At 43.1% G+C, this 144,179-nt stretch overlaps 3 protein-coding genes and 1 pseudogene across 4 annotated transcripts in view; all 4 read left to right on the plus strand.

The window, feature by feature from the left end:
- Positions 1 to 620: 620 nt before the first annotated feature.
- On the plus strand, positions 621 to 3,237 carry LOC142209079 (uncharacterized). Its single transcript, XM_075278022.1, has 2 exons — positions 621 to 681; positions 2,128 to 3,237. Exons 1-2 carry the CDS (start codon positions 621 to 623, stop codon positions 3,156 to 3,158), a joined length of 1,092 nt encoding a protein of 363 aa, XP_075134123.1. The 3' UTR covers positions 3,159 to 3,237.
- A 4,440-nt stretch (positions 3,238 to 7,677) lies between these two features.
- Positions 7,678 to 77,345, plus strand: LOC142209080 (uncharacterized; annotated as a pseudogene).
- Positions 77,346 to 84,612: 7,267 nt separating this feature from the next.
- LOC142210366 (uncharacterized) lies at positions 84,613 to 89,213 on the plus strand. Its single transcript, XM_075279470.1, has 2 exons — positions 84,613 to 84,685; positions 87,689 to 89,213. The coding sequence occupies exons 1-2, from the start codon at positions 84,628 to 84,630 to the stop codon at positions 88,735 to 88,737; spliced, it is 1,107 nt and encodes a 368-aa protein (XP_075135571.1). The 5' UTR covers positions 84,613 to 84,627; the 3' UTR covers positions 88,738 to 89,213.
- Positions 89,214 to 123,386: 34,173 nt separating this feature from the next.
- Positions 123,387 to 144,179, plus strand: part of LOC142210357 (uncharacterized) — a 341,635-nt gene continuing 320,842 nt past the window's right edge. Inside the window, exons 1-7 of one of the 2 annotated variants that reach the window (XM_075279458.1) lie at positions 123,387 to 123,422; positions 127,039 to 127,179; positions 127,309 to 127,476; positions 127,558 to 127,681; positions 127,765 to 127,856; positions 128,193 to 128,295; positions 130,540 to 132,554. In XM_075279458.1, the coding sequence (XP_075135559.1) occupies positions 127,102 to 127,179; positions 127,309 to 127,476; positions 127,558 to 127,681; positions 127,765 to 127,856; positions 128,193 to 128,295; positions 130,540 to 131,543 (1,569 nt within the window). In that variant the 5' untranslated portion in view covers positions 123,387 to 123,422; positions 127,039 to 127,101 and the 3' untranslated portion in view covers positions 131,544 to 132,554. Of the gene's footprint in view, positions 123,423 to 127,038; positions 127,180 to 127,308; positions 127,477 to 127,557; positions 127,682 to 127,764; positions 127,857 to 128,192; positions 128,296 to 130,539; positions 132,555 to 144,179 lie in introns of those variants that run through there. The other variant, XM_075279457.1, reaches the window with a different exon arrangement.

Consider the following 144,179-nt stretch of genomic DNA (forward strand, 5'->3'; position numbering starts at 1 on the left):
ATCAAATTCAGTGCCAAATTTCTACGTGTGAACTTACCTTAAGGGTTCTGGTTCATATTCACATCTGAGTTTTTCAGCATCTACTGTCACTATGACATTTTCAGAGTTTCATCTTAGCTTGTTGGGTTTTGGTAATATTTTACTTTGCTGGGAAAGCCAGGAAATTGCCTGGGCATTTCATCTTTTCTTATGTGGCTAAGAATACCCTCCTGGAATTGCAATAGTGGTCTGCGATGCTTATTGGAACTCAAGCTTGTATATGCTGGACTGTCTACACAAGGAACAGAAAGTGGTCAATGATTACTGCAAGCAGCAGACCAAAGGGACAGCATTATTATTTTGAGATCAGGTAGCGGAAATTTATCAGAGAAGTGTGCCGCCTCCTGAGGCTCTTTGAGGAGGCCACCATATTTCACAGTAGGGAAAACTGGACATGGTGATTTCAACTGTTTATATTTATGTTAGAGGGAGGTGGAAGAACAACAGCTTCCAAATTTTTATTATTACTCTGGAGCTGTTGGAAACCAGCATAGATGGTATGATGTGCAGGAAGAAATGTAGGAAAATGTAGAAAAATGAGGAACTAGGTCTGGTTCCTGGATTCGAGAAGGAGTTGGAGGATGAAGTGGAGCTTTATTGTGGTGATGACCATGGCTGTGATGCTGACCAAGACCAACCATGGCAATTCTAAAAAAACTACATCCTTGGACATGAGGGACACATAACAAGAAGCAAGTTGTATTTCTTATCATTAGAACCAAGCCAATGAATGACTATTTGATAGCCATAGAGGGCAGCATAACAGAGGCACTGTCTCCCTGTTTACATCTTGGGAGACAGATTTGCATATTCTTCCCATGTTCCCTTGCAGTGGAGCAACTATGGCTGTATAAGTCTCCACACACCTGAGAAGGTGGTCTCTCCCCAAGGATGGACGTTATCCCCATAATCTGGTCTCTCAGCCTCTCACTTCTACCAAATCTGTTCTCTCTAGGCTGTGCTGATGAAGTCCAACCAGACAGAAATGGTGCCGTCCATAGCTGAGAAATTGATTTATTTATAACCCCACATTATGCAGTAAAGACTTCTGGGAAAGTCGGGCATGATGTTCAGGGTGCTTACCATAGAGGGCAGCATAACAGAGGCACTGTCTCCCTGTTTACATCCTGGGAGACAGATTTGCATATTCCTCCCATGTTCCCTTGCAGTGGAGCAACTATGGCTGTATAAGTCTCCACACACCTGAAAAGGTGGTCTCTCCCTAAGGATGGACGTTATCCCCATATTTGATAGCCAGGCTTTTAGACCCTCACTATACAAGCAAATTTGGTTTATTACAAATATATGCTCAGTAGCTAGCTCACCACAGCATTCACTGTATAGATGCCTGCTGGACAAATGTCTCCACGTTTAATCCATTTCAGTTCTTCCACAGATTCCTTTCAAAGGAATAACAATGGACCATACTAGTATTATATTAGAGGCAGACTACTGCATTGATAGCATAAAGAAGTGTAAGCAAAATTGTAAAATCATGTATATTACAAAATTGTATGGTATCCTGTCCTCTACACAAATAAATTGGTATAAAAACCAGAATGCCTAAGTAACAAAGTAAAGTGAATGAATAAATGAGAAATCTAAATCCTATCACTGTTTGATGTGAGCGCCCTTTGGAAGAGGAGTTCTGGAAGTGATGACATGGGCCCATAGAGCCCTGATCTCAACATGATCCAGTCTGTCTGGGATGACATGAAGAGATAGAAGGATTGGAGCAGGCCTACATCCACAGACAATCTGTTCTTAGTTCTCCGAGATGTCTGGAACAACCTATCTGTTAAGTTCCCTCAAAAACTGTCAAACTGAGAAGAAATGATGTAAAGCAAAGGGCAAAGATCATGCAAAATATTGATGGGATTTATCTTCTCTTTTCTTCATTGATTTTGCATTTTGTTAGTTGGCAAAAAAATAATCTAATAACATTTCTATTTTATAAAGCTTTTATACAGTAATGCAGAGGCCTGAAATTTGTATGGACTGTTGTATTATAGAAATATTATAAACTATCAATATAATGTTAGGGGTTATATTTAACAAAAATAATAAAATTAGTTTTATTTTTGGCAGATGACAGTACCAGGAGCTCAAAGGAACATCTCCTATCTATGGACTATAAAAAAGATAGTGGTATCACACAAGATACATATGAAGAACATGTCATTATCCCAGATAGACCTTCAGCCCTTCACAGCAACGATCCATCACCTGTTCCTTCTATACAAGTCCTATCTTCTGATACATCACAGACTGAGAAGCAAAATAGAAGGGACAAAAGGAGTGTTGTACATCAAAGAACTCACACAGAGGAGAAGCCATATTCATGCCCAGAATGTGGGAAATGTTTTACCCAGAAATCAGTTCTTGTTACACATCAAAGAATTCACACAGGGAAGAAGGCTTTTTCATGTTCAGAATGTGGGAAATGTTTCTACCAGAAATCAGATCTTGCTAGGCATCAGAGAATTCACAAAGGGGAGAAACCATTTTCATGTTCAGAATGTGAGAAATGTTTTGCACAAATATCAAATCTTATTATCCATCAAAGAACTCACACAGGGGAAAAGCCATATTTTTGTTCAGAATGTGGGAAATATTTTAGTGCTAAATCAAGTCTTCTTACACATCAGAGAATTCATAAAGGGGAGAAGCCATATTCGTGTTCAGAATGTGGGAAAAGTTTTGCTCAAAAAGCAAATCTTGTTAGCCATCAGAGAATTCACACAGGAGAGAAGCCAAATGTATGTGCAGAATGTGGGAAATATTTTAGTGTTAAATCAAGTCTTGTTACACATCAGAGAATTCATAAAGGGGAGAAGCCATATTCATGTTCAGAATGTGACAAATGTTTTGCACAAAAAGCAAATCTTATTAGTCATCAAAGAACTCACACAGGTGAGAAGCCATATCTGTGTTCAGAATGTGGGAAATGTTTTACACAAAGAGCAACTCTTATTAGCCATCAAAGAATTCACACAGGCGAGAAACCAAATTCATGTTCAGAGTGTGGCAAATGTTTTAGTGTTAAATCAAATCTGGTTACACATCAAAGAATTCACACAGGGGAGAAGACAAATATATGTTTAGAATGTGAGAAGTGACTTATTAACACTACTGTTATTTATGATCTATTGCTCTCATCTGTCATAACACAATGCCAGGTTTACCCCAATTGCACATACAGGATTTTTCCTTCCTTTACAAAAGTAAATATGAAAGATGAAAACATCTGCCATGTTTTTTGTGTTATAGTCAATGGAACGCAATGGAATACTACTGTTAATGTCCTATAATGGATAACAACAACCGACCCCAATAACGGTAGTGTGAACATACCCTTTCACTTCAGAGAATTCAGACTGTGAGAAGTCAGTTTTATCCCCCTCTGTTGTCCTCTCCTGTGTAGCCTATCCATTCCCCTATTTTCTATTCCTGTCCCCATACCATGAGTTATGTAATTCTCTGTTGTTGCATTTTTCACCACCCTTATTGTAAACCATCAATAAAATTTGTAATAAACCATACAAAGAATAGAACATCGCACCTACTGTAAACATAGAAGAGGCTTGGTTACGTTTTGGGACAGCTTTGCTGCATCTAGTATAGGGAGTCTTGAATCTGTACAGGGTACAAGGAAATCTCACGACTATCAAGGCATTCTGGAGCGAAATGTGCTACCCAGTTTCAGAAAACTTGGTCTCGGTTTCAAGTCATGGGCACACAGCTAAAAACATCCAAGAAAGGCAAAGAGCAAAACAATGGTCTGTACTAGAGATGAGTGAATAGTATTCGATCGAGTAGGTTTTCGATCGAATATTACGGTATTCGAAGTACTGGTACTCGGTCGAATACCACGCGGTAAATGCAGTAAAAGTTCGATTCCCCTCCCACCTTCCCTGGCGTTTTTTTTTTACACCAATAAGTATGCAGGGGAGGTGGAACAGGAACTAGGACAAGGTATGCATTAAAAAAACGTATACAGTAGAGATGAGTGAGTAGTGAAATATTCGAAAATTTGAAATTCGATTTGAGTAGGCCTCAATATTCGACTATTCGATCGAATACTACTCGCTCATCTCTAGTCTATACTGAAGCGACCTTCGATGAGCCTTGATCTAAACCTAGAATTAAGGGTCTTTGATCTATCCTACTGAACATATGTGGAATGAGATGAAATGGAGAAGGTGCTCTTCAAATCTGAGACAGTTGGAGCAGTCTGTTCACGAGGAATGGCCAAAATACTGTGGATGGGGCAGAAGTCTCACTGAGAGTTACAGAAATCATGGGATTGCCTCAAAAAGTTGTACAACTAACTATTAAGTTAAGGGACCAATATAATAAATTTACATTTGTTAATCCTTTTGTCAATTTCAAGTTATTTCAGTGACCATTGTAGAAGTTTTATATTTTTAATGGAAGGTACCAATAATTTTGGCCACAGCTGTAATTTCATTCTTCCAAGAAATATAAAGGCAGATGCCTCACTGTTGTCCTCTGTATCCTATTTTAGTTGCAATAATCTGGTGTAACGTTGACATAAGAAAACATTTTATAATGCAAGAAGTGATTTTTCATGTTATTCTTGTTTTCTTTTAGGTAACTGTACTTTTTTTTACATCGATTTATAGATTTTATCTGGAAATATTTTCCACTTTCTCATGGTATTATTGAAAAATGTTGGCATAAAAAAAGAATGTGAAATAAAAAAAATAATATCTGACATATGGAGATAATAAATAATAGGTATTACCACATAAAAAACAGAAAAATGTAAAACCTTTAATAACTAAGCTTACACAATATAATAGAAGGCCTCGGACACCTCTAGTGAAGTCAAGGCCCAGTCACTTCAACTTATCTGATCATCTCCACCATCCAAACATTATCAGAGAGATAGTTGGATCTAGAGGATTTGAATCGGGATAGGACAAAGGCAGTGGCGTAACTAGGAACGGCGGGGCCCTGTGGCAAACTCTTGACATGGCCTCCCCCAACTGACGCCAAAGACCCCGACCGACCAAACCCCCTCCCCCCCGCATTCCTGCATGCACTATTATGTCCCATAGTGGCCCCTGCATATACTTTTATTGCCCCATAGTGACTCTTCCACACTGTATTATTTCCCCTATTGGCCCCTACACACACAGTATTATGCCCCATAGTGGCCCCTGCACACAGTATTATGCCCCATAGTGGCCCCTGCACACAGTATTATGCCCCATTGTAGACACCCATGTACAATTATTATACTCTGAGGTCTTTTTCCAGACCCCAGAGTATATTAATCAGAGATCCAGAGAAGGATATAAACATAAAAAACACTGTTACTTAACTCTCCCTGGCTCCGATGCGGTCCTTGCTGATGTTGGCCATCTTCAATAACATACAAGATGTCACGTGACCTGGGCCTGCGTCCTTATGCACCACTCAAGTAGGCCTGAAGCCTGCCTGGAGCCAGGAGAAGTAAGTAACACAGTTTTTTATGCTCTCTTACCTCCACTGGGCCTCCGATCATTATACTCGGAGTTCTGAAAAGACTCCAAGTATAATAATAGTGTTTGTGGGGACTGTGGCTTTACTTACCGATTCCCCGCTCCTGGTCACAGTGGCCTCTGCAGAAGAAGAGGCGCAGGCGGCCGTGGGCAGGAACCAGGATCGGTATGTAAATAGGGCCTGTTAACGGCCTATTTTTTTTTAAAAACGCAGCGAATAGCAGCTGTCGCCGGGCCCCCTAATGTCCAGGGCCCTGTGGCAGCCGCTATCGCTGCTACCCCAGTAGTTACGCCCCTGGACAAAGCAAAGAAAAGTGTATCAGTCATAATAATATAAGGCAGAACAATACATTCACACATCTTCTCTCGGGGTCTTAGTTTTTTTGGGTTTCCAATAAAGAGAGCTAAGTGTTAGAAAGGAAACCCCTGCAATACAGCTTATGAAGATGACTTTTGGGAGTACTGCTCCCATGGTTTGAGTTAAATTCCAGTAATGGAGAGGATGAGGTGTGTTTCTTGTAAACAAAAAATTTTGGCACAGTGAGTACCCAGAACTCAAGTATTGCAAGACACAGTTTTGAATTATGATGGGCATGTCATGAAGAACGTGCCTTCATTATAGATCTATGTGGCAGCCACTAGTAGACTGCCAGACACTGCAGTTCTAACAGGTCACAATTGTAGACTAGGTTGTAATTTGGATTAATAGCGCACATCTGAGCCAGAGGAAGGGATCCGCCAACAAAGAAATATGTCTGCAGAACTGCCCGGGGTGAACATAAGGTTACGGAAGAAGGGACTAAGGGGCCATTCTCTCACTTAACCACACTGAATCCCAGGTCTTAAGAAAATGTAAGGAGAGATTAGCTTCCATGGGGTCGCAGGTTGTTCTAGGGCAAATTGTGCTAGCGGCTCGGGCTATGATCGCTCGTCAGTGGAAGTCCGCTCTTTGTCTGACTATAGCTGAGTTAATCCATCATGTTGATTTAGCGTGTACTCTGGAACGTATGTTGGCCAACAAAAACCATACTTACTCCAAATTTCGCACCCAGTGGTCCCTCTGGATCTCGTATATGGAAGCTAGTAAGGCCTCTTCTTCCTTGCGATCTCAGGTTGACCCCGCGGGGACCCCTTAAACTTGTTAACTGCTTGATGATTCCAGGTGGCTTCATTTTCTTTATTTGCTGTACTCCATGTATTTTTGGTATTGTACCCAGGTATACTGTTCTTGAATATGTTTGTTTTTCCTGTTTCTCTCTGTTGTCAGGTTTTACTTTCCTTTTCTCTCTTTCGTTTCTCCCTCTCTCCCGTCTCCCTCCCCTTTGGTGTTTCCCTCTTATTCCTTTCCCCGAGCTTCTGTCTTCCTTTGTTATCTCTGTTTTACCACGGTTCCTGTTATCTAAGCTTCCTGTGTGTAACCGACTTTCTGGTCTTTCTATATTTGATTATTTGTGTGGTGCCTTTACACCCAGTTTGCGTATTGTTGCACTGACCTTGTATGCAATACTTTACTGTTCGGAACTTTGTGGATTTTTCTCTTGTTTGTTACTGTTTTATGTATTGAAAATTTCCCTTTTTGCTTTTTCCCCTCAATAAAAATCAAATTAAAAAAAAAAAAAAAGAAAATGTAAGGAGAGGAACCAGTGTTTGGTGGCTTCTGGGCCAGCCATGTTTGTTACCGTCGGCTACAGTTGTAGCAGAGTTAACCCGAACTTCAACAATTGGTTAAACTTCTGCAGCGAAATATCTTATCAGAGGACAACTCAAACCAATGAGAAATCCGTCACATGACCATGGATCGATCCACTGGAAGTAAGCAGAATGAATGTGCAAGAAAGCTTCTCCAGGATGTAAAAACAAGTAGGAATACCCCATTAACACACACAGCTCTACTACACGCACGTCACACACACATGATTCTGCTTCATCCACGTCATACACACACATCACTGCTACATCCACACAGTAACTACATCCTGATCCTGACACGTACACTTCAGCTCATCCAGCACATGTATACACTGAACACGTAACCCGGTAACACCTGATCAAGTGATCGCTTGACTCCTCCCACATGTGACTGATCACATGACTATGACATCATCACAGGTCCTGTAACCCCAGAGAGAGTATATATACAGTATACAACTGTACAGGTTGAGGTATGTATATGTGTATAGTCACCGTCATTGTCACCAGGGCACGCGTATCATTAACCCCTTCCTTAATCTTTTATTACTGAGCCAATTTTGGATTTTCTTACATTGCCGCATTCCAAAAGCCAGTACTTTTTTTTTTTTACTTGTGTGGCCGTATAAGGGATATTTGGTGCGGTGCAAATTCAGGTTATTACTACGGTAGTATTTCTGTATATCTGTAAGCTTTAGCAATTACAGTACATAATACCACATTTAAGGTAAAAATCTTTTATTGAAATATCAAATTTTTTTCAAACTTTTTTGCTATTTACTTTTTCTTTTCCTTTACCACTTGCCTAAAAAGGGGCGGGGCTAGTACGCCTGCCAAATGTATTACCATTTACGCAAGAAATCTGACATAAATGATGCGAGAAATGTATTCCTGCTATGAGCTGGCCTAGATTTCTTTCTTCTTGCATGGTCGGTGGAGGGTGCACCTAATGTATGAGGAGGTGCACCCTCAGCCAGTTCAGGGGTTATGAAAACTCACGTTAATAATGTCAGTCGTCATAAATCTTTCCCAATGGAAAATCTGTACCAGGCTGTAGTGTTGTAGTGAGGATGCAGATCTTCTGGAATAAGTCCACTATGAAATGGTTACTCTTGTAGATCAGAACACTTTATTCCATGCTTCCATCATGGCTCCCTGTCTAACAACTCCTCCCCCTAAGCTCAGCTCCTCCTCCATTACTACCTCACTGTTGCTAGGCAGACAAAGCAGAATAAGTAAGCAGAACAGAACATACAGAACATACTTATAACAACATCACATCTCTCCCCTTCTTATAAAAAAAAAATAAAATAAAATGCAAACATTATGAATGGACAATAAATAAAAGGTCCGAACTGAAAAGAAAGTATTACTGCAGAACATAGTCCCTGAGGTGCGTTGGTGGCCTTCGACGTATCCTTGTCGGGTAGCGTTGAGACATCTCGTTATCAGAAACAGTCTGTGAATTTTCGGTATCTCTTGTTGGTGTTGCTGAACCAGTTGTACCTGGTGAAATGTCCTCATCATCTGTCTCCTCTGCACCGGCTCCTGGGTTGTAGTCACGAAGCTTTTTAAAATGGGAGACATTTCGTGTCACTTGATGACCCTGGCGTTGAGCAGTATCCATGGTACCTTTGACGTGTGTGACTTGAAAGGGTTCTGGATGATAAGGGGATGATAACTTGTCACTGGGTCTCAGCCTTTTAACAAGGACCCAGTCTCCCACATCCAGCTGTTTGAAGTGACAACTTCTCTTATCTGCATATCTTTTCATCCTGCCTATGGCAAGGGAATCATTGAGGACCAATGGAGTCTGGACGTGAACTACTGGGATGTTTGGAAGCTTAATGCGCAAAGGCCTGCCGAAAAGCGCAGTCGCTGGCAGAGTTCCTGTAGTAGAGTGTGGGGTGGCTCCGTACTGTCTAAGGAACTGTACTGTTCCATGGTAGCAATCCGAAGAGTTTTATTGATTGATTGCATGAAGCGCTCCACTTCACCATTGGCTTGAGGCCAGTAAGGAGTTATTTTCCTGTGGTTAAAACCAAGATAAGTTGCAAAAGACTGAAAATCTGCACTATTGAAAGGTGGCCCATTGTCAGTCTTTTGCAACTTATCTTGGTTTTAACCACAGGAAAATAACTCCTTACTGGCCTCAAGCCAATGGTGAAGTGGAGCGCTTCATGCAATCAATCAATAAAACTCTTCGGATTGCTACCATGGAGCAGAACAGAACATACAGAACTTACTTATAACAACATCACACAGGCCCCGAAATATAACATATCGGTTATAGTAGTGATCTTCTTTTATTGGGAAGAGACACTTTATGGGTCCCCCCAAATGTTTCTAGGCCTTGGTACAAGTGCACCAGCTCAGGTTACTCTGAGAGCCTTTTTAGAGGGCAACAGGGAAGCACTTTTAAGCACTCTTGTGGCCCAAAGTGTAGGCTGACCACACCTATAATCATTTACATATCTACCGAAACTGCAGGAAGAGTTTTACAGCAGTCTGACATTTGTGTTTTGTTTTTTGTCAGTGAGTGTATACATGTTTCTACAATACAGGATCCATGGACATATAAGATAATTATCCTGAGTGATCCAAGGATGGAGAGAAAAAGGGACAAGATGGCAGAAAGTATAATAAATCTGACCCTAGAGATCCTGTACCAGCTTACTGGAGAGGTGAGAGATTCTGATGATGTCACATTACATCATTCTTATCTATAGTAATAACAGATGATATGACTGGAGAGGTGAGGGACTCTGGGAATGGATGGAGTGATATTTATTAATGTGTCTCTCCATAAACAGGATTACACAGTAGTGAAGAAGACCTCTAGTGGGCGCTGTCAGGCTTCTGTATCTGAAGGATGGGGGAGAACCCCGAGCCCAATCCTGGGGCCTCCACCTCACTCCCTGATACATGAGGATATCAATAGACAGAAGATTCTAGATCTCACCAACAAGATGATTGAGCTGCTGACTGGAGAGGTGACACTGCTGGGAATGCTGGGACATTATACAGGAGCACTATGAAGGGATCTGGTGATGACTGTATCATTGTGTTGTCAGGTTCCTATAAGGTGTCAGGATGTCACTGTCTATTTCTCCATGGAGGAGTGGGAGTATTTAGAAGGACACAAAGATGTGTACAAGGAGGTGATGATGGAGGATCAGCAGCCCCTCACATCAGCAGGTAATAGACATGACTAAATACACACGGCCTCTCATTATCTGTATGGAAAGAATGAATTCAGTCCCTGTATGTGTTTCCTCCAGTTCCATCCAGTAAGAGAACATCACCGGAGAGATGTCCCAGTCCTCTTCTACCACCGGACTGTAAGGAAGAAAATGTCCTCCAGGATGATCAGGTAGATGGAGATAAAGTGACATGAAATCTTCTGCCCTGTAGAAGGGCTGTGAAGGTCTCGTGGTCAGTCTGGTTTTATCCCACAGTATTAGATGTTTTCTACTTGTGTAATGAGAAAGGTGGAGATGGCAGGATAAAGCTGACCATAGACATGATATGTTGCCTGGATCTTCTCACAGTTCTCTGTCTATAGAGGCTGCTGGTTGGGATAACAAATCAATATGGTGGATTTATCCAGGAGACCTGCAGCTATTTGGTCAGATAACTCCTGCTGTCACTTTTGGTGGTCATGATAATGAATGATCTTTTCTTCTCCTATAAAACATCCCATGTGACTTCTCCATCCGTCTGGTGACTTTTACAGTATTTGTTTCACAGCTTTTGTATCCGGGTGAAGGTCTGAACATTATTGTTGTTCCTGAGACATATGTGAGGGGTGATGAGGAGTGTAAGGAGGAGATTCCTACAGGTGAGTTGTAACTGTAAGGGGGGAGGAGGAAGGGAAAGACACGGCAGCCGACTGGCTACCGGGGCTCTTGCAGGAACTTTTAGGATACAGCGGTTCCACGGACAGGCACAACCACACCAGACACGAAGTAAGAAATATAAATTTTACTCTATACCCTTTTGGGGTGAACTCCAGGCTAACAGGCCTGATGAAATCAATAATTACAAGACACTCAGCCGAGGGCTGAGACCCCTGAGTGACACTGCACCGTGACCTAATATGTCAGAACTAGTGAACTATGCCTTTAACTAGCGGCTACATATATATAGCAGCTGCAATTTACCTATTAATACCAAGCTAACAAAACAATGTAAGTATGCAGAGGAAGATCACCTGCGGTGTCACACTGGGGTTAACAATATCACAGTTTACTATTTAACTTACCCACTCCCCAATATCCACATTTCAACACACTACCCCAACCCTGCAGGGAAGACTTCAGCAACCGGTTTTGTTTTATCAGAAGTTGGTGCTTAGCTGCACAAGTCTTAGTGAAACAAATAACTCCTCTTATGACATACTTCTGGTACTATAATCCAGGATATAGTGTCTCTTTTGAATAGCAGGACAACACGTGCTGTATCTCCGTTTGGATAGAACTCGCTTTAAAGCAAAATGGCCGGAACCAGTCTATGCTAGGTTTTTGGCGCCAAAAAAAAAAAAACTATTTACTGCGTGTATACACTATTCACCCTTATGAAAGGTGAATCGGAGCTCCGCTTACCCGGGTTAGCAAGGGGGCGAACAGTCAGATGGACTTTCCGAAGGAAACAGGAATTTCTTTGCCTCCAGGCAACTGGAACACGGTGTCACAAGGGCTGGTCCTTCTTGTCATCCGCTCCGCGGCGTCTGCACAGCAATCGTCTCCAACTCTCCTGACATGGGAACCAGCAACAGGTTCGGGCTTCTCCAGAGCTGGCCCTGGCCTGAAACAAGCGTTGCAGGGCAGCGGATGGCAATGGATTGTCCCTCAGATCTCTCACTGCTCACAGCCAGCTTCTTCTCCCCCACTACAGCAGTCCACTTCCTGAACTCGTCACTTCCTGGTTTTTCCTTTACCTAACACAGCGGCATCTTGTGGTCAAAAAGAATTACTACAATAGAATTTTTCATTACAGAAACATCTCCTTTTACCACTGCTATTATCACATCACACACTTGTCAGTGAGAAGTGTTCTGAGACTGTATAGCATTAGTCACCCCGTGACACACCACCCCACTAGAGGTCGGCGTCCTCGACAGACCTCCCCAGACAAACTCATCCTGGGCGTATCGCTGTGGGGGAACCCCAGCATTAGACCTTGGCGTTCTGCGTAAAGTCGGGGCATCAGTCACTTCATTCCCACAGGTCGGCTCAGGTTCCTGTACAGGAGCAGCCATTAGTGTCGTCCCCTCCCGTGGAGGTAAGATCACCACGGCTGGAACCGTTTCAGACATGGGAACTGGTACATCCCACCACTCATCGGGATCAATCTGTGCAGCAGGTGTGAAGGTTGGGGCTGTCGGATTCAACCGATGCACCTCAGTCTCCGTTGTGGGAGTCTCTGAATTACAAGGTCTGAGCATATTACGGTGAAGAGTCCGGGTAACTCCTTCACCCCTTTCAGGCTCTAACTCATACACCGGTCCGTCAGGGATGACCCTTCGTTTTACTCGATATGGCATTGCCTCCCACCGATCATCCAACTTTCCCGAGGGTCTCTTGGCCCTTACTAACACCCTGTCCCCAGGTTGGAAGGGTTCATGTTGAACCGGGGTCTTGTTTGGGTGACTGGACAGTCGGGTTTTGTCAATCACCAATCGGTGTATGGTCTGCAGTTTTCGACGGTGTAGTTCTACCCAGTCATCGGGCGAGCGAGCGCCCTCTCTCTCAGGATTTGTCAAGTTCAATTCTTCAATCTCCCGTCCGGGATGCCCAAACAGCATCAGGTATGGCGTGTAGCCGGTGGTACTATGGACCCGATTATTATAGGCCCAGAGCAACTCAGCTAAGCTCTCTGGCCACCGAGCTTTTTGATCTTTCTCCAACGTTCGCAACATCTGAAGGAGGGTGCGATTGAATCGCTCACAGGCCCCATTCCCCTCTGGGTGATAAGGAGTCGTCCGGGATCTGTGGATACCATACACCCGATACAACTCCGACATGAGCCGCCCCTGAAAACATGCCCCCTGATCTGAGTGAATACGAGTGGGGCACCCATACACTTGGATGAAGTGCTTACACACAGCCCTGGCGGCAGATTCGGCAGTCTGATCTTTCGTAGCTACTGCTACTGCAAACTTGGTAAAGTGATCGGTCATTACCAAACAGTACTGATGTCCGCTGTTGGAGTGTCCTATCAGGACATAATCAATCATCAGCACCTCCAACGGCGCAGTGGTCCTAATCGTCTGAGTGGGGGCCCTTTGTTCTGGGGGTTTAGCGAGCTCACAGGCCCTGCAGGCTTGGCACACGTCCTGCACTGTCTGCTCAAGACCAGGACAATAGACAAATCGCTGGAGCCACTTGAACGTTTTATCAGGACCAAAGTGGGCCCCTCTCACATGAGCCTCACGGGCAACTTCCCTGGCACTGGTACTTGGTATTACTAGTTGCCATCTCACCTCCAACTCAGTCTCTAAATATACTTTACGGTACAGTAACCCATTCTCACACTTCAGTCTATCCCACTGTTGCATTACTCTTGCCCCCATAGGTGGCAAGCGTTTGCGCTCCATCGGGGTAGGCCACTCCTTTGCCATCACCCACTGCTTGATCTTTCTTAGGGTCACGTCATCATTCTGAGCATATACCCAATCTCCATGGGTTTTCCCAAGCAACACTGGTCGGTCTGTCACCACCCCACTTGTCCGTGCCAGTATCACAAACAAGGGTATTCTACCCAAGTGGGGAACCTCTGAGTCTTCCAACTCTCCATCCTTATCTCGTCCGGAGTCATCCGGCGTCACTCGAGACAGGGCATCCGCATTTGCATTTTCTCTACCGGATCGGTACTTGATCTTGTACTTGTACCTGGACAACCTGGCCATCCATCGCTGCTCCAAAGCACCCAACTTTGCATTGTCTAGGTGCGCCAAGGGATTGTTGTCGGTCATAACAGTCACTTCCGCTCCTGTCAAGTATTCTGAGAATTTCTCCGTCATGGCCCACACTAGGGCCAGTAGTTCCAGCTTGAATGAACTATAGTTGTCAAAGTTCCTCTCTGTCTCCCTCAGGGACCGGCTTCCATAGGCTATGACCCTCTCACGGCCATCTTGTTCTTGGGCGAGCACCGCACCTAGGCCATGGAGACTCCCATCTGTGTATAACATGAAGGGCTTGTCAAACTGCGCATAGGCGAGTATTGGTGCACTCGTCAGGGCTTCCTTCAACTCCTCGAACGCCTGTTGTTGTTTCTCTCCCCATGGAATGGGCTGGTTCTTTGGCCCCCGGGAGGTCCCCCTCAGCAATTCGTTCAGCGGTCCTGCCTTCTTTGAAAAATTTCTTATGAAGCGCCGGTAATATCCAGCTAGGCCCAAGAATGCGCGAAGTTCCCTGAGGGTTCTTGGGACAGGCCAGCGTTGTACCGCTTCCACCTTGCTGCTTGCCGGTTGCACCCCCTCAGCAGAGACAATATGCCCCAGGTACTCAATCTGTGTCTGGAACAGCCGGCACTTCTTGGGCTTGACCTTGAGCCCATGCTCCATCAGGCGCTTCAGGACTTGTCTCAGCCTCTGAAGATGTTGTTCGAAGGACGATCCGAAGACCACAATATCGTCCAGATAGATGAGCACTGACTCAAAGTTTAGGTCACCAAGACAATACTCCATGAGTCTTTGGAACGTGCCGGGGGCATTGGACAATCCAAAGGGCATCCTTCTGAACTCATACAAGCCCATCGGCAAGATGAACGCTGTTTTCTGTCTGTCTTCTGCTGCCATTGGCACTTGCCAGTATCCGCTCGCCAGGTCTAGGGATGAGAAGTATTTCGCCTTTCCCAATGCGGATAAGGATTCCTCGATCCGCGGCAAGGGATAAGAGTCTCTCACTGTCTTTGCGTTCAGCTTCCGGTAGTCGACACAGAAGCGTAAGGTGCCGTCTTTTTTTCGGACCAGCACCACCGGGGCAGCCCACGGACTCTGACTTGGTTGTACCACGCCATTATCCAACATTTGATGTAACATCTCCTTCACTTCTTGGTACATGTTTGGTGGGATCTGTCGATACCTTTCACGGATTGGGGCCGTGTTCCCGGTCGGTATTCGGTGCTCGATAGCAGACGTACAGCCAAAGTCTTCGTCATGCCTAGAAAATGCAGCTTGGAACTCCCATAGGGTCTCTTCCACTAGCCGTACTTGGTCTGGACTCAAAGAGGGACGGTTTATTCCCATCATTTCCAGGATCTTCCTCCCATTCCACTCGGGCGTGGGTTTTTCAGGTTGATCCATCTGTACCGCCAAGGTCCAAACGTCCCCTCTCTCTTCCCTAAGAGTAAAGGGTCTTCTCCGGGCTGTCTCACCCTGGTGTAGGAAGACTCTGGCGACCTTGACTCTCCTTGGTAGGGTCACTTCATGATCCTGTAGATTCACGCACCGCACCGGCACTCGCCCGTTTCGGACTGTGGCCACCACTCGCCCAAACATCACACCAGTTATCTCTTCACACCGCTCTACCGGTTCCAGCTCGACATCCAATCCGTCCACATTCAGATTGGTCCCCACAGGCAACATCAATGTCCGTTCCTGCCGGGGAGGTATTTTTACGGGCGCACCATTCGGGGTATACACCGCCCCCAGCCGGTGGTTTTCAGGGAGTCCCTTCTGGATTCGGCAAGTCTGGACAATTTGCCGGAAAACTTGCTGTGTTGGCCTATGTGCCGTAGTCCGCTTCCAGTACTCCGGTCCTTTCTTGGTGAAAAGCACGTGGTTCAGGTCTCGCAACACATTCATGCCTAGAATCACCGGGACCTCCGGCAAGTAGGTAGACTTGACAAGGATAACTCCCTTGACTCCTAATTCTTGGCCACAGGCCCGAAGCCGCATCCAGACTACCCCATGTACAGGGATAGTTCCATTATCTGCCGCTCTCAGTCGGATAACCATTCCGGTGTTTGGTCGCATAAGGTGGCCATGATGCCGTTCAAAATAGTCTAAGGGCATTGTTGTCACTTCAGAACCCGTATCCACTAGGCAGGGGACCTTCTTTCCCTCAAAACTCACTTCCAGCACGGGGCTTTTTGCGATCAAATCATGTGGGCTTTTTGGAGCACTTGGGCCCCCTGATACCCCCGCGGTGCGCCCTCTTATCGCGGAGGTCTCCCGTTTAACGGCGGTGAGTTGCTGGGCCTGGCCCTTCTCGGTCCTGGGCAGTTCCTTGAGATATGCCCGAACTCTTGACATTGCCAACATTGAACATTGCTATAGTCCCACTCCCGAGGTGGTGGCCTTTGTCGCAGTTGGGGGTCAGGAGGAGAGCGATACCACGGCCGTGATGGAGATGGCCTTCCCTGTGGTTCCTCTGTTTGCCACATGGGGGGTCTTGCTGAGCATTGACATGGGGGCCCGTCTGAGGGAGTTGGTAACGGGTTCCCAGCAGCAGGAGTCTGTACCCTACTCTGCACCTGGCTCAATTGTTGGGTTAGCGCATCTATAGTACGCTGCATTTCTCTCATCTGGGCCTCTGTCTCACCCCCTACAGCATTGGTCATCACCCTTCCAGCTCTCTGCATGGCGACCTGACCCACCTCTGGCTCCTCCATTTGAGTCCTGGCGATGGTCTCCTCCAGAATCTGGACAAAGGTCAGGGTCTTGTCCGCCAGCACGCGGTTCTGTAGTTCCCGCCTCACCGTACTCAAACATAATCCCCGAATAAAATAGTCCCTCAACAGCTCGTCATCTTCCTCAGGGGCACGCTGGGCGTGGGATTCGGCCCTCCGGACATCAGCTAACAACCCCTGTAGTTCATTAGCATACTCAGGGACGGTCTCCCCCTCCCTCTGTCTCCGATTAACAAACCGGGCAAGTAAATCAACTGACGGGGCACGGTTCCCGTAAACCTTCTCCAACCTGTTTACTATGTCTGTCACCGTACTCCTCTGGGACTCTGGCAGTAATGTGATTGTCCGTCGGGCATTCCCTTCCAGAGCATTTATCGCTACCTCCGGTTGGAGTTCGGGGGCTAGATTACACAGTTTAATCGCACTCCTCAGTCGTTCAGTCCAATCGGTCAGCAACATGTTATGTCCGTCAAATTTAGTCAGTTGGTTTAAGATGGCACCTGCTGGTAAACACCTGACTGGGGCTGTCGGTGCAAGGGTAGGTGCAACAGGCGGGAGGACAGCACCTACAGCCACCCCGCCATTAGGCACACGGTCCGCGTCCACCAAGGGCGCGTCCCCAGATGCGTTGTCCATGTCCATGGTGGCACCGTATCCTGCCGACTACGCCAAAAATGTAAGGGGGGAGGAGGAAGGGAAAGACACGGCAGCCGACTGGCTACCGGGGCTCTTGCAGGAACTTTTAGGATACAGCGGTTCCACGGACAGGCACAACCACACCAGACACGAAGTAAGAAATATAAATTTTACTCTATACCCTTTTGGGGTGAACTCCAGGCTAACAGGCCTGATGAAATCAATAATTACAAGACACTCAGCCGAGGGCTGAGACCCCTGAGTGACACTGCACCGTGACCTAATATGTCAGAACTAGTGAACTATGCCTTTAACTAGCGGCTACATATATATAGCAGCTGCAATTTACCTATTAATACCAAGCTAACAAAACAATGTAAGTATGCAGAGGAAGATCACCTGCGGTGTCACACTGGGGTTAACAATATCACAGTTTACTATTTAACTTACCCACTCCCCAATATCCACATTTCAACACACTACCCCAACCCTGCAGGGAAGACTTCAGCAACCGGTTTTGTTTTATCAGAAGTTGGTGCTTAGCTGCACAAGTCTTAGTGAAACAAATAACTCCTCTTATGACATACTTCTGGTACTATAATCCAGGATATAGTGTCTCTTTTGAATAGCAGGACAACACGTGCTGTATCTCCGTTTGGATAGAACTCGCTTTAAAGCAAAATGGCCGGAACCAGTCTATGCTAGGTTTTTGGCGCCAAAAAAAAAAAAACTATTTACTGCGTGTATACACTATTCACCCTTATGAAAGGTGAATCGGAGCTCCGCTTACCCGGGTTAGCAAGGGGGCGAACAGTCAGATGGACTTTCCGAAGGAAACAGGAATTTCTTTGCCTCCAGGCAACTGGAACACGGTGTCACAAGGGCTGGTCCTTCTTGTCATCCGCTCCGCGGCGTCTGCACAGCAATCGTCTCCAACTCTCCTGACATGGGAACCAGCAACAGGTTCGGGCTTCTCCAGAGCTGGCCCTGGCCTGAAACAAGCGTTGCAGGGCAGCGGATGGCAATGGATTGTCCCTCAGATCTCTCACTGCTCACAGCCAGCTTCTTCTCCCCCACTACAGCAGTCCACTTCCTCAACTCGTCACTTCCTGGTTTTTCCTTTACCTAACACAGCGGCATCTTGTGGTCAAAAAGAATTACTACAATAGAATTTTTCATTACAGAAACATCTCCTTTTACCACTGCTATTATCACATCACACACTTGTCAGTGAGAAGTGTTCTGAGACTGTATAGCATTAGTCACCCCGTGACATAACCACTAAATAGGGGCCTGTTCACATTATGTTTGGCTATCCTCTTTTAATATTTTTTTTATTCATTGATTGATTTTTTCATTCATTGATGCATTAACAGATGTATCAATTTTCTGTGTGGCTTCAGTCACATGTTTTAGTAATGAAGACATAAGACATACTGATAGAAAATTTAGATTGTGAGCACTACGTAGGACAATGACCAACAATGTCTGTAAAGCGCTGCAGAATATGCAAGAGAACAGCCTGGAGGCCAAATATCATGATCTAGTGGTCCTCACTCTGAAGTCTACTGCTAGATTATTAACTGTTTTGTCACCACTTTCTTACTTGAATTTTGCTACAAGCCTTACAATTTGTATGAAAATATATATAGAAATGTTATAAAATATTGGTTATTCTTGGCAGATGACTGTACCAGGACCTCAAAGGAACATCTCATAGCTTCAGATTATAAAGCAGATGACGGTGGTATCACACAAGATACATATGAAGAACATGCCATTATCCCAGATATACCCTCAGCCCTTCACAGCCAAGATCTATCATCTGATCCTTCTATACAGGTCCTATTTTCTGATCCATCACTGACTATGAAGCAAATTGAAAAACATCAACGAATTTATACAGAGGAGAATCCATATTCATATTCAGAATTTAGGGGAAGTTATACTTATAAATCAGAACTTCTTAAACTTTCAAAATTTCACAAAGGAAAAAAGTCATTTTCATGTCCCGAATGTACGAAATGTTTTACTCAACAGTCTAATCTTTTTGACCATCAAAAAACTCACATAGGGGCAAAACCATACTCATGTTCCAAATGTGGGAAATTGTTTAAAGGTCAGTCAAATCTTGTTAAACATGAGAGAATTCACACAGGAGAAAAGCCATATTCATGCTCAGAATGTGGAAAATCTTTTAACCAGAAATCACATCTTGTTTTACATCAGAGACGACACACAGGGGAGAAGCCATTTTCATGTTTACAATGCGGGAGATGTTTTAACCAGAAATCAGATCTTCTTAAACATGACAGAACTCACACAGGAGAGAAGCCATATTCATGTTCAGAATGTGGGAAATGTTTTACAGGTCAATCAAACCTTGTTAAACATCAGAGAACTCACACAGGAGAGAAGCCATACTCATGTTCAGAATGTGGGAAATGTTTTACAGATCGATCAAATCTTGTAAAACATCAGAGAAGTCACACAGGGGAGAAGCCATTTTCATGTTCAGAATGTGGGAAATGTTTTACATCTCAATCAGGTCTTGTTAAACATCACAGAATTCACACAAGGGAGAAGCTATTATCATGTTGAGATTGTGGAAAATCTTTTAACGTAAAATCAGATCTCAATACATCAGACAAGTCACACTGATAGATGTATGTCCAAAATTTGGGAAAGGTTCTACAGACATATGAAGCTGAATTATGATATTGCCAGGAAATGACCTATTCTTTACATCACATTTTTATACATTTTTTTTACCATTTGTTTGGTGGTGTTTTTTAATTTTACATGTTGTTGGCTATATTTAAAAAACAAAAAAAACTAAACTAAATTTTGCAATTCCACTAAGCCTAAAATAGTTTGTGAGTAGTCTTTTGATATCACTTCTGCTGCATCATCTGTGGTCCATCTGCACCAGGACAACCTGATTGTTGGCCAGTGTGGAATGCAATGCTGTATTCTGTCGAATTATCATGGAATAACAAGGCCCTGTGGGCAGCTTTTGGGGAAGGTCTGGCAGGTTGAATTAAAGATGAACTGGCACACAGCTATCTTACAGTTAGTTTGGCTGAGTTGACTTCCTCAACTACATATATCGACTTAAAATTTAAAGAATCAACTTGTTTAAGAAAGACTCAGTTGACTCCTTCCTTCCAATGGTTTTGCTTCCTTGTACTTCTGCCTGACATGTGACTGAAACAAATAGAGTTATGAGAGGGGGACCAACAGCAGAAGTGCAGTAATACTTTACTGTGAGGCAAGGCACACATCACTAGAAATTGCCTCTTCCATTTGAAACCCCAACACCTAGGGTTAGCAGAACAACTAAGAAGAAGACTTCTCTGCAAAATTGACAAATCAGCCCTTGGTTTCCCTTCACTGCATTACTATATCTAGAAAAATCCTTGAATTTGGTCTGTGTCAATGGAGTATCTCTTCCAAAACTTATCCAGTTCTCAACTGGGCCCATGGTTCTTCAGATGGGAACGTTGCCTATAGGGAAGTTCATTTTCTTTGACTTTGCCAAGTTTGCCATGCAGTGCTGCATTCTGTCGAGTTATCATGGAATAACAAGGTTCTGGTGGCAGCTTTCTGGGAAGGCCTGGTATGTTGGATTAAAGAAGAACTCAATTAACTTCTTCCTTCCAATGGCTTTTGCTTCCTTGTACTTCTGCCTCCCAAGCGACTGGAACAAGTAAAGTTATAAGAGGGGCACCAACAGCAGAAGTGCAGTAATAATTTGAGACTTTTTTAAGGCACACATCACTAGAAATTGCTTCTTCAGTTGGGAAACTCCAACACCTAGGGTTAGCAGAAAAACTAAGAAGAATCTCTGCAAAATTGACAAATCAGCCCTTGGTTTCCCTTCACTGCATTACTATATCTAGTAATCCCATAAGATGCATAATGTTTATATCTAGGAAAATCCTTGATTGTGGCCTGCATCAACAGAGTATCTCATGGATCCCATGGACCCATGGATCTCCAAGTGGGAACGTTGCCTATAGAGAAGATAATTTTCTTTAGCTTTGCCAAGTCCACCAGCCCATTGCTTCTGATATTACTCTGGTTACATCTGCATACTGCAGTCATTATCTGGGTCAACAGAAAAATCTCCCAGGGAAGGCTCAATGGTTCAGATGTAGTATTCGTGAAGAAGACTGCAGTTGTGCTTCATACATTCACCATTTAGCACTTGAAGAGGATTCCTGTCATTTCCACAGGTGGAAAATAGATTTTGCCTACAAAAATGCTAACACCAACCCCCTAATTATTACCATGATACTCACCACCACCAGGGGTATTAGGAAGATCTGGGCATTGACCAACACTCATCCATCTGAAGTGATGGTAGACCATTTGGCAGTCTCAGGATGGTATTATCAGGTCTTCCCACCTTGATAATGCTAGCTTTCTACTGCTTGATAATTGGCTGACTATGCAATATTTGGCATATCCCCACATCATTTTTTTCAATTATTTATTTATTTTGAAAAAAAATAACCAAAGGCCACATCAATACCAGCCATCAATTCAGGTACATCACAAACATCCAGTATTGACCGTTGGCCATGTCCCTTGTGCACATGGATTTCTCCAGAATCACTGACATTTTTTATGACATTCTGTACTGCAGACGGTGGGATATTCAAAGTCTTTACAATATTACCCCGAAAAACATTTTTTGGATGTTTTTCCACAGTTTTGGAAAATTAAACCTCCAGCTGTTGTTCATTAATAACACTTACTTTTCTAGCCTTTTATTAACACAGCCTGGAAAACCCCTTTAACTGTAAATTGAGAAAAAGTTGTTTGGTCTACTAAAAATTTACGAGTAAAGATTCTGTCCTACAAATTGGGTCCTCGGTTTATTGGTCCTCATGAGATTCTTGAAGTAATGAATCCTGTCTCTTTTTGTTTGTGTCTTCCTCCTTTCCCTAAGATGCATGTTTTTCATAAGTCTCTTTTAACCGGTTAAGGACCAGGCCCAGAAGTACATTAAGGACCGGGCCTCTTTTTTCAAAACTGACATGTGTCACTTTAAATGGCAATAACTTTGAGACGCTTTAACTTACACAAGTGATTTTGAAATTGTTTTTTCGTAACACATTATACTTCACGTTAGTGGTAAACACTAATCAATATTTTTGTATTTATTTATAAAAAAAACTAGCAAATTTGATGGAAATTTGGAAAAAATTGCAATTTTCAAAATGTGAAATTCTCAGCTTTTCAGGCAGATAGTCATACCATCCAAATACATGAATAAATATTATCTCCCATATCTCTGCTTTATATCGGCATCATCTTTTGATCGTCTTTTAATTCATTTTGGACGTTACAAGGCTTACAAGTGTAACAGCGATTTTCCAGATTTACAAGAAAATTCCTCAAACTAATTTTTTAGGGAACACTTCAGTTCTGAAAGGAATTATAAAGGCCTATATAATAGAAACCCCCATAAATCACCCCATTTTCAAAACTACACCCCTCAAATTATTCAAAACAGCATTTGGGATGTTTGTTAACCCTTTAAGCATTTCATAAGAATAAAAATAATATGGAGGTCAAATTTAGACATTTCATTTTTTTTCACTAATACATTCATTTAGACCTAAAATTAACACATTCACAAAGGGTTAAAGGAGAAAATGCATCTCACATTTTGTTATACAATTTCTCCCGTGCACAGAAATACCCCACATGTGGGTGTAAACTGATTTTTGGGCACACGGCAGTGCATGAAAGGGAAGGAGTGACACTGGGTGTTTGAACAGCATATTTTGCTGGAATAATTTTCAGGCACCATGTCACATTTGCAGAGCCCTTAGCGTACCAAAACAATGGAAACCCCCCAAAAGTGACCCCATTTTAGAATCTACACCCCTCACAGAATTCATCAAGGGGTATAGTCAGCATTTTGACCCTACAGTTGTTCCACAGATTTTACTAACATTGGAATGTGTAAAAGAAAAATTACTAAAATGTCACTTTATCCCCAAAGTTTTCATTTTCACAAGGGGTTAAAGGAGTAAAAGCCCCCCAAAGTTTGTTAAACAATTTATCCTGAACACGGCAATACCCCATATGTGGCCATATTCTGCTGTATGGGAACATGGCGGGGCTCAGAATGGAAGGAGCGCTATTTGGCTTTTGGATGGCAGATTTTGCTGGAATAATTTTAGGTGCCATGTCTGATTTGCAGAGCCCCTAGAGAACCAATACAGTGGAAACCCCCTAAAAGTGACCCCATTTTGGAAACTACACCCCCCACAAAACATATCAAAGGGTAGAGTGAGCATTTTGACCCTACAGCTGTTTCACAGATTTTATTAACATTGGGACATGAAAATGAAAATTTACTTTTTTTCCAACAAACTGTCAATTTAGCCCCAAATTTTTCATTTTCACAAGAGGATAAAGGAAAAAAAGCTCCCTAAAGTTCGTTACACAATTTCTCCTGAACACAGAAATGCCCCATATGTGGTCATAATCTACTGTATGGGAACATGGTGGGGCTCAGAATGGAAAGAGCGCTATTTGGCTTTTGAAGGGCAGATTTTGCTGGAATATTTTTCAGGTGCCATGTCGAATTTGCAGAGCCCCTAGTGTACCAATAAAGTGGAAACCCCCTAAAAGTGACCCCATTTTGGAAACTACACCCCTCATAGAATTTATCTAGGGGTTTGGTGAGCATTTTGGCCTCACAGCTGATTCACAGATTTTATTAACAATGGGACGTAAAAATGAAAAATTACTTTTTTTTTCCAATTAATCGTCCATTTAGCGCCATATTTTTAATTTTGCAAGTAGCTGAAGAATTAAAAGCCCCCCAGAGTTTGTTACACAATTTCTTCTTAACACGGCAATACCCCATATGTGGCCATAATCTGCTGTATGGGTACATGGTGGGGCTCAGAATGGAAAGAGCGCTATTTGGCTTTTAGAAAGCAGAAGTGGCTGGAATAGTTCTCAGGTGTCATGTCGCATTAGCTGAGCCCCTAAAGTATCAATACAATGGAAACCCCCCATTGTGACCCCATTTTAGAAACTACACAGGTGACAGTAAACTGGAATTCACCAAGAAGTGACCCCATTTTGTAGGGACAATTTTAGGGCCTCTGCAAATGTGACGTGGTGTCCAAAAACAAAGAATCTAAATCTGCACTCCAAAAGCACATATCGCTCCTTCACATCTTCGCCCTGCTGGTACCCAAATAGCGGTGTATGCCCACATGTATGACACTAGTGTACCCCGGATAACGGACTTAATGCCATATGTGGGTATAAATGGCTGTTTGGGCACAGCCGGGCACAGAAGGGAAGGAGCGCTATTTTGGTTTTTGGAGCACAGTTTGGTTTTAGGACACCATGCCACTTTTGCAAAGCCCCTGAATTGCCAATAAAGTGGAATCCGCAGACATGTCACCCCATTTTGGACACTAGCCCACTGATGGGATTTATGAAGTGTTGTAACGAGCGTTTTTAACCCTTGAGTGTTGCATTTATTTAGTTTCCAGAAATGAAATCACAGCTGATAATGAGAAGTTAAAAATGAAAAATTTCCAGAGATTCGCCATTTTAGTGCCCGATATGTTGTGCCCAACTTATGTCAGCAGAGACACTCCAAAAACTGGTAAGCGGGTATCCCGGGCACAACAGCTTTTAGAGCGTTCATCTCTGATACAAGGCGGGCACAACATATTACGCACTGAAATGATGTATTCCTGGAAAAATTGTCATTTTCACCTCTCACAATCAGCTTCGTATTCATTTATGGATAATAAGTTATAGCAACACTTGGGGGTTAAAAATGCTCTCTGTACCCCTGGAGAAATCCTTCAGGGGTGTAGTTTCCAAAATAAGGTCACATATCAGGGGATTCCACTTTACTGGCGTTTCAGATCTACAAAAGTGTCATGGCATCCAAAAACCAAACCGTCTGTGCTCCAAAAACCCAATAACCCTTCTTCCCTTTTGCGTCCAGCTGTGCCCTAATATCAGTTTATACCCACATATGACATTACGTCCGTTATCCTGGGTACACCAGTGTCATACATGTGTCATACATGTGTCATAAACTGCAGTTTGGGCGCACAGCAGGGCGCAGAAGCGATGGAGCGCGATGCGGCTTTTGGAGTACAGATTTTGATGTTTGGTATCTGGACGCCATGTCATGTTTGTAGAGCCTGTAAGGTACCAGAAAAGTGGATTCCCCAAAGGAGTGACCCCATTTTGAAAACTGCACCCCTCAAAGAATTTATCAGGGGGTGTAGTGAGTATTAGTATCCCAGACGTGACTGCACAGCGGATGGCGAAGAGGGAATGTATAAGCTGTGCGGAGAACATTGCAGACACCAAATTCCCTACTATGTCCCAGTAGCTCCTATGATTGGGGGAGTCACTCTGGGGGTCACTTTGGGGGTCACTTCTGGTGTTTTTTCGCTCATAAGCTGTAAATCTGGGGTGTCCCCTGATATTCGCTCGCACAGCTTATATATTCCCTATCTGCCGCAGCCAGTTGTGTTCTAATAATTTGGCGATTTTTGGGGGGTTTTGCCTTGACATTGCTAGATGCTATATTTTCTTTATTTTTCTGGTGACGTGGCCATATAAGGGCTTGTTGTTTGCAGGATGAGATGCATTTTGTAATGACACCATCTTTGGGTGCCTACAACTTACTGATTACATTTTATTAACTCTTTCTTGCTGGATTAAAAAAAAAAAAAATCAATCCTGCATTGAGTTTTACATTTTAAATTTTTCGCCATGCAGCGTACAGCATAAGTAACATGTGTCCTTTATTCTGCGGGTCGGTACGGTTACGGCGATACCTCATTTATGTTATTTTTTTATGCGATACTAAGTCTGCAGAACAAAAACACATATGGGGACATAAATCAATGTTTTTTGCATCGCCATCTTCTGAGACGTAACATTTTTATTTTTCGGTTGACAGTGTTGGTTGAGGGCTTATTTTTTGCGGGAAAATGTGCGCTTTTTATTGGCACTGTTGTGGGGTGAATATGACTTTTTGATCACTTTTTATAGCATATTTTGTAGGATGAGATGGCAAAAAATCATTATTTCCGGCGAGTTTTTTCCGTTTTTTTTTTCCGACGTTCACCGTGTACATTAAATATTATTTCAGTTTTATTGTACAGGTTGTTACGGACGCGGCGATACCAAATATGCATTGCTTTTTTTAATTTTTAGTGCTTTTTTTTATATAATTCATTTTGTATAGAAAAAAAGGGATTTTTGGACTTTAGAACTTTATTACTTTTTTCATACACTTTATTATTTTTTTTTTAACTTTTTTTTTACTTTTTCATGTGTCCCTTTAGGACACTTGAATCAGTTGATGCTTTGATGAAAGCATCAACTGATTCTACACAGTAGCAGACAGGACACGAGCAGGACATGAACCTGCTCGTGTCCTGTAAGCTGCAGAGGAAGTGAGCTGCATCGCTCACTTCCTCCACCGCCTGGCAGGATCACCAGGTATGTGGGGGCTCCGGTAGTCTGGGGTCACTGGCCAGACCCCAGACTACCTGTTACTGACATCGGCACCCCTCGATCTCGCCGCGGGGGGTGCCGATCACTTTAAATTATCGGCGGATCCCTTTCGATCGCGCCGTGATGTTTCACGGCGCGATCGAAAGGGTTAACACGTCCAGTCGGACTGAGTTCCGACTGGACGTTATGGAGGAAGGGGTTAGGTGTTAGTAACACCTAACCCCTGTCCCCCCCGCACCCCTCCCCCCGCCAGAAAGGTACCTAAAGGCCGGACGTATTTTGACAATAGTCCGGTCTTTAGGTACCAGCACATGAGGCCGTAAATTTACGTACGGCGGTCCTCATGTGGTTAAAGTATTTGCCGCGGTTACTCCGCTCTGTAAACCAAGAAGGGACCTGAATAATGAATTTGGGTCCAGTTCTTTCAGATCATGCAGATTTTTTAGTTAGAAATTTTCACAAAAACTTTTTCTTGAAATCTGGTCTGGGGGTCAAGGGTCCAGTGGCATATCATAAAATGGGAGGCACTGTCAGGAATTCCAACAAACTAGTCGCCACTAGGGTTGAGCAATTGGGATCGGAAAAGATTGGATCCCGATCGACGATCGAGCAAATGTCACGATCAGGATCGGTTGGCAAATGATCGGAAATCGGATTTTGAAATCTCAAGATTGGCTCAACCCTAAAAGTGACTTTTCCCATAGAGAAGCATTGACTAGGGTTGCGCGATCAGGATTGGAAAAGATCGGATCCCAATCGGTAATGGAGCAAATTTCACAATCGCGATTGGCTGGGAAATGATCGGAAATCGGATTTTAAAATCAATCCTGCAATCTCAAGATTGGTTCAACCCTAGTCGCCACCTTAAGGTTTCCATGACCATCTAACAAATTCTTTGGCTCTGCAAAGCCGGTCAGAACTTTAAGAACCAGAGATTTGCCTCATCATTCATTCATCACTCATCAATTGCTGAAGTTCAGTCTTGTGCCTGTGATTGTCGTATGCAGTTGGGCTCTTTACTATCCTACAGAAGATTAATTTACTACTGATCTCCTAGATCTGAATTCTGGCCTCTGGTTTGGATTTGGTAGTAACTTCTTGAATTCGACATCTACTTGGACTCCTTAGGGTAAGTTCACACAGAGTTTTTTTGCTCAGGATTTTGAGGCCGTAATCGCCTCAAAATCCTGACCAAAAAGACAGCTCCCATTGAAATCAATGGGAGCCACTCAGGAGCTTTATCTGGGAGCCAGAAGAAACAGCTCCCGGAAAAAGGAAGCGAGATGCAAATACTTCAGGCTGAGTTGCCTCGCGATTTGGCCTGAAGACACAACTTCCTCCGGACTAGGCCCATTCATTGGGCCTAATCCGGAGCAGAGTGTGAGGCTGGATGCCGGTGCAGTGCATCGGATTTCAGTCGTGGCGACCCGTCTTTTGGACCGGAATCTGAGGCGGGCCTTCGCTTCAGGTTCTGGTCCAAAAAACTCCATCTGAACTTACCCTTACACTCCTGGTACAACCTCGGCTTGTTCATTACTCCCTTAATCCTCCGAAAGGTAACTGATTTTGTTCTTTATAAGTGCACCTGTTGTCTTATGCTTTTCTTGGCTTTGTGACCTGGGTCACGAGCAGACAAGTCCATCCTGCCTTGCTGGTCACTGATCCCTCCCCTCTAACATGGATGTGCCACGCCAAGAAGAGAATCGCCTGCAAAACTTTAAGTTAACTGTGGAACACAGGGCAGGCAAGCTGCAGGGAAATGCCAATGCTCTATCCAGGACCCATTGTATGTGGGTCAAATGTGCCCGCCCCTTCAGGACTGAACAAAGGGGAAGGGGGGTATGTGAGAAGGTGAAAGGTACAGTGCTGGAGTCCAGATATATCAGCCCCAGGCTTTTGATCTATGTGTGGTCCAGAGCGAATCGAGTCGACCTCAGCCCAGGTCTAGATCCTGAGCTCATTATTGGGCCAGAAAAGGCTGCAGTTCTTGCATTGTAGGGCAGTTCCATGAGGTGAAAGGACGTGGATGGTTCTGTCCTGTAACCCTGATCCCGGTGAGACAATATGGCTCCTGTTTTGTTTGTGTGGCTGAAAGTAAGCCACACATATAGTTGGGTTAAACTACTGTTAGTCACTCAGACGAGCAGGTTTTTAAAAAAAAAAATAAAAAATTTTGCCTGAAGATAGAGCTGTATTTTCTGTGATCAATTTGTGCCTGAAGTCCAGGTTTACAGTATTTATTTTCCAGTTTTTTTTTCTAAATAAACCAGTTTGCAGCACATTTTGTGTTCCTGTCTTGACTGTTTGGGTCCACGACACTACTTCTATGAGCTAACTTCCCTACAGTGTTCATAGTGGCACAACCCCTTTAGTACCAGATAACATATAGCTTACATTATACCAGTTACTAAAATGTAAATTACATACTGAGCTCTGCTGCGTAAACAGTTATATTATATGAATATTACATACACATATCCCTGTGCCATACATGCACAGTCCTGCTCTGTACACATCATACACACACAGGTCTGCTCCATACACGTCATACACACACAACTCTGCTCCATCGACGTCATACACACACAGCTCTGCTACATACACATCATACACACACAGCTCTGCTCCATACACATCATACACACAGCTCTACTACATACACATCATACACACACAGCTCTACTCCATACACATCATACACACACAGCTCTGCTCTGTACACGTCATACACACAGCTCTGCTCCATACACATCATACACACACAGCTCTGCTCCATACATGTCATACACATACAGCTCTGCTCCATACACATTATACACACACAGCTCTGCTACATATACATCATACACACACAGGTCTGCTCCATACACATCATACACACACAGCTCTGCTCTGTACTCGTCATACACACAGCTCTGCTCTGTACACATCATACACACACAGCTTTGCTCCATACATTTGATATACACACAGCTCTGCTCCATACACATCATACACACACAGCTCTGCTACATCCAGCAGAGTCCTGTATACACTGAGCACATAACCAGGTAACACCTCACCATGTGATCACTTGACTCCTCCCACACATAGTACTGATCACATGACTGTGACATCATCACAGGTCCTGTAGCTCCAGAGGAAGCAGGTATATAGTTTATATATAATGTACAGGTGGAGGTATATGGGTGTGTGTGTATATATACATATATTTGTATATAGTGTACATATGGGGTAAGTGTGTATATATACATAGCTCTCAACTGTCCCGCATTCAAGGTCATGTCCCGAGTTCCCGGTCGGTGGGAGGTTTGTCTTGGAATCATCTCTTCTGCGTCTGAAGAGGACACCGATGAGATGAATACAGTGGTGAAGCAGGAGCGGACAGCCCCTCCCTCACCACTGAGACCCCCAAGTGCTCCGGACTATACTGTGTGGGGAGCACAAAGAGAAATAACTGGGAATGGGCGGTGTCAATTTAGAAATGGGAGGAGCTAAATAAAAGTTTGGAAGTATGTACAGCTATACATACTGTATATAGTGCACAGGTGGAGGTATGTGTGTATATCTATATGCACACACCTATTCCTCCACCTGTATATATTTAGTGTACATATATAGTTTATAGTATACAGGTGGCGGTGTGTGTGTATATATATATATATACACTCCCAGCGGACCTGAACCCAGCACAGATGTGAATCTAGCCTCAGTCAGCCAACTGGCATTTTTTAGCAGGATAATGCTCACCCGCACACAAGTATGTATTCCTTAGAGTTCTGATTGGCTGCTATGGGCATGAAAACATGATCTAGAGACAGACAGCCATGTATATAGATAACAACTAATCCCATTACAGATTTTTATCTTTGCTATAAGAAGAAACGTATTGAAAAGTGAACTCTCAAAGCATGGTTGTAGAGCGGAATCTGCTGCATCTGTAGAAAGGTGTTCAGTATTGAGTAAGGCAAGTTACATTGCACCAGAAAAAGGAACCCATTGAATTCAATGGGCGGCTTTTTTTTCAGCACTGAATCTGACACGGATTCCACACCAAATTCAGCACCATTTTCCTCCGTGTGAAAGCACTCTTACAGATAAAGAGCAGGTTTCCTTGTGCCTCTGTGTTTAAGAAGTGAGTCACGAAGAGGTCTTTGGCATGTGAGAGGAAACCCAGGTAAACATGGGGAGAACATACAAACATCTTGCAGATGTTGTTCTTGGCTGAATTCAAACCAGGGACGCTGCAAAGAAAAAGTGACAGCCTCTGAACCACAATGCTTTTGCAAAATTCAGGTCAACCCAGTACCTTACAACATATATATACACACACACTATTATCTACGCGCATGTATTCTCCTGTTATTTTATCATAGCTATTATGCTATTTTTATATGCAGGTTCCAACAATACAGGATCTTCTCTGTGGACATTTTAGGTCATATAAGATCATTTTTCTGATTGACCCCTTGAGGATGGAGAGACGCAGAGACAAGATGACAGAAAGTATAATAAATCTGACCTTACAGATACTGTACGAGCTTACTGGAGAGGTGAGAGATTCTGATGATGTCACATTACATCATTCTTATCTATAGTGATAACAGATGATATGACTGGAGAGGTGAGGGACTCTGGGAATGGATGGAGTGATATGTATTAATGTGTCTCTCCATAAACAGGATTACACAGTAGTGAAGAAGACCTCTAGTGGGCGCTGTCAGGCTCCTGTGTCTAAACTAAGAAGGAGAACCCTGAGCCCAATCCCGGGGCCTCCACCTCACTCCCTGATACATGAGGAGATCAATAGACAGAAGATCCTAGAACTCACCAACAAGATGATTGAGCTGCTGACTGGAGAGGTGACACTGCTGGGAATGCTGGGACATTATACAGGAGAGCTATGAAGGGATCTGGTGATGACTGTATCATTGTGTTGTCAGGTTCCTATAAGGTGTCAGGATGTCACTGTCTATTTCTCCATGGAGGAGTGGGAGTATTTAGAAGGACACAAAGATGTGTACAAGGAGGTGATGATGGAGGATCAGCAGCCCCTCACATCAGCAGGTAATAGACATGACTAAATACACACGGCCTCTCATTATCTGTATGGAAAGAATGAATTCAGTCCCTGTATGTGTTTCCTCCAGTTCCATCCAGTAAGAGAACATCACCGGAGAGATGTCCCAGTCCTCTTCTACCACAGGACTGTAATGAAGAAAATGTCCTCCAGGATGATCAGGTAGATCTGGTCCCATAAATACACAATTAAATCTGTTGAGCTAGCAGGAAAGGTTGTGCAGTGTGTGAGCAAGCAACATCCTGCTGAAATGCCATTTGGCTAGCCTTCCATGAGAGACAACTTAAGTGGTCATAGGATGTCCTGCACATAATGCTGAACTGTTAGCAGTGCTCTTATTACTACTAAGGGTGACCGACTGTCCTATGTGATGTCTCTCCAGATCATCACAACAGCGTTTGGGGCAGTGTGTCACTCAATAGCAAACTTGGGATTGAAACGCTTGCTACGATACCTCCATACTTAAACCAGACTGTTGTTTGATTTTATGCAGAACCTGGTTTTGTTCCTCAAAACAATGCAGTTCCAGTCTGTAGCAGTCATTGAAATAACCATCTGGCTTCTTTAAGTCCAATGATTCACCATCTCTAGTCTGTTATCTGTGCAAAATGTCTTTGAGTGCATTACAGAGGCAAGTCTAGGAGTCAACGATTTCTCACCAAGAGGTATACTACCCAAAGTAGCCTCTAGGAGCCTTATTATAAGGCAACAAGGAAAGCATTTTACAGCCTCCTGTGGCAGGATCCAAATATCTGATCAGACCCCACTTGTAATCATTTAGGGTCCATTCACACTGAGTTTTGTGGTGCTGTTTTTGCCACAATAACTCATGTAAAGAATACACGCTGAAAATAAGACTCCTATTGACCTCAATGAGATTATTTTTATACGTGTAAAAAAACGCGTCACAAAACACGACACTTTTTTTGTCGCTTTTTTACTCATATAAAAAAAATCTCATTGAAGTCAATAGGAGTCTTATTTTCAGCGTGTATTCTTTACATGAGTTATTGTGGCAAAAACAGCACCACAAAACTCAATGTGAATGGACCCTTACATGTTTGTCTGAGAGAACTGCAGGGGGAGTTTTACATCAGTCTGACCTTTCTGTCTTGGTGCGGTATGATGACTTGTGTTATCATTTTTGTTCATCATGAAAATTAAAGGAACTGTCCAGGAATTGGAGCAGCCCACGGTGCTTCTGGGAGAGGTGTAAAATAAAATAAATAAAAACATACGCACCTGTCCTCTGTGCTCCATTTCCTGTTGCCAGTGCCCTTTCCATCTTATGTCGGGGATGTGTTGCCCGAAGCCCAGACCCTCATGTGACTGGAGAGGAATTGGTGATGTCACTCACATACACCTCTGATTTCTTACTAGTGACCGATAAGGCCGATGATTGCTCTGAGTTCTCTGGGATTTTTCTTCTCCTATAAAACATCCCATGTGACTTCTCCATCCGTCTGGTGACTTTACAATATTTGTTTCACAGCTTTTGTATCCGGGTGACAATCTGAACAATATTAATGCTCCGGAGACATCTGTGAGGGGTGATGAGCGTACGGAGGACATTGCTACAGGTGACTGCCCAGGTGAGTAGTCACCACTAAATAGAGGCCAGTTCACATTATATTTAGCTATCCTGTATTGCTTGTTTGATTTTATTTTTTTTTAAATGGATTGTTAGTTTATTCGTAGTGATTACTTTACAGAGTTTAGTTTCTGCAAATACGGAAACCTCTACCAGGTCATTAATAAAGATATTAAACAGGAGAGGACCCAATACTGACCCCTGTGGTCCCCCACTGATAACTGTGACCCAATCTGAATCACACCAGAACGCCCTGAAACTTTATGGGCTGTTCCATAGAGATACACAAACTCCTAGTACAATTATGAATAATTACACTGGAGAATGAAGATTTTCCTTCCTGAATACTTTTGATTGTTTCTCATGTAATTTGATCTGCTGATCATGAAAACCTTGGGACCCCACAAACAGTAACCTAATCTGCTTTAAAAAAAAGTGGTTACCCGCAGAATTATGGTCTATGGGGCCCACCAGGTTTCCACTAAAAAATGTAGAAAAATGGTTGCAGGACTTTTCTCTCTGCATTTTTAAAGTGTAATGGGGAACGAGATCAGACGCAGGTGTCAACATCACACAGGCCCACCCAACAACTCAGGAAGTAGAAGAGAGTAGGTGAAAATTTTGGATGGGAAAATACATTTGGATGGGAAAAGCCATCCATTTGGATGGGAAAAGCTTTTATTGTTCAAAGATAATAAAATAATTTTTCTTCTTGGCAGATGACTGTACCAGGAACTCAGAGGAACATCTCATATCTTCAGATTATAAAGCAGATGATGGTGGTATCACACAAGATACATATGAAGAACATGCCATTATCCCAGATATACCCTCAGCCCTTTACAGCCAAGATCCATCATCTGATCCTTCTATACAGGTCCAATCTTCTGATCCATCATCTGATCCTTCTATACAGGTCCAATCTTCTGATCCATCATCTGATCCTTCTATACAGGGCCAATCTTCTGATCCATCATCCGATCCTTCTATACAGGTCTTATCTTCTGATCCATCACAGACTGAGAAGCAAAATAAACGTCGCAGGAGTGTAGAACAAAAAATAGCTCACACAAAGAAGAATCGGAAATCAAAACGTCAAAAAATTCATACAGAGAAGACATACTCATGTTCACAATGTGGGAAACGGTGTAGCAATAAATCAAATCTTGTTACACATGAGAGAACTCACACAGGGGAGAGGCCATTTTCATGTTCAGAATGTGGGAAAAGTTTTAAGGTAAAGTTTCATCTACAATTACACGAGAGAATTCATACAGGGGAGAAGCCATTTTCATGTTCAGATTGTGGGAAATGTTTTAGCCAGAAATCATCTCTTGTTAAACATCAGAGAATTCACACAGGGGAGAAGCCTGTTTCATGTGCAGAATGTGGAAAATGTTTTAATGCAAAATCACATCTTGTTCTACACCAAAGAATTCACACAGGAGAGAAGCCATTTTCATGCTCAGAGTGTGGGAAATCTTTTAATATGAAATCAAATCTTGTAAAACATCTGAGAATTCACACAAACTTGAAGCCATATTCATGTTTAGAATGTGGGAAATGTTTTAGTGATAAATCAGATTTTGTTAGACATCAGAGACTTCACATAGGGAAGAAACCATTTTCATGTTCTGAATGTGGGAAATGTTTTAACCAGAAATCAAATCTTGTTAGACATCAGAGAGTTCACACAGGAGAGAAGCCATATTCATGCTTAGAATGTGGGAAATGTTTTAGGGATCAATCAGATTTTGTTAGACATCAGAGGATTCACATAGGGGAAAAGCCATTCTCGTGTTCAGAATGTGGAAAATGTTTTACAGACAAATCATATCTTATTACACATCAGAGATGTCACACAGGAGAGAAGCCATATTCATGTTCATATTGTGGGAAGTGTTATAGCGGTAAATTACATCTTGTTAGACATCAGAAAATTCACACAGGAGAAAAGCCATTCTCATGCTCGGAGTGTGATAAATGTTTTATCCAGAAAGCACATCTTATATTACATGAAAGAATTCACACAGGGGAGAAGCCATATTCATGTCTCAAATGTGGGAAATGTTTTAGCAATAAATCAGATCTTGTTAGACATCAGAGAACTCACACAGGGGAGAAGCCATTCTCTTGTTCAAAATGTGGGAAATGTTATACAGACAGATCAAATCTTGTTAGACATCAGAAAAGTCACACAAGGGAGAGGGCATCTCCATGATAACATGTGCGAAGTGTTGTGTTAAATTACATCTTATAAAAGATCAGAGAATTCTCATGGGAGAAGCTATTTTTATGCCCATAACTTGACAAGGGTTGACTTTCTAAAAGTATTTTATTTTTGAAATGCAAATGCAGTATTGTCTGGTGTCATATGAAAAATCAAAATCTCTGCTTTCATATGACACCAAGATCTCAGCTCTGTATTATTTGCAGAGGAATCACAAGTACCCCTTAAGGACCAGGCCATTTTTTGGTTTCGCATTTTCGTTTTTCCCTCCTCACATTTAAAGAGCCATAACTTTTAAATTTTTCAGTTCACAAAGTTGCATGATGGCTTATTGTTTGCAAGACAAATCATACTTTGTAATGGCACCATTCAATATGCTGTGCAATGTACTGGGAAGCTGGAAAAAAATTCAGAATGAGGTGCAATTGGCGAAAAAATGAATTTGCGCCATTTTCATATGGGTTTAATTTTTACAGCGTTCACTGTTTGGTGCAAATGACATGTTACCTGTGTTCTACGTGCCAGTACGAACACGGTGATACCAAATTTATATAGTATTTGAAATGTTTTGATACTTTTAAAAAAATGAAAAACTTTGCAAAATAGAAAAAAAAATTTGTGTCGTCATGTTCTGACACCTGTAACTTTTTCCATATTTACATGTATGGAGCTGGGTGTGGCGTCTTTTTATGCGGGACAAGATAACGTTTCTATTGATACCATTTGGGGAAAGATCTGATGGATTGATCACTTTTTATTCAATTTTTTATAGGAAGCAAAGTGTTGAAAAAAACGCTATTTGGCTATTTTTATTTTTTTGCCGCTACACCGTTTGCAGTATGGAACAAATGTTTTAATATTTTAATAGTTCGGGCATTTTGGAGCGCGGGGATACCTAATATGTTTATGTTTAATGTTCTTTATTTACTTTTATATCTGATCTAGGGAAAGGGGGGTGATTTGAACTTTTATATTTTTTACATTTTTTAAATACTTTTAAAAACATTTTTTTTTCTTCTTTTACATTTATGATCAGACCCCTTAGGTACCTTGAAACCTAGGGGGTCTGATCGCTTATACTATTCACTGTAATACTACAGTATTGCAGTGAATAGCAAAATCACAGCAGTTCTATTAGAGGCTGCCTCTGGCATTGTGCAATAGAACCAATGCTATGACAAGCCTGGAAGCCTTCAATAGGCTTCCGGCTGTCATAGCAACCAATCACCGCCCTCCTGTGAAGTTCAGGAGGGCGGCGATTGGGAAAATGGCGGCGCCCGTGCCGCCTGCACCATTTACACGCTGCGGTCGCGTTTGACAGTAAAGGGTTAAAAGCAGCGATCGGCTCGGGCACTGATCGCTGCTGTTAGTGGCAGGTCCTGTCTGTATTATACAGCTGGCATCTGCCGTGTATGGAGAGAGCTCAGCTCGTGAGCTCTCTCCATACATCCCCATGCGACCCATGCAGTAATAGTACGTCATGAGTCGCTAAGGGGTTAAAACTCAGGATTGGGATATTTTTAGACAACTTAATCTCTTACGAATCCCAACTGTGCTTTCAACTGTTAATATTTCTGGGATTAATAGCAATAGAATGGTCTTGGTGTCCTATAAAGCTGAAAATTTTGTCCTCCATATGAAATCAGTAGTATATAGTTCTCGGAAACTAATCTCTAAAATTTAGATTGGACATTTAGCATTGAAGTATTTCAAACACAGTCTGATAACCCATCAATTTAAGATCAGCAAGGGTTGTTCCTCCAACTGTGAGGAACCCCCGCAGATCAGCTGTTTTCCAGCACTGTGCTTTCTTAACCGGTTAAGGACCAGGCCCAGAAGTACATTAAGGACCGGGCCTCTTTTTTCAAAACTGACATGTGTCACTTTAAATGGCAATAACTTTGAGACGCTTTAACTTACACAAGTGATTTTGAGATTGTTTTTTCGTAACACATTATACTTCATGTTAGTGGTAAACACTAATCAATATTTTTGTATTTATTTATAAAAAAAACTAGCAAATTTGATGGAAATTTGGAAAAAATTGCAATTTTCAAAATGTGAAATTCTCTGCTTTTCAGGCAGATAGTCATACCATCCAAATACATGAATAAATATTATCTACCATATCTCTGCTTTATATCTGCATCATCTTTTGATTGTCTTTTAATTTATTTTGGACGTTACAAGGCTTACAAGTGTAACAGCGATTTTCCAGATTTACAAGAAAATTCCTCAAACTAATTTTTTAGGGAACACTTCAGTTCTGAAAGGAATTATAAAGGCCTATATAATAGAAACCCTCATAAATCACCCCATTTTCAAAACTACACCCCTCAAATTATTCAAAACAGCATTTGGGATGTTTGTTAACCCTTTAAGCATTTCATAAGAATAAAAATAATATGGAGGTCAAATTTAGACATTTCATTTTTTTTCACTAATACATTCATTTAGACCTAAAATTAACACATTCACAAAGGGTTAAAGGAGAAAATGCATCTCACATTTTGTTATGCAATTTCTCCCGTGCACAGAAATACCCCACATGTGGGTGTAAACTGATTTTTGGGCACACGGCAGTGCACGAAAGGGAAGGAGCGACACTGGGTGTTTGAACAGCATATTTTGCTGGAATAATTTTCAGGCACCATGTCGCATTTGCAGAGCCCTTAGCGTACCAAAACAATGGAAACCCCCCAAAAGTGACCCCATTTTAGAATCTACACCCCTCACAGAATTCATCAAGGGGTATAGTGAGTATTTAGACCCTACAGTTGTTTCACAGATTTTACTAACATTGGAATGTGTACAAGAAAAATTACTAAAATGTCACTTTATCCCCAAAGTTTTCATTTTCACAAGGGGTTAAAGGAGTAAAAGCCCCCCAAAGTTTGTTAAACAATTTATCCTGAACACGGCAATACCCCATATGTGGCCATATTCTGCTGTATGGGAACATGGAGGGGCTTGGAATGGAAGGAGCGCTATTTTGCTTTTGGATGGCAGATTTTGCTGGAATAATTTTAGGTGCCATGTTGCATTAGCAAAGCCCCTAGAGAACCAATACAGTGGAAACCCCCTAAAAGTGACCCCATTTTGGAAACTACACCCCCCACAGAACATATCAAAGGGTAGAGTGAGCATTTTGACCCTACAGCTGTTTCACAGATTTTATTAACATTGGGACATGGAAATGAAAATTTACTTTTTTTCCAACAAACTGTCAATTTAGCCCCAAATTTTTCATTTTCACAAGAGGATAAAGGAGAAAAAGCTCCCTAAAGTTCGTTATACAATTTCTCCTGAACACAGAAATGCCCCATATGTGGCCATAATCTACTGTATGGGAACATGGCGGGGCTCAGAATGGAAAGAGCGCTGTTCGGCTTTTGAAGGGCAGATTTTGCTGGAATATTTTTCAGGTGCCATGTCGCATTTGCAGAGCCCCTAAAGTACCAATACAGTGGAAACCCCCTAAAAGTGACCCCATTTTGGAAACTACACCCCTCATAGAATTTATCTAGGGGTTTGGTGAACATTTTGGCCTCACAGCTGATTCACAGATTTTATTAACAATGGGACGTAAAAATGAAAAATTACTTTTTTTTCCAATTAATTATCCATTTAGCGCCATATTTTTAATTTTGCAAGTAGCTGAAGAATTAAAAGCCCCCCAGAGTTTGTTACACAATTTCTTCTTAACACGGAAATACCCAATATGTGGCCATAATCTGCTGTATGGGTACATAGTGGGGCTCAGAATGGAAAGAGCGCTATTTGGCTTTTAGAAAGCAGATGTGGCTGGAATAGTTCTCAGGTGCCATGTCGCATTAGCTGAGCCCCTAAAGTATCAATACAATGGAAACCCCCCATTGTGACCCCATTTTAGAAACTACACAGGTGACCGTAAACTGGAATTCACCAAGAAGTGACCCCATTTTGTAGGGACAATTTTAGGGCCTCTGCAAATGTGACGTGGTGTCCAAAAACAAAGAATCTAAATCTGCACTCCAAAAGCACATATCGCTCCTTCACATCTGCGTCCTGCTGGGTACCCAAATAGCAGTGTATGCCCACATGTATGACACTGGTGTACCCCGGATAACGTACTTAATGCCATATGTGGGTATAAATGGCTGTTTGGGCACAGCCGGGCACAGAAGGGAAGGAGCGCTATTTTGGTTTTTGGAGCACAGTTTGGTTTTTGGAAGTCATGCCACTTTTGCAAAGCCCCTGAATTGCCAATAAAGTGGAATCTGCAGACATGTCACCCCATTTTGGACACTACCCCACTCATGGGATTTATCAAGTGGTGTAGCGAGCATTTTTAACCCCTGAGTGTTGCATTTATTTAGTTTCCAGAAATGAAATCACAGCTGATAATGAGAAGTTAAAAATGAAAATTTTCCAGAGATTCGCCATTTCAGTATCTGATATGTTGTGCCCAACTTATGTCAGCAGAGACACTCCAAAAACTGGTAAGCGGGTATCCCGGGCACAACAGCTTTTAGAGCGTTCATCTCTGATACAAGTCGGGCACAATATATTACGCACTGAAATGACGGATTCCTGGAAAAATTGTCATTTTCACCTTTCACAATCAGCTTCGTATTTATTTATGGATAATAAGTTATAGCAACACTTGGGGGTTAAAAATGCTCTCTGTACCCCTGGATAAATCCTTCAGGGGTGTAGTTTCCAAAATAACGTCTCATATCAGGGACGTTACTGGCGTTTCAGCTCTGCAAAAGCGTCATGGCATCCAAAAACCAAACCGTCTGTGCTCCAAAAACCCAATAACCCTTCTTCCCTTCTGTGTCTGGCTGTGCCCTAATATCAGTTTATACCACATATGACATTACGTCCGATATAACGGGTACACCAGTGTCATACATGTGTCATACATGTGGCATAAACTGCAGTTTGGGCGCACAGCAGGGCGCAGAAGCGAAGGAGCGCTATGCGGCTTTTGGAGCACAGATTTGGATGTTTGGTATTTGAACGCCATGTCATGTTTGTAGAGCTTGTAAGGTACCAGAAAAGCGGATTCCCCAAAGGAGTGACCCCATTTTGAAAACTGCACCCCTCAAAGAATTTATCAGGGGGTGTAGTGAGTATTAGTATCCGGACGTGACTGCACAGCGGATGGCGAAGAGGGAACATATAAGCAGTGCGGAGAACATTGCAGACACCAAATTCCCTACTATGTCCCAGGAGCTCCTATGATTGGTCGAGTCACTCTGGGGGGGTCACTTCTGGTGTTTTTTCGCTCATAAGCTGTAAATCTGGGGTGTCCCCTGATATTCGCTCGCACAGCTTATATATTCCCTACCTGCCGCAGCCAGTTATGTTCTAATAATTTGGCGATTTTGGGGGGGTTTTGCCTTCACATTGCTAGATGCTATATTTTCTTTATTTTTCTGGTGACATGGCCATATAAGGGTTTGTTGTTTGCGGGATGAGATGCATTTTGTAATGACACCATTTTTGGGTGCCTACAACTTACTGATTACATTTTATTAACTCTTTCTTGCTGGATTAAAAAAAAAAAAAAATCAATCCTGCATTGAGTTTTACATTTTAAATTTTTCGCCATGCAGCGTACAGTATAAGTAACATGTGTCCTTTATTCTGCGGGTCGGTACGGTTACGGCGATACCTCATTTATGCTATTTTTTTATGCGATACTAAGTCTGCAGAACAAAAACACATATGGGGACATAAATCAATGTTTTTTGCATCGCCATCTTCTGAGAGGCGTAACATTTTTATTTTTCGGTTGACAGTGTTGGTTGAGGGCTGATTTTTTGCGGGAAAATGTGCGCTTTTTATTGGCATTGTTGTGGGGTGAATATGACTTTTTGATCACTTTTTATAGCATATTTTGTAGGATGAGATGGCAAAAAATCATTACTTCCGGCGAGTTTTTTCCGTTTTTTTTCCCCGACGTTCACCGTGTACATTAAATATTATTTCAGTTTTATTGTACAGGTTGTTACGGACGCGGCGATACCAAATATGTATTGCTTTTTTTAATTTTTAGTGCTTTTTTTTACATAATTCATTTTGTATAGAAAAAAGGGATTTTTGGACTTTAGAACTTTATTACTTTTTTCATACACTTTTTTTTTTTTTTTTAACTTTTTTTTTAACTTTTTCATGTGTCCCTTTAGGACACTTGAATCAGTTGATGCTTTGATGAAAGCACCAACTGATTCTGTATAGTAGCTTGCAGGACACGAGCAGGACATGAGCCTGCTCGTGTCCTGCAAGCTGCAGAGGAAGTGAGACACATCGCTCACTTCCTCCACCGCCTGGCAGGATCACCAGGTATGTGGGGGCTCCGGTAGTCTGGGGTCACTGGCCAGACCCCAGACTACCTGTTACTGACATCGGCACCCCTCGATCTCGCCGCGGGGGGTGCCGATCACTTTCAATTGTCGGCGGATCCCTTTCGATTGCGCCGTGATGTTTGACGGCGCGATCGAAAGGGTTAACACGTCCAGTCGGACTGAGTTCCGACTGGACGTTATGGAGGAAGGGGTTAGGTGTTAGTAACACCTAACCCCTGTCCCCCCCGCACCCCTCCCCCCGCCAGAAAGGTACCTAAAGGCCGGACGTATTTCGGCAATAGTCCGGTCTTTAGGTACCAGCACATGAGGCCGTAAATTTACGTACGGCGGTCCTCATGTGGTTAATGGCAGATGTGGGTACTATAGTTACATCAACTTCAAGTCTACTGCTGTAGCGAAGAATACGCTGTAAAAGGATGGGGTAAGGGGCTCAGTCAAAGTTTGCATTGGGCCCCACAAGACTTAGGTACTGGGAAGGTACGGATAGAGCAGAGTTAACCCAAACTTCCGCAATTGGCCAAACTGTTGCTGCGAAGCAGAAGACACAAAACAAAATGCAGCGAAAAGTCATTGGAAATCATGTTCCTCTTCTCAATGTATTAATCGGGTATTATAGTATAACCTGGCCAAATCCGACCTAAGGAAATATTGTGTAATGTGAAAAATGATTTGTCATATTATCTGTTTCTGTTTTCTGGTATTTTCATCTTTCAGGTAGCTTTGGAATTCTTTACTTCTCTATGTATAATTATATTTCTACACTGGAAATATTTTCTACAATAAAATAACAATGGTCATTTACCAGAAGCTGTCACAAGGAGATGATAAATAATGGATACCGATATAACGGCACTTAGTATATATTGGGAACTAAAAACGAACCCCTAACCACTAAATTTTTCAAACTGTAACACGCTGTGTCAGGCCTCGTTCACATCTGCGTTTGTATACCATCCAGGGGAGTCCACACGAGGACCCCCCCCCCTGAACGGAATACTGAACCAACTGCAAGTGGTGTGCTAGTGAAAGCACACGGACCCCATAGACTATAATGGGGTCCGTGTGCTTGCCACCAGATCTCCGCAGGGATCATGTGGACAGGAAAGTAGTTCACAATTTACTTTCCTGCCCGCATGATTCCTGCGGGTAGCACGCGGCAAGCACATGGACCCCATTATAGTGTATTGGGTCCATGTGCTTTCACTGGCACACTACTTACAGTTGCGTTCGCTATTCCATTCAGGGGGTCCCCATGCGGACTCCCCGAACAGAATACTGTTTCGTAGATGTGAACGAAGGGTCAGTCAGCTTTGTATTAATTGGTTAACTAATAAAAAGCCTTAAGAAACTGAGATTTTTCAGACTATCAGAAAAAACACCCTCCACAAAAAAAAAACCTTAACAAAAGATTTTTCACTAACAGGACTCACTTTGTAGTAAAAAACAATATGGACAGTCACAGGTCACAGATGGCAAACCTGACACTGTATAAAAAAATTCTCTAATGCATGAAAGACTTAATGTAAAATGCGGTTATTAGCAGTAAAAGAGTTAGCTGGCCAGTATTTGTGGGGCTTTGTACGAACTGCAGCAGTCATAGACTCAGTGCAGAAATTCTTCCTCTGCTCCTATGATTTCTCTGCTTAAAATTGATTAACTAAACTTCATCCCACTTATCCTCCTGATGATAGCAGCACGTTTCCCTCAGCTTGAACACATCCCACAATGGCTCAGTCTTCCTCAGCTAAAATCTTGTATTGTGTCTGTAATATCAGCACTATAAGGGGGCATTCACACGAAGGAAAATGATGAGGAATTTGCTTTGGAATTTCAGCGCTGAAAAAAAAAACCTCCCATTGACTTCAATGGGTTCTGCTAGCTTTTTATTCGTGTGAGAAGAACATGATCAACAGTTTTGGAACATAGTCCAGCTTTTTCAGCAGCCAGGCCAGGCATGCTAATAGTGTGCCCTAAATTTTTCTTTAAATTTTGTAAATTGCCATCTCATTGTTGATGTGACATACCGTACTCCCATAAAGGGATAACTGTCAGGATAATCCTGCATCTTTTCTGTTTACCAGGAGCTGTTCTCAGGGTCATAGAATGCTTTCCATTTCAGGAGATATTCTAGCTTTTTCAGCTGGCAAGCCAGGCATGCTGATAATGTGCCTCAAATTTCTCTTGAAATTCTGTAGGGATAACTATCAAGATAATCCAGGTTTGGTTGGGTTTTTTGCTTGCCAAATGCTGTTCACCTAGTCATAGAATCTATTCCATTTTAAAGTATAATCTTGCTTTTTTCAGCTGGCAGGCACACTGCTAGTTTGTCAAACTTTTCTTCAAATCTTGGAATTGTCAATCAATGGTGCTGCATCTGCTTCCATAAAGGGATAATTATTGGGAATATGGGTTCATGTCATGCTATAGAAATCACTGAACTAAGACAGCCATAAAGATAAGAACCTGGGACCTGTGAATTGTTTACATGTTTATACTAATAAGCCTCTTCTCCTCATCCCCCTCCCTCCTGAAATCCTATCCCCATGTGTCCTGTTGTACATAAATATGCAGCTTTCAGAAATTGTTCTTAGTTATATCTGAAGAAGAAGCCAAAGAGCTTTGAAACGTTATATTCTGTCATCATTATGAGTTAGCCATTAAAAAAGGTATCATCTACTGAAGACTCCTGTCAGGTTCCTAGGAGCCCTGACAGTGTTCTACACTATGTTTTATAGATAGGTTCTTAGGAGCCCTGACAGTGTTATACACTATGTTTTATAGATAGGTTCCTAGGAGCCCTGACAGTGTTATACACTATGTTTTATAGATAGGTTCCTAGGAGCCCTGACAGTATCATACACTATGTTTTATAGATAGGTTCCTAAGAGCCCTGGCAGTGTTATACACTATGTTTTATAGATAGGTTTCTAGGAGCCCTGACAGTGTTATACACTATGTTTTATAGATAGGTTTCTAGGAGTCCTGACAGTGTTATACACTATGTTTTATAGATAGGTTCCTAGGAGCCCTGACAGTGTTATACACTATGTTTTATAGATAGGTTCCTAGGAGCCCTGACAGTGTTATACACTATGTTTTATAGATAGGTTTCTAGGAGTCCTGACAGTATTCTACACTATGTTTTATAGATAGGTTCCTAGGAGCCCTGACAGTGTTATACACTATGTTTTATAGATATGTTCCTAGGAGCCCTGACAGTGTTCTACACTATGTTTTATAGATAGGTTCCTAGGAGCCCTGACAGTGTTCTACACTATGTTTTATAGATAGGTTCCTAGGAGCCCTGACAGTGTTATACACTATGTTTTATAGATAGGTTACTAGGAGCCCTGACAGTATCATACACTATGTTTTATAGATAGGTTCCTAAGAGCCCTGACAGTGTTCTACACTACGTTTTATAGATAGGTTCCTAGGAGCCCTGACAGTGTTATACACTATGTTTTATAGATAGGTTTCTAGGAGCCCTGACCGTGTTATACACTATGTTTTATAGATAGGTTTCTAGGAGTCCTGACAGTGTTCTACACTATGTTTATAGATAGGTTCCTAGGAGCCCTGACAGTGTTATACACTATGTTTTATAGATAGGTTCCTAGGGGCCCTGGACAGTGTCATACACTATGTTTTATAGATAGGTTCCTAAGAGCCCTGACCGTGTTATACACTATGTTTTATAGATAGGTTTCTAGGAGTCCTGACAGTGTTCTACACTATGTTTATAGATAGGTTCCTAGGAGCCCTGACAGTGTTATACACTATGTTTTATAGATAGGTTCCTAGGAGCCCTGACAGTGTTATACACTATGTTTTATAGATAAGTTCCTAGGAGCCCTGACAGTGTTCTACACTATGTTTTATAGATAGGTTCCTAGGAGCCCTGACAGTGTTCTACACTATGTTTTATAGATAGGTTCCTAGGAGCCCTGACAGTGTTATACACTATGTTTTATAGATAGGTTCCTAGGAGCCCTGACAGTATCATACACTATGTTTTATAGATAGGTTCCTAAGAGCCCTGACAGTGTTCTACACTACGTTTTATAGATAGGTTCCTAGGAGCCCTGACAGTGTTATACACTATGTTTTATAGATAGGTTTCTAGGAGCCCTGACCGTGTTATACACTATGTTTTATAGATAGGTTTCTAGGAGTCCTGACAGTGTTCTACACTATGTTTATAGATAGGTTCCTAGGAGCCCTGACAGTGTTATACACTATGTTTTATAGATAGGTTCCTAGGGGCCCTGACAGTGTCATACACTATGTTTTATAGATAGGTTCCTAAGAGCCCTGACCGTGTTATACACTATGTTTTATAGATAGGTTTCTAGGAGTCCTGACAGTGTTCTACACTATGTTTATAGATAGGTTCCTAGGAGCCCTGACAGTGTTCTACACTATGTTTTATAGATAGGTTCCTAGGAGCCCTGACAGTGTTATACACTATGTTTTATAGATAGGTTACTAGGAGCCCTGACAGTATCATACACTATGTTTTATAGATAGGTTCCTAAGAGCCCTGACAGTGTTCTACACTACGTTTTATAGATAGGTTCCTAGGAGCCCTGACAGTGTTATACACTATGTTTTATAGATAGGTTTCTAGGAGCCCTAACCGTGTTATACACTATGTTTTATAGATAGGTTTCTAGGAGTCCTGACAGTGTTCTACACTATGTTTATAGATAGGTTCCTAGGAGCCCTGACAGTGTTATACACTATGTTTTATAGATAGGTTCCTAGGGGCCCTGACAGTGTCATACACTATGTTTTATAGATAGGTTCCTAAGAGCCCTGACCGTGTTATACACTATGTTTTATAGATAGGTTTCTAGGAGTCCTGACAGTGTTCTACACTATGTTTATAGATAGGTTCCTAGGAGCCCTGACAGTGTTATACACTATGTTTTATAGATAGGTTCCTAGGAGCCCTGACAGTGTTATACACTATGTTTTATAGATAAGTTCCTAGGAGCCCTGACAGTGTTCTACACTATGTTTTATAGATAGGTTCCTAGGAGCCCTGACAGTGTTCTACACTATGTTTTATAGATAGGTTCCTAGGAGCCCTGACAGTGTTATACACTATGTTTTATAGATAGGTTCCTAGGAGCCCTGACAGTATCATACACTATGTTTTATAGATAGGTTCCTAAGAGCCCTGACAGTGTTCTACACTACGTTTTATAGATAGGTTCCTAGGAGCCCTGACAGTGTTATACACTATGTTTTATAGATAGGTTTCTAGGAGCCCTGACCGTGTTATACACTATGTTTTATAGATAGGTTTCTAGGAGTCCTGACAGTGTTCTACACTATGTTTATAGATAGGTTCCTAGGAGCCCTGACAGTGTTATACACTATGTTTTATAGATAGGTTCCTAGGGGCCCTGACAGTGTCATACACTATGTTTTATAGATAGGTTCCTAAGAGCCCTGACCGTGTTATACACTATGTTTTATAGATAGGTTTCTAGGAGTCCTGACAGTGTTCTACACTATGTTTATAGATAGGTTCCTAGGAGCCCTGACAGTGTTATACACTATGTTTTATAGATAGGTTCCTAGGAGCCCTGACAGTATCATACACTATGTTTTATAGATAGGTTCCTAAGAGCCCTGACAGTGTTCTACACTACGTTTTATAGATAGGTTCCTAGGAGCCCTGACAGTGTTATACACTATGTTTTATAGATAGGTTTCTAGGAGCCCTGACCGTGTTATACACTATGTTTTATAGATAGGTTTCTAGGAGTCCTGACAGTGTTCTACAGTATGTTTATAGATAGGTTCCTAGGAGCCCTGACAGTGTTATACACTATGTTTTATAGATAGGTTCCTAGGGGCCCTGACAGTGTCATACACTATGTTTTATAGATAGGTTCCTAAGAGCCCTGACCGTGTTATACACTATGTTTTATAGATAGGTTTCTAGGAGTCCTGACAGTGTTCTACACTATGTTTATAGATAGGTTCCTAGGAGCCCTGACAGTGTTATACACTATGTTTTATAGATAGGTTCCTAGGGGCCCTGACAGTGTCATATACTATGTTTTATAGATAGGTTCCTAGGAGCCCTGACAGTGTTCTACACTATGTTTTATAGATAGGTTCCTAGGAGCCCTGACAGTGTTATACACTATGTTCTATAGATAGGTTCCTAGGAGCCCTGACAGTATCATACACTATGTTTTATAGATAGGTTCCTAAGAGCCCTGACAGTGTTCTACACTACGTTTTATAGATAGGTTCCTAGGAGCCCTGACAGTGTTATACACTATGTTTTATAGATAGGTTTCTAGGAGCCCTGACCGTGTTATACACTATGTTTTATAGATAGGTTTCTAGGAGTCCTGACAGTGTTCTACACTATGTTTATAGATAGGTTCCTAGGAGCCCTGACAGTGTTATACACTATGTTTTATAGATAGGTTTCTAGGAGTCCTGACAGTATTCTACACTATGTTTTATAGATAGGTTCCTAGGACACACACAGCACTGCTACATATACACTGTAACTACATCCTGAATTTTTCTTTTTTAAGAAAGCCCAAGTACATGCCTTCTATCAACCATTTGCCATAAAAGTGGGAAGAACCACACTAAAAAAAAGTGTATAAGGATGTGGTCTATCACAAGCCCTCACTGAAAAGAGAAGGACTCCCGACCTCTACAAAACTTCAAGCCAGAAGGCCTTAAAAGGATCAAAGACTATGTTCTTGCCTATGCTAAAGCAAATGAGACTGATCCTGACACGTACACTTCAGCTCATCCAGCACAGCAGAGTCCTGTATACACTGAGCCCGTAACCCGGTAACACGTCATCATGTGATCACTTGACTCCTCCCACACATAGGACTGATCACATGACAGTGACATCATCACAGGTCCTGTAACCCTTGAGCCTGCTGTACAGGTGGAGGTCTGTGAATGGTCACCGTCACTGTCGGTCAGGATTAGTGGGCCCCCGCACATACCATTAACCCCTTCGTTACCAGAGGGTTTACCTCCATTTTTTATTTTTGAGCTTACCTTGGAGTTTTTCATTTGTCGCGTTCCAAGAACCAGAACTTTTTCTTACTTGTGCAGCTGTACGAGGGAGATTTTCTGCGTTGTTTGTGTGGTGCAAATTCGGGTCAGTATCATTGTAGTAATTCCATATATATGTATGTTTTATCCATGTGACGTCTTTATCGGTGTGACCTGTAAACTTTTATCTACAAAACACATCCACTGAGTCCATGTGAATTGTGGCAACCATACGCTGTGCATAGTCATTGGAGATGAGCAGTAGTATTCGATCGAATACCTCCCCGCCATAGGTTTCCATGTAAGCGGACGAACACCAAGGGGTTAAATGCATCGAATATTCAATGCGCTTAACCCCCTGGTGTACGGCTGCTTACACGGAAACCTATGGCGGGGAGGTATTTGTTCGAATACTACTGCTCATCTCTAATAGTCATAGATTATTTCGCCGAGAGGCTCGGGATATTGGATTTGGGTAGTTCTCTCACCTTTTCATTGCTTTGACCTCTGTTTTCTTTTCTTTACATATGAACATAAAAAAACTGATGACCTATGGATGGAAGTTCATAGTTACACGGACAGAAAAGTGATATAAGGATTCTATCATTAGAAACCCTTTTTACAGTAAATGCACGCAGGAATAGCCTTAAGAAAATCTATTCTGATTCACGCCGCTATTCCTTAGAAATATCTTCTTTATGTAAATGAGTTTTCTCGCAGGACTCTGCAGCGACGCCTCTGTCTTATTCTCCGCCTTCGACTTCTTCTCCTGCGATCTTCTGGGTCCAAAAGCACCAACTGCGTGTGTCCGTCGTCCATTTTCCTGTGGGCTGAAGAGGAGAGGCCACAGGAAAATGGACGACTGCACATGGCGGAGAAGAAGTCCACAGGTTGCTGGAGAGTTTTCTGGGGACGCAACCAGTGCTGTCAGAAAACACATTTACATAAAGAAGAAAGAAGATATTTCTAAGGAATGGCAGTGCGGATCAGAATAATAAAGGTAAGAGAAGAATAGCCTTTCTTAACGCTATTCCGAAGTGTACTTACTGTAAAAAGGGTTTGTAATTATAGAATTGCTATAATGAAATATATATAGCAAACTGATCGAAAATATCCAGAACTAGAGCATGCTGTATTTTGCAATCTATAGTAATCACCAGTGAGCCAGTACTGGGCAACCCCAAACAGGTGCCGAGGTCCAGAGTGCCTGGGGGGCCCACTCCCTTCTCCAATGAGTGCTTACAAAATTACAGATGGAAGCGCTCAAGCGGTAAATGCAGATTTTACTCTCATTTACCTGTCATAGCTCTACAGACCCTCCCTCCTCTTGCCTGCTCTGGCACTGACAGGGTTAAGTGTGCTAGCTCCCTGTAAAGAAAAATGAGTGGGGAAGGAAATAAAGGGGCATTTTAAGGGGGCCCCCTCAACCTCCCCAGTTTGAGCGGAACAGTACCACATTTTGGGTGATGTCCCGCTCTTCCAGATGGCAGGCAGTGATTTTGCCTCTATCTGTGTCCTCAAGCAATCACACTCCAGTCTTTCCACCATGGCCAAGACCAAAGATCTGTCTAAGGACACCAGGGACAAAATTGTAGGCCTGTTTGGTGAGAAGACAACTGTTGTCAAAAGGCAATTTTAGAAAATGGAAGAAACACAAGAAGACTGTCAATCTTCCTCGGTCTGGGGGCTCCATGCAGCATCTCACTTCATGAGTCAAAACCTGCAGGTCCACAGGAACGTGGTTTGGTGAGTATTCTTTTTTTAAAAAAATGTAACATTGGTGGTTGAGGGGGGGGGGATTGGGGGGCCACTTTCAAAAAGATTGCACAGGGCTCCTTAGTATATTAAAACAGCCATAGATCTAGTGATGACTGTATCATTGTGTTGGCAGGTTCCTATAAGGTGTCAGGATGTCACTGTCTATTTCTCCATGGAGGAGTGGGAGTATTTAGAAGGACACAAAGATGTGTACAAGGAGGTGATGATGGAGGATCAGCAGCCCCTCACATCAGCAGGTAATAGCCATGACTAAATACACACGGCCTCTCATTATCTGTATGGGAAGAATGAATTCAGTCCCTGTCTGTGTTTCCTCCAGTTCCATCCAGTAAGAGAACATCACCGGAGAGATGTCCCAGTCCTCTTCTACTACAGAATTTTAAGGAAGAAAATGTCCTCCAGGATGATCAGGTAGATGGAGATAAGGTGACATAAGATCTTCCTCTGCCCTGTAGAAGGGCTGTGAAGGTCTCGTGGTCAGTCTGGTTTTATCCCACAGTATTAGATGTTTTCTACTTGTGTAATGAGAAAGATGAAGATGGCAGGATAAAGCTGACCATAGACATGACATGTCGTCTGGATACTTTGGCAGTTTTGCAAGTTTTCCCACCTACAAAGAATAGAGAGCACTGTAACTTTTATTGTAGGTACACTTCAACTATGAGAGACAGAATCTAAAAAGTCCAGAAAAGCACATTGTAATATTTATAAATAATCTATGTGCATATTATTGTATGAAATAAGTTTTTGATCACTCTTCAACCAGCAAGAATTCTGGCTCCGACAGCCCTGTTAGGGAGCATTCACACGGCGTAACGTCCCGCGAGATTTGGCACGTGTACGCTGCGTGACCCTTTGCGTGCCGTACACGCTCCCATTCATTTCAATGGGAGCGGGGAGCGTATGCGCCGCGCTAGTTTGCGGCCGTGAATAAATGCACGGCCGCAAACTAGCGCGGCGCATACGCTCCCCGCTCCCATTGAAATGAATGGGAGCGTGTACGGCACGAAAAGGGTCACGCGGCGTACACGTGCCAAATCTCGCGGGACGTTACGCCGTGTGAATGCTCCCTTAGGCTGCTTTCACACGGAGTAACGCTCCGCTCTTTCTGACACGTAAACACGTGTCAGAGTGAGCACAGTAAATCAGAATCCCATTGACTTCAATATGCATATCACATTGAAAGCAATAGGTAAAAAAGCCTCCCATTGAGTTCAATGGGTAGTACACGTAAGACCGAACCCATTGAAGTCAATGGGATTCTGTTTTACTGTGCTCACTCTGACATGTGTTTATGTGTCAGAATGAGCGGAGCATTACTCCGTGTGAAAGCAGCCTTAGTTTTTCCTCCTCCGCACTGATTACCTGTCATAATTGCACCTGTTTGACCTTGTTCTACACTATGTTTTATAGATAGGTTCCTAGGAGTCCTGACAGTGTCATACACTATGTTTTACAGATAGGTTCCTAGGAGCCCTGACAGTGTTATACACTTTTTTAAGCCAACTTAAGTCCTGCTTCATACCAAATTTGTTTCACCAGAAATGACTATTGGTCCTGAGGCATCCAAAATGAACTAAATTTTTAGTGGTTCAAACATTTCTAAAAACTTCCCACATGACTTTTCCATCCGTCTGGTGACTTTTACTATATTTGCTTAATAGGTTTTGGATCTGGCGAGAGATCTGAATATTATTATTGTTCCAGAGACATATGGATGGGGAGACGAGGAGTGTAAGGAGGACATTCCCACAGGTGACCACTTAGGTGAGTAGTAATCACTAAATAGGAGCCGGTTCACACTATATTTGGCTATTCTGTTTGTCTGCATTTTTTTTTTGTTTAGCTTGTTTATAGGCTTTCATGTTTCATAGGGTCAGTTTGTCTCCATTTATATATTTATGTCAGGACTTGTTGTTGAACAATAGAAGGAACATTAACATCTGTGAGGATTCTCAGTAGCAAATTCCATCAAAAATTAAAGAATAACTCTGCTGTATGCTTAAAGGGGTTGTACAGGATTTTGAGAAAACCATGGGGTGGTCAGGGGATATGTAAAATAACAGTAAAGACTACTCACCTGTCTCCGGAGTTCTATTATCTTCCTCCATTTCCCTTTCCATCACTAGCAGAAGACATAAGCCGCACTTGGTCGCTGAGACCAATCAGTGGCCTCAGCAGTTGCTGAAGAGGAACCTTTAACGTCACGCAGGTTCTGTAAAGACACGGGTCTATTAACATCCTGTTGAAGCAAGTTCTATAGTCATTCTTACTTTAAAGGAACCTCGTCTATGACTATGGTAATATCCTCTTTTCCTCCAGACACAGAGCATGCCTACTTGTCATGGTTATGGGAAGAATATGCAAATATGTTTCCCAAGATCTAAATAGGGAAACAGTGCCTCTGTATGCTGCCCTCTATGGGAAGCTCCCTTGAACATCATGCCCGTCTTTCCCACAAGCCTTTGCTGCAATGATGCAGGATTTTGCCCCGGCGCTGTCCACAGCTGGGTTACTGACGTGGCAGAATTCCGCATCATTGCAGCAAAGGCTTGTGGGAAAGTCGTGCATGATGTTCAAGGGAGCTTTCCATAGAGGGCAGCATACAGAGGCACTGATTCCCTATTTACATCTTGGGAAACATATTTGCATATTCTTGCCATAATCCCCCACAGTGGAGCGAAAATGACTTTGTAAAACTCCACACACCTACAAGGTGGTCCCTACTTGTCATGGTATCAGTCCTAGGTATAAGGAGATTATGTGTACAGTCATATCATATTAATGATGCCACCTTTCGACCAAATGGGCTGTCTGATACATCTATGTGAACCCCACTAGTACTAGAACTGTCAAACAACATAACAGGACCTGGCTGCATCCTATACAAAAAATACATCCTTGCAGATTGTGTCAAAGTTTTACATGTCTTTTGAGTCCCTATATGAAAATGGAATGAGAAAGGGGAAAAGTGATTCTAAGAGTCTAATACTCTTCTGGCAATAGGATCACGTGCCTATAAATGAATGACGTCCTGATGGGAGTTAGATGCAAATGACACGATACACACGTATAAGGTCCCAACACAAATTGGCATGATGCTGTGTCAAATGTTTATATAAGCAAAATCTTATCACACTGAAGAAAGTATAAAACATAATACATGTCCAAATCTTTATCTTTCTTCGTGGTCAGCAGCTCCTTGGAGTCAGCAGGGTGTCTTCATCTAGGCTTAGTCCCTCTTCTTGGACATGTCACACAATTTTGATGACTCATGACTTAGAACCATCTTAGAAAGAAATTCAAACAACACATAAACAACATATCAAAATCGAGTGAAATTTGAGGCTTTTTCATTTCAGGGGTGCCCCTTAGCTTGCCAGGCTTTGGTCTCAGATCTAGATTCCTAGGCAAAGCACATTTCACCTCATTTGAATATGAATAAAATTTAGATTTACATAAAAATGGGGCTCTAAAGCTGAATAATATTTGGAAACTGTAGAATCACACTTAATGGACCCATGTTAACATTTTACTATTAGAGATGTGCAAATCTCCCAAGATTCATTTCATTTTGGGTTCTTGTGGCTCGGGTCCTTGATTTGTTTTGAGTCAAACAAGTTCAGATAGAACTGTATGGTCTCTTCAGACCGTAGATTTTAATAGGTGGAGGTGCAAGAGAAGTGTAAAAAATAAAAAACATTTATGCTCACCTGCCCTCACCTCTTTGGTCCTCCTCGTGGCATCCAGCACTCTTTTGCATTCTCCTCTGTGACGTCATGTACCCAAGGTCTTTGCAGAGGCCTGTGAATGGACCTCAGTGGTGACATAGGCACACCAAGCATCATGGCCCAACCACCTATTACACTCTGGGGTTTGAAGAGACCCCAGAATATAATAATCTACCACAATGCATGTCGTGGCTGCCATTTTGGTTCATCTGAGATAAATCCCCAATTGTTCAGTTTCCAAAAAACAGGAACAATTTGGGATATTTGGGTTGTGACAAAATGGCTCACTCATCTCTAGATAATATGTTACCTCTACAAAATATTGGGATTGCGTTTATAAAGAATGTACTGCTGACAGACTCCCTTTAATAGTATAATATTCAAAAATAATAAAATCAGTTTTATTTTTTGCAGATTTCCATACCAAGACCTCAGAGGGACATTTCTTATCTTCAGATTATAAAGCAGATGGTGATATCATACAAGATACATATGAAGAACATGCCATTATCCCAGATTTACCCTCAGACTTTCATAGCAATGACCTACCATTTGATCCCTTTAAATGGGTCCTACCTTCTGATTCATCACAGAGTGTGAAGCAAAATGAAAGCCGCAAAAGGAGTGTTAAACATCAAAGAATTCACACAGGAGAGAATCCATTTCAATGTTCAGATTGTGAGAAAAGTTTTAATTACAAATCAGATCTTGTTAAACATCTCAGAAAGCACACAGGGGAGAAACCATATTTATGTACAGAATGTGGGAAATCTTTTAGCCATAAATCAGATCTTGTTAAACATCACAGAATTCACACAGGGGAGAAGCCATATTCATGTCCAGAATGTAGAAAATGTTTTAGCGATAAATCAGATCTTGTAAGACATCAAAGAATTCACACTGGGGAGAAGCCATATTCATGTTCCCAATGTGGGAAATGTTTTATCCAGAAATCAGTTCTAGTTAAACATGAGAGAAGTCACACAGGGGAGAAGCCATTCTCATGTACAGAATGTGGGAGATGTTTTAACCAGAAATCAGCTCTTCTTACACATCAGAGATGTCACACAGGAGTGAAGCCGTTCTCATGTTCGCAATGTGAGAAATGTTATAGCCTTAAATCAGATCTTATTACACATCAGAGAATTCACACAGGGGAGAAGCCATATTCATGTTCGGAATGTGGGAAATGTTTTACAGATAAATCAAATCTTGTTAAACATAAGAGAAGTCACACGGGGGAGAAACCATTTCCATGTTCAGAATGTGATAGATGTTTTACAGACAAATCAAACCTTATAAAACATCAGAGAAGTCACACAGGAGAGAAGCCATTTTCATGTTCAGAATGTGGAAAATGTTTTATCCAGAAATCAGTTCTTGTTAAACATCAGAGAATTCACACAGGAGAGAAGCCATTTTCATGTTCAGATTGTGGGAAAGGTTTTACAGACAAATCAAATCTTGTTCGACATCAGAGGAGTCACTCAGGAGAGAAGTCATTTTCATGCTCATAACTTGAGAAATGTTTTATGTAATAAACCATCAATGCTGATTGACTTGCTATGGGTAGCTTCACACAGTCTTTTTTTATGCAGTGACTTTTGGATGCAGCAGGAGAATTGTAGGTGAATGCTTCTTCCTTGACTCGGATGTTATTCTGCTTCAGGAGAGCTCCAAGAGGATATTTGGATTTTGTCGATTTTTCTCCAAACACTTCACCCTTGCTCAGAGAAACTATTCCATCAGAATACAGAGTTCCAACTCAGGAAGCCTTCAGTTCTGTTCTCTGACCGTATGAGATGGATTGCTGATGGAGACAGTAGGTTGTCTTCTGCCCAAGAACATATTTTTGAGTTAGTGACATCTTGTTCCTTTCGACACAGATATGCTACAGTGGTCATAATACCCGAGAGTATTCTAGCATAAAAATTTTGAAGGGAGAAAGTGGATGTTTTTAGTGTCTCCACCCTGTCCGTTTATATGGGCACACCATGATCCCTACAGAAAAGTTCATGGGAGTTTCGCAACCCTTTCTGACCAGTTTAGGGAAGTTTTTACTTTTTCAGAATTATGACCTGAATATCCAAGGAGTTTTGTTTCCCATTCCAGACTGACAGGATTGTTCCGGAGTGATTTTAGCTCCAGGCCATTGATTGGATACAAGCCATCACCTGGCCTGTCTTATCTTGCATGATTTGCATAAAAGGTCTGATCAGAAGTCTGAGCTACTGCAAACTTCAGGAACTTTTGAGATTGGATTGGAATGTGATAATACACGTCTTTAAACCTAACATGCAATTTACCACCCCCTGATTTATTAGAGGGGTGGTTGAATTCAGAGTCTCCACATCTTGATTTTTCTGTGTGACATCCATCTGATTCATTCTTTCATGGTCCGGGGCACATGCAGTTTTATATACTGCTGGAAAGCCGACAGTGCGCTGAATTCAGCGCACTGTCAGCTTTCCCGATCTGTGCCCCGGGTAAAGAGCTTTTGGTCCCGGTACCGTAGCGCTTTACAGTCAGAAGGGCGTTACTGACAGTCTGTCAGGAACGTCCTTCTCCACAGCAGCGCCTATTGCGCTGTACAGTGTGAGTGGGAAGGAACGCCTCCTCCCTCTGCTTACAGTGCTCATCCATAGACGCGTATTATCAGGAGGGAGGGGGCGTTCCTCCCTGCTCACACAGCACAGCGCGATAGGCGCTGCTGTGAAGAAGAACGTACCTGGCTGACTGTCAAGAACGCCCTTCTGACTGTAAAGAGCTACGGTACCGGGACCGATAGCTCTTTACCCGGGGCACAGATCGGGAAAGCCGACAGTATGCTGAATTCAGCGCACTGTCCGCTTTCCAGCAGTATATAACACTGCATGTGCCCCAAACCATGAAAGGTCTTCTTTAAGTTCAGTATTAGATGGTAAGTGCCATTTGGTTGCTTAACAAGGAACAGAGGTCATGACCCTTCTCCTATTTTTCTGGATGAACTGCAACAATCACACACATCTGAAGACGTATGTGGGGTCTCTTCAGACTCCAGACTATAATAGGTAGAGACCCAGGGAAGGTGACAAAACTAAAAAAAAAAACATGGTGGCATCTGATGCTCTCCTGTGATGCCATGAGCCCATGGTCACGGCTGAGGCTTGTGATTGGGCTACAGCGATGATAAGGGCACGTCTAGTGTCATGAAGAGACCTTTGAGTATATTAATTTCACATCTGGTTCTATCTGAATAAGTTTGGACCATAAAAAAAACTGGAGGATCTCTTTGTTCGAACACGAAACAAATCTTCAGTGGTTCGCCCATCTTTAAGTCCTGACATAACTACTTCTGCTAGTTTTTAACAAACATTGCACATTTCTTAGAGGGCATTGTTGAGGATGAGAAAGATGACTTCCTTTTTGGTGAACTCTCTGTCTCCACCTAAGGGGAAAATAGGGAAAAGAGACCCCATGGATACACTAAATAAAGCATAGAATAACAGCCATAGCAAAACCCCCTTAAGCAACTCTCACTGTAGTCCCAGCAGGGGTGGCCATAATAGTACCTGAATCAGACATCTGCTACTGATGAACTGGACCTGGGATAGACGTACCAACGCAGAACTCAGATCAGCAAACAAGCTATGGCAGACCAACTAAAATAGATTATCCACTTACCCATCCAAAGGTATTTGCCTCCTGCCATAAATGGGGGGTCAGTATTTTTTTTTTTAATCGGCTACTACCTTTTTTATGTCTTTCACACAGCATATAGTCCCCTTATTCCTTGGGCCCCACGCAGTATATGGCCACTACCTATAGTATTATTCCAATGGGCCAATAATTAACTCACCCATCCATGCTCCTGTCCAGGCCTGTAATCTCTAAGCCAGTGCTGCATGTTACCTTATGAATTACAAATATGTCAAACAAATATAACATTTAGGCACCAAGGTGGCTCAGTGGTTAGCACTACAGCCTTGCAGTGCTGGAGTTTTTGGTTCAAATCCTGCCTAGGACAACATCTGCAAGGAGTTTGTATGTTCTCCCTGTCTTTGCGTGGGTTTCCTCCCACACTCCAAAGACATACTGATAGGTTTTATTAGAACATATTTTCAAATCTCAATATATAATATTAATGTATATAATGTTACATTACGGTGCTGAAGAACGCCAAGACGTTATTTTCTACATCGCACCCTGGAGGTGGCAGTGAGCTAGTGGGTGAGTAAATTAACAGCTGCTACCCATTGAAATAATACAATAGAGGCCAAATGTTTTGTTGGGCCCAAGAATTAAGGGTTTCATACACTGTATGGTAACCATAAAAAGGGGGGGTCATATACTGTCGAGAGGACAAAAAAGGGGATCATATACCGTATGGGAGTTATAAAAAAAGGGGGTCATATACTGTGCCGGAGGGTGGTCATACTGTGTGTGGGCCATATACTGTGTTGGGTCTGTGAAAAAAAGGATTCCAAGTACAAGAGGATTTTTTGATCTGCAATTGGAAAGGCGTATCCTACAATTTTACTTAGTGTGCCCTATCATGCAGCCAAAGATAGCCAAGTCGGGTATCTTTTTTTGTGGAGAAAAGGCGAAGCTGCTTTACAAGCAGACTTGGAAAGACTGAGTGTTTGGGCATCCACATGACAAATGAGGGTCAATGTGGATAAATGTAAAGTTTTGCATCTGGGTAAAAATAACACTGATACGCAAGGTTTTGTTGTTTTGAAATGAATAGGTGTATCGAAATGGTTTTTTAGCCCAGATTCGGAAAATGACCTTCAAAATTCCGTATCACGTTTTCACAAATGATGGAAATGTGAAAATTAAAAAAAACATAATTTTTTAATCACATTGATATATGACAACGTTTGTATCTTGTGAAAATCTTATCTGGAGGGACGGGATGATTGTGTAAGGGATAGATAAACATAAATACATACTCAAACAAGATATTAAGCATAGAAATTCAATCTATCCAAACATTAAGTTTGATTGAAGGGTCAGCAGCTCATAGACGTTAAAATCCAAAAAAATTTATTTCATTAGATTAAAACTTGTCGCCACCAAGGGCTGAAAAACACTTAATCACAAATACACATTGTGACAACAAAGACCTGACAACGTGAATTAAAAACCGCTGCTCGACTGACGCGTTTCGGGACCTGAAAAATGTCCCTTATTCATATTTGTTTTAAATTAACTCTTGGCCGTGTTAAGAACAACTCCCTTAATTTAACTCCTGCTTTTCCCTATTCACACTAAAGCCCGTCGTCTGGTTAACGGACTCTAGGTCAAAGTTCCTATTTTGTTTTCGGTGTTTACTTATTCCTGTCAACATATGCCTTTCTTAGATTGTGGCCTGCAAGTTAATTACCTTGGGGCTTTGAATCAATGTGAAGGCTCTTACTTTTTTGAATGACACGGACCACATATCCCGAGTCTATATTTAGAGATCGTTCTCATTTAATCTAACATCTGAGTGATTTTGTTTCTTTATGTGCAGTTTTTTCAGTTGTCAATATGTTCAGGCGTCCACTCTAGGGTTTAGAAAGATGTATGGTTTATATAACAAGTTAAATTTAAATGTTCTTGTTAGCTTTATCTCTGGGCAAGTACTGAATACAAATGAAACACGAGACTAAAAAAGGCTGATATAATCAGTTGTTGTAAATCATGTAATTAAGACATATCCACCTTGTTACGTCAGAGGTCTATATAAGAATGATCGTGTTAGTCACTTGCAGGCTGGTTTCGCTATGAATAAGGGACATTTTTCAGGTCCCGAAACGCGTCAGTCGAGCAGCGGTTTTTAATTCACGTTGTCAGGTTTTTGTTGTCACGATGTGTATTTGTGATTAAGTGTTTTTCAGCCCTTGGTGGCGACAAGTTTTAATATAATGAAATAAATTTTTTTGGATTTTAACGTCTATGAGCTGCTGACCCTTCAATCAAACTTAATGTTTGGATAGATTGAATTTCTATGAATTTGCTCCGGTGAGTCAAGGAGGATGGGGTCGTGCACCATATGACATTTAAGGACTACAAGGGTGAGCTACTTCTCAATGTTTTTTCGAGAAGATATTAAGCACTATATATCAAAAAATTATTTTTGGTATATAGTGTATATAAAACTTAATGAAAGACAATTATACGTCATCTGACAGACTTTATGTAAAAAAAAAAATCATGTAAAATATTCTGAATAAGGTCTGTCAGAAGACGCGTAATTGATTTTTATTAAGTTTTATATATTATTATTTTTGGTATATAGTGCTTAATATCTTGTTTGAGTTGATCAAGGCTTTGTCGGCACTGTGTGAACTTTTGATTGTATAAGTTTCCGCAAAACTTGTTTGAATAAATACAACAATGGAAATGCAACTTATTTATCTGTATGATGTCATGATTTGCTGCACTAACAAAAGCGGAGAATGAGAGAATGTTATCTTGGCACGGCAGTATGACTCATACCTCACGCCATCACTCCCTTCTTTCTATTGGTCACGTGGCGCCATTCTGGGGAGATCTAGTCAGTGCGAAGAAGGGAGTGGTCGCGTTCGGTTGTTTCTTTGTGGTGTGTGCAATGGCTTCACGTGGTTGTGTTAATCACCCAGACGTATTCTGCTACATATGTGGCTGTTATACAACAGGAAAAAAATGAAGGCAAAATATTACGCCTTTCGTGAAAAATGCTTATTTCCAATACTTCAGGATTAAACTAGCAGATCAGGACAAAGTATGGTCACCTCACAAAGTGTGCCGTGCATGTGTGGAGGGCTTGAGGAACTGGAAAAGTGGAAAAAGAGCATCAATGCCATTCGGTGTAACCATGGTGTGGCGTGAGCCAAAAAAAGTGACGACTGCTATTTCTGCACAGTGAAAATCATGGGCCATACCAGAACCAGTAAGTGTAACATTGTGTATCCCAATATCCCATCTGCCATAAGACCAGTGCCCCATAGCCAATACATCCCTGTGCCATCCCCGTCCAACGTCAAGCCCTCAACAGACACCGATTCAGACGGTGATACAAGTGATGGGACGTACCAACCGGTCAGTATGTTAGGTATGTTTGCTTTTAAATATGTATTTATGTTTATCTATTCCTTACACAATCATTCCGTCCCTCCGGAGAACATTTTCACACTTTACAAACGTTGTCATATAGCAATGTCATTAAAAAATTACATTGTTTTCAATTTTCACATTTCCATCATTTTTGAAAAAACCTGACGTGATACAGAAATTTGAATATCATTTTCAGAATCTGCGGAACAAATCCATTCAGATACACCTATTCATTTGAAAACAACAGAAAAAAGTTAAAAAATTGCGTATCAGTGTAATCTGTATATGACATATGTCCTAGGGGAGTAACACTGGAAGAGTCTCTGCTGGAGAAGGACCTGATATAGATCATAGGTTTTATAACAGCACCAGGGGCGTAATCAGTGGGTAGCAGCAGTAACGGCTGCCACAGGGCCCATGACACTTTTTTTTTTTTTTAAATAGGCCGTTACTGGCTGGAGTAACTCCAACCGGTAATGGGCCCTATTTACTTACCTCTCCTGGCTCCAGGCAGGCTTCAGGCCTACTTGTGTGACGTTCCTGACGTCACATGGCCGGGGCCTGCGTCTTTATGCATCACGACGCAGTCCCGGGTCAAGTGACATCCCGTATGTCAATGAAGATGGCCGACATCAGCAGGGACCGCACCGGAGCCAAGGATAGGTAAGTAACAGTGTTTTTTATGTTTGTATCCTCCCCTGGGTCTCCGATTATTATACTCGGGGGTCTGAAAAGGCCCCGAGTATAATAATTGTTCATGGGTGCCCACAATGGGGCATAATACTGTTTGCAGGGGCCACTAGGGGAATTAATACTGTGTGCAGGGGCCACTAGGGGAATTAATACTGTGTGCAGGGGCCACTAGGGGAATTAATACTGTGTGCAGGGGCCACTAGGGGAATTAATACTGTGTGCAGGGGCCACTAGGGGAATTAATACTGTGTGCAGGGGCCACTAGGGGAATTAATACTGTGTGCAGGGGCCACTTTGGGGCATAATACTTCATGCAGGAATGTGGGGAGGGGGTTGGTCGGTAGGGGTCTTCGGCATCAGTCGGGGGGGCCCCATGTCAAAAGTTCGTCATGGGGTCCCACCATTCCTAGTTACGCCACTGAACAGCACAATGTCAGTCAGCTGCTTCTAAGGCCAGCAGGATATTGTCATGTATAATAGAGGGTATGGACTGGCGGGACAGGGATGTAATATTACCACTATATAACCAGTTCATAGAAAGGATGTCCTAGGGTTGGCGATGGACCGACGGAGGGCCACAAACCTGATAAGGGGCCCGGAGGAGCTCAGTTATGAGGAGAGACTAAAGGAGTTAAATCTGTATAATCTGGAGAAGACTCCTGTATAGACTAAGCACGTAACCTGGTAACACCTCATCATGTGATCACTTGACTCCTCCTACATGTGACTGATCACATGACTGTGACATCATCATAGGTCCTTTCGCTCTGGAGCCTGACTCCTCCCACACATGTGACCTTCACATGGTAATGACATCATCGCAGGTCCTGTAACACCTGAGGAAATAGCGATGTAGTATACAGCTGTACAGGTGGAGGTATGTGTATATATATGTGTATAGTCATCATCGTCTTACAGGATCACTGGGCCGCGTGTGGCATTAACCCCTTCATTACCCCCATCTTTTATTATTGAGGCCCTTGGTAATATTGTATCGATGTATTACATAACGCTCGCTATGCAGTATAACGTCGTATCGGTGCGACTGCGGTATCTCTATATACAATTATGTTTGTCAATTTTACTACAAGACCTCTTCTTTCGAGGCCTATTTCATACGGATGTATTCAGTCCATGATATATAGACAGTATACAGACCTTGATCCATATTTATATTAAGAACCTTAATGTTTATATTTGTAGATATTGCTGACTAGATGTACACGAAAGTGGATCCCCCATCAGGGGCGTAACTTGAGGGGTTCAGTCACACTCAGGCCCAGGAGCCTTAGGGGGCCCATAAGCACTGGCATCAGGATTGAGATTGCAGTTTCCATCTGGCCCATAACCCAAGGAGACCCACAGATTACCCAACCACATAGAGTGGATTAAACTCCTTAGCAGGCGTTACCATCACTATCAAGAATTCACTGTAGGGATGACGTAGGGGCCCCGGACAAAAGATTGCATGGGGGGGGGGGGTGCGTGGCCTAGGCTATGGCGGCGTGAAGACGCGGACTTACAGAGCTCCTGGACCCCGACGGCAATTTCCCTGATATACTCGGGTCACAGCACTCACCCGCTCCTCGTTCCGGCATGGTCCGACGTGTGGGCCGAAAATCCACTGCCTCAGCCCGGATTGAACCTCCCATGGCGCGGTTCCTCCTCTCTGCGGCCTCCTCGACATCCCTGGCCGGCAGCTCCAAAATGGCGCCTGCGCGAGCCCTCAGTGAGACGTCGGAGGTCCCGCTGCTGCAGCCGCAGTCTCCTCCAGCGCCGGCTCTCGTTCCGGCTGCTTCTCTCCCTCTGGCAGCTCCAGCTCTCCTTCTCTCTGGCATGGGGACTTCCCGGCAAGCTACTGTCACAGTAACTGCTCTACAAGGGGGTGATGGTGGATACCTCATGGCGGCCCCCCTCCTCCTCCAGCAGCACTCCTCCTGGCTCTCACCCACCGGACGGCATCCCTCCTGTTCCCCTCCAAAAGGGACTGATGCTGGAGACAGACCCCTCCTTCCTCCATGGTTCTGCTGGGGTCTCCTCTTCTCAAGCCTCCCTGGCCCCCCCCCTCTCGAGGTCCTGACTGCAGCAGCCCCCGGCCCACACCACTGCGCCTCTTCCACTGGCTCCTTCCCTCTCAGCTGGGGTACCTGCGGCCTTTCCCCATGTGGCCCCCCCCCTGACCAACTCTCCAGAATCACAGTGGTCTAAGTCAGCCAGGGGTGACCCCCCTCGGCCTCCCCAACATGCTGATCCTGACATGGATTTCTCTGTTACCCCCACTGTCCTGCGGACCCCTGCAGACCCTGATTTATCTGATTCATCCTCCTGTGCTTCCTCGTCTCAGAACCGGCCCAAGCGCCCTAAGTTGTCGGACAATTGGGAGCTGCTCCGTGCTATGCCTACTAAAATGGACATCGAAGCAATGGTCCGCAGGGTAGAGGAGAGACAGGACCAGATCCTATCAGGCTTTAAAACTGAACTGCATTCTTTGTCAACCCAAGTCTCATCTCATCAGCTCTGTACGGATTCTATTGACCAGCGTCTACTTGTTGTGGAGCAATCCCTGACTACTCGGCGCACGTTTAATCGTCACTTGCTGTTACAGGTTGACGACCAGGAAAATAGAGGCCGCAGGAATAACATCAAGTTGCGGGGCATCCCGGATGCTGTTCCCACCAAGGAACTGAGGTCCATTGCAGTATCAGTCTTCAACACTGTCCTCTCCAGGCCGATGGACACTGAAATTGTTATTGATAGGATCCACCGTGTGCTGGGGCCTGGGAGGGCTTCCTCTACTGATTCCAAAGATGTCCTTTGTCGAGTCCACTATTATAGAGAGAAAGAGGACATTCTTCAGGCTGCGTGGCGTCATGGCCCGGTCCCGTTCTTGGATGGCTCGATTACTCTTCTCCCGGATGTCTCTCGCCGTACTCTAGCCATGCGGCGCCTCCTGAAACCTGTCCTTCGGCTTATCCTGGACTCTGGTGCCACTTATTGCTGGGGCCACCCCTTTCACCTGCAAATACGCCGTAATGGCGCCATCTTCACCCTCCTCTCCCCAGATCAAGTGGAGGCCTTGGCTCACTTCTTGGACATCCCGGACTTGTCTTTACTGGACTGGCTGGAGTACCCTCTCCCGGCCCCCCCTCCTGCTACAAGGTCTTCCTCCCCCCCATTGCCGCGCCAGAGGCGCCAACTTGTGGACTCTTCTTTGGTCCCTCCCGGAGGATCTGCGTCTCTGCCTGCTACATAGACTTTGATGGGCCAGTCGGGGCCTATTGAGGTCCACATGTCACTGCTCTGATATACTTTGGTTTACTGTGCACCTTTGATCTCTGTTTATTTTTATCTTTTCACCCTGTGCTAAGATCTGTGCCCCGCGTGGGGGCGGTGTTGGACCTTGGTCTTCGCTGCCCCCCTGCGGCGTCTCGCCCCCCCCTCCCTTCCCTGGTTGGGCCGGGGCGCCCTGCGTCTCTCTCTCCTCTGCTCCTGGCCGCGTTGCACTCCATTTGGGGTGTGCCGCGTCTGGGGCTGCAGATGAATCTGTTGATCTTGCTCTTTTATTATCGCGGGGTGCTCCGGTTTGCCCGGGACTCGGAGGTGTTTGAACCTGAAGGAGCCCATGACCTTACTGTTAGTTCTTGGTCTTGACCCCTTCATTCCCTCCTTTGCTTTTTGTTAGGTTTTGCCGTTGTGGGAATGGGTAGCTTGGGTTTTCTGATCTACCTCTCCCCTCTCTAATGAGACTTGCATTAGTGGGGTTGTCCCACTGTTTGGTGTCTCCCGGGCTTGGGCTAGCTGAGCTCGGCTTTAATTGGTTGCCTGTTTTACCCCTTTTGGTCTGTCTTACCCTATTTCAATTTCGTCTCTCTCCTTGGTGTCTGTCTTTGCCTTCCCCCTCTTCCCCTCCCTGCCCTTCCCTTCTCCCCCTATTTTACCCTTTCTTCTCCTCCCTCCTCTCGTCCCCCTGGGGTGGGTCCCGGATCCCGAACATGGATTCCCTGACCTTCTCCTCCATTAATGCCAACGGGCTTAACACGCCCGAAAAAAGGTCCTCCCTCTTGCGGTTGTTGTGGAGCAAGAGGTCCACTGTGGCGTTTGTACAGGAGACGCACTTCCGGGAAGGCTCTGTGCCCTCTCTTTCTTCCCCGCGGTTTCCAGACGTCTACCATGGCTGCTTTTCTGAGTCCAAGTCCAGGGGAGTTAGTATTCTGATTGGTCACTCAGTGGACTGGAAATACCGGGCTGCTATGTCGGATGACTCGGGTAGGTACCTGTTTGTTAATGGGGAGTTGGCCGGCACCCTGTTTACCTTTGCTAATCTCTATCTCCCTAACGCTGACCAGGTTGGCACCCTTGAACGTATCTTGGATAAGCTGTCGGACTTTTCTGAAGGCACTCTCTTGGTGGGCAGGGACTTTAATTTTGCTTTGGACCCATCTGTTGATATTTCTAGGGGCGTGTCGTATCTCCCTGCTCGGGCGCTTTGTCGGGTTCGTAGGCTTCTCCTCTCCCACCAGTTGATTGATGCTTGGTGCACGATTCACCCTGACGGTAGGGATTACTCCTTCTATTCTCATCCCCGTGATTTCTACTCCAGGTTGGACTATTTTTTTTGTCAGACACTCTGATGTCCCCTTGCTTCGCGGCTCTACGATAGACCCTATTACCTTCTCAGACCATGCGATGGTCCATATTGTGCTTTCATCCCCAGTTACGAGACCTCGGTCCTGGCAGTGGCGCCTCAATGAGTCGCTCCTTCAGGATACTCCGACCTCGCTAGCAGTCTCATCGGCTCTTGAACTTTACTTCAAGGAGAATGACACGGCAGATGTGTCCCCGGTCACGCTCTGGGCGGCCCACAAATGTGTTATTCGGGGGGTGCTGATTCAGCATGGTTCACGTATGAAGAAGGAGAGGTCTTGTGAGCTCGCTACCCTGATAGTTGACGTGGTCTCCCTGGAGCAGACTCACAAGTGCTCGCATGCGGCGGATGTACGTTCTGCCCTCCTTTTAGCCCGTAAGAAACTGCGCGAGCGTCTCGACATTAGGACCAGATGCCTATTGGCTAGGGACCGTCGCCACTTTTACGAATTTGGAAACAAGTGCAGTAGGACTTTGGCTAGATCTCTTAGGGAACAGCGTTCCCGTAACTTTGTCCCCCTTGTTACTGGCCCTGCGGGTACACGTCTTACAGATCCGATACGTATTGCGGAGGAGTTTGCTAGTTTTTATCGCCAGTTGTATAATCTTCCCTCTGCCTCCGCATCCCCTTCGGATTCTTCGCTCCTCCCCGCGATTACGCAGCACCTTTCTGACTCGGGCTTACCCCGTCTCTCTGACGGAGCCTTGTCTTCGCTGGAAGATCCTATTTCGGGTGAGGAAGTCGCAGAGGCCCTGGCTTCCATGCAACCTAGCAAGGCCCCCGGCCCGGACGGCCTCCCAGCCTCGTATTATAAGAAGTTTTCGCCTTTGCTTTTGGGCCCCTGACGCGTGCCCTTAACTCTATATCTGAAGGCTCCCTCCTCCCTCAGGATTTGACCAGAGCTCACATTGCTGTGATACATAAGGAGGGCAAGGATCCAGCTCTGTGCTCTAGTTATAGGCCCATCTCCCTGCTCAATGTAGACTTGAAGATTTTCTCTAAGGTCCTGGCTACGCGCCTGGCCCCTCTTCTCCTTGACCTAATGGACTCCGACCAAGTTGGTTTCATTCCTACTCGGGAAGCTAGAGATAACACTGTGAAGGTTGTCAATGCTATACATTTTGCCCGTTCCCGTGACCTCCCGCTCTGTCTTCTCTCCACCGATGCGGAGAAGGCATTTGACCGGGTGGCTGGCCCTTTCTCTTTGCGGTCTTGGACCATATTGGTCTTGGCCCATATTGGTCTTGGCCCGGTCATGAAGTCTTGGATTACCTCTCTGTACACTAGCGCCTCGGCGTCCACTAGGGTCAATGGGATCTTATCCTCCCCCTTCCCGATTGGTAATGGCACGCGTCAGGGTTGTCCCCTCTCCCCCTTAATTTTTGTTCTCACTCTGGAACCCTTTCTTAGGAAGATTAGGGACAATCCTGCTCTATTGGGCCTTGTGATGGGGAAGCATCACCTCAAGATAGCTGCTTATGCGGATGACCTCCTGTTTTTCCTGCGCGACCCGTCCACCTCGCTCCCTGCTTTGATGTCCGAACTGGACGTGTTCCACCGCCTTGCCAACTTTAAAATTAACTATCAGAAATCTGAAGCGCTTGACATTTCCTTGCCACCGGGGCTTGCTTCTTCCTTAGCTCTCACTTTTCCCTTTCGCTGGTCTCGCTCGGCGATTAAGTACCAGGGGGTATGGATCCCTAGCGATCTGCGTGAGCTTTTTGCTAAAAATTACTTGCCCCTTCTCAAAACTGTCCGACTGGATCTGAAGAGATGGTCCAGAGGCACCTATACCTGGTTTGGCCGGTGTGCCATCTATAAGATGAATGTGATGCCTAGATTTCTCTACCTACTCCAGACTCTACCGATTCACATTCCTCCTAGTTTCTTCAGGTTGCTCTACACGGATCTTGTCTGCTTTGTCTGGCAGGGTAAACGGGCTAGGTTGGCCCGTTCCATCTTGACTCTCCCAAAGTTGTGGGGTGGCCTGGGCCTACCTGACCCCCGCCGCTATTATGAGGCCGCTCTCTTACAAAGAGTTATAGACTGGTGCCGCCACTCCCCCTTCAAACAATGGATCTCTATGGAGGGCTCTTTCTCGAGTCTTCCGCTTCACTTGCTCCCCTGGTTGGGCTCTATTGCCCCCTCCTCTGTTTACTCTCATCCCACTATTGGCCCTACCCTTAAAGTTTGTAGGTCACTTTTTCGGAAAGACTGCCTCTCCCCCTCTCTGTCCCCCTTCTCCCTGTTCTAGGCAACCCGGCCTTTCCAGCTGGCCTTTCTCGGGGTCCATTTCGGTCCTGGCTGGACACAGACATGCAGAGAGTCCTCCACTTTCGTTCTGAAGGGTCTTGGCGGCCTCTTGAGAGCCTTCATACGGTCCATGACCTCCTACCCCTTGGCCCATGGAGGGGGTTGCAGCTTTCCCACTTCCTCTCCTCGTCCGATCCAGACGCCTTTGACAGACCTCTCACGGGCTTTGAGAAGGCCTGTACTGGATCTGGTCTTTTACGTCATTCTCTCTCGGAGCTCTACACGTTATTGGTTTCCCCTCCTCCTGGCCATAGACCCCCCTTCCTAGCCAAATGGGAGACCGATCTCTGTCTCTCTTTTTCGGATGCGGACTGTGTCAGGATCTTGGAGCTCGCCCACAAAAGCTCTGTGGCTTGTAAGTTCCAGGAGGCGGGCTACAAGATTCTCACCAGATGGTATCATGTTCCGGCCTTGCTGCATAAGTTTTTCCCTACCACCTCTCCGCTTTGTTGGCGCTGTGGTTCGGAGGAGGGGACCCTCCTTCATGTCTTCTGGAGTTGTTCGGCTTTGAGGGACTTCTGGGACGGTGTTCACCGCCTGACTTCTCAAATCTTCCAATCTGCCCTTCCCAATACCCCGGCTTGCTTCCTTCTACACCTTTCCAACATTCCTCGGCGGGCCTACCGTCGATCAGCGATTCGCCACCTGATCAATGCTGCCATAGCCTGTATCCCAGACCTCTGGAAGTCTCCTAACCCCCCGTCCCTGCGCCACTGGATCCATAAGGTGGAGGACATCCAATCTATGGAGGACCTTACGGCGTCTCTTCGAGACAAACATGAGGCCTTTCTGAGGGCCTGGACCCCGTGGATTCTATTTCAGGGATCCCAGTTGTATAGGGACATCTTGGGACAGGCTTGAGGTCTGGTTCTGGATCCCCCCCCCCCTTCTTCTGTTCTCTTCTACTCCCTCTCGCCCCCCCCCCCCCCTCCCTTCCTTCCTCTTCCCTTTGTCCCCTCTTCACCTCTTGTTTGCTCCGCTCCCCCCTTCCCTTTGTTATTTTCGTACGATGCTGGCGCCTCTCCTCGTCCCTTGGTTGTTGAGGGGCCCCGCTTCCGTATCTCTTGTTTTGTTTTGTACCTCGGGCCTTTGTTGTTTTTAGGGGACCTCTGCTGTTTTGATATTCATTTGCCTGTTATTGCAGATGGTTTTTCTTTCTATGTGTTTGTGTTTATAAATAAAGAATTTATAAAAAAAAAAAAAAAAAAGATTGCATCGGGGACCACCAGGCTTTAGTTCTGCCACTGTCCCCCATACATTATAGTATATGGAGGGATTTGTGAAAACAACACAAAATAGGACATTACTTATATTTTGACGGTACGTGACCTCGGACCGTCGAAGTAATGGTCACAAGAATAGCCATGATGTGTGAATCTAGCCTAAGATCAATGTATAATATTGGGATGGGTGACTATACGTCTGTTTTTTTTCCTATCTAACATAATACAGTTTGTATGTTGGCCGTATTTACTGGATTGAACAGTCTCCAGGCACACAATGTCATAGTCATCTATGATATATATTACTATATGATATAAATTCTGCTCTTTGTTTCTTATATGATGTGACTCCTTTGAATTCCACTGTCTGGATCGTGCTATATTCTCTAAGCATTTCTTAATCCAAAATTTTGACTCCAACGGTACAGTACACCAGACTGGCTGAACTGCTTAGCATAATCTTAAATAAAGCCTATGACATTATCACTGTGACTTCTCCACTCACCCCTCATAGAATATGTGATCATCCTCTCATGCTTCACATGACAGAAGCCATTTTGTCCAGTTTGCCTGAAACAAATTGAAAAATTTTGGATTAAATCCACGCCAAATCCAGTTCCTTAAAGCGGTTGTCCCATCACAAGGATCCTATCTATACTGCTTGTTAATGTGAATGTAAGACTTTTCCTAAATACACTGCTTCAGCAAAACTGCTTTGTTTGTCCACTAGCTTACTTTATTCAATTCATTGTTGACACAGCCCTTGACTTATCTGCTCAAAAGTCAAGTGATGTATCTGCCTGCTCTCAGGGAGGAGGGGCTAAGTGCATGGGAGCCAGCCTGTGTTTCTAGCTATTCCTGTGTCTGCACCACGTGACCTAGCTTCCTGATCTCAGATAGGGGAGGGGAGCTACTTTCATTTCTGAACTCGTCTTCTGTTCTCCCAGTCATCAGGCTAGCTAATTCATTGGCTAATTTATGGCAGAGACAGGCAGTCTCTGTATGTAACATAGAATGGAGATGTTCCTGCCTGTACTTCATAGTCCAATATTGTGCATATAGTGCTGATTGAGGACCTTTGATGACATCACAGGCCCTTCAGCCGCCCCATAGGATCACAAGAGAGAGAAAATACAACAGCAACACGATTATCTCCTCACATGTATTCTCCAGTTATTTTTATCATAGCTATTATGTTATTTTTACATGTAGGTTCCTACAATACAGGACTCTCTTTTGTACATCTGATTATTTTCCTGATTGATCCTTCAAGGATGAAGAGAGACAGGAATAAGATGGCAGAAAGTATATTAAATCTCACCCTGGAGATCCTGCACCAGCTTACTGGAGAGGTGAGAGATTCTGATGATGTCACATTACATCATTCTTATCTATAGTAATAACAGATGATATGACTGGAGAGGTGAGGGACTCTGGGAATGGATGGAGTGATATTTATTAATGTGTCTCTCCATAAACAGGATTACACAGTAGTGAAGAAGACCTCTAGTGGGCGCTGTCAGGTTCCTGTATCTGATGGATGTGGGAGAACCCTGAGCCCAATCCTGGGGCCTCCACCTCACTCCCTGATACATGAGGAGATCAATGGACAGAAGATCCTAGAACTCACCAACAAGATCATTGAGCTGCTGACTGGAGAGGTGACACTGCTGGGAATGCTGGGACATTATACAGGAGCGCTATGAAGGGATCAGGTGATGATTGTATCATTGTGTTGTCAGGTTCCTATAAGGTGTCAGGATGTCACTGTCTATTTCTCCATGGAGGAGTGGGAGTATTTAGAAGGACACAAAGATGTGTACAAGGAGATGATGATGGAGGATCAGCAGCCCCTCACATCAGCAGGTAATAGACATGACTAAATACACACGGCCTCTCATTATCTGTATGGAAAGAATGAATTCAGTCCCTGTATGTGTTTCCTCCAGTTCCATCCAGTAAGAGAACATCACCGGAGAGATGTCCCAGTCCTCTTCTACCACCGGACTGTAAGGAAGAAAATGTCCTCCAGGATGATCAGGTAGATGACAACATGGTGGATTTATCCAGGAGACCTGCAGCTATTTGGTCAGATAACTCCTGCTGTCATTTTTGGTGGTCATGATAATGAATGATCTTTTCTTCTCCTATAAAACATCCCACGTGACTTCTCCGTCCGTCTGGTGACTTTTACACTATTTGTTTCACAGTTTTTGTATCCGGGTGAAGATCTGAACATTATTATGGTTCCGGAGACATATGTGAGGGGTGATGAGGAGAGTACGGAGGACATTCCTACAGGTGAGTAGTAACTACTAAATAGGAGCCTGCTCAGTATGTGTCACTATCCTGTTGTAATGCTTGTTTTGATGTATTATTGGGGTTTTTTTTTCATGTGAGTTTATTAACTTTTTACTGCAGCTTTTGCCACTTTTTAATGTGTCCATTGGTTTCCACTTGTTCAGTTCAGAGGATATATTATCTGGATTCTCAGCTCTAGAAGGGATCAAATTTGAGTAGTGAAGTGCAGATAAACTTGCTATTAATAAACAAGACATCTTATGAATAGCAGATAGAGAAGTTCACTGTAATCCATTGGCATCCATCATGTCAGGCAGAATTATGCTTCACCACAGACTATCCAGAGGAAAAAAATCAGTATCAGAATTATTAATAACTATTAATAATTCTTCCGCATCTCCATTGCTCCTTTGCTGGAATAAGTTAGTGCAGGGAATCTTAAAGCTATGAGTCCCTCCCTGCATTAACTAGCTGACCTAGACTACTCCTAATCACATTGAAAGTAGGGCAGTAGAGCAGACAGATGAGAGGTGTAGGTGAGTATAAGTTGTTTTATTCATCATTGAGTTTTTGTTATTCAGGTTCCACAGGATCATTTGACTTGTTGGAATATGTAACAAAAAAAATAAAAAATTGGTCATTATTTTTAATAAAATTGTCAATGGAAGTTGTGTGTGGTGAGTTAAATAAAAATATTTTCTCATGTTACTTTATTATGGCCATCTAATTGACAGCATCCATTACGAAAGCAGAACTTTGTGTTAGCCACTAAAAACCTCACCTATTTTTATCCCAATATCCAACAGTGCCAAGTAGAGGCAAGCTGGTATTATCAGGCTGGGAAAGGACAGAAACTTTGGCCCTTCCAACTCTGGAAATGCTAGGCTGAAAATACTTTGTAGATTCTGGTTGATTATGAAAATTGGAGGGACCTTTTTGGCCCTTCCTGCATGATAATATCAGCCTGCAGTTGGCCCATAGCCATCCATCACTAGACATTTGGATACGGGACCCTACCTAGCTCTTCCCAGCACCCCTGGTGACAGTTCTTGCTGAGGCAATAATTGAGAGGTTAATGTTTGCTTTTTTAGTGGCTAACACTAAGCTCCATCTTAGTAGTAGCCACTGTCAATCACATACTGACCCTACTAAGCCAGTAATAATGTATTTAAAAAAAAATACAGCGAGATGTAAGAAATGCATTTTTATTGAAATAAAAACTTTGCCTGCCAGGGCTAAGCTGTCACATTTTGTAGAACAACTAATTAAGTTTAGCTACTGAGTAACAACTGCAGTCCTTTAGATTGCATACAACACAATGCATTCAGATGGACTGGAGATGTCCCTCAATAGTTACAATCCATTTGTTGCCCTGCAAAAAGTTGCCGTTTAGTTTTGGCCTTATTTTATTTTAAAAAAAAGTATAAATAAATGATGATCATCAACCATAAACAAGTCCAAATAATCCTTTAGAACCTAAAAATCAAACCAGAAAGTTCTATTGTAGCACACAGCACCTCAGAGATGCACCACAATTAATAATGATGGTGCATCAAGGGCCTTCTACTTGCATCCTAATTGTGCATCTCTGAGGTTCTATGTCTTACAAAAATAAATTATAGTGCACGGACTCCTAAACCTACATAGGAGTCCCTGCACTACTACTTTTACATGAGTTACGCTGTTTGCATAACTTCCATTCACTTTTATGGGGGTTACTCCAAAATCTGTAACTACATGAGTAGGCCCAGTCCTGACATTGGGACCAGATGAGAGAAGGAACGGGTTATGGGGTTCAGTACTGATGTGTAAGGCAATCGGACAGGAGGAGGAAACAGGAGGAGGAAACAGGAAAGAAATAAGAAGGGTGGGAGGAGAGAAGGAGGAAGGGAAGCGGTTGCAGAGACATCACAAGTTTCTCAATGTACAGTAGTTGTCCCACAGGGCCCAGATGGTGTCAAAGGTAGGTATGGAGCTGTTGAGAGAGACGGTTAAGCATTCCAGGTTACGGATATCATTGACCCTAGCAAGAAAGTCAATGTCCGAAGAGGGAGCAGCAGATTTTCATGTTAGGGCAATTAGAGTTAGCCACTGTGCAGAGATATAAGAACAGTAAGGCAGACTTCTTGGAGGTAAAATGAGTAAATATGTCAAGGGATCAAGAAGAACTCCCGGTATAAATAATCTGTCTCTGATTGCTTTGACTCACCTCCAGAAAGCACATATGAAGGGGCAGGTCCAGAATATTTAGTAGAGCGTACCCACATCTGAGAGACATCTCCAACATATTTTGGAATTTGTGGGATTCAGGGAGTGGAGCAAAGCTGGAGTATGGTACCAATGTATGAGAAGCTTTTACTGTGTCTTCCGGAATGTCACACAGGACAAGGATCTACTAAATCAGTCAAACAAAATAGGCTGGTACCAGTTCTAAAAATGATCTACTGGTCATCGCTCTGAAGTCTAATTTTAGATTATTAACTGTTTTGTCATCACTGACTTAGTGGATAATTGAATTTTACTACAAGCCTTGTAATATGTATGGACATTTTAGATAGAAATGTATGAAAATATCAATATTATTTAAAGCTATACTACTCAAAAATAAGTCATTTTTCTTCTTGGTAGATGACTGTACCTGGAGCTTAGAGGAACATCTCATATCTTCAGATTATGAAGCAGATGATGGTGGTATCATACAAGATACATATGAAGAACATGTTATTATCCCAGATATACCCTCAGCCCTTCACAGCAAAGATCCATCATCTGATCCTTCTATACAGGTCCGATCTTCTGATCCATCAAGGACTGACAAAGAACATAAAAAACGTAGAAAGGGAGTTAAATATAATAGAATTCACACAGCGGAGAAGCCATATTCATGTTCAGAATGTGAGAAATGTTTTAAGCACAAATTAGATCTTGTTACGCATCAGAGAATTCACACAGGGGAGAAGCCATATTCATGTTCAGAATGTGGGAAATGTTTTAAGCAAAAATCCGATCTTGTTATACATTACAGAAGTCACACAGGGGAGAAACCATTTTCATGTTCAGAATGTGGGAAATGTTTTAATCATGCATCAAATCTTGTAAAACATCAACGAATTCACACAGGGGAGAAGCCATATTTATGTACAGATTGTGGGAAATGTTTTAACCAAAAAGCACATCTAGTTAAACATCAAGCAATTCACACAGAGGAGAAGACATTTTCATGTCCCGAATGTGAAAAATGTTTTACTCACAAATCAGATCTAGTTACACATCAGAGAACTCATGCAGTGGAACGGCCATTTTCTTGTTCTGAATGTGGGAAATGTTTTAATCACAGATCACATCTAGCTAAACATCAAATGATTCACACGGGGGAGAAGCCATTTTCATGTACAGAGTGTGGAAAATGTTTTAACCACAGATCACACCTAGCTAAACATCAAATGATTCACACGGGAGAGAAGCCATTTTCATGTACAGAATGTGGGAAATCATTTACCGGTAAATCGTCTCTCATTAGACATGAGAGAACTCACACAGGAGAGAAGCCATTTTCATGTTCACAATGTGGGAAATGTTTTATCCAAAAATCACATCTTGTTAAACATGACAGAGTTCACACAGATGAACGTAAATTCACTTGGGAAAGATTCTACAGAAAACTCAACTCTTGTTAAACATCCGGGAAAACCTATTTCATGTTCACAAGTAATGTCATATCTTTAAATCTGGTCTTAATAGACTTAAGGGAATTCACACAGGTGAGAAGCCAAATTTATGCCCATAACATGGCTTTATAAAAGAAACCATCAGTGCAGATTCACTTCCTAAAGATTGTTTCAGTCGGCATACTCATGGACATGACACTATATAGAATTATTGCATATAAGAATTTATATATGAGCTGTACTCCAGTGTTATTGAAATCCTGCTTCATATGCTATTTTTGGAAAAAGAGAAGCTAATCTCGAAACAGAGCAAAATGTAGATTGGACATTTGGCATTGAAGTATTAATAATAACTCTGTATAATTCCATTTCTCCAAGGTACATAAAGGCAGATACCTCACTGTTGTCCTCTTTATCCTCTTGTCCTATGGAACATATTGTATAATGTGGGTAGTGATTTTTCATCCTTGTTTTCTGTTATTTTTGGTCTTTAAGTAACTTTGTTATTACTTACATCTTCTTTCGCTCTTATATATTTTAATGGAAATGGAACTCATGGAACTACTGAAAAATGTCTTCAATAAACAAGAATGTGATTTAAAACAAAAATGGGCCATTTACCAGAATTGTGAATTGAATCCAGTCACACACAATTCACATACATATTACATATCGGGGAAATTTAGGCCTCCTTGTAATTTGGTTTGTTTAAGGATCGCAAATGAGAGGTTTGATTTTTTAAATTTTTTTTGTTGTCCCAAACAAAAGTTTTATAAAGGTAGTTAATACGTTTCTAATCTATTGATATATACTGTATATATTGGTATATAGATAAGGACTGTATCATAAGAGAGCTGAGGGAACTCAATCACTTAAAGACATTCACTCTTCCTAAAAAATAAAAAAAATTAAAAAAAAAGGATTGGGGCAGTCGCTTCCACAGGTTAGTTATGTAATGATTTATATTCAAAGAGAACCTTCAACTTCCTCCAATAAGTCCAGCTCATTACATCAATTAATAGGTAGTGTGCCACTGATTCCAGCACAGTTGGAATTTTTTCTCTAACCTCCAGCATTCCCGAGCAGTCAATGCTGTTAGTTTTGGTGCCTGATATGATATTTAGTCTCTGTATTGTCAGGCAGGATCAGGAAAGGGGTGTGATTCTGAGCTCTGACTGGCTGCCTCTGATTGGAGATCTGAATCACACCCCCTGCCTGACACCACCCACCTGATATTACAGAGTTCTGGAAAAGCGAGGGCTAAAGAAAAACTTTCAACTGCACTGGAATCAATGGATCAGCACCTATAAATGGAAACTAAGAACTTGAATTGGTGGAGGTGGTGAAAAGTCCTCTTTATGGCTTATAGTTAAGAGGGAACCCTAGTGATGTTCAACCCTAAGTATTTTATATATGATTTGTTCCAACAGAATGTGAACTGTGTAGCCCACAGTAGTCGGGCAAGGCCCTTTAGGAGAAGTGTTAAGAATATAGCCTGATAGTGCCCCTATCCATTGTACCGCCTTGGATGGCATTGTGTAGGTGCTGTTAAGGGTTTGTGAGCATGAGTAGAACGTTGTCCACAAATTCTCTGTCACTCATTTGGATATAAACTGTAAGAGGTTACAGGGGGTCAATTCTTGTCTATAACTCTATCAGGGTTCATACAAGGAGCAGTAAAAAAATAATAGGGTCAATGATATATCATAATAAACAAATAAATAAAACTTTGCTTTTATTAATGCTACTAAAATAAGGGCAGAATGCACATATGCACTATCGTGCTACCAAGTGACAAAGTGTTATTGAGGGACTGGGACCATATGTGGTATGCGGTTCTATGTGTCCTTTACACATTCCCATTCAAAATTATCCTCAGTTTGCTTATAGGTCCAATATGATCCACAATTCGTGGACCAACAGAGCACAAAGCAAGACAGACCTACTATAGCCCGTATATATCATATCTCTGGGGATAATATATACACCATATGTGGAGGGAGGGAAGGATCATAGAAACACCTGCAACAGAACGTCTCAGCCCAGATGCCACAAAAATCCCTTGTCTATCTGACACACAAATGGTGGGGAAAATATGTATTGGGGATCTGAATTCACACCAAAATACCAGCATGTACCGCTGCCATTAAAATTGTCATATAAGTAGCTCGTGCATATAACATTCTGAGAGGTGGTGTCTTCCGGCTACTCCAGCTTCCTCCAGAGTCTCTTTGCCTTCCCTACGTCTGACAATCCAGGCTGTCTACACTCTTCAGTGGCAGGGAGTCAGCGTCCCCGTTCCCGCTTCAGAGTGTTTCCAGGGTTACTATTACTACCTGTTCTCCATTCCCATGAAGAGCGGCTACCTTCATCCCATTCTGGACGTGAAGGGGCTAAACAGTTTTGTCCGTGTCTCAAGGTTCCAATAGAGTCTCTGCAGTCAGTGGTGGCATCCCTGGAGACGGCGAATACTTTTGTCCATGGACATCCTATTGCCTTTCTTCATATCCCCTTCAGGCTGTGCCATCAGCTTTTTCTATGTTTTGTGGCAGATTTGCGACTTTTCCAGTTTATTCTCCCTTTCAGGCTGGCAACTGCTCTCCGACATCTCTCATGGCCATCCTCTGCTCAGAGATGTCACTTTCATTCCATACTTGGACACCCTCCTGTGAAGCCCCCTCTAAGTTGGACAATCTGACCAGCTTGCGGATCACCTACGTACTTCTTTGCCAATTCGACTGGCTCATTAATGAGGAATTTCTTGTTTTGCGCCTTCTAAATGCATGGAATCCAGGACATGATCCTCAACACGCATCAGGGCATGATTCTCCTCCCAGAGGCTAAAATCATCAAAAAAGGGGATCATATACCGTATGGGAGCTATAAAAAAAAAGGGGGTCATATACTGTGCCGGAGGGTGGTCATACTGTGTGTGGGCCATATACTGTGTTGGGTCCATGAAAAAAAGGATTCCAAGTACAAGAGGAATTTTTGATCTGCAATTGGAAAGGCGTCTCCTACAATTTTAATTAGGGTGCCCTATCATGCAACCAAAGATAGCCAAGTTGGGTATCTTTTTTGGCGGGAAAAGGCGAGGCACCTTTCGATAGTTCACAGAGAGGCTAGGGTCTCCCCTGGTTACAAGCAGACTTGGAAAGACTGAGGATTTGGGCATCCACATGACAAATGAGGGTCAATGTGGATAAATGTAAAGTTTTGCATCTGGGTAAAAATAATCTGTATATGACATATGTCCTAGGGGAGCAGGGGTGAACCTAGTCTTTGCGCCGAGGAGCCGAGGGGGGTGGAGCCAAGGGGGCAGAGCGGGCGGTGTTAGCAGGCAGGGAGAGGACCTGCTCTCTGCTATGTGTGAGGGGCGGCAGCTGGAGCAGCGCTGCGTCCACAGGGCCGCCCCAATCCACCGCTCGGTGATGGTGATGCTAAGCCAGTCCAGGACAGCTTGTCCTGGACTGGCTTAGGACAGCAAAAATGCCGCCCCCCACAGAGCCCCGGCGGTCGCTTCAGGTCGCCTCATGAGAGGTGCGGCGCTGTAGGGGAGTAACACTGGAAGAGTCACTGCTGGAGAAGGACCTGGTGTAGATCATAGGTTTTATAACAGCACCAGGAGCGTAATCAGTGGGTAGCAGCGGTAACGGCTGCCACAGGGCCCGTGACACTAGGGGGTACGGTGACAACCGCTACCACTGCGTTTTTTTTTTTTTAATAGGCCGTTACCGGCTGGAGTAACTCCAGCTGGTAACGGGCCCTATTTACTTACCTCTCCTGGCTCCAGACAGGCTTCAGGCCTACTTGTGTGACGTTCCTGACGTCATATGGCCGGGGCCTGCGTCCTTATGCATCACGACGCAGGCCCGGGTCAAGTGACATCCCGTATGTCAATGAAGATGGCCGACATCAGCAGGGACCGCACCGGAGCCAAGGATAGGTAAGTAACAGTGTTTTTTATGTTTGTATCCTCCCCTGGGTCTCCGATTATTATACTCGGGGGTCTGAAAAGACCCCGAGTATAATAATTGTTCATGGGTGCCCACAATGGGGCATAATACTGTTTGCAGGGGCCACTAGGGGAATTAATACTGTGTGCAGGGGCCATTATGGGGCATAATACTAAGTGATAGCATAGGGGAAAAGGACTTGGGCATAATAGTAGATCACAAATTCAACATGAGCCAACAGTGCGGTGCTGCTGCAAAAAAGGCTAATAATATTCTGGGATGTATTAAGACAAGCATTGAATCTAGATCAAGAGAGGTCATTATTCCGCTGTACTCTTCCCTGGTCAGACCACTCCTGGAATACTGTGTACAGTTCTGGGCGCCTCAATTCAAGAAAGACATCGATATATTGGAGCAAGTCCAGAAAAGAGCAACTAAAATGGTGGAAGGTCTGCAAACCATGTCATCCCATATTTCAAAAACATACTGATAGGGAAAAATGTACATTGTGAGCTCTATGTGGGGCTCACAATCTACATTTAAAAAAAAACAAAAAAAAAACCATGTCCTATGAGGAGCGGCTAAAAGAACTGGGATTGTTTAGTTTGCAGAAGAGAAGGCTGAGGGGAGATTTAATAGCAGTCTACAAATATCTGAAAGGTAGTCACAGTGCAGAGGGATCTACCCTATTCTCATTAGCACAAGGAAGTACAAGAAGCAATGGGATGAAACTAAAGGGAAAGAGATACAGATTAGACATTAGGAAAAACTTTCTGACAGTGAGGGTAGTGAGAGAGTGGAATAGGCTGCCACGGGAGGTGGTGGGCGCTCCATCAATGGAAATCTTCAAGCGGAATCTGGATAAACATATAGCTGGGATGATTTAGGAAAACCTGCACTCGCAGGGGGTTGGACCCGATGGCCCTTGAGGTCCCTTCCAACTCTACCAAAAAAAAAAAAAAATACTCCTAACTGTGTGCAGGAATGTGGGGAGGGGGTTGGTCGGTAGGGGTCTTCGGCGTCAGTCGGGGGGGGCCCATGTCAAAAGTTCGTCATGGGGTCCCACCATTCCTAGTTACGCCACTGAACAGCACAATGTCAGTCAGCTGCTTCTAAGGCCAGCAGGATATTGTCATGTATAATAGAGGGTATGGACTGGCGGGACAGGGATGTAATATTACCACTATATAACCAGTTCATAGAAAGGATGTCCTAGGGTTGGCGATGGACCGACGGAGGGCCACAAACCTGATAAGGGGAGGAGCTCAGTTATGAGGAGAGACTAAAGGAGTTAAATCTGTATAATCTGGAGAAGACTCCTGTATAGACTAAGCACGTAACCTGGTAACACCTCATCATGTGATCACTTGACTCCTCCTACATGTGACTGATCACATGACTGTGACATCATCATAGGTCCTTTCGCTCTGGAGCCTGACTCCTCCCACACAGGTGACCTTCACATGGTAATGACATCATCGCAGGTCCTGTAACAGCAGAGGAAATAGCGATGTAGTATACAGCTGTACAGGTGGAGGTATGTGTATATATATGTGTATAGTCATCATCGTCTTACAGGATCACTGGGCCGCGTGTAGCATTAACCCCTTCATTACCCCCATCTTTTATTATTGAGGCCCTTGGTAATATTGTATCGATGTATTACATAACGCTCGCTATGCAGTATAACGTCGTATCGGTGCGACTGTGGTATCTCTATATACAATTATGTTTGTCAATATTACTACAAGACCTCTTCTTTCGAGGCCTATTTCACACGGATGCATTCAGTCCATGATATATAGACAGTATACAGACCTTGATCCATATTTATATTAAGAACCTTAATGTTTATATTTGTAGATATTGCCGACTAAATGCACACGAAAGTGGATCCCCCATCAGGGGCGTAACTTGAGGGGTTCAGTCACACCGAGGCCCAGGAGCCTTAGGGGGCCTATAAGCACTGGCATCAGGATTGAGATTGCAGTTTCCATCTGACCCATAAACCAAGGAAACCCACAGATTACCCGAACCACATAAAGTGGATTAAACTCCTTAGCACCCGTTACCATCACTATCAAGAATTCACTGTAGGGATGAGGTAGGGGCCCCGGACAAAAGATTGCATCGGAGCCCACCAGGCTTTAGTTCCGCCACTGCCCCCATACATTATAATATATGGAGGGACATTACTTATATTTTGACGGTACGTGACCTCGGACCGTCGAAATAATGGTCACAATAATAGCCGTGATGTGTGAATCTAGCATAAGATCAATGTATAATATTGGTACTGTATGGGTGACTATACGTCTGTCTTTTTTTCCTATCTAACACAATACAGTTTGTATGTTGGCCGTATTTACTGGATTGAACAGTCTCCAAGCACACGATGTCATAGTCATCTATGATATATATTACTATATGATATAAATTCTGCTCTTCGTTTCTTATATGATGTGACTCCTTTGATTTCCACTGTCTGGATCGTGCTATATTCTCTAAGCATTTCTTAATCCAAAATTTTGTCTCCAATGGTACAGTACACCAGACTGGCTGAACTGCTTAGCATAATCTTAAATAAAGCCTATGACATTATCACTGTGACTTCTCCACTCACCCCTCATAGAATATGTGATCATCCTCTCATGCTTCACATAACAGAAGCCAGAAGAAAAATTTTGGATTAAATCCATGCCAAATCCAGTTCCTTAAGACCCAGTTCACACATCTCTAATAATGAAAACCTATTCATCATATGTTCCCATTTATTTAAAGAGAGTGAAAATACAACAGCAACACTATTATCTCCTCGCATGTATTCTCCAGTTATTTTTATCATAGCTATTATGTTATTTTTACATGTAGGTTCCTACAATACAGGACTCTCTTTTGTACATCTGATTATTTTCCTGATTGATCCTTCAAGGATGAAGAGAGACAGAAATAAGATGGCAGAAAGTATATTAAATCTCACCCTGGAGATCCTGCACCAGCTTACTGGAGAGGTGAGAGATTCTGATGATGTCACATTACATCATTCTTATCTATAGTAATAACAGATGATATGACTGGAGAGGTGAGGGACTCTGGGAATGGATAGAGTGATATTTATTAATGTGTCTCTCCATAAACAGGATTACACAGTAGTGAAGAAGACCTCTAGTGGGCGCTGTCAGGCTCCTGTATCTGAAGGATGGGGGAGAACCCTGAGCCCAATCCCGGGGCCTCCACCTCACTCCCTGATACATGAGGAGATCAATGGACAGAAGATCCTAGAACTCACCAACAAGATGATTGAGCTGCTGACTGGAGAGGTGACACTGCTGGGAATACTGGGACATTATACAGGAGCGCTATGAAGGGATCTGGTGATGACTGTATCATTGTGTTGTCAGGTTCCTATAAGGTGTCAGGATGTCACTGTCTATTTCTCCATGGAGGAGTGGGAGTATTTAGAAGGACACAAAGATGTGTACAAGGAGGTGATGATGGAGGATCAGCAGCCCCTCACATCAGCAGGTAATAGACATGACTAAATACACACGGCCTCTCATTATCTGTATGGAAAGAATGAATTCAGTCCCTGTATGTGTTTCCTCCAGTTCCATCCAGTAAGAGAACATCACCGGAGAGATGTCCCAGTCCTCTTCTACCACAGGACTGTAAGGAAGAAAATGTCCTCCAGGATGATCAGGTAGATGACAACATGGTGGATTTATCCAGGAGACCTGCAGCTATTTGGTCAGATAACTCCTGCTGTCACTTTTGGTGGTCATGATAATGAATGATCTTTTCTTCTCCTATAAAACATCCCACGTGACTTCTCCATCTGTCTGGTGACTTTTACACTATTTGTTTCACAGTTTTTGTATTCGGGTGAAGATCTGAACATTATTATGGTTCCGGAGACATATGTGAGGGGTGATGAGGAGAGTAAGGAGGACATTCCTACAGGTGAGTAGTAACTACTAAATAGGAGCCTGCTCATTATGTGTCACTATCCTGTTGTAATGCTTGTTTTGATGTATTATTGTTTTTTTTTTCACGTGAGTTTATTAACTTTTTACTGCAGCTTTTGCCACTTTTTAATGTGTCCATTGGTTTCCACTTGTTCAGTTCAGAGGATATATTATCTGGATCCTCAGCTCTAGAAGGGATCAAATTTGAGTAGTGAAGTGCAGATAAACTTGCTATTAATAAACAAGACATCTTATGAATAGCAGATAGAGAAGTTCACTGTAATCCATTGGCATCCATCATGTCAGGCAGAATTATGTTCCACTACAGACTATCCAGAGGAAAAAAATCAGTGTCAGAATTATTAATACCTATTAATAATTCTACCGCATTTCCATCGCTCCTTTGCTGGAATAAGTTAGTGCAGGGAATCTTAAAGCTATGAGTCCCTCCCTGCATTAACTAGCTGACCTAGACTACTCCTAATCACATTGAAAGTGGGCCAGTAGAGCAGACAGATGAGAGGTGTAGGTGAGTATTAGTTGTTTTATTCATCATTGAGTTTTTGTTATTCAGGTTCCACAGGATCATTTGAATCATTGGAATATGTTAAAAAAGTTGGTCATTATTTTTAATAAGATTTTCAATGGAGATTGTGTGTGGTGAGTTAAATAAAAATATTTTCTCATGTTACTTTATTACGGCCATCTAATTGACAGCATCCATTACGAAAGCAGAACTTTGTGTTAGCCACTAAAAACCTCACCTATTTTTATCCCAATATCCAACAGCGCCAAGTAGAGGCAAGCTGGTATTATCAGGCTGGGAAAGGACAGAAACTTTGGCCCTTCCAACTCTGGAAATGCTAGGCTGAAAATACTTTGTAGATTCCGGTTGATTATGAAAATTGGAGGGGATTCCACATTGCTCTTTTGAAAAAAAAAACTTTTTCATTGGTTACCCCATTTTTTTTAAGGATTTAAATTACCATGGTGGGAAGGAACGTTTTTGGCCCTTCCTGTATGATAATATCAGCCTGCAGTTGGCCCATAGCCATCCATCACTAGATATTTGGATACTGGATCATACCTAGCTCTTCCTAGCACCCCTGGTGACAGTTCTTGCTGAGGCAATAATTGAGAGGTTAATGTTTGCTTTTTTAGTGGCTAACACTAAGCTCCATCTTAGTAGTAGCCACTGTCAATCACATACTGACCCTACTAAGCCAGTAATAATGTATTTAAAAAAAAATACAGCGAGATGTAAGAAATACATTTTTATTGAAATAAAAACTTTGCCTGCCAGGGCTAAGCTGTCACATTTTGTAGCACAACTAATTGAGTTTAGCTACTGAGTAAAAACTGCAGTCCTGTAGATTGCATACAACACAATGCATTCAGATGGACTGGAGATGTCCCTCAATAGTTACAATCCATTTGTTGCCCTGCAAAAAGTTGCCATTTAGTTTTGGCCTAATTTTATTAAAATAAAAAATATATAAATAAATGACGATCATCAACCATAAACGAGTCCAAATGATCCTTTAGAACCTAAAAATCAAACCAGAAAGTTCTATTGTAGCACACAGCACCTCAGAGATGCACCACTATTAATAATGATGGTGCATCAAGGGCCTTCTAGTTGCATCCTAATTGTGCATCTCTGAGGTTCTATGTCTTACAAAAATAAATTATAGTGCACGGACTCCTAAACCTACATAGGAGTCCCTGCACTACTACTTTTACATGAGTTACGCTGTTTGCATAACTTCCATTCACTTTTATGGGGGTTACTCCAAAATCTGTAACTATATGAGTAGGCCCAGTCCTGACATTGGGACCAGATGAGAGAAGGAACGGATTATGGGGGTCAGTACTGATGTGTTGGGGAGTCGGTATGAGAGGAGGCAGGCACCGTACAGGTATTTATATGAATTGTTGGGCGGGTTCTCTATTCACAGCAGAAGACAACATTGCAAAGATTGTAATTTTGTAAGATATCGGCAGTAAGGCAATCAGACAGGAGGAGGAAACAGGAAAGAAATAAGAAGGGTGGGAGGAGGGAAGGAGGAAGAGAAGCGGTTGCAGAGACATCACAAGTTTCTCAATGTACAGTAGGGGGCCCACGGAGCACAGATGGTGTCAAAGGTAGGTATGGAGCTGTTGACCCTAGCAAGAAAGTTAATTTCCGAATTGGAGCAGTAGATTTCCATCTTAGGGCAATTAGAGTTAGCCACTGCGCAGAGATATAAGAACAGTAAGGCAGACTTCTTGGAGGTAAAATGAGTAAATATGTCAAGCGATCAAGAAGAACTACCGGTATAAATGATCTGTCTCTGATTTCTTTGACCCACCTCCAAAAAGCACATATGAGGGGGCAGGTCCAGAACATTTAGCAGAGCGAACCCACATCTGAGAGACCTCTCCAACATATTTTGGAATTTGTGGGATTCAGGGAGTGCAGCAAAGCTGGAGTATGATACCAATGTATGAGAAGCTTTTACTGTGTCTTCCGGAATGTCACACAGGACAAGGATCTACTAAGGGGGCATTCACACTGAGTAACGCCGGGCGTGTATCACAGCCGTACACGCCGGCATTACGGCAGACTGCCGAACACTTCCCATTCACTTCAATGGGAGCGCTCGTAACAGCGGCGTTTACGAGCACTCCCATTGAAGTGAATGGGAAGTGTTCGGCAGTCTGCCGTAATGCCGGCGTGTACGGCTGTGATACACGCCCGGCGTTACTCAGTGTGAATGCACCCTAAATCAGTCAAACAAAATAGGCTGGTACCAGTTCTAAAAATGATCTACTGGTCATCGCTCTGAAGTCTAATTTTAGATTATTAACTGTTTTGTCATCACTGACTTAGTGGATAATTGAATTTTACTACAAGCCTTGTAATATATATGGACATTTTAGAAAGAAATGTATGAAAATATCAATATTATTTAAAGCTATGCTACACAAAAATAATAGTCATTTTTCTTCTTGGTAGATGACTGTACCTGGAGCTTAGAGGAACATCTCATATCTTCAGATTATGAAGCAGATGATGGTGGTATCATACAAGATACATATGAAGAACATGTTATTATCCCAGATATACCCTCAGCCCTTCACAGCAAAGATCCATCATCTGATCCTTCTATGCAGGTCCGATCTTCTGATTCATCACGGACTGACAAAGAACATAAAAAACGTAGAAAGGGAGTTAAATATAATAGCATTCACACAGCGGAGAAGCCATATTCATGTTCAGAATGTGAGAAATCTTTTAATCACAAATTAGATCTTGTTACGCATCAGAGAATTCACACAGGGGAGAAGCCATATGCATGTTCAGAATGTGGGAAATGTTTTAAGCAAAAATCCGATCTTGTTATACATTACAGAAGTCACACAGGGGAGAAACCATTTTCATGTTCAGAATGTGGGAAATGTTTTAATCAAGCATCAAATCTTGTAAAACATCAACGAATTCACACAGGGGAGAAGCCATATTTATGTACAGATTGTGGGAAATGTTTTATCCAAAAAGTACATCTAATTAAACATCAAGCAATTCACACAGAGGAGAAGACATTTTCATGTCCCGAATGTGAAAAATGTTTTACTTACAAATCAGATCTAGTTACACATCAGAGAACTCATGCAGGGGAACGGCCATTTTCTTGTTCTGAATGTGGGAAATGTTTTAATCACAGACACCATCTAGCTAAACATCAAATGACTCACACGGGGGAGAAGCCATTTTCATGTACAGAGTGTGGAAAATCATTTACCGGTAAATCGTCTCTCATTAGACATGAGAGAACTCACACAGGAGAGAAGCCATTTTCATGTACAGAATGTGGGAAATCATTTACCGGTAAATCGTCTCTCATTAGACATGAGAGAACTCACACAGGAGAGAAGCCATTTTCATGTTCACAATGTGGGAAATGTTTTATCCAAAAATCACAACTTGTTAGACATGACAGAGTTCACACAGATGAACGTAAATTCACTTGGGAAAGATTCTACAGAAAACTCAACTCTTGTTAAACATCCGGGAAAACCTATTTCATGTTCACAAGTAATGTCATATCTTTAAATCTGGTCTTAATAGACTTAAGGGAATTCACACAGGTGAGAAGCCAAATTTATGCCCATAACATGGCTTTATAAAAGAAACCATCAGTGCAGATTCACTTCCTAAAGATTGTTTCAGTCGGCATACTCATGGACATGACACTATATAGAATTATTGCATATAAGAATTTATATATGAGCTGTACTCCAGTGTTATTGAAATCCTGCTTCATATGCTATTTTTGGAAAAAGAGAAGCTAATCTCGAAACAGATCAAAATGTAGATCGGACATTTGGTATTGAAGTATTAATAACTCCGTATGATTCCATTTCTCCAAGGTACATAAAGGCAGATACCTCACTGTTGTCCTCTTTATCCTCTTGTCCTATGGAACATATTGTATAATGTGGGTAGTAATTTATCATGTTATCCTTGTTTTCTGTTATTATTGGTCTTTAAGTAACTTTGTTATTACTTACATCTTCTTTCGTTCTTATATATTTTAATGGAAATGGAACTACTGAAAAATGTCTTCAATAAACAAGAATGTGATTTAAAACAAAAATGGGCCATTTACCAGAATTGTGAATTGAATCCAGTCAAACACAATCCACATTCGTATAGCAAGATTCAATGCATGGATGTCTGGGAAATTTAGGCCTCCTTGTAGTTTGGTTTGTTTAAGGATCGCAAATGAGAGGTTTGATTTTTTTTTTGTTGTTGTCCCAAACAAAAGTTTTATAAAGTTAGTTAATGGGTTTCTCATCTATTGACCACAGGTATATAGATAAGGACTGTATCATAAGAGACCTGAGGGAACTCAATCACTTAAAGACAAACGTTCACCCTTCCTAAAATAAAAAATAAAAAAATTTAAAAAAAAGGATAGGGGCAGTCACTTCCACAGGTTAGTTATGTAGTGATTTATATTTAAAGAGAACCTTCGACTTTCTCCAATAAGTCCAGCTCATTACATCAATGAATAGGTAGTGCTCCACTGATTCCAGCACAGTTGGAATTTTTTCTCTAGCCTCCACCATTCCCAAGCAATCAATGCTGTTAGTTTTAGTGCCTGATATGCTATTTAGTCTCTGTACTGTCAGGCAGGATCAGGAAAGGGGTGTGATTCTGAGCTCTGACTGGCTGCCTCTGATTGGAGATCTGAATCACACCCCCTGCCTGACACCACCCACCTGATATTACAGGGCTTGGGAAAGACGAGGGCTAAAGAAAAACTTTCAATTGCGCTGGAATCAATGGATTAGCACCTATAAATGGATCCAAGAACTTGAATTGGTGGAGGTGGTGAAAAGTCCTCATATAGTTAAGAGGGAACCCTAGTGATATTCAACCCTAAGTATTTTATATATGATTTCTTCCAACAGAATATGAACTGTGTAGCCCACAGTAGTCAGGCAGGGCCCTATAGGAGAAGTGGGCCTGATAGTGCCCCAATCCATTGTACCGCCTTGGATGGCATTGTGTAGGTGCTGTCATGGGTTTGCATGCATGAGTATAATGTCGTCCACAAATTCTAAAGTCTCTGTCACTCATTCGGATATAAACTGTAATGTAGACCAAAGAGGTTACAGGGGGTCAATTCTTGTCTATAACTCTATCAGAGTTCATACAAAGAGAGGTGAAAAAATAATAGGATCAACGATATATCATAATAAACAAATAAATAAAACTTTGCTTTTATTAATACTACTAAAATAAGGGCAGAATGCACATATGCACTATCGTGCTACCAAGTGACAAAGTGTTATTGAGGGACTGGGACCATATGTGGTATGCGGTTCTATGTGTCCTTCACACTATTCCCTTTCAAAATTATCCTCAGTTTGCTTATAGGTCCAATATGATCCACAATTCGTGGACTAACAGAGCACAAAGCAAGACAGACCTACTATAGCCCGTATATATTATATCTCTGGGGATAATATATACACCATACGTGGAGGGAGGAAAGGATCATAGGAAACACCTGGAACAGAACGTCTCAGCCCAGATGCCACAAAAATCCCTTGTCTATCTGACATACAAATGGTGGGGAAAATATGTATTGGGGATCTGAATTCACACCAAAATACCAGCATGTACCGCTGCCATTAAAATTGTCATATAAGTAGCTCGTGCATATACCACTCTGAGAGGTGGTGTCTTCCGGCTACTCCAGCTTCCTCCAGAGTCTCTTTGCCTTCCCTACGTCTGACAATCCAGGCTGTCTACACTCTTCAGTGGCAGGGAGTCAGCGTCCCCGTTCCCGCTTCAGAGTGTTTCCGGGGTTACTATTACTACCTGTTCTCCATTCCCAAGAAGGACGGCTACCTTCATCCCATTCTGGACGTGAAGGGGCTAAACAGTTTTGTCCGTGTCTCAAGGTTCCAATAGAGTCTCTGCAGTCAGTGGTGGTATCCCTGGAGACGGAGAATACTTTTGTACATCGACATCCACATTGCCTTTCTTCATATCCCCTTCAGGCTGTGCCATCAGTTTTTTCTATGTTTTGCGGCAGATTTGCGACTTTTCAGAGATGTCACTTTGATTCCATACTTGGACACCCTCCTGTGAAGCCCCCTCCAAGTTGGACAATCTGACCAGCTTGCGGATCACCTTTGTACTTCTTTGCCGATTCGACTGGCTCATCAATGAGGAAAGGTCTTGTCTTGCGCCTTCTAAATTCATGGAATCCAGGACATGATCCTCAACACGCATCAGGGCATGATTCTCCTCCCAGAGGCTAAAATCCCCAGGTTCAATGTGTCCCACCTTCGGAGGTACTCTCTTTGCTCTCTTCTGTTCTGCATATGAATCCTGGGCACAATGGTCTTGACCTTCAGGCTGTCACTTTTGTTCAGTTACACTCTTATCCTATTCACTTGGCGATTCTGACCCACTGGGACAAATCTCCGGCCAGCCTAGACTGACTGATTCTCTTTCCATCTTGGGTTCGCCAAGAGCTTCTTTGGTGGCTCTCCTTCCCAGGAATATGTCAGGGAGGCAGGAGATTCCCACCGACGCCAGTTCAACCTGCTGAAACGGAGGATCTTCTTGTCTTATTGGACCTCTTTCTTCCAAGAATGACCAGTCAGAGTCCATACCGACAGCTCCCCCCTTGGTCGCCTACAACCTGTGTTTTGTATCTCCATGATGGCAGAAAAAGTCTACCGCTGTTGAGTTATCCAAGTAGATCTTCACATGTTTATTGACCAAAAAATGTTGAGACGTTTGGAATGTCTCCTATACTGCCCGCATGTCTTTGTAATAGTGCTATAGCGGTGTTATTTGGGAGGACCAACTACCCTGCAATAGAATGGATTAAACTTTTACTCTCAATACCACTGACTTGCATCAGTGGTAACCATGACTATCGACTCTGGATACCAAGGAACCCCTTTGCATAGGTTTTGATCTTGGACTCAACAATTTAAAGATCTTTTTACTAGAGGGGGTACTAACATCTTTTCATCCTGTGAGAACTGAGACCTGTCCTATGACTTTAGGATCTGACTTTGTAAGTGGCAAGAGTAGAACTTACTCTAGGCCACAGCTGGAATACTGGCCATCATGTGTCCCAGAATTGACATTGCTTCTCTGGCTGAACAAAAAGTTTTTCTCTGAAAGGCTAAAATTTTCTCCTTCATTAATTTTTTTCTTCTCTAGGAGAATAAAGGTCATGTGTATTTCCAAGTGTAGGATTAGGCCTACAAATTTCTTGGACATACTGAGGCCTGACTTCTCCATATAGAGAATCCAGAGAAACTTGTGGTGAATAGAGAACATTGGGATATGTCAATAGGCATCTTTTAGGTCTATGGTGATCATCACATACACAGTGATCACTTTTGGAAGATATTCTAGCTTTCTCAGCTGCCAGGCTAGGCACGTCACCCTTTATCATCATCATCATCAAACATTTACTGTGCTGATGCTACTCCTAAACAGTTGCCATCACTCAGCCAGACATGTCTTGCGGCCAGGTCCATTATATTACATTATGCCGCATGTTCCACCAAATGCCTAATGACTACCACCAATCAGGCAGACATGTCCTGTGACCTGGTCCATTATATTTTGCCCTGCTGCACTGTCGATACAACAATGAGTGCCTCCTACTGTATGTAAAATTACCATAATAGAGAGGGAAAACTACACATTTTATGAACAACCCAAAGATAAAAATGTTCTAACTCTCAGAACTGCAGGTACAAAAAAACCACACACCGCAGGATTAGATACGCGCCTCAGCACACAGTACCACACACCGGAGGATTATACATGTGCCTCAGCAAACAGTACCATGCACCGGAGGATTAGATACGCGCCTCAGCACACAGTACCATGCACCAGAGGATTAGATATGCACCTCAGCACACTGTACCACGCGCTGGAAGATTAGATACACAGTTCAGCACACAGTACCACACATCAGAGCTTTACTCTAGATTTCCATAGCAACCCAGCCATTTTTCTTCACTGCTGTATGTCAGCTTTAACCCCTTAATGCTCTGGTCAGTAATAGTACGTCCTAGTAAGTAGCATATTCGCGTTCAGCTCAGTACTATTACTGACCTGTAATGGCGCGGGCACAGAACTTGGCTGCGTTACACAGCTGAGAGCCAGGACGAGCTGCCCCGCTGAATTGCCGGTTGGAGCTCTGCTCCGATTGGCGTTAAACCCTCTCGATGCCGCGGACACGTCTGCCACATCGAGAGAGTTAGACCCCCCTGGGCACCCCCCGTGGCGAGATCGGGGGGTGCCCTGATGCATTTTATGCAGCCTGGGATCTGGCTAGTGACCCCGGGCTGCTAGGACCCCCGCTTACCTGGTTGATCCTGCCGTGATCCCGGAATGGTGTCTAAGCGTCTACATAGACACACTTCCTCTATAGTCTGCAATACATGTGTATTGCAGGCTATAGTACTGGACCAGCAATCAGAGTATTGCTGGTCCAAGTAAAGTTATAAAACAAATAAAAAATGTTAAAAAAAAAATTTGTAAAAATAAATTAATAAAGTGTATGAAATAAATAAATAAATGAATGAATAAAGCCCCAAAATTCCCTTTTTTCTAGATTAAGATAAGATATTCCTTTAACCCCTTCCCGCTGATGGCATTTTTTGATTTTCGTTTTTGACTCCCCTCCTTCTAAACCCCATAACTTTTTTATTTCTCCGCTCCCAGAGCCATATGAGGTCTTAATTTTTGCGGGACAAATTTTTCTTCCTGATGCCACCATTAATTATTCTATATAATGTACTGGGAAGCAGGAAAAAAATTCAGAATGGGGTGGATTTGAAGAAAAAATGCATTTCTGCGACTTTCTTACGGGCTTTGGTTTTACAGCGTTCACTGTGCAGCCAAAATGACATGTCCCCTATATTCTGTGTTTCGGTACGGTTCCAGGGATACCAAATTTATATGGTTTTATTTACATTTTGACCCCTAAAAAAAATTCCAAAACTGTGTTAAAAAATTTTTTTTCTAAAAGTCGCCATATTCCGACGGCCGTAACTTTTTTATACGTAAGTGTACGGGGATGCATAGGGTGTTTTTTTGGGGGGGCCGGGTGTACTTTTTAGTTCTACCATTTTCGGGAAATGTTATTGCTTTGATCACTTTTTATTCAAATTTTTATCAGAATCAAAACAGTGAAAAAACGGCGGTTTGGCACTTTCGACTATTTTTCCCGCTACGGCATTTACCGAACAGGAAAAATATTTTTATAGATTTGTAGAGTGGGCGATTTCGGACGCGGGGATACCTAACATGTATATGTTTCACAGTTTTTAACTACTTTTATATCTGTTCTAGGGAAAGGGGGGTGATTTGAACTTTTAATTCTTTTTATATTTTTTTTATATTTTTTTAACTTTTTTTTTTATTTTTTTTTTGCATTTATTAGACCCCCTAGGGGTGTTGAACCCCAGGGGGTCTGATCACTAATGCAATGCATTACAATGCTAATGCATTGCAATGCATTGCAAAAAAGCATCCTTTCTTTTGCAGGCTGCATAGACCAGCCTGCAAACGAGAGGCTTTGCAGACAAGCCTGGGAGCCTGTACAAGGCTCCCGGCTGTCATGGCAACGGGACGTCAGCCCTGGAGCATGCTCCAGGAGCCGGCGATCCCGGCCAAAATGGCGGCGCCCATGCGCCGCCGGGAAAATGGCGCCTCCGGCGCCTTTGACCGCGGCGCCGGAGGAGTTAATGCCTCCAATCGGTCCGGGGACCGATCGGAGGCATTAGAGCCGGTTGTCTACTGCTTAAAGCAGTAGACACCCGGCGGCTATGGCAGCCGCCCGGCTCCCGGGCGGTCGCCATAGTTACAGACCCGACATGCGCCGTACTATTACGGCGCATGTCGGGAAGGGGTTAATGGTCCCACAATGGGGAAATTTCAGTGATACAGTTTCATAGATGGTACAGTAGTATATAACAGGAGAGAAACACATACAAGCTCATGGCAGATAGAGAAATCCTAGGAATCATAGCAACTAAAAAAGAAAGAAACAAAGACACAGTGCAGGATCATTTAGTTCTCTGTGCGGATTGATGTTAATAATAATATTAATACAGCTGACTTGATTGTAGGACACGAGGAGGGGGTCACAGCATGTGGATATAACAAGCAGAAATTTTTGCAGAGGTGGGGGACATAGTCAGCTATTATGATAACATATGTACCTCTTGGTAGGTAGTGAGATCTCCTGCTCACAGCTGATAGTTCGGTATCTTGCATCAGCACTATTGTCCTTTTAACCACAAAAAAATGCCCCAAATATCCTTCATCACAAGCCCTCCTCCTCGTTTCTTCTTACCACTGTGTTCTACTGCCCCAAGGAAGTCAGAAACCATCAAGGTATACATGGTGCTGCTCTCTTGCCAAGCTTCCATAACTCCTGGGGTAGGTGGGTGATGGTAGGTTCCCAGGCTGTAGCAGAGTCCCACGTGTCCACAGTAGAAGAAAGAAATACCAGTCAGCTGTAGCATCTTCACGCATCAGCAATAGATGCCAAAAAATCATCTCCTTGAAGAAGAAGTCCACACTTCCATGTAGGTTTTCCTCCATTCCGCATGGTGTCCATGCTGTCCTGGGGGGATGGTAACAGGCACATGTGCACACACAGGAAACCAGCTGAACCAGGTCTTGTCATTGTCCATGCTTTACAATGGAAACAAAAGGAACAAAATACTCCACAGGGTCTTCCATTCGATTTATAGTTGCTAATTCATAGTGCTAGATTGCTTGGTTACAGGATTCTTGAAGATACAGAGAAAAAAGAGTGAAAAAGGAAAGATAAAGTTTGCTCCCACCTTGGAGCACTGCATAAAGGCAGCCAGCCATTCAGGGTTATATAAAATTAAACCCTAAAAAATAATAAAAACTATGCATATTTGGTATCGACGCATCCGTAACAACCTGTACAATAAAACTAAAACATTATTTCACCTATACAGTAAACGTCGGAAGAAAAAAATGGGAAAAAAAATGCCAGAAATGATAATTTTTTGCCATCTCACCTTACAAGATATTCTATAAAAGAGTACCACAAGAGTACCAATAAGAAGCACAGGTTGTCCCGCAAAAAATAAGCCCTCAACCAACTCTGTCAACTGAAAAATAAAAATGTTACGCATCTCTGAAGATGGCAATGCAAAAATCATTGATTTATGTCTCCATATGGTTTTTTTGTTCTGCAAAATTACTAACGCATAAAAAAAAATTATATAAATTAGGTATCGCCGTAATCGTACCGACCCGCAGAATAAAGGTCACATGTTACTTATGCTGTACGCCATGCGGAAAACATTTAAAATGTAAAATGCAATGCCAGAATTGATGATTTTTTTTTCCAGCAAAAAAAGAGTTAATAAAAAATAGTCAATAAGTTATAGGCACCCAAAAATGGTGTCATTACAAAATGCATGATATCCCGGAAAAATAAAAACTCTCATATGTATGGCCACGTCACCACAAAAATAAAAAAAATATAGCTTGAATAATATGAAGACAAAAAAAAAAAAAATCGCCAAATCATTAGAACAAATCTGGTTGCGTCAGGAGGGGAATATATAAGCGGTGCGAGCGGGATATTTCTACAAACTGCAGAAACAGAGAAATAAATATTATGATATGTTTTGCTGTTAACCCCTTCTTTGTTACAAAAAAATGTGGTTTAACCACTTCCGGACCGCCCATAGACTATATACGTTCAGGAAGTGGTTGTCTAGTTCTGACAGGACGTACCTGTACGTCCAAGTCAGAACACAGCAGCTGCACAAGATCGTGCAGCTGCTTTCACTAGGAGCCGGTTGTAACTTCAGCCGGAGCTCCCAGAGAGAAGACAGAGCAGATTTATTACCTGCTCTGCTATCTGCATCGCTGTGTATACAGCGCTCAATGAGCGCTGTATACACAGCAATGGACGCAGCCATAAATCAGCTGTCCTCTGACCCGGCAGACACGTGATCTGCCAGGAGCAGTGTCCTGCCAGAGCTGCTGGGTCCTACAGGACTCAGATCAGCTCTGCATACTGTGTATACAGTGTGCAGGAGTCTGTATTTCTCCTGTAACTGAGGTTAAATGTACCAGCCTCAGTTATAGGAGAAATCAGCCTCAAGTACAAAAAAAAAAGTGATCAGATGTCCCCAAAGGTCTCTTATCACCTCATGGGGACACAATCTGGGAAAAAAAATAAAATAAAAATATAATAAAAAAGTTAAAAAAAAAAGTAAATAAAATAATAAAAAATAAATAAATAATCCGCTAATAAAACGCCGTTATTAAAGGTTATAGCCCCACCCCCGACGACACCATACAAAATAAAAATTACCGTAACGGAGAGGAAAAACTATATTATAAAGTTTTTCAGTGACACTTTGTGTTATTAAATAAAAAAATATATATAAATTGAAAACAAGAAACAATTTCCCTCCTATTTTGTTTATATTTTCCTGGATATAAAAAAAATTAAAACACATTTGAAAATAAAAATAACATAAAAATAAAGTCCTATGTGTCCCCGAAAAAAGACGCAAAAATTAGTTGACTAAGACATACGAGAAAAATTTTACAGACCTCAAAACCACACATACATAATAAACCTAAAATGTGTCTGGTCCTGGACCACAAATTGGCCCGGTACTGAAGTGGTTAAAATGGAAAATAAGTATAAAAAAGTGACATTTGGAAATTTCACCTTCATTTTGCATTAATTCCTGTGGAACACCTAAAGGGTTAATAAAGTTCCTATATACAATTTTGAATAGTTTGAAGACTACAGTTTCAAAAATGGGGTCATTTATGGGTGTTTTCTATTATATAGGCCCCTCAAAGTCACTTCACAACTAAATACCGTATATATTCGAGTATAAGCCGACCCAAATATAAGCCGAGGCCCCTAATTTTACCACAAAAAAGTGGGAAAACTTATTGACTCGAGTATAAGCCGAGGGGGGGAAATGCAGTAGCTACTGGAAAGTTTTCAAAAATTAAAATGGTCGGAGTTTTTGGGTGCAGTAGTTGCTGGGGAAGGGGAGGGGGTGTTTTGGTTGTCTGTCTGCCCCTTCCCTGAGCTTGAGGACTGTTTTTTCTTCCCCCACTTGGAGTTCAGTCTGGCTAAATATAGGGTATCTGCAGTGCTCCTATTAACCCCTTCCTGACGGAACAGGAGCATTGCAGATCCCCTATATTCAGTAGACCGGGCACTTTCAGACACAGGGATACATCATGTGTTTGTGTTTCACAGTCATTTTCTACTTTTATATGTATTCTAGGGAGAGGAGTGAATTACAACTTTTATTCCCCACCATTCTATGGAAGATTCTATACATTACTATTGTGGCTGGTCATAAACCCCCCCCCCCCCCCTAAAATATATTTTTTCTTTTCCTTGACTCGAGTATAAGTCAAAAACTGTGCTGAAAAATTCGGCTTATACTCGAGTATATATGGTAGGTCCCTAGAAAACAAAATCTTGAAATTTTCTTGAAAATCTGATAATTTGCTACTAAAGTTATAAGCCTTCTAACTTCCTAAAAAAGTAAAAGAACATTGAAGAAACAATGCCAATATAAAGTAGACTTATGGGAAATGTTAATTAGTAGAGATGAGCGAGTATTGTTCGGATCAGCTGATCCGAACAGCATGCTCCATAGAAATGAATGGATGCACCTGGTACTTCCACTTTGACGGTGGCCGGCCGCTTAACCCCCCGTGTGCCGGCTACGTCCATTCATTTCTATGCGAGCATGCTGTTTGGATCGGCTGATCCGAACAGTACTCGCTCATCTCTATTAATTAGGAAGAATTTTGTGTGACAGGACTGTCTGTGTTTTCACGAGAATAACAGAAACTTTCAAAATTGATAATTTTAGGAAATTTTCAGTATATTTGTCCTTTTTTTAACAAACAAATGCAAAGTATAATGACCAAAATTTACCACTAACATAAACTACAATGTGTCACGAAAAAACAATCTTGGAATCACCTGGATAGGAAAATGCATTATGAAGCTATCCTCACATAAAGTAAAAGACGTCATATTTTAAAAACAGGGTCTGAGCCTTAAGGCCCAGACTACCCTGCATCCTTAAAGGGGTATTCCCACGTCGCATACTCACCAGTCTTCACTGCTGTAAAATCTTCTTTCTTCCTGGTTTCTTGTGTCATTTGGTGGGCAGGGTTTACCTCCGCCCCCAAATTAGTGTGTAGCTCCGCCCACCACATAGCATGATCCTATGGGGCGGCTGAAGGGCCTGTGATGTCATCAAAGGTCCTCAAACAACACTATATACACAATATTGGACCATGAAGTACAGGCAGGAGCAACTCCATTCTGTGTTATATACAGAGACTGCCTGTCTCTGCCATGATGAACACAATTGAATTAGCTAGCCTGATAACTGGGAGAACAGAAGACGAGTTCAGAAATGCAAGCAGCTCCTCTCCCCTATCTGATATCAGGATAGCAGGAAGCTAGGTTACGTGGTGTAGACACAGGAATAGCTAGAAACACAGGCTCGCTCCCGTGCACTTAGCCCCCTCCTCCCTCCCCCCTGAGAGCAGGCAGATACATCACTTGACTTTTGAGCAGATAAGTCAAGGGCTGTGTCAATAATAAATTGAATAAAGTAAGATAGTGGACAAACAAAGCAGTTTTGCAGAAGCAGTGTATTTAGGAAAAGTCTTACATCCACATTAACAAGCAGTATAGATAGGATCCTTGTGATGGGACAACCCCTTTAAGGGGTTAAAGGGTTAAGGCACTATGGATGACACTGTTACACGAGGTCACATACACACAGCTTTACTCCAGATCTCAATAAAAACCGATCGCAGGTTTTTCACTAATATCCAAACTGAGATACACATGATGCTTATGGAAATACACACAAACAATATAAAAAGTTTTTGTTTTGTTTTAAATTCTGATTTTATATAAAAAGTACACCAGTGCAAAACTGAGCCTTTTTTGGGGGGGCCACTACACAAATATGTGCGCATTACACAACACCCTGGTGCAGACATATTACAGACACACAGCTCTGCTCCATACATATCATACACACACAGCTCTGCTCCATACATATCATACACACACAGCTCTGCTCCGTACACATCATACACACACAGCTCTGCTACATCCACACTGTAACTACATCCTGATCCTGACACGTACACTTCAGCTCATCCAGCACTGACCACAACCAGCACAGCAGAGTCCTGTATACACTGAGCATGTAACCAGGTAACACCTCATCATGTGATCACTTGACTCCTCCCATAACTATAACTGATCACATGGCTGTGACATCATCACAGGTCCTGTAGCTCCTCCAGCACTACAGCCTGACTCCTCCCACACATGTGACTGATCACATAGTCATTACATCACCAAAGGTCCTATGTGCAGTAGGACTCAGCATTTCCGCCTACAGCTGCGCAGGTACGTGCGTTGTCCCTGTCTCTGTCTGTCGGGGTCACTGGGCCCCAAATATGATTAACCCCTTTGTTACTGGAGAGTTTACTCCTCCATATTATATTATTGACCCTATTTTAATGATTTTACATTGTTGTATGGAATTTTTTTTACTTGTGTATATTCGGGGCGTTGTCTGTGATGTTTTAGGGTTTTATGTTTGTTTGTTTTTTTACATTTAATGTTGTTGTCAGTGCGGTGTAACTTCAGGTCGGTATCATTGTAGTATTTCTATACATGTCTATGTTGCTTTAGTTCATAACAAATCTAATGTACAATACTGGGCCCATGAAAACCGTCCTGTCCGTGTGATGTGTATTTTTACACATTGTTTTTAGAAAATCCTAGTTAACCATTTCAGTACCTGGACAATTTGTGCTCCAGGACCAGACACATTTTAGATTTTTTTTTGTATGTGCGGTTTTGAGGACTGTAACGGTTTTCTCATACATCTCATTCAACTAATTTTTGTATTTTTTTTTTTTTGGGGGGGGGGAAACAGGGCTTTATTTTTATGTTGTTTTTATTTTTAAATGTGTTTAAATCTTTTTTTTTATATATGGGAAAATATTTAAAAAAAAATAGGAGGGAAATTTTCTTTTTTATTTATTAACCCCTTCCCGCTGATGGCATTTTTTGATTTTTCGTTTTTGACTCCCCTCCTTTTAAACCCCATAACTTTTTTAATTCTCTGCTCCCAGAGCCATATGAGGTCTTAATTTTTGCGGGACAAATTTTTCTTCATGATGCCACCATTAATTATTCTATATAATGTACTGGGAAGCTGGAAAAAAATTCAGAATGGGGTGGATTTGAAGAAAAAATGCATTTCTGCGACTTTCTTACGGGCTTCGGTTTTACGGCGTTCACTGTGCAGCCAAAATGACATGTCTCCTGTATTCTGTGTTTCATTATGATTTCGGGGATACCAAATTTATATGGTTTTATTTACATTTTAACCTCTTAAAAAAAATCGCAAACTGTGTTAAAAATGTTTTTTTCTAAAAGTCGCCATATTCTGACAGCCTTTACTTTTTTTATACGTCCGTGTACGGGGATGCATAGGGCGCCTTTTTTGCAGGGCCAGGTGTACTTTTTAGTTCTACCATTTTCGGGAAATGCTATTGCTTTGATCACTTTTTATTCAAATTTTTATCAGACAGTGAAAAAAACGGCAGTTTGGCACTTTTGACTATTTTTCCAGCTATGGCGTTTACCGTACAGGAAAAATATTTTTATAGATTTGTAGAGCGGGTGATTTCGGACACAGGGATACCTAACATGTATGTTTCACAGTATTTAATTATTTTTATATGTGTTCTAGGGAAAGGGGGGGGGTGATTTGAATTTTTAATACTTTTAAAAATTATTTTTTTTTTTTTGCACTTATTAGTCCCCCTTGGGATCTTGAACCCCAGGGGGTCTGATCACTAATATAATGCATTGCAAAAAATCATCATTTCTTTTGCAGGCTGCATAGACCAGCCTGCAAAAGAATGTGAATGCAGACCAGCCGGGGAGCTTTTACAAGGTTCCCAGCTGTCATGGAAACGTGATGTCGGCCCTGGTGCTTGCTCCAGACGCCGGCGATCACCAGCAAAATGGCGGCACCCATGCGCCGCCGGGAAAATGGCACCTTTGACCGCGGCGCCGGAGGAGTTAATGCCTCCGATCGGAACTGATTGGAGACATTAGCGCCGGTTGTCTACTGTGTAAAGCAGTAGACACCCGGCGGCTAAGGCGGCCGCCCGTGTCCCGGGCGGTCGCCATAGTTGCACACCGGCATGGGCCGTACTATTACGGCGGATGTCGGGAAAGGGTTAATAACACAAAGTCCTGCTGAAAAAAACTTTATAAGGGTGCATGCACACTACGTAACGCCGGGCATGTATGAGAGCCGTACACGCCGGCGTTACAGCAGGGCTGCCGAACACTTCCCATTCACTTCAATGGGAGCGCTCGTAAACGCCGCTGTTACGAGCGCTCCCATTGAAGTGAATGGGAAGTGTTCGGCAGTCTGCTGTAATGCCGGCGTGTACGGCTCTCAAACACACCCGGTGTTACTCAGTGTGCATGCACCCTAAAATAGTTTTTCCTCTCTGTTACGGTAATTTTTATTTTCTATGATGTTGTCGTGGGTGGGGCCATAACCTTTAATAATGGCGTTTTATTGGCGTATTATGTTTTGTTTTTTATACTTACCGGTATGTCCTATCTGAGCAAGCCAACCACTTTCCGGACGTTTATACTCTATGGGTGGTCCGGAAGTGGTTAAGTTGCATTTGTGCAGTCATGACCTTATTTATCAACAAAAGTGAAAAACGGGTGATCATAAATCCCAACATTCATAGAATCCAAGTGGGATAAGATCAACTCAAGATATTGCAAACTAATGGTCGATTTGACCCTGCCCATTTGCAACAATGTCCCTTTTTGCCTCCATACAATATAGTGCTCCTTTAGTTTTACTGGCTTAGTAGCATGCCCCTTTATTGTGACCCCACAGTATAATGCCCCCCATACTATAATGTTAACCTATAAATCACCAAAAATTCCTATAAGGAAAAATATCCTTGAACTGTGTTAGTCAGAGGATATGAAATGTAAAGAAAATTTTTTTGAGGAGTCTTCAGTAGTTGATACCTTTTTTTTAATGGCTAACTAAATATTGTGAGCTTTCGGGACTACTAAAAAGGTCCCTTCATCAAGCTGGTATATCACAATCAATGTACCGTATATACTCGAGTATAAGCCGAATTTTTCAGCCCAGTTTTTGTGCTGAAAAAGCCCCCCTCGGCTTATACTCGAGTCAAAAAAAAAATATATTTTTTTTTTTTTAGGAGGGAGGGTCTATGACCAGCCACAATATTAATGTATAGAATCTCCCATAAAATAGTGCAAAATAAAAAATAAAAAGATCTACTGAATATAGGGGATCTGCAGTGCTCCTGTTCCATCAGGAAGGGGTTAATAGAAGCACTGCAGATCCCCTATATTCAGCCAGACTGAATTCCAAGTGGGGGGAAGAAAAAAAACAGTCCTCAAGCTCAGGGAAGGGGCAGACAGACAACCAAAACAGCCCCTCCCCTACCCCAGCATCTATTGCACCCAAAAAGTCTGACCATTTTAATTTTTGAAATTTTCCAGTAGCTGCTGCATTTCCCCCCCTAGGCTTATACTCGAGTCCATAAGTTTTCCCAGTTTTTTGTGGTAAAATTAGGGGGGTCGGCTTATATTCGGGTCGGCTTATACTCGAGTATATACGGTATTACAATGTGTTATACCAGCATGATGAAGGGACCTTTTTAGTAGTCCCGAAAAGCTTGCAATAAGTCATGATTTTTAGTTAGCCATTAAAAAAAAGGTATCAACTACTGAAGACTCCTCAAAAAAATTTTTCTTTGTATTTCAAAAATTCCTAGCAATTATACTTAGCCATGCTAATCCACATTACATCGCCACATTTCCTATATAGATATACTCCGAATTCATAAATGCATAATACATAAATCATAAATAGTTAATTGATTTTATTCAGAAGTCAACAAATCTATAAAATCAAAACGATCTTTGGGGCGAAGGTCCCGTCCCCAACATGACTGAACTGATACAATAAAGTGCCAATAGATGATAAGTGTCCTAATTCAATAATATATCATTTTAATCCAGACAATGCAGGCATACACCCTAATAATTGCAATAGTATCAGTAATTCATGTATAAATATCTGGAATAAAAATAATAATCCATAATGTAAATCCCCCAATCAGTGGCGTAACTAGGAATGGCGGGGCCCCGTGGCAAACTTTTGACATGGACCCCCCGACCGACCCGAAGACCTCGACCGACCCCCTCCTACGCGTTCCTGTGCTTTCTATTATGCCCCATAGTGGCCCCTGCACACAGTATTATACCCCATAGTGGTCCCTGCACACAGTATTATGCTCCATAGTGGCCCCTGCACAAAGTATTATGCCCCATTGTGGCCCCTGCACACAGTATTATACCCCATAGTGGTCCCTGCACACAGTATTATGCTCCATAGTGGCCCCTGCACAAAGTATTATGCCCCATTGTGGCCCCTGCACACAGTATTATAGCCCATAGTGGCCCCTGCACACAGTATTATGTCCCATAGTGGACACCCATAAACCATTATTATACTCTGGGGTCTTTTCAGACCCTAGAGTATAATAATCGGAGACCCGGGGGAATAAAAACATAAAAAACCACTGTTTCTTACTTGTCCCCCAGCTCCTACGCTGTCTTCTCTGCTGCGTCCTTCTTCTATGACGTCGGACGTTACATGACCCGGGACGCAGGCCGGGTTCATGTGACTTCAGAGACATCAGAAAGGACGTCAGGAAGGAAGCCTGGCAGGATCGTGGAGAGGCAAGTAAGGGTGCATTCAGACTACGTAACGCCGGGCGTGTATGAGAGCCGTACACGCCGGCATTACGGCAGACTGCCGAACACTTCCCATTCACTTCAATGGGAGCGCTCGTAACAGCGGCGTTTACGAGCGCTCCCATTGAAGTGAATGGGAAGTGTTCGGCAGTCTGCCGTAATGCCGGCGTGTACGGCTCTCATACACGCCCGGCGTTACGTAGTCTGCATGCACCCTAACAGTGTTTTCTATGTTTCTTACCTCTCCTGGTCCGCCAATCATTATACTTGGGGGTCCGAAAAGACCCCCAAGTATAATGATAGCAGCGGTAGCGGCTGTCACCGGGCCCCTAATGTCCCGGGCCCCTAATGTCCCGGGCCCCTAATGTCCCGGGCCCCTAATGTCCCGGGCCCCTAATGTCCCGGGCCCCTAAAGTCCCGGGCCCTGTGGCAGCTGCCTCTGCTGCTATGGCGGTAGTTACGCCACTGCCCCCAATACAGAAATATACAAGGACACCGCATAGAAATGTATTGACAACTCAGGGTCTATGATCACCTAAAGTTTGTGCTCTCAAGCAGAAAAATCAGACCAGTAGATTCCCCCACATGGCGTAAAGAGGTTAATGTATATGGATAACACATACCCAAGGGTTGTCATAGCATAGGCCAATGGCATACAGTATAATAAAATGCATAACATAAACAGTCTATACCGGAATAGAGCAGGACCACCACCACAAGCCCCGAAACACGTTTTGCCACTTTTGCATTGTCGAGGGGCTGCTTTTTTGTGACCCCCCAGTATAAGGGCCCCCATACTATGGCCTTCTCATTGTAGTCCCCCCTATATAGTGGCCTCTACAGTATATACAGTCATGGCCGTAAGTGTTGGCACCCCTGAAATTTTTCCAAGGAATTGTTTCTCCCCGAAAATTGGAATTACACATTGGTTATACACATGTATATTTCCTTTATGTGTATTGGAGCAACGTAGAAAACTGTGAAAAAAGGCAAGTTGGACATAATTTCACACAAAACTCCACAAAATGAGCAGGACAAAATTATTGGTACCTTTTCAGAATTGTGAGTAAATAACTTCTCAATGTAGGGCCCAGTGACAGAAAGCTGAGTTTGGGTCTTTCGCTAACATTTCAACCCAACTCAAAATTTAAATCTACTAAAAAGTTTGCGTGATTGCTTATGCTGTCACTATCTGCTTGCAATTTAAAGGGAATTTATCATTGGCTCTAGTGATTTTTAACTAAGCATATATTTGCATAGTCTATAGAAAGACTATTCCAGACATACCTTTTATTGATTGGCGCCACCATTTTTGAATTAGACAGCTTTAATTGAAATGCTAATTATCCGGTATGGAGCAATGAATGGGCCTAGTCCAGAGGAGGGTCTGTCTTCAGGCTGAATTGCAAGGCGAAACGGCCTGAAGAATGGGCACCTCGCTTTTTTTTCCGGGAATCGGCACAACCCAGCTCCCTGAAAAAGCTCTTGAGCGGCTCCCATTGATTTCAATGGGGGCTGTCTTTTTGGTCAGGATTTTGAGGCGAATACAGCCTCAACATCCTGACCAAAAAACTCTGTGTGAACTTACCCTGATATCAACCCAGCCCCACAGATAGTTAGGTTAGGGGCACCTTAATCAAATTGTGTTTCCCCATTGTGAATCGCTGCAGAAAGTGCCTTTTTTGTCATTTTGAAAATGAACTCTCAGAGCAACAAGGGTAATGCTGTTGCTCCAAAGAGGTAATCGGCAACAGCCTCCTTGCTCCAAAGTGCTCAATTGACAAAATTGTGATCTATCTGAAACTGAAGCACCATTCAGAAAGGAACAACGTTGTTCAATATTTTCTGGTCACCTGAATGGATCTGAAAGGTTTGGATGATATTCTGGGTTCTGGTGATAGACTTCCCAGCGGCATTGATCGCTATTAACTAGTGTCCTCAGCACTATAACCTTGTTGCTAGAACCTTTGCCAGTATTTTAGCATCACAAGTTAATCATGAGATAGACCTGTAAGACTCCATGAGACCAAGATCCATATTTCCAATGACCAGATTAAAGATAAAATGCTACAAGAAAACTCCTCTCGGTTCTGGTTCTCCCTCCTCTGGTTCCGTGGCTAGTTTTGAAGCTCTCCCATTTTCTCTGCTCACTCCATGGGATTTGACAGGTCCCTTACGAATTTTGAGAAGGCCTGTTCTGTTTCTGGACTTGTCAGGCATTCTTTTACCTGATTCTGGTTTTCCCCCCATCGGGCCACAGACCCTCCTATTTGTCCAGAAGGGTTGGCGGACTTGCATCTGTGCCTCATAGATTCGCAGTGGACTAGATTTCTCACAAGAGTTCGATAACCTGTAAGTACCAGGAGGCGGATTACAAAATCTTGACCAGGTGGTACCATGTCCCATCTAATCTACACAGGTTTTTCCCATCCTCCTCTTCGGTTTGCTGTGGCTCGGAGTAGGGGACACTCTTGCATGTTTTCTGGAGTTGTTCTGTGCTGAGAGACTTTTGGGATGGTATTCACAGAGTACTCGTCCAGATTTTCCGGACCCCTATTCCCAACACGCCGGCTTTCTTCCTGCTCCACCTCTCGCGTTTCTCCTTTCGTGCTCACTGTAGGTCATCTATACGGCATATGGTAAACGCCCCCAGGGCCTATATCCCTGCACTCTGGAAATTGGCTTGTCCGCCTTCCCTTCGCCACTGGATTCACAAAGTGGAGGCTATCCAGAGCATGGAGGACCTCACGGCGTCCCTCCGAGACGCTCGTGGGGCTTTCATGGATGCCTGGACTCCATGGATTCTCTTCCAGGATACACAGACCTATCATGATCTGATGGGTTGAGGCTGTATTGTCGGACATGTCTCAGCCTTTGGCGGCCAGAGTTGCTCATCCTTTCCCCCCCTTTTTTTTTTCTTTTTTTTCTCCTCCCTCCCCTTTCTCTTGTGCCCCCTCCTTTCCCTTGCCATGGTCCTTCATTTACTGGTGATGTATGTCTTGTCCTGTAGTATTCTTGTTTGTTATGATTGCTTCATTTGCGGACCCCTTTTTTTTTTTTTTTTTTTTTTTTTTTTTTTAGGGGTCATGTCTTGTTAATTGTTTGTGATGGTTTTTCTTTTGTCTAAACTGGTTCTGAATTAAGAATTTTATAAAAAAATAAATTAAAAAAAAAAGCTAAAAGAAATTATTATATCCTGATATTCTCTATACTCCTCAAGGAGTTCCAACTGGGCCAGATGCTGTATTAAGGGTCATTGACTGCATGGACCTCTGCTCGTGTCAGATTTATCTAGCCTGGTTTACTGGATGTTGTTACTTAGGTTAAAGGGATTCTACCATTAAAAAACTTTTTTCTGTGGATAACACGTCAGAATAGCCTTTAGAAAGGCTATTCGTCTCCTACCTTTAGATGGGATCTCCGCCGCACCGTTCCTTAGTAATACCATTTTTTACCGGTATGTAAATTAGTTCTCTGGCAGCGATGGGGGCGGGCCCCAGCGATGAAAATGCGATGGGGGCGTCCCCACCGATGCCCGAGAACAGGATCCTGCGCCGCCTCTATCTTCTGCTGGATCCTCCCCTTCTTTCTTCATGCGCATGCTCGCAATTGCGGCCTCGGAACTATGGCCGCGCAAGGCTATTCCGACGTGTTATCCACAGAAAAAAGTTTTTTAATGGTAGAATTCCTTTAAGATAATGCTATTGCAGTTTTTCTTGAGGAAAGGCACACTATAGGATATCTTATATAAAATAAGAAACAAAGGCCGGGGAGATATCACAGCTATATAATACCTGCTATCTGTATTGTATGAGTAAAGGATAACAGATGGATGAAATGGTGGAACTATCATGAAGAGAGAGAATATACAACATCTACAGTCTTATCTCCTCACATGTTTTATCCTATTATAGCCACTATATTCTTGTTTTTTTCTTCATTCATGTTCCTACAGGACAGGATCCTTTCTGTCAACATCTTGGATACATAAGATTATCTTTTGATTCACCCTTCAAGAATGGATAGGAACAGGGGCGAGATGTCAGAAGGTATATTAAATGTCACCCTCGAGATCCTGCACCAGCTTACTGGAGAGGTGAGAGATTCTGATGTCACATTACATCATTCTTATCTATAGTAATAACAGATGATATGACTGGAGAGGTGAGGGACTCTGGGAATGGATGGAGTGATATTTATTAATGTCTTTCCATAAACAGGAATACACAGTAGTGAAGAAGACCTCTAGTGAGCGCTCTCGGGCTCCTGTGCCTGAAGGATCGGAGAGAAGCCTGAGTCCAATCCCGGAGCCTCCGCCTCAATACATGATACGCGAGGATTTCAATAAACAGAAGATCCTACGACTCACCAACCAGATCATTGAGATGCTGACTAGAGAGGTGACACTGCTGGGATATTATATAGGAGCGCTATGAAGGGATCTGGTGATGACTGTATCATTGTATTGTCAGGTTCCTATAAGGTGTCAGGATGTCACTGTTTGTTTCTCCATGGAGTTCTTGTTGGGGTTTTAATTGAGAAGTTAAAGGGAGTCTGTCATTAGAATTCCCTTTTTAAACTAAATACACGTAGGTGTAAGCCGTGTACCGAGGTGGGCTCCCCAGGATACAGCGAAGTCACGAACAAAGGAAGTGAGTCCAATTCAATTTAACCAAGATAAGACTTTACTTAGTTTAGATAACCTCTTTTGTCCAAAAGAAGACTCCCAGGTATTACATTTACACAGTCTAGAGGCTGGGACCCTGGTGTTATACAGCACGGTGCCCACTAGTGTGGCCTTCAATATACTCCAAGCTGTTACCTACCTGCAGGCTGCCCCTATGCAGCTGCCTGTTACCTGTTATTACCCTATTACACAGGAACAATTCAGTGTGTGTGACACAGGCATCCGGCGGTGTAACACCAGGGTTTACAATCTTATCACAATACTACTAAATTCCCCCCAAACCAAGTACAACTAAGCAAGTATAATAGTTAGTTAGCTTGCAAGCCAAACAGTGTAAAGTTAAACTAAATGTTGCTCCCAGACTTCCTTACAAGTCCCTCTCTGGGAGATATAACTCTGTAGAAATCCTCTGTGACTTAGTCCTTTTACCAGACAGGTAGATAGTTCACCAGTACTGCAGCCTGGGGTGATGATTATACCTAACTAACTAACTACAGGCTTTTTACTCAGTCCCAGCAATATGGTGCCAAACTTGCAGTGTGGTGCGTGCACGCTTACTTCTGTTGGGTACCTTTTAGTCTCTGTTAGCATCAGGGTGAAGAGGAGCTCCTCGGACAGCATGCGGTCTCACTGGCAGTCTCACTTCTCAGCCAAGTCTCTGACAGTAATCTTCTCCTTAGGATGGTGTCTGGACAGACTCTGAAAGTCTCAAATTCTCAGCTATTCTTGCTGTGGCTTCTCCCTCCAAGGACCCTCTCTGCACAGTGATGTCTCCACAGCTCTCTCTTCTCCTCTAGAGTCCAGCACACTCTGACTCAAAATGGCTCCTAGAACCTTCCTCCAACGATCAGGGTCTCCACATCAATCTTCCAGGGGCATGCAGCCTTTTTCCTTTTACCTGTTATCTTGCAACAGCGACCTCTTGTGGTCAAACAACAAAATGTCAGGTTATGAAAACACCAACTCAATTACACATTGCACATTCACTACACAGGGGCTGTTTCACCCTCTTACATAGGAATAGCCTTAAGAAAGGCAGACGTCTGCGCTTTTGGATGAAGACGCGATGGGAGTGCATGAGAAGAGGCAGAGAAGAAGACAGAGGTGTCTCTGGAGAGTTTTCAAGCAGCACTGGTGATGCCCCCAGTGCTGCGAAAAAACTCATTTACATAAGGAAGAAAGAAGATATTTTTCTTAAGAGAAGAATAGCATTTCTTAAGGCTATTCCTAAGTGTATTTAGTTTTAAAAGGGTATTCCAGTGATAGAATCCCTTTAACATTTGCTTTTTTTTGAGCGGCTAGCATTAAGCTCCTTACTAGTATTAAATAATGTATTAAAAAAAATCGAGATGTACGAAATAGATTTTTCATCACTGACTTAGTGGATAATTGAATTTTACTACAAGCCTTACAATTTGTATGGACAGTTTAGATAGAAATGTCCAAAAATATCAATATTATTTAACGTTATACTGCTCAAAATTAATAGTCATTTTTCTTCTTGGCAGATGACTGTCCCCGGAGCTTAAAGGAACATCTCATCTCTTCAGATACTTAAGAAGAACATGTCAATCCCAGATATACCCTCAGCCCTTCACAGTAAAGCTCTATCATCTGATCCTTCTATACAGGACCTATCTTGTGATCCATCAAAACTGTCACACAACATAAAAAACGTAAAAGGGGAGTTAAATATAATAGAATTCAGACGGGGAGAAGCCATATTCATGTTCAGAATGTGGGAAATGTTTAATCACACATCAAATCTTGTAAAACATCAACAAATTCACATAGGAGAGAAGCCATTTTCATGTTCACAATGTGGGAAATGTTTTATCCAAAAATCTCATCTTGTTAAACATGACAGAGTTCACAAAGATGAATGTAAATTCACTTGGGAAAGATTTTACCGAAAACTCAACTTGTTAAACATCCGGGAGAACCGATTTCATGTTGACAAGTAATGTCATATCTTTAAATCTGGTCTTTATAGACATAAGGGAATTCACACAGGTGAGAAGCCAAATTTATGCCCATAACATGGCTTTATAAAAGAAACCATCAGTGCAGATTCACTTCCTAAAGGTTGTTTCACACTACACTGGAGACTTTTTGAGCCAAATTTAAATGTCAGGAAGGAAGAAGTATACGTTTTTGAAATTATCCTATATCAGCAGGGTCTAAGTGAAAGGACCTTTACTTTTTGCAAATTCTCACATAAGGGCAAAGCCATATTCACATTCTGTATGTAGGGAATGTTTTCACACGCGGCAGCCATTTTCTTTTTTCTAAATCTGCTTTTTGGAATAAGAGCATACCTTACTGTGCTTTCCGCTGACCATTACCCTTTACTGCTTTCCTAAAGACATCAACCCTTTTTCCCACCACCCAAAATATCTCATGGAAGCTCTGTCTAATAGCCCATCCATTAAAAATCTGGGAAATGATTTATCATGTTATCCTTGTTTTCTTTCATTCCTATATAGTTTAATGAAACTAGTTTGTAGATTCTCAAGGAACTACTGAAAAAAATTTCCTTAATAAACAAGAATGTGATTTAAAACCAAAATGGGCCATTTACCAGAATTGTGAATTGATTCCAGTCACACACAATCCGCATTCGTATAGCAAGATTCAATGCATGGATGTCTGAGAAATTTAGGCCTCCTTGTAATTTGGTTTGTTTATAAAGCTCTATAAAGGTAGTTAATTTGTTTCTCATCTATTGATCTCAGGTATATAGATAAGGACTGTATCATAAGAGAGCTGAGGGATCTCAATCAACTTAAAGATGTTCACCCCTCCTAAAAAAATAAATAAATATACACTCACCGGCCACTTTATTAGGTACACCATGCTAGTAACGGGTTGGACCCCCTTTTGCCTTCAGAACTGCCTCAATTCTTCGTGGCATAGATTCAACAAGGTGCTGGAAGCATTCCTCAGAGATTTTGGTCCATATTGACATGATGGCATCACACAGTTGCCGCAGATTTGTCGGCTGCACATCCATGATGCGAATCTCCCGTTCCACCACATCCCAAAGATGCTCCTCTATTGGATTGAGATCTGGTGACTGTGGAGGCCATTGGAGTACAGTGAACTCATTGTCATGTTCAAGAAACCAGTCTGAGATGATTCCAGCTTTATGACATGGCATTGCATTATCCTGCTGAAAGTAGCCATCAGATGTTGGGTACATTGTGGTCATAAAGGGATGGACATGGTCAGCAACAATACTCAGGTAGGCTTTGGCGTTGCAACGATGCTCAATTGGTACCAAGGGGCCCAAAGAGTGCCAAGAAAATATTCCCCACACCATGACACCACCACCACCACCAGCATGAACCGTTGATACAAGGCAGGATGGATCCATGCTTTCATGTTGATGACGCCAAATTCTGACCCTACCATCCGAATGTCGCAGCAGAAATCGAGATTCATCAGACCAGGCAACGTTTTTCCAATCTTCAATTGTCCAATTTCGATGAGCTTGTGCAAATTGTAGCCTCAGTTTCCTGTTCTTAGCTGAAAGGAGTGGCACCCGATGTGGTCTTCTGCTGCTGTAGCCCATCTGCCTCAAAGTTCGACGTACTGTGCGGCGTTCAGAGATGCTCTTCTGGCTACCTTGGTTGTAACGGGTGGCTATTTGAGTCACTGTTGCCTTTCTATCAGCTCGAACCAGTCTGGCCATTCTCCTCTGACCTCTGGCATCAACAACGCATTTCCGCCCACAGAACTGCCGCTCACTGGATGTTTTTTCTTTTTCGGACCATTCTCTGTAAACCCTAGAGATGGTTGTGCGTGAAAATCCCTCAAATCACCTTTCTTCCCCATACTGATGCTCGGTTTGAACTGCAGGAGATTGTCTTGACCATGTCTACATGCCTAAATGCACTGAGTTGCCGCCATGTGATTGGCTGATTAGAAATTAAGTGTTAACGAGCAGTTGGACAGGTGTACCTAATAAAGTGGCCGGTGAGTGTATATACAGTATATATACACACACACACACACACACTGCTGAAAAAAATAAAGGGAACACTCCAATAACACATCCTAGATCTGAATGAATGAAATATTCTCATTGAATACTTTGTTCTGTACAAAGTTGAATGTGATGACAACAAAATCACACAAAAATCATCAATTGAAATCAAAAAGCACAACCAACATTCAAAAGTGACCAAAACATCAGCCAGAAAGCATTGGTACTGAGATGTGGTCTGTGGTCCCCACCTGTAGAACACTCCTTTATTGAGTGTGAAAAATCCAGCAAGCCTCCCATTGCAAGACCTTCTGGTTAAAGTACCCCCCCCCCCTCCCGGATAGAAGGATATGTCCTTTTAATTCCCTGAAACCTAATATTGGAGGTCTCACCATCATGTACCTCACAAATATGTCTGGCAATAGGGGTGTCTGCCCATTTCAAGATGTCATTTATGTGGTCTCATATTCTTCTCTGGAATTCTCTCACTGTTTTTCCCACATACTGAATGCTGCATACACATGTGGCCAAGTAGTCAACTCCGACTTGATAATTAGTAAAAATGTTGGTTTAGTGGTAGAATCCCTTTAAACACTTCTAGCCACTTACCTTCATCCCTTTATCCGCTTACTATTTTTTTTCAATTCAAACGTTTTTATTGGAGTTTTCAAACATTTTTAAAAGAACAATACATTCCAAAGATTGCGAAAAGGCGACAAAGATGAGTGTACATCTCATATAAAGGCGGAGGCAGGGTTATAATCACCCGCCAGAGAAATACATTGTGAACAGTATAACTATAAGGGTAGCGTAGAGAGCTGTCAAGTACAGTAAACCAGGAGCAGATAAGAATTGCAACACCATGTCTAATACACGGGCCGAAGTAAGAGCATAGGAGCCGTAATTCAATCAGTCTCCGAGCAATCAAACCGAGAAAGAAAGAAAGTAAGAATAGGAAGAGAGAGAGAGAGAGAGAAAGAAATAGAGAGGAGGAAAAAAGGAGAATAAGGAAGGGGGGGAATAAGGACAGACGGACTTCCGACAGTTTAATGCTTGCGTAGAAGCCAGGGGGACCAGGTCTTCACATATCGATCATGGGACCTAGAGGACCAGTACATGAGTTCATCAAAGCGGGAAATCTGGTTAACTTTTTCAATCCAGGTCGAGAGCGGGGGAGCAGCTGAATTAAGCCAGTATAATGGAATAAGTGACTTTTCTGCGGAGAGCAGATGGGTAACCAACCGGTCCTTGCCCGGGGTATATTCTCCAGAGGGCAAAGACAGGATCACAGTTTCAGGAGTGAGCTGTAAATATGGATAGCTGACCTCACGGATCACCTCTTCGACCTTCTGCCAAAACTCCTGTATCACGGGACAAGACCACCAGATGTGAAGGTGGGTACCAACTGCGGATGAGCATCTCCAGCATTGATCTGTAGTGTGCAAGTTCTTGGCGAATAACCATGCAGGGGTTCTGTGCCAGCGTGAGACAAGTTTATAGTTGTTTTCCTGAAGTCTGATACACGGAGAAAAACCATGAGAGCGGGACAAAACAATGTCAACCTCGTCATCAGTTAAAGAGATCTGAAGCTCTGCCTCCCAGGCATTAACTTCGGTCTGTAGGATCTAGGAGGATCGACAAAATGAGATTGATAGTGTGAAATTTTCCTTATCATGGAGGTTTCCGAGAGGAGCAATTTCTCGAATTCAGTTAAGCTAGACCTGGGCGAACAATGTTGTTGGAGGTGACGGAGAACATTAGACAAGTGCTGTTTGTGAAGGAAAATGAAGGTGTCATTAGGAACAAGGGAGCACACCTCTTCCCCGGACATGAGACCATCCGTAGTGAAGATGTCCTTGAGGGACAGGCTGCGGAAACGAGACCAAAAGTCTGTAAATACTGCAGAGCGTGAGTCGGCAAGGTAGGGAGCTAAGGACAGTGGAAGTATCAGAGAAGGCTGCGGCAGTAGTTCCTCTAGGAGGTCAGACCAGGCACCAGTCAGATGGAAGAGAAGGGGGCATGAGGCAGCAGAGAAGGTGCTATGCGATCTCAGGAACCAAAGCACGGCAGCAAGTGGGACATCTATGCTTTCCTGCAACAGGGCCGCAGGCAACGCTGAGGTAAGGGGGAAGGCTAGGTCCGACCACCAGGACAAGCGAATGGCAGTATGATATTTCTGAATGTCCGGAAGACCAATTCCGCCCTGGGTTTTCCGTTTGATTAATTGTTGCCAGGAGATCCTCTGAGTTTTATGTCTCCAAATAAATTGGGTGAATAGATGTCGGAGGGAAGCAAAGAAGATGGTAGGTAAGGAAATAGGAAGCATCGCCATATGGTAAATGATCTTAGGGATCAAATAGGTCTTCATAAGATTCTTCCTACCGAACCAGGATAAAGGGAGGCTATCATACTCCGTCAGCTGGCGCTTCAGGTCTGCGAGCAGGGGGGGGAAGTTCGCATTGTATAAGGCATCGAGGTGAGGGGTCAGTTGTATACCCAGGTACTTAAGCGGTTTGGAGGACCATGGAAAGGGAGTCGCTGATTTCAGGGAAGAAACCGTATGGGGAGGGAGAGTAATATTCAGCAGTTCAGATTTTGAAAAGTTCACTTTATAACCAGACAACTCTCCGTAGGATGACAAGATATTCATCAGGACTGGCAGACCCTCCACTGGGTTCGAGAGTATAAACAGGACGTCATCAGCATACGCTGTAGACTGAATGGACAGGTCCTTGTGTTTGACGCCTTGGATCACAGCATCCTGCCTGACCGCCTGCAACAGTGACTCTAAGACTAGCACAAAAAGGGTCGGAGACGGGGCAACCCTGCCGGGTGCCGTTTGAGATTACAAAGCTATCCGACAACACTCCATTCACCTTGAGTTTGGCCGTTGGTTGTGAGTATAAAGATGATATCGCCGTTATAAATGAGTCTGGTATCGCAAAGCGAAGTAAAGTTTCCTGCATAAAGTCCCACGCCATAATGTCAAAGGCTTTCTCTGTGTCCACACTGAGAAAGACCAAGGGGATATTGTGCCTATGAGCCAAGTGTATCAAGGGGAGTAGCTTTGCCGTGTTGTTTTTCCCCTCTCTGCCCAGAATAAACCCAGATTGCTCTTCATGGACCAGTCGTGGTACAAGCGGCTGCAAACGACTAGCCAGGATTTTCGCCCATATTTTAACGTCTAGGTTGAGAAGGGAAATAGGGTGATAGTTGCTGCAATGGGCCGTGTCTCTGCCCTTCTTCGGGATGAGGGCAATGTGTGCCTCCAACGACTGTTGGGGTAGAGGGGCACCGGATAAAAGCGAATTACACAGCAGGGTAAGTTGCGGCAGCAGGACCTTGGAGAGTTTTTTGTAATATTGTAAGGGTAGTCCATCCGGACCAGGGCTTTTGCCAACAGGAATGCTGCGTAATGTATCCTCTATCTCTTGCAGAGAAACTGGGCGTAATAGGGATGACTCAGAGTCCTTCGAGAGGGAGGGTAGAGAGAGGGAATCCAGGAAACGTCTAATAAGCAAGAGTCTGCCTGTCCCCCTGTACACAGTGTCATGTAGGTTATATAGTTTTGAATAAAAGGTGACAAATTCTGCCGCGATGTCAGTTGTGGAGGAGAGAGTCTCCCCAGAAGGGTCCCGGATGGCTGTTATAAACGATTTAGTCTGCTTCCTTCTTAACAAGACGAGTCATCAGTTTCCCCCCTTTGTCACCGTGTGCATATAAGAGTTTCCTAAATTCCATATAGTGTTTGGCGGCTTTCTGGTTCAAGACGTTCAGCAATTTCTCCCGAAGCATGGTAAGTTCAGCCAGGTGCAAAGTCAATAGGGATCTCTTATGGACACGTTCTAAGGCAGAGATACGCGAGAGGAGATCATCAATCTCTTTCTGCCTCTGCTTTTTGATTTTGGACACGAGATATGAGGACGCCCCTCATATAGGCTTTGTGGGTCTCCCATATAATAGGACAGCTGACATCAGGGGTGGAGTTCAGTTTGAAAAAGTCCTATTCTCCTCAGAGTCCAGTAATGTCTCATTTAAGTGCCAAGTCCAAGTGGGTTTCGGTATCTGCTGCAGCAATATCATAGCGTGGACCGGGGCATGGTCAGATATTGTAAAGGAGCCAATAGATGTTGATCGAACATGTTGGAGGAGTTGCTGTGACACAAAGAGATAATCCAGTCTATGGTACGAGGCACTAGGGATGGAGTAAAACGAATAGTCCCGAGCCGCAGGATGTTGTAAACGCCAAACATCAAAAAGGTGCAAATCCTGTAGAGAAGACAATACTCTCCTTATAGCTCTCTGGGAAATGGGTTGGTGAGAAGAAGTATCCAAAGCATAGTTAAGTGACAGGTTCAAATCTCCACCGAGTATTATAAATCCTTCTGTGAACAATTGGAGCGTTTGTAAAGCAGCAAGTAACCAAGCAACCTGTCCTTTGTTGGGGGCGTAAAAATTTGCCAGCGTGTACTTTTCCGATGCAATAGTCCCTTTGAGCAGCAATATTCTCCCTTCAGGATTGCGGTATTGGCCGGTGCACATGAACGGAATATCTCTATGTATCAATGTAGAAACCCCCTTGAAGGCCGAGACAGGGTGTGAGTTGTGAAAACACTGGGGAAACTGAGAATTCGGAAAGGCAGGTATCTGTGCACCCTTAAAATGTGTCTCCTGTAGGAAGACAATGCCTGCCTTTTGTCTTTGAAAAAAGAGTAAAGCATGTCTCCTCTTTTGAGGAGAATTAAGACCTTTTACGTTGAACGACATATAATGCATTAAAGCCATCGTATATGGGGAGGAGGTTGGAGGCAGGGAGGAAGGAATAACAAGGTGAGGGAAGAGAAAAGATTAGAAAGGAAAGAAAAGAAGGGAGAGGAGGGACGAGTAGAAAAACGAAAAGACGAGAAAACGATCAAAGAGGAAAAAAGGTATAGAGAGAAGACTGAGAAGAGACCAAGTGTGCTGTCTGGTGTAAGCTAGTGTCAAATCACCTATAAGCGCTAACCACAGTGAATAGGCTAAACAAATTTTATCAACCAGTTTACTGTATACACAAAAAACACAAGAAATAGGTCAACAGTGCGATAAAATTATGCAAAATCGAAAGCAGTAAAACAAAGTAGCGGAGCTACTATATATAACAATGGTGAAGGAAAAAGTCCTGATCGGAACTGGACCACCGCGCACCTGAAAATAAAGCAACAGGGGCCAGCAGCAACAGGGCAAGTCAGTAACATTGAGTGTGTGTGTGTGTGTGGGTGGGGGTATGAGGCTGACATCCAGCCGGGAGACATGGACAAGAGGGAAAGAGAAGGAAAGGAGCCAGCAAAGGAGGAGGAAAGGGAGAGGGGAAAGGGGAGGGGGATGGATAGGAAGGAAAGAGAAAGGAGCGTAAATAGGAAGGAAAGAAAAGAGAAAAGAATAAAGGGAGGAGAAGGTAGGGGAAAAGAGTAATGCAGGCAACGAGAAATAGTCAAAGACCGACACAGAAACAGATACACAAAAGCTGCCCTGCCGGGAGGCAAACACGCAGTAGAACAAACAGTAGCCATAAGCGGTCAGAAAGCAAAAATAAGAAAACAGGAATATGAAAATACAAGAGGTCTATCCGCTTACTATTTTGTGGGCTTTCTTTGCACTTCTGAGTGTTGCTTACTAGTTTTACATCTAAAGAGTGTTGGTTCTAATGGACTTAGTGAGACATTTATACTAGTCCAGGTTAGCTCCCGTCCTTTCAAGAGTGTCTTCAAGAATGTAGGGCATCTACAATTTATCTTGTTTTTGGCTTATTTGTTGAGATTAGGATAAGAGATGAGCAAATTTTTTTTTTTTTTAAATTTGATTTGGCATCTTCACCAATTTTTCCAATTTGATTTAAATTAATTCACGGCAAATCGTGTTAAAAAACTCCCCCAAAAAACAGCCATTTCCTGGCTGTAGAGAGCCTGTATAGTGGCGTAGAGCAGTGTGCCTTGCAGTAAGATGCATAGGGAGTCAGCTTTGGTTTTTAGTGATGCACTGATTGCTGGTTCAGAACTATACACTGCAATATACTTTACATGTGTATTGCAGTCTATAGACTCATAGGCAGACTTCCTCACTCCTGGGCAAGACCAACCAGGTAGGGGGGCTACTAGCAGCCCAGGGTCATTGGTCAGACCCCGGGCTGCAGAAGATGCATATCACACCCTCCCCCCATCATGCTGTGGGATTGCCGAGTGTTAGGATTGGATCCCACAGGTTGCTATCATAGCGCACAGTGCCACCTGCAAGTCAGTCTAACCATCCAGCTTTCACCTTACTGAGCATGCTCAGACGTACTGGAGCTGCTCACAAGCTAAGTGCCATTTCTCCCCTACTGAGCATGAGCGGTGAGGTCATGGCCACCGCCCCATTGGGTGGGGACTTCCCTTTAAATAGTGTGAGCCGACACCCGCCAGGTGCTCACACTTTGACTAAAACCTCCTCTAAGTCCACGGAGTGAATGACGGTAGTTTACAGGTATAGGCTCCAGTACTCAGGCAGGTTTCAGACTAGGCCTCTGTGTGGGGTTCCTCTGCTTCTCCTGGGTGCTGTTAGGTAGGACCTGTAAACCTTGAACTGTTAGAGCTACACCAGGGCTAGGAGCGGTAGACGCTGTTCCAGCTTGTAGATCTGCAGCAGGTATGGTCTCTGAGATAGCCTATGTGTACAGTCATGGCCACAAGTTTTGAGAATGACACAAATCTTCTATTTTCACATGATCTGCTCCCTCTGGTTTTTATGTGTGTTTGTCAGATGTTTTTATCACATACAGAAATATAATTGCAATCATATTATGAGTAACAAAAGTTTATATTGACATTTAGAATGAGCTAATGCAGCAAGTCAATATTTGCAGTGTTGACCCTTCTTCAGGACCTCTGCAATTCTCCCTGGCATGCTCTCAATTAACTTCTGGACCAAATCCTGACTGCCGGCAGTCCATTCTTGCACAATCAATGCTTGGATTTTGTCAGAATTTGTAGGTTTTTGTTTGTCCACCCGTCTCTTGATGATTGACCACAAGTTATCAATGGGATTAAGATCTGGGGAGTTTCCAGGCCATGGACCCAAAATCTCTATGTTTTGTTCCCTGAGCCATTTAGTTATCACCTTTGCTTTATGGCAAGGTGCTCCATCATGCTGGAAAAGGCATTGTTGATCACCAAACTGCTCTTGGACGGTTGGGAGAAGTTGATCTTGGAGGACATTCTGGTACCATTCTTTATTCATGGCTGTGTTTTTAGGCAAGACTGTGAGAGAGCTGATTCCCTTGGCTGAGAAGCAACCCCACACATGAATGGTTTCAGGATGCTTTACAGTTGGCATGAGACAAGACTGGTGGTAGGGCTCACCTCGTCTTCTCCGAATAAGCTGTTTTCCAGATGTCCCAAACAATCGAAAAGGGGATTCATCAGAGAAAATGACTTTACCCCAGTCCTCAGCAGTCCACTCCCTGTACCTTTTGCAGAATATCAGTCTGTCCCTGATGTTTTTTCTGGAGAGAAGTGGCTTCTTTGCTGCCCTCCTTGAGGCCAGGCCTTGCTCCAAGAGTCTCCGCCTCACAGTGCGTGCAGATGTACTCACACCTGCCTGCTGCCATTCCTGAGCAAGCTCTGCACTGCTGGTAGCCCGATCCCACAGCTGAAACACTTTTAAGAGATGGTCCTGGTGCTTGCTGGTCTTTCTTGGGCGGCCTGGAGCCTTTTTGCCAACAATGGAACCTCTCTCCTTGAAGTTCTTGATGATGCGATAGATTGTTGACTGAGGTGCAATCTTTCTAGCTGCGATACTCTTCCCTGTTAGGCCATTTTTGTGCAGTGCAATGATGACTGCACGTGTTTCTTTAGAGATAACCATGGTTAACAGAAGAGAAACAATGATGCCAAGCACCAGCCTCCTTTTAAAGTGTCCAGTGGTGTCATTCTTACTTAATCATGACAGATTGATCTCCAGCCCTGTCCTCATCAACACCCACACCTGTGTTAATGGAGCAATCACTGAAACGATGTTAGCTGGTCCTTTTAAGGCAGGGCTGCAATGATGTTGAAATGTGTGTGCATGGGTGTTTGATGGCTCCAAGCTGTGTGCAGGACCATGCAAACTCCCCTGATAACTCCAAGCTGTGTGCAGGAGAATGTTCTAAACTTCCGTGGTGGCCCCTAGCTGTTGCAGGGGTAAGTGTGTGTGTTTGCTGGCCTGGAGTGAGTGTTAACCCTTGGCAGCCATGTGTGTTTCACTTATACTGGTGCACCTGGCCAGTGAGCTAAACTGGCAGGGTTTTAGTTGCACCTTATTCACATGGAGTGCCGCACAGTACCTACTGTTCACATTGAGTTCAGGCTGCAGTGACTTTGCAGCTGTTCACATTAAGTACCGCGCTGCAGTGTCTTTGCAGTAGTTCACATTTCATTTCAGACATACAGCTGTCCACCATAGGGCCTGTGCACCTCGCTGCAGTGTCTTGCAGCTAAGTGGTTCTGTTGTTCAAAAAAAAAAAGTGTGTGTGTGTATAAACATATATATGTATATATGTGTATATATATATATATATATATATATATATATATATATATATATATATATATATATATATATACACACACACAGAACCGTAACAGAAGTCTGAGCTGACTGCTGATTGTCTGCATGCATGGCATTGTGGGTGATCCTGAGTTCCTTGTTCTATGTCCTAATGTGCAGCAGCCATATTACATATTGACACGACTGTCAGTCACAGCTGGACCACACCCTCCGTCTGCAAAGGACTTTACCCCTGCTAAGCCGGACTGCCGGCAACAAGAAGGGAGTGACAAGCAGCAAGATGCTACTGCACAGGAACGGGCAGCGACCTGACCCCTTGGCCGCAGCTGCCGCACAGTCCTAACACATGGCTTTGCTCCATACACGTCATACACACAGCTCTGCTCCATACATGTCATACACACACAGCTCTGCTCCGTACACGTCATACACACAGCTCTACTCCGTACACGTCATACACACACAGCTCTACTCCGTACACGTCATACACACACAGCTCTGCTCCGTGCACATCATACACACACAGCTCTGCTCCATGCACGTCATACACACACAGTTCTGCTCCGTGCACGTCATACACACACAGCTCTGATCCGTGCACGTCATACACACACAGCTCTGCTCCGTGCACATCATACACACACAGCTCTGCTCCATACACATTATACACACACAGCTCTGCCCCGTCCACATCATACACACACAGCTCTGCTCCATCCACACTGTAACTATATCCTGATCATGACACGCACACTTCAGCTCATCCACCACTGATGCAACCAGCACAGCAGAGTCCTGTATACACTGAGCACCTAACCCAGTAACGCCTCATTATGTGGTCACTTGACCCCTCCCATACATAGGACTGATCACATGACTGTGACATCATCACAGGTCCTGTAGCTGTTCCAGCAGTACAGAATGACTCCTCCCACACATGTGACTGATCACATGGTCATTACATCACCAAAGGTCCTTTGTGCAGTAGGATTCAGCATCTCCCATACAGTGTACAGCAGTGCAGGTATGTGTATAGTCACCGTCTCTGTGTGTCGGGGTCACTCGGCCCCAAATATCATTAACCCCTTTGTTACTGGAGAGTTTTCTCTTCCATGTTATGTTATTGACACTATTTTGATGATTTTGCATTACCATATGGAAATTTTTTTACTTGTGTGTATTCGGGGCATTGTCTGTGATGTTTTGTGTGTTTTTTGGGTTTTTATGTTTATGTTTTTGCATTTAATGTTGTTGTCAGTGCGGTGTAACTTCAAGTCAGTATCAATGCAGTATTTCTATACATGTCTATGTTGCTTTATTTCATAACAAGTCTTATGTACAATACTGGGCCTGTGAAAACCGTCCTGTCCATGTGATGTACATTTTTACAGATTGTTTTTAGAAAATCCTACTAAAATTGTATTTGTGTAGTCATGTGACCTTATTTATAAACAAATGTGATAAATGGGTGATAATTAGAGATGAGCAAATAGTATTCAAAACTCTAGTTTCGAATACCTCGTTCCCATAGGAATGAATGGACGCGGTCAAACACTAAGGGGTTAAGCCGCTGGTGCCGGCTGCGTGCCAGCCGCTTCCATTCATTCCTATGGAGCGAGGTATTCGAAACTAGAGTTTCGAATACTATTCGCTCATCTCTAGTGATCATAAATCCCAACATTCATAGGATCCAAGTGGTATAAGATCAACTCAAGGTATCGTAAATTCATGGCCAATTTGACCCTGCCCAATCCCAACAATGTCCATTTTTGCCTCCACCCAATGTAGTGCTCCTTTAGTTTCACTGAAACAGTAGCATGTCCCTTTATCATGACCCCACAGTATAATGCCCCCCATACTATAAGGTTAACCTAAAAATCACCAAAATACCTGGCAATTCTACTTAGCCATGCAAATCCGCATTACATTGCCACATTTATATAATAATTCATAAACACGACACACAAGTCATAAATAGTTAATTAATTTTGTTCAAAATTCGACAACACTAGAAAAATACAAACAATCTTTGGGGTGAGGGTCCCGTCCTGTCCCCAACATGACCAAATTCATATAATAAAGTGCCGAGTGATAAGTGTCCTAATTCAATAATATATCATTTTAATCCAGACAATGCAGGAACCCCAATAATTGCAATATTATCAGTAATACATGTGCCATATAAATATCCAGAATAAATATAATAATCCATATATAATGTAAATCCCCCAACACAGAAATATATAAGGACATAACATAGAAATGTATTGACAACTCAGAGTTGGTTCACATCTGTGTTTGGTAATCTGTTCGGCGAGTCCACATGGGGATCCCCCCCCCCCCCCCCGAACGGAATCCAAACACAATTGCAAGCACTGTGCAATAAAATCACATGGATCCCATAGACTATAATGGGTTCCATGTGCTTGCCGCCAGATCTCCGCACGGAACATGTGGACAGGAAATTGCTTCACAATCTACTTCCCTGCCCACATGATTTGTGTGGACAGCGTGCGGCAAGCACATGGACTCCATTATAGTCTATGGGGACCGTGTGCTTTTACTGCACAGCACTTAAAATTGTATTTGGTATTCCGTTCAGAGGGTCCCCATGTGGACTTCCAGAATGGATTACCAAACGCAGATGTGAACGAAGGGTCAGGGTGTGTGATCACCAAAAGTTTGTGCTCTCAAGCTGAAAAATCAGACCAGTAGATCCCCCCCCCCCCACATTGTTTAAAGAGGTTAATGTATATGGATAACACATAACCAAGGGTTGTCAAAGCATAGGCCAATGGCATACAGTATAAGCAAATGCATAACATAAACGGTCTATTCTGGAATGGAGCAGGACCACCACCACAAGCCCCGAAACACGTTTTACTCCTTTTACTTTGTTGGGGGAATGCTTTTTTGTCACCCCCAGTACAAGGGCCCCATAATATAATGGCCTTCTCATTGTGGTCCCCCTTATATATTGGCCTCTACAGTATATACAGTTACGGCACCCCTGAAATTTTTCCAGGGAATTGCATCTCCCAGAAAATTATTGGAATTACATGTTATACACATGTATATTTCCTTTATGTGTATTGGAACAACATAAAAAAAACTGAGAAAAAAAGTCAAATTAGACATAATTTAACACACAACTCCAAAAATGGGCTGGACAAAATTTTTGGCACCTTTTCGGAATTGTGGGTAAATAGGGGGCAACATGGTGGCTCAGTGGTTAGCACTGCAGCCTTGCAGTGCTGGAGTCTTGGGTTCGAATCCCGCCAGGAACAACATCCAAAGGAGTTTGTATGTTCTCCTTATGTTTGTACGGATTTCCTCCCATTCTACAAAGACATACTGATGGGAAAAAAAATGTACATTGTGATCCCTAAATGGGGCTCACAATCTACATTTAAGAAAAAAAAATGTGGGTAAATAGCTTTGTTTCTGGCATGTGATGCTCACTCAAACTCTCCTGTTGCAAGTAACAGGTGTGGGCAATATAAAAATCACATCTGAAACTAATTAAAAAGGAGAGACGTTGACTCAGTCTTTGCATTGTGTGTCTGTATGTGCCACACTAAGCATAGAGAACAGAAAGAGGAGAAGAGAACTGTCTGAGGACTTGAGAACCAAAATTGTGGAAAAAATATCTACAGTTTTAAGGTTACAAGTCCATCTCCAGAGATCTTGATGTTCCTTTGTCCACAGTGCACAACATAATCAAGAAGTTTTCAACCCATGGCACTGTAGGCTAATTTTCCTTAACGTGGAAAAATTGAAGAGAAAAATTGATGAAAGGTTGCAATGTAGAATAGTCCAGATGGTGAATAAGCAGCCCAAATAAAGTGACAAAAAAATTCAAGCCATCCTGTAGGCCCAGGGGGCTTCAGTGTCAGTGCGAACTATCCGGCAGAAGACCCAGGAGGACCCCACTGCTGCCACAAAGACATAAAAAGCTAGACTACATTTTGCCAAAGTGTACGTAAGTAAGCAAAATCCTTCTGGTCAAAAGGCTTTTTGGTAAAGCACCTCATTCTAGTATTTACCGAAAATGGAATGAGGCCTACAAAGAAAAGAACACAGTACCAATGACTTATGGTGGAGGGTCAAAGATGTTTTTCTGCCTCTAGCACTAGGTGCCTGGACTGTCTGCAAGGCATCATGAAATCTGAAGATTACAAAAGGATTTTGGATCTCGAGAAAGCTGAGTTTGGGTCTTTCTCTAACATTTTGATCAAGCTCGAAATTTGACTCTACTAAAAAGTTTGCATGATTGCTTAGGCTGTCATTATCCTCTTGCAATTTAAACGGAGTCTATCATTTGCTATAGTGATTTTTTTAACTAATCATATATTTGCATAGCCTTTACAAAGGTTATTCCAGACATAGCTTTTATTCATTGATCGGCGTTTTTGAATTAGACGGCTTTTATTGATATGCTAATTATCCAGCACAGGAAGTCTTTATTATGTTCCCTGTTCTTCTGTCTGTATTGTATGAATAAAGGACAACAGATGGATGAAACGGTGGAACTATGATGATGAGAGACTATACAACATCTACAGTCTATTATCTGCTCACTTGCTTTATCCTATTACAGCTACTATGCTTTTGTTTTTTCTTCATTAATGTTCCGACAGGACAGGATCCTTTCTGTGGACATCTTGGATACATAAGATTATCCTTTGATTCACCATTTAAGAATGGATAGGAACAGGGGCAAGATGTCAGAAAGTATATTAAATCTGACCCTAGAGATCCTGTACCAGCTTACTGGAGAGGTGAGAGATTCTGATGATGTCGCATTACATCATTCTTATCTATAGTAATAACAGATGATATGACTGGAGAGGTGAGGGACTCTGGGAATGGATGGAGTGATATTCATTAATGTGTCTCTCCATAAACAGGATTACACAGTAGTGAAGAAGACCTCCAGTAGGCGCTGTCCTGAGGAATGGGGGAGAACCCAGAGCCCAATCCTGGAGCCTCCACCTCACTCCCTGATACATGAGGAGTTCAATAAACAGAAGATCCTAGAACTCACCAACAAGATCATTGAGCTGCTGACTGGAGAGGTGACACTGCTGGGAATGCTGGGACATTATACAGGAGCGCTATGAAGGGATCTGGTGATGACTGTATCATTGTGTTGTCAGGTTCCTATAAGGTGTCAGGATGTCACTGTTTGTTTCTCCATGGAGGAGTGGAAGTATTTAGAAGGACACAAAGAACTGTATAAGGACATCATTATGGAGGATCAGGAGCCCCTCACATCAGCAGGTAATAGACATGACTAAATACACACGGCCTCTCATTATCTGTATGGAAATAATGAATTCAGTCCCTGTATGTGTTTCCTCCAGTTCCATCCAGTAAGAGAACATCACCGGAGAGATGTCCCAGTCCTCTTCTACTACAGAATTGTAAAGAAGAAAATGTCCTCCAGGATGATCAGGTAGATGGAGATAAGGTGACATGAAATCTTCCTCTGCCCTGTAGAAGGGCTGTGAAGGTCTCGTGGTCAGTCTGGTTTTATCCCACAGTATTAGATGTTTTGTACTTGTGTATCGAGAAAAGTGATAAAGCTGACCGTAGACATGATATGTTGGTGGAAAACTGTGAGAAGATCCAGACAACATGGTGGATTTATCCAGGAGACCTGCAGCTATTTGGTCAGATAACTCCTGCTGAAATTTTTGGTGGTCATGATAATGAATGATCTTTTCTTCTATAAAACATCCCATGTGACTTCTCCATCCGTCTGGTGACTTTTGCAATATCTGTTTTATAGATTTTGAATCTGGGTGAAGATCTGAACATTATTATTGTTCCTGAGACATATGTTAGTGGTGATGAGGAGTGTAAGGAGGACATTCCTACAGGTAATCATCCAGGTTCGTAGTATCTACTTAATAGGGGCCTGGTTATATGATTTTTTTAATGCTTTTGAATTGTTCAATTTTTGTTTTTCAAATGAATCTATTAACCTTATGCTATGTTCACACTTCTGCTATTTAATCCATTGTTCTGATTCATCATGGGACCAAAACAATGGTCTGAAAAAGTTATAAGATGATGGATGCGGACAACGTCCATTCTTTCTACTTCCTTCCTCATTGACTCTAATGTTAAAAACAAGACAAACTTTTTGTATACATCTTATTTGTTTATTTTTTTAAAAGAGGAGAAGGTTTTGTGCCATAGCTAATTTGCATAGATTTGTCCTCTGTTGTCTTTGATATCGACTGGATATATCCGGAAATGTGTGTGACAATACTGACCCCCTATCCTAATTCCACCTCTCACTCACCCCTGTTAACAGTTAAATTCAAGAGATCACCAGGATTGGGTTTACTCAAATCAGTATGGCTTCCTGGTCTACATGGTTCATCTAATTCCCATAAAAGTAAATTGGACAAAAACTGGAACCCATGGCTTTTACCACTTACTAGGTGCATAATACCAGCCTGCAGCCTGGTCGGGTATTACCTAAATCCAGGCTTTTTCCTGCACCCCTGATGGCGGTTAGTAATCAGGGAAATAATCAGCCACAGCAAATAAGATTAACAAAGTTGTACTGTGAAGTGTCAATTTATACAGAAATAACGCAGATACTAAGAATGAGACCCAACATTCAGGACAAAAGAAGTGATACTGTGTAATGCCTGAATATATAGGACAAGATATGGTACTGTGTAAAATTCATATATACAGAATTAGAGCAAAGGTTTACTGCCAGAAAATAGCGGCACTGTGCAGTGGCTCTATATTCAGGGCAATAGAAGCAGTATTATACATTATCACAGACACAACAATCACATATGTGCACTCATAGTACATGTATACACACAGCACACAAAATTTATACACTGGGTCGATTCCAAAATTAGGTAATAAAGAGAAAGTTCTCCCTAGTCTGGCATAGATCCTGTAAATGGTGCTGTAGGCACCAACCCGTGTCCATGTCAAACCAGGTGTGCTAGGGTTGCATCTAGGAGAACCCTATTTACGTACTACTTGGACCACGCTGCAACAGAACATGCACAGAGTATGTTTACTGTGAAGGGCTGGTGGGCAAAGTCCGTCAGACTTCACAGCTAACATGCCTGAAGCCAAGGCAGTACCACCTACTGGATTTACGTGACAGCATGGAAAACCGTTTTTTAACCACTACAGTCTAGCATCAACCCCTTGACTGAAGGACCTTTCGGTCATGTGATGTTATGACATCACATGTTCTGCAAAGATTTGTGCCTTGGCACAAATCTGAAGTTTTAATTGATCATTGAATTTTGTGACATGCTTTGTAATTTGTATGGACTTAGTTAGAAATGTATTTAAATGTCATTTTAGGTTACCGTATATACTCGAGTTTAAGCCTACCCGAATATAAGTTGAGGCCCCTAATTTTACCACAAAAAACTGGGAAAACTTATTGACTCGAGTAAGCCTAGGGAGGAAATCCACCATTGCAGATAAAAAGTTTGGTCATGTGCATTACAGCTTAGTAACTCCATGTGCCTCATCATGTTCGTTGTGTGCCTCACATAAGAGTTACTGTCTGATATGTGGGACATATGGAGGTAATAATTAGGTATCTTCATAATTAAGATGCTTTATTAGTACCCCCATGTGTCTCACACATTAGTACCCCTTATATGAGGCACACAGGGGTTAATATGAGGGACATGATGGGGTTAACTGCTATTAATGTGAGGCACATGGAGGTACTGAAACTAAATTAATAACCACAAATGCCTGAAATTAATAGGCATAGTAACGCCAGCAGCTACCTGTGTTTTACTTTCACTTTACTGTAGCTTCCTCTCCTCCATACGACAGCCATACAACTGACTTATCTAAAGATGATACATTCTAGTGGCTAAAGGACCTTTGATGACATCACAGTCACGTGACCTACATAACAAGCCAATCACAGAGCAGTAGCACTAAAAGACCTCCCCCTTTGTTTAATTTATGCAGGTTCTTCCAATTTTCTGTGCTCTGTGGACCCTGACTCGAGTATAAGCCGAGGGGGGCTTTTTAAACATAAAAACTATGCTGAAAAAGTCGGCTTATACTCAAGTATATACGGTATGTTATTCAATAATAATAATAATATGTTTTGTTCTTGGCAGATGACTGTATTGGGAGCTCAGAGGGACATCTTATATCTTCAGTTTATAAAGCAGATGATGGTGGTATCTCACAAGATACATATGAAGAACATGTAATTATCTCAGATATACCCTCAGCCCTTCACAGCAAAGATCTATCATCTGATTTTGATATACAGGTCGTATCTCCTGATTCATCGCAGACTGAAAATCAGAATAAAGGTCGCAGAAAGAGGCTTTTACATCAAAGAGCTCATATAGAGGAGATGCCATGTGAATGTTCTGAATGTGGGAAATATTTTAGTAGTAAATCAAGTCTACTGGAACATCAGAGAAGTCACATGGTGGAGAATCCATTTTCATGTTCAGAATGTGGGAAAAATTGTAGTAACAAATCAACTCTCATTACACATCAGAGAATTCACACAGGGGAGAAGCCATTTTCATGTCCAGAATGTGGGAAAAGTTTTACGCAGAAATCAAATCTTGTAAAACATCAAACTATTCACACAGGGGAGAAACCATTTTCATGTACAGAATGTGGAAAATGTTTTAATCATAAATCACATCTCCTTAAACATCAAAGCATTCATACAGGGGAGACCATTTCAAGTTCAGAATATGGGAAATGTTTTAAGCAAAAATCAGACCATCAGGGAATTCACGGTGTGGAGAAGAGGTTTTTGTGTTCGGAATGTGGGAAATGTTTTAAGCAAAAGTCAAATCTTATTCTACATCAGAGAATTCACACAGGAGAGAAGCCATTTTCATGTCCACAATGTGGGAAATGTTTTAATCATAGATCACATCTGGTTAAACATAAGAGAATTCACACAGGAGAGAAGCCATATCTATGTTCAGAGTGTGGGAAGTGTTTTAGCGATAAGTCATCTCACATTAGACATCAGAGAATTCACACCGGGGAAAAACCATTTTCATGTTCACAATGTGGGAAAAGTTTTATCCAAAAACCACATCTTGTGAAACACGAGCGAACTCACAGAGGGGGAAAACATTATGAGTAACATTTTAGCTTTGTTAGACATCGCAGAAGCCATTTTTATGTCTATAACTTAGGAAATGTTTTATGTAATAAACCATCAGTGCTGATTGATGTCCTAAGGGTTGTTTCTCTCACTTTTTTTGCACTTGTTTTTGATGAAGTTTTCTGATCCAAAGTCAGATGTGGTTGCAACAGGAAGAATTTGTAATTTCCCATTCTTTTTGAATCCTCTTTTGGCTTTGGCTCAACAGACTGGAAAACTGCCAATTTTTCCAAAAATATGTGTGAACCTACCCTTATATTGTTGATTGGTAGTTTTACAGGAAGAAAATGTCTTAGTTAAAGAATCTTTGCTCATAGAAATAACTCACACAAGGGCAAAGCCATGTTCGCATTCTGAATGTAGGAAATGTTTTACCCACAAGTAACATCATCTTCGACATCAAAAAATGTGACATTGAAGTCGCCATTTTTAATTTTTCCCTAAACCTATTTTATTCAATGATAAGAACATAATTTTTTTCCACCCACTCCACTGGATTTCTCACCAGTGTCACTGTATGCGGCCCCTAAGTATCTCATGGCAGCTCTGTCTAATGGTCTCTATGTGGATACCTGAGTGTAGTAGTCGGCCTACTCATGGTGTAACCTGACAGCATATAGAATTCTTACATGTAGTCATTTATAGACATAGATGGGCAGTTCTATATATGCTGTATACCGCATGTTATTGAAATTCTGCTTTATATGATCTTTTTGGAAAAAGAGAAACTAATCTGTAGCAATAGCAAAATTTTAGACAGGACATTTGATATTGAAGTATTTCCATCAGTCTCTGGATAATTCCATTCTTCTGAGATAAAGGCTGATACCTCACTGTTGTCCTCTTTTTCATTAAAACAATCGGGTATTGTGGTATAACCTAGGTAAATTTGACATAAGGAAATATTGTAGAATGTTACAAGTAATTTATCATGTTATTCTAGTCTGTTCTGTTTTCTAGTACATTTTTTTTTTTCAGGTAACTGTTCTTTACACCTACATGTATTCTTATATATCGTTACTGGAAATATTTTCTATTTTCTCTTGTAACTATTAAAAAATGTGTTCAATAAAAAAAAATGTGATAAAAAAATAATGGACTGAGTTTGTCGGTCCACCTCTTGTCATTGTCCTTAATCCAGGACCAACATTGTCCGCCATTAATCCAGCACATGATCTTATCGAGCCGTTTTCTTACAGTCTGGGATTTTGTGGCCCATGGAGGATTCGTCGCTAGAGTACCAGGTCCCCTGAGCCCACTTTTTAATAATCCTATGTTTTTTCCTGGGTTGTTCCTTTGGTGGTGTGCACGCAATGATGTGAGGTTCTGTTGTCATGGTTATGTAGATACCCGATAACCGTGGTACTGAATGGTGCTTGCACTACTAGGGCAGCGGGGTAGGTAAGCTGTCCCTAGCGCTAGAATGGCTGTCTAGGCCCTGCCCTGCCTGTTGGTCATCTGTTCCCGAGCTAAGCTCGGCCCCGACAATTACTGGCTCTCTAAACGCGAAGACCTAACAGACAGGTTGGGAGAGAGCTGAAAGAGGCTAGAGGCGGTGACCCCCCTACGAAAGGATAATTGCAGCAGCAAACAGTACAAGCCAGGATTGGACATTCTGGAGAACTAACAGGGACACAAAGCAAGCTCAAGTGGACACCGAGGCAGAGACCCAACCAATATCCCAAAAGCTCAGTGGCAAAAAGAATTGACCAAAGAACCACAGGACACCGGCTCGAATCCCCAGACGAACGCCACTCAAAAGCACAACCACAGTCTCAACCATTTTATACATATCTCAGATCCTGACAGTACCCCCCTTCAACAGGAATCCTCTGGATTCCTGGGCCAAGCCCTGTCCAGATATCTCCGGTAGAAGGCAGCTACCAGTCTGGGCGTGGACACCTCAGAAGCTTGAATCCAAGAGTTGTCTTCCACACCATACCCTTTCCAGGCGACCAAACACTGGAGAGATCCCCTCAAGTACCATGAGTCAATGACCCGGGAGATCTCATACTCACCATTAAGATCAAGAGGCAGTGCCACCGCAGAACTCACCTTCTTTAGAAGGGACACTTGAAACAGAATTGATCTTCCATGAGGGAGGAATATCTAGTCTGACCAAAACCTCATTGATGACCTCTGTCACCGAAAAAGGACCAATAAATTTAGGCCCCAATTTCTTTGAAGGCATTTTTAACTAAAGATTCCTAGTCAGCAACCACACTTGGTCACCCACCACAAAGTCAACCTTCTTCCTTTTCTTGTTATAGCAACCATCTTTGTTCTCTGCGAACAGGCTACCAGATTTCTCCTCACCCTGACATCCTCCATCTTATTCGTGAAGAACTCCTCCTCCTGTACCAAGGACTTAGTTCCAGAAAAGGGTCCAAATATAGGTTGTTTACCACTGCAACAAAAGAACAGAGAACAATCTGCTGTGGAGGAATCATGGTTATTGAGAGCAAATTCAGCCAAAGTAAAAAAAAAAAATCTACCCAATCATCTTGATTATTAGCAACAAAGGAACTATTCAATATCCTGATTCTTTCTCTCCGCTTGCCCGTTGGACCCAGGATGGTACCCGGAGTAGAAGGACAGATTTATACCCAGCCTAAGTCAAAACGCTCTCCAGAACTGAAACCCAAACTGAAAACCCCTGTTGAAAACAATTTCCACCGGAACCCCATGCAAACGAACAATATTTTTAACAAAATTCCTTTGCCAGAGTATTGGCCGTGGGCATCTTCGGAAAGGGGATTAGATGGCACATTTTCCTGTTTCTTTTTTTTTTTTTTTTAAATGTAGATTGTGAGCCCCACATGGAGCTCACAATGTACATTTTTCCCTATCAGTATGTCTTTTTGGATTATGGGATGGAAATCCACGCAAACACGGGGAGAACATACAAACTCCTTGCAGATGTTTTTTTGCCCTTGGCGGGATTTGAACATCAGGACTCCAGCGCTGTAAGGCTGCAGTGCTAACCACTGAACCACCGTGTGGCCCACATCTTCCTGTTTCTATCTACAATAACCCATATAACCGTGTATCCTTCCGAGCACCGCAGATCAGTTATGAAGTCCATTGCCAAATGTGTCCAAGGACTATTAGGAACAGGTAACAGGCGCAGTAAGCCTGCTGTCTGAGCATGCAAGGCTTTAGACTTAGCACAGACTGCACATTTAGCCATGTGCACAACCACCTCTGCCCTACAGCCCCGCCATCAGAAATTTCTTGTGACTAACCTTTTAGTCTCTGCAACCCCAGGATGGCCCGCTAACCTGGAATCATGAAGCAACTGACCCTGCAAACCCGCTGAAACAAATAATTTACCCCATGGGGTACCCCTAGGAGCACTGTTTTGGGCTGCTAAGATCTGAGCTTTCAATTGAGTGTCTAAAGCTGTTGACACAACTTCCCTCTTCGGTTTATCAGTTTCATTATTAGGAGTCATACTCCTTGAAAGAGCATCTGCTCTGACATTCTTAGTCCCTTGACAAAGCCCAATTGTGCGCAAAACGTACGTCAGGTGGTCGCAGGTCCCAATGGCTCTGGTAGTATAGGTAATACTTTGCATTGTGTTCCCAGGTTTGGCTTTTCAACTTGGTATATTGGTGAATCTTTATATATATATATATATATATATATATATATATATATATATATACAGGGTCGGACTGGGATTTCTAGGGCCCACCAGTGGAATTGTTTCTAGGGGCCCACCGCCAGGACCCTGCAGATCAGCGGTACCGAGACAGGGCGGTTAAAGGTAATAACATGTTGGGAGCCATGCTACTCACGCACTATACCATGTGCACTACATATACCTACTGCTACAGCCTGTATGGCAAGTGAACAGCATGGCTCCTAGAAATGTTACCATTACCCGTAGCTGAAGTGTCCTGGAAAAGCTGATCTGCAGAGGTCCTCGCTGTTGTATCATCGCAGATGTAATATTGATGGCCTATCCTAAGGACAGACCATCAATATTAGAAAGATGGATAAATCCTTTAAAGTGGTTGTCCAGGAATTGGAGCAACTCATGTGGTGGGAGGGAGGTGTAAAATAAAAAACAAATAAATAAAAAAAGAATACCCACCTGTCCCCGGTGCTCCGTTGTCCGCCGCCAGTGTCCATTCAGTCTCGTACTGGCACTACTTGCTGGGAGTCCTGCACCTCATGTGATCGCTGAGACCAATTAGGTACAGGAACTCTAGAAATGAGGCCATGAGACCAAACACAGGCGGGGACAACGGGGGGCGGGGGACAGGTGAGAAGGCTCTTTTTTAAAAAAAAAAAATATATATATTTTTACACCTCCCTGGCGGCCACCACAGTGATCACTCCAGTTTATAGACAACCCGTTTTAAGGGGTTGTCTGGGCCAAATATTTTATGGCCACTTCACTGGTCCCCCATAATGTATGGGATACAGTGATGGGGCCATTATACTGTGTGGGAGCAGTGATGGGGCTAACATTGTGCGGAAGGGGGATGTTACACTGTGTGGGGCATATTAAAGGGGTTTCCAGGGTTAAACTTTTTTTATGGCCTATACTCTGGATAGGCCATAAATACCTCAAACCTCACATTGCAGAAACACAACGTCTTTGGCTACTACAGAAAAAAACAGCAAAGTGAATGAAATATAATCAAATTTACCTCATCCGCACACTGCAGGAAAAAAGATGTGAAACAGCCACAAACTCTAAAATGTGAGCGCTTCTAAAAACATGGCCGGTTACTTTCAGCTGCGCAATCGGGAGAAAATGCGGGGAAAAAAACACTGTGGAAAAAATACATTGAGATTCGCCGCTATTTTTTTCCACAGCTTTTTTTTTTAGCCGCCTCTCACTGTTGGGCCTCATCCTTATTATCTCAATAGACTGAGCATTATACTATAAGGCTGAGTTCACACAGAGTTTTCTGGTCAGGAATTTGGTTCTATTGGGTTAGAGTTCTATTGGGAGGCTTTTTTGGAGGATGATTTTGAGGTGGATTCCTGACCAAACAACTCCGTGTGAACTCAGCCTTAGGGCTCGTTCACATCTGCGCCTGGTCTCCGTTCTGCAGGTTTCCATTTCCTGCACAAAACAGAGGCAGGAGACGGAAACCTGCAGGAGGCTCTTTCACCCATTCATTTGAATGGGTGAGAAAGATCTCCGGCTGTGAGCGGCGGTGAGCTTTTTATGCTCTCCGCCATTAAACCGATTTTTTAAAATCGGACACAGAGTCGAACACGCAGTACTCTGTGTCCGATTTAAAAAAAAAAAAAACGGTTTTGCGGCGGAGAGCATAAAACGCTCACCGCCGCACCCGGTCTGACAGCTTTCTGTCTTCTACATGCAGAAGACGGAAAGCTGAGAACGGACTGCCGAACGCTAGTGTGAACCTAGCGTCAGCTTAAAGCCCCATGTAGCAAGACAAAGCAAAAAGCGCTGCAGGAAAAACCCCGGCGGCAACACATCAGTTTTTCCTGCAGTGCTTATTGCAGAAACTCCGCAGAGGTTTCCTCTGAGGACTTTGTTTCCTTTAGGGTAAGTTCACGCGGGGATTTTTGGTCAGGATTTTGAGGCCGTAACTGCCTCAAAATCCTGACCAAAAAGACGGCTTCCATTGAAATCAACGGGAGCCGGTCAGTTCTTTTTTTTTCCGGGAGCCGGTTTGTTCCAGCTCCCAGAAAAAGAAGTGTGGTGCTCATTCTTCAGGTCATTTCGCCTTGCAATTCAGCCTGAAGACACTCCCTCCTCCCATCTAGGCCCATTTATTGGGCCTACTCTGGAGCAGAGTGCGTGACTGGATGCCAGTGCAATACACCGGCATTCAGTCGCGGCTACCCGATTTTTGGTCCGGAGCCTGAGGTGGCCTCCACCTCAGGTTCCGGACCAAAAAACCCCGTGTGAACTTAGCCTTATACCTATAGGGAAACTGCAGGTGTTTCTGTAGATATAAGTGACGTGCTGCAATTTCCAAAACCGCAACAGTTTTGGAAATTGCAGTGTGTCCGCCGTGTGTGTTTTTCTGCAATGTGTGGATGGGATTGCACTCACTGCGTTCAGTAATGCATTCGGGGAGTCCGCATGGGGACCCTCCCAAACAGACTACTGAACGCATTAGCAAGCGGTGTGCAGTGAAAGCACACATAGACTATAATGGGGTCCGTGTGCTTTCCGTGCAGTGTCCGCATAGAACATGCGGACAGAAAAGTACTTTATAATCTACTTTCCTGTCCACATGACTCATGCGGACACCGCGCGGAAAGCACACGGACCCCATTATAGTCTATGCGGTCCGCGTACTTTCACTGCACACCGCTTGCTAATGCGTTTGGTAATCCGTTCGGGGGGAAGGGGGAGGGGGTTCCCATGCAGACTCCCCAAACAGATCACCGAACGCAGATGTGAACCAGGCCTTATACATATACCATATATACAATACAATATACACATACAATACTATAGCACATATACATTTATATACCATATAAGTCATATATATACTTGTATGAATACTATATATACACACACATATATACATACACATTAATATAGCATACAGTATATACTCACACATACCTGTATACAAATATACAGTACTCACACAGTATACAAGACACATACTTTACACAAATGTACATATATACATATTAAACATATAGATTTTACAAAAAGAGTTTACTCACCTATTCCAGCAGCAGTCGGCTCCTGTTCTCCCCACACGCTGCGATGTAAGAGGACTCAGTGTGAGGAGGAGGGGGGACGGGAGGAAGTGCGTGCGTGCAGTAGGGGAGATCTCACAGGAGAGCAGCAAAGCAGCTGCAGGTAAGTGAAGGGAGCGACCGTTAGCTGATGCTGAAGAAAGACACGTTGTCCTCCGATGTGTACTTCTTCAGCATCAGCTAATGGGGGCCCCTGTGTGTGGAGGCAGATGCATTGGCCAGGTGCCCGGTTGGGGCCCCTGGCCATCCCAATCGGCCCCTGACCAATGCATCTGCATTGGTAAAAATCAAAACTTTAAGTCAGGGCTCGGGGGCCCACCGGGGGATTCCCCGATACACCGGTGGGCCAGTCCGAGCCTGTATATATACTTACATGAGCACTTATTTTGTGCTATTATGTATTGACAGTGTTGTATATTCTTTATTTTTTCACCATCAGTAGCTGTATCAGTGCCTGTTGACCTCCATCCCATTGGGTTTGGGTATTGTTTGTTTCCCTCTTACTTACTTATTGTGTCTAATTTGTGTGTTTATTTCTTTTTGTCTTATTTTTTATGACATTAAAGGGGCTCTATCACTGGGAAAAGTCATTTTTATCTAATCACATGTTTGCATAGGCTTTAGAAATGCTATTCCACACTTACCTTTTGTATGTAGATTGCTTCAGTGGTGTCTGAATAAGTCCGTTTTTATTCATATGCTAATGAGCTTCCAGCCAGCTCAGGAAGTTCCCAGCAGCCTCCTCTCTCCCATTATCTTCTATGTGTGTGAAGCAAACAGGAAGCTGGGTCATCAGCAGCAGCAGTCTCCCATAGAAAACAAGGAGAGGTGTGCACCAGTCTAATTAGCATATGAATAAAAACGGACTTATTCAGAAACCACTGAGGCAATCTACATATTAAAGGTAGGTGTGAAATAGACTTTCTAAAGGCTATGCAAAGGTGTGATTAGTTAAAAATGACTTTTCCTAGTGATTTAAGTAGTGTATATATAGATTCCTAGGGTCAAGTCTTGATAATTTTTTATGTTTAATCAAAGCTTATTCAAGACATTTTGGTTTCTGAATAAGTCCCAGCTTCCTGTTTGCGTCACACACACAGAAGAGAATAGGAGAGAGGAGGCTGCTGGGAACTTCCTGAGCTGGCTGGAGGCTCATTAGCATATGAATAAAAACGGACTTATTCAGACACCACTGAGGCAATCTACATACAAAAGGTAGGTGTGGAATAGACTTTCTAAAGCCTATGCAAGCATGTGTTTAGATAAAAATGAATTTTTCCCAGTGATAGAGCCCCTTTAAAAAAAATAAAGGAAACACTCAAATAATACATACTAGATCTGAATGAAGGAAATATTCTCATTGAATACTTTGTTCTGTACAAAGTTGAATGTGATGACAACAAAATCACACAAAAATCATCAATGGAAATCAAATTTATTAACCAATGGAGGCCTGGATTTGAAGTCACCCCCAAAGTTAAAGTGGAAAAACGCACAACAGGCTGATCCAACTTTGATGTAATGTCCTTAAAACATGTTAAAATAAGGCTCAGTAGTATTTGTGGCCTCCAAGTGTCTGTCTGACCTCCCTACAATGCCTCAGCATGCTCCTGATGAGGTTGCATATAGTCTCCATACCCATCATACACACGGCTCTGCTCCATACACGTCATACACACAGCTCTGCTCCATACACGTCATACACACACAGCTCTGCTCCATACACATCATACACACACAGCTCTGCTCCGTACACGTCATACACACACAGCTCTGCTCCGTACACATCATACACACACAGCTCTGCTCCGTACACATCATACACACACAGTTCTGCTCCATCCACACTGTAACTACATCCTGACACGTACACTTCAGCTCATCCAGCACCGACCACAACCAGCACAGCAGAGTCCTGTATACAGTGAGCAGACCGGCCGTATTTTGAGCACTTTCCTGGACCAAAAACCCCTTCACCAAACCCCTTTGTGTGTGATCTTCACATAAATACGGACAAAGTTACCTTTGAATGGGTGGGGTCGGCCACAGCTTTATTACATATATACGGCATATGTATATATATATATATATATATATATATATATATATATATATATGCAGTAACCCTGTTACCCTCCTCCTCAGCGAACGTTGTGGTGTGTGCCCCCCGAGTGCCCCACCTCCTGGTGGGCACGCATTGGATTTGTCTCCGGTGGGGCACGTCGCTGGTCCTCTTCATCGCTGAGAAAGGGGACAAAGGCACAGAACATAAGGACTGCTTCGTATGGTGTTGTGCAGACCGTTATAGCAACCTCCACCAGGCGCCGCAGTAGGAGGTGATCCTTCTTACTCCTGGCCTTCTTTAGCCCTTTTAGTATCAGCTGAAATGGGAACTCCTTAGTTACATCGGGGAGGCCTAACAATTTTAACCCAAATGCCACGCCAGATAGGCGCCTTGCTGCGGTTGCAGCAGACACCCCTGCTGATGCCAAACGAGCGATATACTCATACGTTAAAACCCTGCAGCCCGCTGCATCCATTGCCCTATCTGGAGAGCCTAAGGATAACCACTCTCTCCACGATTTCTCGTGGTCTGCCCAGGTAGAAACTGTTATCGCCTCCTTCAGTAGCCGTGTCAATATTGGAGCGCCAAGTCCCATAGGAAGGGCGGTCACGGGGAGCCCTCCAACTCCGCCTTCAGATGGTAATCCCTGAAGCGCTCCCACTGGAAACGAGAAAGAGAGTCAGCAACCACGTTGTCAACACCAGGGACATGTCTTGCTTTAAACACTATGTTAAATTGCAGGCAACGCAATACCAGGTGCCTCAACAGAGCTAGGACCGGCAGGGAGCTGGAAGACAAGTGGTTAATTGCCAGTACAACACTTTCATTGTCACACCAAAACAAAATGCGTTCGCATCCTTTCTACCATCACCGATGTCCTCCGGCTGACACTGCACCCTTTTGGGGGACTTAAACCTTCTTGCGCATCGCAAGGCTGAATGGGCCCCCCCACAGATGGTGCATTCGTGTTTGAAACGACAGGAGGCATAGTACCCTTCATTATACATCCAACATGTGCCTGTCTTGTTAGTCGCCGCTGCGGGCGACCATGCTCCTGCAGCGGCTGCCGGCTGAAAGGGATTCCTTGCCAGCTTGGGGTTCATCATTATTTGAAACCATACATCAGTGGCTTTTGAGGCCCATCCTACCTCTTAGTGCAGAGATAAGCGCCGCCGAAATTCCTCATCATACCTCCACCATGTTGAACCACCATACACATTATATGCTGAGAGAATGATATTCTGATACACAAACAGCTCAGGTGCCTTTTCCGGCTTAGCCTGGCAAAGTATACATGACATTGTGCTAAAGGCCTGGATCCAATTGTTAAAAGTCTTTGCCACCCTGGGCTTTTTGTCCTCTCCTCTCCCGTACACCCACTCTTTATCCACTGTAGGTTGGTCCTGAGATATCAGCGACCATATGTCCAAGAATTCCCCTTTTATAATTTTTTCCCGCACATCCCCTGGCACGTGCGTGCCCAGTGGTGCCACTCCACAGAAGAATGTATCATTCCATAACCAACTTTCTGGCAGCTGCGCAGCCACACCCGTTGCAGACTTAGGAGGGGGGGATGCAGTTTCCAGCTTAACTAGGATTGCCTTCATCATCTGTATCACAAAGTCATTATTCTGGTGCGGTGTAGCCTCACTAGTTGTAAGCGGTGCCCTCCCCTCCAGCTTAGCTAGGATAGCCTTAAACATATCCAAGACATCCCCGCCAATTGAGGTCTGTGTAGACCATGCTTGTGAACAAGCCAACTCACCGGTCGGTATGACGGTCGGATGTGCATTGTCTGCGGGTGGCTGCAGCAGCGTTGATCCTGTTGCCGATGGTTCCTGAGTGGCTGCGGGCTCCATACTCCGATTCTTGGATCCCACCTGGCCATGTGACCTTCCTTCCATGTCTGCATCCCTCGAGGATGTGCCAGAGGAGTGTGATACTGACCTCTCCCTGCTATAGCCACGATGACGCCTTCTGCCTTCCATTCGGGACCTCTACTGAGGGATCTATGCCGACAGTGGCAGGGGCTCCTACTGTTATGTGTTGGGGTGCTGGACCAAATAGCTGCTTCAGCCTGGCGCCGGGAGTTGCAAGACCTAGTGGTCTTTCTGGATCGTCTAGGCGCATGGGGCATTATTGCCCAACAATAACTCCCCATCACCGTGGCCTGTGCCAATCAGCACTGAGTTTTCCAGGGGAGCATTGGCTATTGAGCCCAAGCTAGTCGCCTCCCTTGGGTTCCTATCATACTGGGCCTGGGGGTGTGGGGGTAAATAGAACTGTGTGGAGGGTGGACTACATTGGGACTGGCTAGGAGGGGGTGAAGCTATTTGCATCTGGCTTCCTGCTGGCTGCCATGTGCTGACCCCAAGGCCTACCAGGCCCTTGGTCCGCCTGGCCTTTTGGGCCTGTACCCTTATCGAGGCAGAATCAGATGGCTGGCCTTGTTTCCGTCTAACCACCCTCCCTTTACCGGCCCGGTTGCTCTATATTTGGGGGCTTTAGCCCTGCTGCGAGTGGGAGGGGGGCTTGGGGAGAGCCGAGATGGTGGCCTGGCAGTCCTTGCTGGGTGAGCCATGTGCCCCACTGTCTGCTGAGGGGGGGCCTGGGCTGAAACCCCGCTCTCCTGGAGCAGAGACTCCAGCCAAGCTGTCCCTTTCTGACTTACTTTGAGTAGCAGCTGCTCTACAAGCCGCTGGTGGTGCTGTTGTTCCTGTGCAGACTCCATAGCATGTGGTTGGAAGGCAGGGCAAGGGTCAAGCAGGGGAAAGTTGCTTTGTCAGTGCTGGCCGGGACCCAAGAGGACTTCCCTACCCAGTGCTGCCAAGGATAAGCCTGTGGGCAGCTCTGCCCCCCTCCCCAAGCCACCAATGAATGGAAAAAACCTCCTTGAGGGGAAGGGGGAAGGGAAACCCTGGACACACGGCCGCTCAAGATCCAGCTAGCTTATGCAGCCAGCCGGCTTGCACATAACCTGGTAACACTTGATCAAGTGATTGTTTGTCTCTTCCTACATGTGACTGATCACATGACTATGACATCATGACAGGTCCTGTAAACCCAGAGCCAGCAGATATGTAGTATACAGCTGTACAGGTGGAGGTATGTGTGTGTATATATGTGTAAATTCACCGTCACTGTGTGTCAGGATTACTGGGTAGCATATAGCATTAACCTGTTCATTACTGCAGGGTTTACCCACCATCTTTTATGTAGGTTTTTCATTGCCACATTACAAGAGCCAGAAGTTTATTATTTGTGTAGCCTTGTGAGAGATTTTCTGCATTCAATATACGGTATAACTTCGGGTTAGTACGATTGTAGTATTTCCATATATACTATTGGTTTTACAAATTTTACTAAATAATATGACCTTTACGGTCAAGTGCAGACTGAGAGGATATCTGTCCTGGAAACTGACTACAAGCCCTTTCCATTTAAAGGGGTTGTCCAGGAAAAAATTGACAAAACGTTTAATTTTTTTCAAATCATCCGACGCAAATGTAATTAAATGTCACTACCTGTGACCTCCTGAGGTCTCTTCCGTAGACTGATGATTGGCCTCCATGGTCACATGACCACAGAGGCCAATCAGTGGCGTCAGCAGAAGTGATCTGAGATGTCACAGCCGGCAAGCAGTTTCACTTTGAGAAGATGCCGAAGCAGCAGGACCACGCGGGGAGGACTCTGGAGCACCGTGACAGGTGAGTATTAGAGATGAACGAGTACTATTCGAAAATCCCATTTCGATTAACACTCACCCCTAGGAATGAATGGACGCAGCCGACACGCAGGGGGTTAAAAGTCTGAATGCCAGGGGGCCACACGGT

This window comes from Leptodactylus fuscus, chromosome 6 (assembly GCF_031893055.1).
Source record: "Leptodactylus fuscus isolate aLepFus1 chromosome 6, aLepFus1.hap2, whole genome shotgun sequence".
Classification (NCBI taxonomy): Eukaryota; Metazoa; Chordata; class Amphibia; order Anura; family Leptodactylidae; genus Leptodactylus; species Leptodactylus fuscus.

Bases quoted from the DNA above. Each gene is read 5' to 3' on its own strand.
- LOC142209079 (XM_075278022.1), top strand. From the start codon at position 621: ATGAAGTGGAGCTTTATTGTGGTGATGACCATGGCTGTGATGCTGACC. The intron at 682-2,127 runs GCAATTCTAAAA...TATTTTTGGCAG, and splicing joins GCTGACCAAGACCAACCATG to ATGACAGTACCAGGAGCTCA.
- LOC142210366 (XM_075279470.1), top strand. From the start codon at position 84,628: ATGGTTCCGGAGACATATGTGAGGGGTGATGAGGAGAGTAAGGAGGAC. The intron at 84,686-87,688 runs GTGAGTAGTAAC...TCTTCTTGGTAG, and splicing joins TAAGGAGGACATTCCTACAG to ATGACTGTACCTGGAGCTTA.